We start from the raw sequence: 144,179 nt of genomic DNA, 5'->3' as shown, positions 1-144,179 counted from the left end.
ACACGGCCGTCTCACACTGTGCAGCGATCGTTTCGGTGTCTGGTATATTTTGTGCGCGAGCCGCGAGCTATCGCGTCAATTTTTGCAGGAAGTTACACAAAGAAACACAAGACAATCCGGTCAATTTTCAAAATAAAATACCGCGATTGACAAATGCGATCATATTTGTGTATCTAAACAGAGTAGAGAGATGAAAACAAACAAACAAACAAAATTAATAAAAATAGCTCTGAATGAACAACAGCTGAGCAGAAGCGCTTGTCGACCGTCTCGGAGAAATACGTGTCTGGTCTGAACAGGAGGGCAGCGGATCACACGTGATTTTCGTGGGCGCGTCGCATCGCGGCGCTTCGGCGGCCAGTGTGAACCCGGCCACTCGCTCACTGATGCCGACTGCTGACATGGAGTTTCTGTTCCCGACATCAGTTTCTAAAGTACCAGTACCCGGCAAAAAACAAAAAGAAAAGAAAAGAAAGGCACTAAGTTGAGAGAGAGAGTGACAGGAATTATGAAAAGAAAAGGGCAAGAAAGTTCCAGCCTCAGTGGCGAGACTGCTGGAACTGGCTGGGATATGATGAGGAAAAGAATGAGGTGTATTGTGAACTATGCAGGGCAATGCCAACTTTTGCAGACAAGTAAGTTAGAGAAAAGTTGAAGTTTATGAACAGAAGTGTATGATAACGCATGCTGTGTAACTTGTAGCTTGAAAACGCAGATGTGCAAATTTGTCCCATTTGTGACACACTGAAATTATAGTAGCTAGTTTTTTTTATATTTATAATGAATACAGACAGGTGAGTTGCGAGTCAATGCAGAGAAGGCGGTTTTGGGCTGGTGGCAGTCAGGGCCCAGAAGCATCAGGAGGGGGGCGCAACAATCTACCAACTTAGGAGGAGATGGAGGAAGAACTGATTGTGCTTGAGTAATACAGTTTGCACTTTTGATTTATGTATTTGCACGTTTTGACCTCGGTACTGCAGTATTTAAGTAAATATTTTTAAATCAAATTGTTCTTTTTCGTTATTATGGGGATCAATTCCTGGGCCAGTGGTTACAATGGTGGGGGCAGTGAATAGAGGAGGGCCAGTGGCAAATTTCTCTTATTGTCTACCCCTGATAAGCCCTTGAATATGAAAAAAAAAAATTCTAAAATTGCTCTTGTAGATAAAACATTTTTTAAATATGAAGCCATGGGCGTTCGTTTAAAAAATTGATATAGCTTATAAGAGACAATCTTAAGAAAACATCTGAAGACTCTAAACCCCTAGCCACATGGTCAAATCATGGGACAAAATGGTCCATTTTAGAGCCCCTTGAAGAAAAGGGCTTACGTCAAATGTTATATAATTCATCACCTAACCGTGTTACCCTGGCAAAAAATATACATGTGAATAGATAATGAGCCTATACTATAACCCTGTGTTATGAGGGAAAGAAATTGAGTTGTTCCATATTTTCAGAATTACTAGTTTCACCTTATTTTAGCTCGTTTTAGCCAAAAGAGCAATTTTTAGCTTCCTTTAATGTGATAAATAAGCCGCCCAGAGGCTAACTGATGCCTTAATTGACACATTTGGATGTGCTAGCTTCCTAGATCAATCCATTACAAAATGATAGATGGCTTTTGGGGGGACACATTTCAAAGGTCTGCATTTCTGAAACTATGCTAACTAAGCTAATATTTTGCATTGTGGGTATACAAACATATAGATCTACATTAATAATTTTCCCAGCAAAATCTGAGGAGGTGACCTGGGGAGGTTCCTGAAATTTAGGTGAGTTGGCGTGGAATGACCCCAGATTGATTGGGGAGATGTCTGAAACGTTCGACTCCATGATATTGGGAATGGGTACTGAAATAAAAATAACAACACTTTCCAATATCCTCTACATATTTCAAAAAGGGAGGTTAAAAATCTTTTGGGGTTTACTGAACTGGGACGCATCATTCATTTCTACATGGAGAACTTTTCTTTTGATGGAGGTCAGGAATGAGGGCAGGAGATCCAAGAGTGTATCCAGTGTGACAGGGACTGTAGCACCAGGGAGACAGTGTGTGATGGCATTTGTGAAGCTGATGTCCCTGCTTATGGAGTCTCCAACGATCAATGTTGTGGGTGGGAAAAGAGGGGATGATGTGTGTGAGCTGCCTGCACAGGAGAGTGGACGCTCAGCTACCTCCAGCTGCAGTGGGACAACCAGCGGCCAGGCTCTAGTAGGGGCTGTGAGTCATCTGCACTTTATGTTTAGGCTTCCTTTTTGAAGCACTGGCAAATATATTGCTAATTTATTTCTGTTCTTTCATTTGCCAATCACCTTCCCCCGCCATACTAATAAAACATATAATTAAACACGTTGGTGAGCTTGTTGCCATGCTGTTATCTTAAATGATCAAATGTTTTCAACAGGCTTCTGCTTGCTATGTGTTGGCTAATGCCAAAGCTCCTCAGCCTCCTGATTAAAAAACTATCACTAATTGGTTATCTCCAAAGTGCTCTCTGAGTTCTCTTTAAATGTCAGGGTCTGATCAATGATTGCGCCCCAATGTACTTTAAATGTTCTACTTTTCCTCCAGGCTGGTTATTGAGTATGACAGGCAGGAGGTAACTGGTTCCACATGGTTTTATTTGCATTATGAGTTCTTTTGGCTGCATTCACTTCCAGTTTAGCCTGATGCTCGTCCTGAAGTACAGTGAAGAAATCCTCTTTGTGTATGCCATTTTGTCTCTGGAGACGACCAACAAGGGTTTTTAACCCATCTCAAAATCAAGCTGGAACAGAAAACTCTTAAACTTAAACCTCCATCTGCAGGACAGACACAAAGGTGCTGACACAGCTTAATGCCTCCTCTACTTTTCTTTTCAGGTCAGTCATTATCATATTGAATTTGCATCAACTCCTCACTGTACCAGAGCAGGAGCAGCACCTTTTTCCCATTCCAAGCATGTTCTCACACAAGCAAATCCTTGCATTAATCTCTGCCCACTAACTCAGATGTGTCACCACTCTTTGCCTTTGTAGCTGGAAGTCACGGCATCCCTGTTAACTTTTATTGTATAGACAGCATTTGTGGATGGCAAGATTTATAATCATAATAAAACTAAATAATTAGGTCAATTGTATATAAAATGGTAAATGGCCTCATTTATATAGTGCTTTTATCCAAAACGCTTTACAGTTATGACTGACATTCACGCACACATTCACACACCGACGGCGGAGTCAACCACACAGGGCAACAGCCAGCTCATCAGGAGCAATTAGGGTGAGGGGTCTTGCTCAGGGACACCAGGCACTCAGCTAGGAGGAGCTGGGGATCAAACCGGCAATCTTGTGGTTGCCAGCCAACCCGCTCTACCTCCTGAGCTAAACCCCCCATATGTGTGTGTTTATGCTAACAATAGCTACATATTTTTTTATTCAGCGTAATAAAGGGCTTATTCAGACCTGTAGTTTGTTTGCTTTGTTCTCATATGCAGCACTTGGACATTGGTGCCATTTGCGTTCAGATTGCAATTGGGGACACCGCAAATGAAAACCACATGCTTGCAAAACGTTTTGTGATGGGTAAGAAACATGCCATTGAATTTCTGAAAATATCTTGGAGTAGTACCCTTGGTTGCATTCTTGTTAAAATCCCCCCGAAAATGGAAAACGGCATGAAACAACGTGTATACACAACGACTAATGATGCCCGCTAGCTAAATCCTGGACGTAAACGTAATGCATCAAATGTTCAGATTTTTTTTGCGACAGTGCAGCAATTGTTTGTGGGTTGGTTGCATTCTCACCCCCAAAAAACCCTCCGTGGAGCGAATGCAAGCGCACAGAGACCGCCTACTCTAGGTCCAGTTAATTTTTTCAAAATAGAGTGTGATTTCTGTGTTCAAATATGCTCAAATAAACCAGTCTAGTGGGGAAACGCTCCAGGTTTCGAACAACGAGCTAGGTCTGAATATGCCCTAAAACCTCTTGAGTATATGATCTGTAACGGGTTATTGGCTTATATAAGATACAAAGCATACTGGCATGTGTTGGATAAAACAGTATGTAAATGGAAACAGCCGTATCTAAATGTGAGTATACCCGTGTTGTTGTAACTTGTTTCCATTTGCAATTATTGATATACTGTATGTCAACGTTACTGCTAATGTCACCTTTAATACTAAAGTTTATTTCTGAACTGGTTGGTTTGTCAGAATAATAACAAAGTTTTAAAGCACGTTGTCAAACTGCCCAATGTTTATTTTGAATCATGTGTAAAAAAAGGACTTTCCATCCTGCATTCAGCAGAAATGTCAATAAAAAATTCTAGTACTAACTACAGGATTTACATGCACCTTGGAGAACAGTGTGAACAGGAGCTGAGTGTTACCAACACCCAGAGCTCCCCACTCACAGAGTGGGGAGGGAAGTAGACTTCACAAAATGGCACGCGCCAACCAGCGGATCCTCACTGGTGGGTGAGTGGGGCGCTCAAGGAGCTAATAACACAGAGAGATGGCAAATATTGTTCATTTTCACACAACGCCTCTTCGCCATGAGCCAGTTGAGAATCTGCAAATTTCCCTTTATTGCCTGGTGCCTAACATCACCTAGTGACCATCTGCACCACCTAGAGGTACTACACGAGACACTACACTTGGACACAGGAGTACTTGGCTCTCACAAAATTGCTTTCCTGCGACGAAGGCCGAAAGCACAACCACAGCAACAAGATGCATCACATAAACTTTGAGACATAATTCCCATGTCAGACAATTTGAAAATTAAAATTAAAAAGTTAATTTTAAATGATGCGGTGTTTCAATTTGCACAAGTGGTGCATTTGCACACAGGATTATTGAATTTCAGTTATAATGTCCTACATTATGTACACACAAAAGACTTTGCATTAAATTGAGCCATTTCTAATTAACAGTCAATACAGTACATATTACTTACAATACTGTTTGGAAAAACTGTGCATCTTCATTGTTTCTAGGTAAACATGGAGATGAGTTACTGACGGGAAAGAAATAAGAGGAGGCCGGCGTAAAAGCCTTTTTACAGTCTCGTCTTGTGCAAGAACAAGAGATAGTTGGACATCATTAACTCTCTGAAATGGCTTTGGGCTTGCTGCTTTCCCTAACATCATTAACACAATATTGTTTCTTATTATTTTTGCTTTGCTCATTTTACTTCCTGATTCGTTTAAAAATTGAGACAGAAGATTTTGAGCTAACTGTCTGAATTTGGATGTTTTTCCATAATGGGCTGCAATGCACCCATTATCTCTGACACATGAGGGAAAAAATCCAAATCCAAATGCAGAACACACAAAAGGAAGACATGTTTGTCTTATTTATAAGCAGTATTGCATCTACCTACTCAGGGTCGTTTGTAAAAATGAGTATGCAATATTAAATATTTTTCAATAGAAATGTGCTAGAGTGAATCAAACAAAGTAGCCTACTATCTGTCTTTGTGTCCAAGAAGCCCAATAATCAATAATCACAATTAAAATACTGGTCAACAATAGACCCAAGCCAAACTGTTTTAACATCCACATTAAATAGACGTCCTCAAAGCATGTTCCAAGCACAATAATACAATGCAAAACGTATAACTTACCTTTGGCTGTCACCCTCACAGAGGTCGGGGGTCCAGGATTAATTCCCAATTTCTCCAATGCTCCTGCTTAGTCACGTGTTTACAAACGAGACTGTCAAACTGCTCCATTCCTCCGACAGTGTCGAGCCTTGTGATAATTACTGATTAACCGCTCGGGAACACCTGTCCAGTTTCTTCTTCAGCCAGAGTAAAAAAGAATCCACATCTACGCGTTTATTTTGTTGTTTGTTTATCACTCCAACTTCAACTATTTTAGGCAACCACTGACGTACATAGTAGGAGGAGTCACGTAGATGTCCGAGGTGCTGGACGAGCTTATGTAACGTTGCAAAATGTCAATCGTGAAATCCAAGATGGCGATTTCCCTCCGCGCTCGTAGACGAAAGGCTTCTCATTGCCGTCAACCACCGGAAACCGCAGCTCCTCCACCAACCTACCCGGGTTGTATTTCAGATTTACCAGCATATTCTAGTATTATGGGGGGTTTTTTTCAGTTTACACATAATAATACTACGCATATAAAAGCCTATTTTTATTTATTTATTTATTGAGCAAAATATTTGATATTTTGATAAATGCTTGAAATGCAACTCTAGTTTAGTTTATTATAGTTGGCACACTGGCCCTTGCTGTACAACAGCAAAAACATTAGGTGAAATACAGTAGGTGCGACAGAAAGAGGTCAAGGAGCTGTTGATTTGCAGTGAACCTCACGAATAAAGAATAATAAATGGTTATTTTGGAAAATGATTTTGGTGCATTTCTTATAGGCTCAAAAGCTTATTTCCTTCCAAAGGTCTCTCGAGGTATACACTTCCCAAAAACACATTTGAATTGCTCCTGTGGTCAAATAAATGCCTGATTCACATTTGTCATGCATCAGGGGTGATGCTGTTCTAGAGATAAGAGTACACTTTTCTTGTTCTGAGCTGACATCATAGTTGCAAAAAGAAATAAGCTATAAAACAATAAACAAATATTGTGGACATCCACAAGTCATATAATCAGTTCAGCTTCAGAGAGAACATTTCCGAGCCTATTGGTTCCCACACCCACATGGCCGGTTGACATCTTGGAATCTTTTCTTAATTGTTTGCATGGAAGCTGCTTGAAAAATGTTCTATCCTAACTACCCTGTCATCGTTTTTAATGCGACACATAGGAATCAGTAACTCTGCCCCTTGGACAGCAGTGTTACTTCATGTATATGTGTTGATTGGATCCAGTGGCAGTTTATAATATATTCATGCAATAGTGGCAAATGCTATTCCGACAAAACAACAAAAGGCAATGAGAAAGACAAACCCCGATCAATTCCGCTTTTCCCCACACGTCTGATGCCCATGATGCCCTCACCCTCTCTCTCTCAGACTCAGAAGTAACATTAAAATGCAATAATTGATGAATGTCCCAGGTGACTGGCACTGCAGAGGAAGCACTCTCAGTGTTATCCCAGCCCACATCCTGTTGTGATAATGTTTCAGACCCTGGCAGGGACAACACACACCAGGCACTGGGGAGGGGAGGGCAGTGGAGGTGAAAAGGCTGAACCGTAAGCCTCGACTTTAACGCTGTTCTAAAGGAACAATTAAGCAAAATTGATTATTTTCCTTTCCTTTTTGCCTATGCTCTAACTGTCTGTATTGCTGTAATACACTGAATCCTTTGCTTAATTTCGTATACTCATTCACGGTTTACTTAATATTATGGAGGCGAGTAGAAATGTACTGGTGGTAGTACAGTTCAGTCCCTGACAGACAAGCAGCTTTAAACCTGTTGTGTTAATATATTATCTTTAAAAGGATAACAGCGGGAAAGCAGTTCATAACAGTCAATAATCCCCAATTGTTGCTAGTGTGTGGCTTCAATGTCCACCTTCCCTCCACTTCAAGACACACATATGCTGTTTACTCATAGTAATGGTCATAATCATGCTCCCTAATAACAATAATGATAAGATTTTAGCTGTTTAGAGCCGATCACTCTCTCTCCATCTTCACCACAAGAAATTACTGGACTCACACCCCTGGCATGGCACAATAACAGCTGTACCAGTAGGTAATAATCAGTTTGTTTCTTCTTCTAAGCATAGAAAAAGGCAACAGGTAAGTAAGAGTGCACATACCTGCATAATGTCCATATCTAGCATTTATATACACAAATGAATAAATCCATTAGTACAAGTACAAGAATATGGAAGTATTTGTTTTAGCGTGCATGATTATCTGGATAAAATATGTAAAGACTGACTATGGCTACTTCTACAGTGTAAGGGGAGACTTAAGCCTCTCCGTCCGCCTCTTATGCCGTTCACAGAGGAGCACTGTCGGCAAGCCCTGCAGCTAACGATCTCAGATTTGAGAACCATGACCCTAATGATTCACTAATGCAGTCTCTGCACCAAGTATAACATTACGATATAGCTCTCACTCATTGTGTAAAATAGCTAATATAATACAGTACAGACAGTACTTGGCCATGCAGACAGACGTATCAGGTTGATGCCCCCATTGAGTGAGACTGAAGCTAGCTGCAGCAATACTGCATGTCATTGCTGGAGAAGAATACGTTTGGATTGTTAATTTGTGTAAGATGCGATTGAACTAATCAGCTTCTTATCAGTGGTTCACTCCATTTGACCAATATAATGTTTTGTAGTGTGCTTTCAAAATTCAGAAACATAGATACAGTTTTATATTTGGTGGTGAACAGATTCCTATAATTCTCTTGTTATTTTGGGGGGTCAATTTGATCCCATTCAATGTTTAACCGACGTCTCTGCCTCACAGCATTTCTTTTAAATTGAAAATGTAATTACTTTTTCTAATTTAATGGGGACAAATAAAAGTACATGATATTTTCAATGTCCTGTACACATTTATGAGTCTGTAAGCTCTCGGGTCAATTTGACCACAGGCTGTTTTAGGTGAACAAAACACAAAGGATACATGAACATTTTACATATGTTTTAATAGGTTGGTATTGAGGTCACAAACACTTGTAATTGTATAATATGCAGGGCCCTAACTTGCCATTACAACCATTTTCTGGAGGTTTAAATTGCTGCAATCAAAGACCCCAAGGATAAAAGATGTTATTACATTTGAAGATAATATTTATATTTAGCTTTAAAGTAACCCAAACACATAATTATTCTTAAATACCATAAGACTGTGTATGAACACAGCAACCCAAGTGGTGACAGAAACGTTTTTGGCAGTCAGTGTGATCAAGACATCTGTGTGAAAATATTCCAAACTTATCTTTTTTTTGTTAAACATTTAAGGCCAAAGCTCTTGGTTTTCAATTCAAATTCTATCTAGAAAATAATGGAAAGGAGATTAGCCGTTGATGTTGCTGCTGTTGGAAGCAGTAATGATAGTGGGTCTAATTGAAAACTGGGTATTCTGAGCAGCATCACATCACTCTTCTCACACTGGACTAGACCCAGGGGGGAAGGCAAATGGGAAATATGGGAAACAACAGCTTCATGTGAAGGCAAATCAGATTGTCGTCACTGTCCATTTCACTCAGTCTACCCTTTCCAGTCTCCTAACGCAATAGCAAGCCATCAACTTCCTCCCCCATCAACCCCCCCACCCCCCACCCCCCCACCAAGCCTCCCTCCAAATGATGTGCCACACATGCAGAGTTACAGCAACACCTGCTGGTGGTCATAAATAAATGCAATAGATCATTTCCTCAGCTCTGATAAGCTGCTGTATTCATAGGAAAACTTGCTGCAAATGAAATCCATTTCACCTCTGTCCTGCGTTGTTTTCTGTTACATTTTTATGCCGTTAAAGCTCATTTTTATAGACTCGCTCCTTCTCTAAGATAACGCAAACTTTGATGGCGGCCTAAACAGAAATGACAGACACAGCACTCTGTATAGTAAATGTAACACTAAAAGAAAAGAGAATTGATCAATATTTTTTTAAATTTCTAAGTAACAATTGCATATAGACTCTATCTATCTATCTATCTATCTATCTATCTATCTATCTATCTATCTATCTATCTATCTATCTATCTATCTATCTATCTATCTAATTTAATTATCGGGGACCAGTGATATTGTTTCCATCATCTGTGAGCTGTTGGGCTGATACTGACTAATCTCACTCCGCGTCTAATCAGCAGCAGATCAGTATGTGCAACAAACCCTCATTGCTGAAATAAAGATGATGAGCATCAATCTGTTTTCTCGAGTGCGCCACTCTTCACTTTCAAGATCAATTAGCATCACATGCGCAGGAACGGTGGAGTACTGTTTCCTTCGGTTTGCTACTGACAGAGAAGACTGAGCTGCGGTCACGATCTCGCATGAACACGCTGACATGAACTCACCAGGGAATCCCACGAGCTAAGATAATGTAAGCAAATGTCAAGCAAGACAAAAGGGGGTGCATTTATTCTGAAAATGTTTCTTCCCTTGCAGCGTACTGGTTCTATGAGTCCACCTGTTTTCAGAACTAAAGGTTCAAGAGTGTCCTTGAATGAATCTTTAAAGATGTTTTGTAGCCTACATGGTGAAAAAAAACCAACTCTCACTCTTAATACTTACAAAGTGAGAGGGTTCAGGATTGAAGCAACACAAAAAAGTTCATCTCTATTGTTCTGTTGGAGTAATAATACTGCCAGATGGTGCAGGAAATTATCTTTTAATTTCCCCGGTTAAGATAATAAATTGAAAGTCTGTGAGGATTATTGATTCACATAATGTTCTTTGTGCTCTTTAGGCATCTCATTACATTTTCTACAGTGCCCTGCACCTCCGCGCCTCATTTTACTTTTAAATAGTGTGATTCCATCACCGACGTCTTCCCATATAGTGCACCTCTTTGGGCATTTGGCAGGAAATTGGATTGAAGTGAGCGTGTGCTACACACCACATTCTTACCCGGCTTTCAAACGATACAATGACATGTGAATACAAAAGAAAAACTGTTTCCTATTCACTCATGTGGCGATATATCATGTATGAAAATGATCCTTCATCACTTCAGTGTAGCATACGTTATCAGGCTGCTGCTGTCTTTACAGGGAGGGACAGAGGATGTGGCTATAAAAGGAAGACGAGACAGACGGAGATTGTCTCTGTATCTGTAGATATATATAAACCTTTTATTTGAGACATTTGCCATTTAAATGCTCGTCATCCTCTGTGGTTAATGGCTTACTGGACACGAGGCTTCTTAAATTTCACATGCTGTAGGAGGAACTAAGCGCAGCAACGTCCACAGGAGGTGTGCACAGAACAACATGATGCTGACCCTTCATCATTTATTACCAGATGCAGAAGTTACAAAGCAGTGGGCTGTTTAGTTTTATTGATCATGTTTCGACAGGGCTATACTGAGGTTCCCAGGTCATGTCATCTGTATTCCTTCTCGGAAGTTGGCAGTTAAAGCAACTCGGGGAAGTAGTTATATTTTACATTAATGATAATAAGACCAAACTAAACAACAGCTTTAGTTTATTGATTAAATGACTCTTAAGCCAAGTAGTAAGTAAATTAAGTATAAAGTAAGACCATATTATAGCTATGAATTGTGGTTTTAGGCTGTATAAAGTCCTCTTCACAACTAAATGTTAATTTGTAGGGTTTGCAAAAAAAACAACAACAAAAAAAACGGTCATGTTTTATACTGGAGAACAAAAAGCTTTTAGGAGCAGCAGAAAAAGAAATGTATCCCTCTGAGCATCAGTTGAATAAGAATAAAAGAAATCACCATTGGTAAAAGAAACTGGAAGCAGTTCACAATATAACAAGCTGGAATCTTAAGGTGTATTGCTTAAGCAAAGCTATTCATAAAATTCATCATAGAAAAAGAAGGTTAGTAGAGGGTCAGCAAAGATTGGACTTGGATCATATATCAGTATATGGGACTGACCAATCACCGTTTAAACCTCTTCAGTCAGTCGCCGTTCACCGTGGAGCACCGTGTCATACACCGACACGCCACCAGGGGCTCGGTGACACCCTGCACACCGTCCACGCGCTTCCTCTCGCTTTCACTTCAGCTCAGAAACTTTGCTCGTGGTGGAGAAGTGGGCGGAGACCTTCCTGCTCCCCCTCCACCAATGAGCGGGGCTCATCAGCGATGGAAAGCACGGCGGCAGAAGTGTCTGCTGATGATAAACTGGCTGTCAATTAGCGGACAACTTTCCCCGGTGAGCGACCAAACAGCAGCACAAGGTAGGTGACCGAACAGGTGTCTCATTCGTGACGCGGCGTGGAGCTTGTGCACGTTCGTTGACGCGAGTGCAGTTTATGTGATGAGCTCGGTGGTGGTTGGTGGTAATTAACTCTCTTTTGCCCCTTTCTGCAGCCTTTTGCTCGTTGGGAAGTTCAGCGATGGAGTGGCGCCAGCAAATCAGCGTCAGCTGCGAAGACGCGTTCACCGAGGCTCAGCGCTGGATCCAGGTACAAGCCTCCCTTTCACCTGCTGTCTTCTTCTCCTCTTCACTTGTTCGTGCATTCAGGCAGACAAGCGTTTAACCCCTTGTCGAGAGAAAGGTGTAACATCTCAGCCGTGGTTTGTATCATTAGGACTTAAACTGGCTAAAAACAGTTGGTGCTAAATATTTGACTCCGACTCAACGCTCGTTTATCTCCCACTTATCTGTGAGTTCATATGCAAAGCAGGCGTCGATGAGAGGAGCTCGCCTGCTGACACGGAGAGGCCTGTGTGAGAGTCTTCTGTGTTTGCACAGATAAAAAATGATTTGACTGCAGGATTCACACAGAGCCTCGGAGGGGAATGCACAAGGAAGGAAGGCAGATATCTGCAAGTCATGTTGAAGAGAGAGGGTTTGTTCTCCAGCAGGCAGGTTCCTCCATGCATGGTGGGGAATGTGTTTTCAGATATAAAAGTGCATGTTCCAGGTTGTTCCAGACTGCTCCTGCCCAAACATTGTTAAAGTTGTAATCCTTAAAATCATGGCCAATGCACACAATGTGTAGACTGTGGCCACTGGATGTTGTCAAACTCCAAATGATACAATTAATGTCAATTGTGTCTGAGTGGATCATTATGTGAATTCTGTCCAGAGCACTCACCCAATGCCAATCCCCCCCTTTTCCTGCACTGTCAGATGATATGCCATGTTGCAATGAAGGAAATGCTACTGTAAATGGATTACAGGATAATACGCGTCCATACGTTAAATTGTCCAGAAATAAGAATGGCTTGTCCTCGTCTACGTTGTGTAAACGGATAATTTAGTGTCTGATGAGACCGGAGCAGTGTCCAGTTTAAAAGGATGTGCTTCTTTCAGACGAGGGCCGTCTCCACCAGTCTATTTTACCAGAGGAATTCCGTTTCCTGCATCACAATCATTTCCATTATGTAATCATTTGCTCAATTCAGACTAAAATACCCCAAAATGGTGAAATATGCAGATTGCATTCTTAATTTCAAGGTGACATCTTCAAATGTCTTGTTTTATCTTCTCAACTGTACAATGTCCAAAGATGTCCTGTTCACTGTCATCTGCCATTGCCTCACATTTGAGAAGCTGGAACTAATGAACATTTGGCATTTTTGCTTTAAAATAATCAACTTGATTATCCATCGCAGCTTTAAATGTTACATTGTTCTATGGGCTGCATGTTGGAACTGGACCATATGAGCTAAATCGTGATGGCTGTATTTTTAACCCAGTTTAAATAATTGCCTTGTTTCCTGTTTGAATTTGGGAACTCTATTTGATCAAATTAAGCTTCCTCAAGAAGTTTTCCTACGGTTGAAGTCCATTGGATGTGAGGTTTCATGGGCCCAATAGTTTATTGAAATGACCAATTAAGAGTGTTGGTGCCATGGAAGGGGCAGTATCTTGACCACATGATTGTGTTAACCTGGCACTGCTTTGTCGGTCTGACTCCACGGAGAAGCCTCCGCTTCATGCCCACTTCTACTCCAAATGAATTGTGATTGTGGATTCCTGGGGGGACTAATTAGTGAGAAGAATAGCCTTTTGGGGCCCTCCGTTAGTGATGGAGCTGAACCTTAATGGCCCCATTTTTATGCACTCATTACAAAGCCTCCTTTGCTTTGTGCTTGCTTCTGCCATGTAAAATCATGTAGGTTGTTTATTTTGATTGAAAACATATTTGCTGTTTTTTTGTGGGAATGTTTGTCCACATGCATTTTTCTTTTTTATAGCCAGGAGTTTTTCTTGGGAGATATATTGTGATTATTTATATAGAGCCTTGGTTTTGTGCAGTAGTTGGAGGATATTTCAGCGGGATCCCAACACTATCCAGCTCACTTCATTTACTTTATTTTATGTTACTGTTGAGAACAACCACAAAACGGGGAAATGCTCAATGCACTGAGCTAAATAATTACTTTAATTAACTTCAACCAGGACCTTGTTTTCCTCATTTTTTGTTATGGTAGTTGTTTTTTTTCCACGAACGGCTGAATTTAAAGTGCATAAAGGATCGGCTCATTCTTCAACAGTAGAACCTAACCGTTTAATTAAAATGCTTTCAGCACCATAGAAACCATATAGCAATTTATGAACTGTGTTGGATTTAAATCTAACTTTCAGTGTTGTTTTTTTTCTCTCCAGTGCAGTAATGCTATGTACTATGTTTGTTGTTATTTTGTTAACAGTAAAGCAGTCTGTGAAGCCATTAGTGAGTCTGTATACGATGTAACAAGTATGGGTATATGATGCTGATTATTATTTGAGTGTTTTTAAAAAAAATCTCATAATGATGATGAGACTTTTTTTAAATAAATCAAATTTTTTGATGTTTTTTTTCCTTCCATTTTTAGAATTGCAGTAATGTACTGGCATGTTTTACAATTGGAAAAATATGCTTGTCAGCACTCTCTGTTCGGCAAACTATTTTTGCCATTTCAGTACTGGCATTCTTTTTACCTATTGGCTGACATACACTCAAATACCAATATGCTTTTCATTAGCTCATTATAAAAGCGTATTTTGGTCAATATATCAGGTTTCTTAGTTTTGAGCGTATTCTAGTCCTGCTCAATATTAAAGCCCAAGTTATGCTTCCGCGTCGACACAACGCAAGGGGGCTTGCGGACCCCTTACGTCCTTGCGGACCCCCCTTACGTCCAACGCAAGGGCCTGACGTGCACCTCCCAAAAATCCTAGACGCGCGTCGAGGCGACGCAACACCAACGCAGCGGCATTGGCTGTGATTGGTCCGCTAACTACATCCGCTGGAGACTGCTTTCCGGTTTCCACTCATAAACACCGCCATTTAAACTTTTAAAAGGCTACTTTTATTGTTTTCACCTCGTTTTATTGTTTGCACCTTGTCGCTTTTGCACAAAGAAATAAAACACCAAGTTCTGAAAAATTGTGGATGTTTATTGCCGGAAAGTAAACAAATAGGCTATAACGAGGCTAACGACTATATACGTCAAGAGTCTCGGTCGGTCGGTCAGTCTTTACAAAAAACATAGCGCCCTTTACCGGTGTGGCATTGAATTGCATTTCGAAACGTAAACCCAACGCAGAACCATCACGGTCTCCAAGCAACTGCGTGGCCGTTGCGTGATCACTACGCGGAAGCATAACCAAGCCTTAAGTGTCCTGAGATGACTTCTGTTGTTTGACACTATAAAATTGAATTGAATTGAATTCATCATGTAAGGTGACCTTGGGTGTTTGAAAGGCGCCAACAAATAAAATGTATTATTATTATTATTATTATTAGTTGGCCGTTTGCATTTACAGACTATCCACAGCAAGTTGTTGCCAATGGTGGAAAACCAGAAATGCTACAGTCAATGGATAAATTCTAATCATACTGATTGTTTTTTTTATTATTTTTCCTCCATCTTAGGAGGTGACTGGAAAATCGTTTGGTTGCAACAATTTCCGTGCTGCCTTGGAAAACGGAGTCCTGCTTTGCGAGTGAGTAATGATGCACAAACTCTTTAAGGTGTTACATTTTACGTTCAGAGAATACAATTCAAGGTAAATGACTGCAAACCTATTGTTAGAGAATGCAGTGGCACAGACCTGACCTGACCTGACCTTGAAATAAACAAACAAACAAAAAACAAAAAAACCTTCTGTGGGGTTCCAAAACACTTTAACATCAGCCTGTTGCTACAAAAGAACAATGAAAAGACCAACAAATTCACCGTAGCCCAGAAGTGCAGTTATGGAACTTGGCTTGAATTTAACTAGGCCATATTAATTTGCACTGCTCTTTTTAGCTACTTTTGTGGAATGGGCCCCTGATGATACAATTATGTGTCTGTTCTCAAACATAAACTAGAATATTTGTGAATTGTTTTCCCTTTCCTGTTTTTTCCCTTATAGCTTGATCAACCAGCTGAAACCTGGCATTATTAAGAGAGTAAACAGGCTTTCTACTCCCATTGCTGGCCTTGTGAGTGTTCAATTTTACAGTTCTTACTGTGTGCGTGTGTGTGTGTGTGACAGGTAGCCTGCTGGTGTGGTGTAGTCGGCCTTGAGTGTTGAACAAGTGAATTAGAAAATAAGAAGGCACCTGCTAGCCAGGATGTGTCGACGCATTGTGTGGTTTCCTGTTTAAGGTCCTGATAGACGTTGCTGCTGCAGTCTGACAGACCTGAAACTGCAACGCAACTGTTCTAATTTATTCGGCAGAAATACAAATGCAGATTTTTCTTTTGGCTTCAAGCTGTATTTTTTTATTTTTTTTTAAGTATAATTGTTAAAACTTCCCAAAGCAAAGGCAGAGAAACATAGCAAACTCCCATCAGGGCCAATAAGTGGACGAAGCCCAGCAGTGCATGGTGACGTGTAGATGCAGCAGGGAATCTGCACATACTTTGACCTCGCTGGTGGCTTTGCATGTTACAATTACAGATTAATTGCAGGCTGCTTTACTTAACTGCTGACATTTTCTAGGACATGGGTATCTGTATTGATTTGTTTTTAACCCTGAAGTAGCCATTTAAGTACGTAGACGATACAGTTTGCTTTTAGAACGTTTGTTCCCCATAATTGACATTGGTAGTTAATCACACCTTCCTTAGCTTCCTTTATTTTTGGTAGATTTCTTATCTATACAATTTTATTAGAACTCAGATAATATGTAATAGAAATAATGTATAAATCAAGTACAAGTTCTTAATCACTATGGGTATTCTTTTAAAATCGGTGTATTCAGTTTGTCTGTTTGCCACTAGAGGCTGCTTAAACTTAACTGACTAACCCTAATCTTATCGAACTATCTTACACAGCCTACATGTATGGTGTACCTAAAATTACTCTTTTACTTTCCAAAATAATCGTTGTGACTTTCAAGTGGCTGTCGATGGCAATCACAAGCACACACAATAAGTTGGGTAACACTGTAAGTAGTATATAGATACTGACCTTAAGATAATTCAACCTGTCCTTAGTTCCTAATTTCAAATGTTTTAAAAGCCTGTCTTCAACAGCGTAATGTAATAAAAAGCAATAAAATGTCATAAAATCTGCTGATATTGATGTCATTTCAGCAAAGGGTCATTACCTAAAGAAGAGAAGATTTATTACTTTTTTGGTTGTATTGAATGCAGTAAAAACAAACGAGCATAGTGTTTCATGAACAAAGGTAAATTAAAATGAAAATAATGAACCTGTAGGAAGTTCATCATGCCATTCGTTTAAAGCTTTAACATCACATTTAAATTAAATTGTGGTTTTGACTTAGCCTTCCTTTTAACCAATGCTGGACTTCCATGTGCAGAAGTATTATTTTACCTTAACATTGCAGACTAATGGCTAAGGAATAATCAATAATGGATAACCATGGTCCCAGCCCTAGTGGTGATGCATTTAGAACAAGAAGGTTTAAAACTCTTCATCTAAATGCTTTTAGATATCGGATCAAACCGCTCTCTTGCCATTCTTTCATCCCAAACGGCGTCGACCACTTCTTCTGATTCTCTCCCAGTTTCAACCTTCACTCACGCAGCTGTCTCTGTCATTTTGATCTCCAGGATAACGTGAACTTATTCCTGAAAGCCAGCGGCAAACTGGGACTGAATGTGTCTCAGCTGTTTCATCCAGGAGACCTGCAGGATCTGTCCACGCGCGCTACATTCAGGTACAGTCGTCACTCACAAGCAGTGTCATGTCGGGTTAAGTGAATGTGTACGACAGCCTGAAGCTACAGGAGGTCGTGACAGCGTTACTTGTGAAGGTCAACTCGCTCGACTAATACAACGGCTCATTAATGTGTTCTGTATTGGCTGCTTTGAGCACATTCAAGCAGGTTTTACTGCAACACACGCGCTGGACAAAGTTTATGGTAGTAAACTCCCAGCTGCATTTGCATTTCTAAAGGTATGAGCTTCACCTGATGGAAAGCTTCTGCTTTGCACAAGTTGATAGCCACTATAAAGTACGATAAGTACCCGATTTAGTTGCAAACGAGAAGGCTTAAGAAGTAACTGTCGTCTGTACCCCCCCTCCCCCAACAGCTCACAGCAGGGTGCAGTCATACATAGCGCTCTGCTGTATGGATAATTATTTTCTTCCTGTTTCATTTTAGGCAAGATGAAAGCAACAGAAGACTCAAAAATGTAAGTTGTTTTCTAGCATTCATATATTTTGCTGATTCCCTCATTGGCCAGTGATAGTGAAAACTATAAAGACAACTCTGTCTAGCTGGAAGGCCCCCTACCAATGGATGAACCTACATAGGACAGTCCGTAGTCAACGTCCTATTTACCACAAAAAGCTGGCATTAAACCCCAGTTATACTACAGAAAATGTAGTTTTGTTTCATCAATCTGGCTTAAAAACATTTCAAGAGTATCTAGCTTCCGTATAATTATGTATTTTTGAGTGAAACAGGAGCAGGACGTTAACGTTTGGAAGAATTTGTTTTGATTAGCTCACAATCTTCTTTAGCTCTGTGCCGAGCCGGATTTGCTGATTGATTGATTGATGGATGGATGTCATAATATTTTTAAGCTCAGTTTTCCACAAAGAAAAGAGATATTTAATTTTGATATAAAATATATGATTTTGTTGCCGTTTTGTTAAATAGTTGCACCATATGACCGTGGTTGTGATCTAGATGTTGAAGAGGCATTTGGCATTTATTTAATTTCAGCTGGCCTTTAAAATGTATCTCGCTCGTCCCAACTGCAACAACTGTGTTTCGTGTGCATGGAGTACTGTACTGTATGTGTACACGCTTGTATGCACTGCTGGTATTTTACATGTTTCAAAGCTTATGAGGTTGTTTGGTTATCTGTGAGCCTCATTTGAATCCCACAATGGCTGACGACATGGACGCAGTAATGAGGCCGTTTGTCTGAGCACTCTTTCTTTGAAATGGATGTAGCATTTCTCTTTGAATTAACCAATTAGGGTCAATTTGCATGAATTAAAATCCAGTTTTCTTGCAGGTCTCTGACCATATTCATAAATAATTAAAGGCTTTTTCATACAGCAAGTTAGAAAGTAGCAAAACGGAGCCTTGCCACGCTGTTTCAACATACAGCAGTGATGCAATGTGGTTAAGTGCTGATATGGACTGTTGCGCCCTAAATATTCAAACGAAGTGCAAATTGCTTTCTTTAGTTGGAGTGATGTATTATAAGCTTGTTTATTATGATAGTTATTGAGTTTTCTTGGTTTTACAGTTAATCTGTGTCATGTTTTATAAAATTGTCTGCTAATGCCAGAACACGGATGTGAATTAGGGCCAACATTAACAGGACCTGATGAGAGATTTAACGGTTTCTAAATAATTTATGGTACATAAAATCATATGCGGCAGATAAAGCCATTAAATAGGATTAATCTACCTGTTGTGTGCAGGGTAATGATTTCCTTGGCGTGAGGTAGGTGGCAAGCTATTAAAGAATAATGAACACATGCTGTCCCTGTGCGTCAGACTTGCATAAGCCCGTAATGCTCGTTTTCGCTCCGGTATACAAATGAGGGAAATCTAAAAGCAATTCTAGCTCCAGTGATTCCAACAGGCGTCTATGTCCAACAGAATTGCTCTCTTTACATCATTTTGTGCTGAAAGCATGAAAGTAACCCTTTATTAGGTCATATTGCTACTCTGCAGTGATTGTTGGAACTTGAGATAATGCCTGTATTCAGTGAATACCTTCCATTGACTGGTGAGGTTCATCAGGCATAATGGGGAATCCAGACGGAGGCCTTATCACCATTGAAAATGTTCCGTCTTTTTCATCTAACGAACATTGTGTTATCAAATATTTATTAAATGAATCCAACCTCTCAAGGCCCTACGTGGATCTCTTCCATCTGTTGACCATTCTATGATGATTTTGTTGAGATACTGATGGATAAATTCTGACACGTAGTGTTGTGGATGAATCCCTTTGCAACCCAGACTGCTGCTGCTCTGCCAGGGAGAAAGGCCGTCTGTCAAAGAACATCCTTCTCCTCAAGGCAAATGACGAGCATATCGTATCCAAATGGCTGTGCTTGCCGAAATAATAAAAACACAAAATGCCAGGAGGAGGTCCACATCTCACAGGTCTTTACTCGCTGTCTTTATTAACGGTGTCAGCTGGTCCCTGTGTTTTTAAGCTGTCTGGTAAAGGAGACGTGCCCGGCCTCACCGGCATTCCTTGTGGCTGTTGCTGTGTGTTTACAGTTGTACAGCACTTTCAGACATGTCAATCAGTCACATTGGTCCAGGCTAAAAGCTATTTGATGAAATTTAGTACAGCCAGAGGATGGATCCTCATGATGTTGCTGATCTTCTGACTTTCTTCTTGTTTTGCCACCAGAGTTTTTGCTTATTCCCTTAACATTTCTCAAGATCTCCTTAGCTACATATCCCCTAGCTCTATGCCTAAAGCTGAAAAGAAACCCACCTTAAATATGACAAACACAAAATGAATCGGGAATAACCCCTCAACCATAAAGCTAAGATGAACATTTCTCATCTCATTTGAAAGGTAAGAAGCTAAGAAACATTAATCCATTGTAAAACTATTTCTATTACTAGTCCTGAGTAAATGGAGATGAAATGAAGGGGAAAAAATGTTGCACTTTCTAATAAAATGAAAAACGCAGACAGAAAAACAAATGCAGATTCCTCTTAATTCACCTCTTTTATTGCCAGACTGTCAATGTGTGTATGTATAAGTGTTCCATGGCAAATGGGGAAACAAAAGAGGCATTGCAGAGGTGAGCAACCGCATTAATGATGTTAGCAAAACATCAGACATGCACAGACAAGTTGGGGATATCACCGCAGCTGTGGTGTTGAAATCAAATTCCTCTTTGTCTGAGACTGAGACAGCAGAGAGTAAAAATGCGATCAATTTCGAGACGAGACCTTTAAAAAGTGGTCTTGAGACCAATCTCGAGTACTACAACACTGAGGTGGGGATTTCATTTTGTGCATTAGCCAACCACAGATGGGTATAATAAGTGAGGGGAAAAATAGACGGGCCACTAAAATAAATTCATTGGAAATCCTCCACTTACCTTTTTACAGGGAAGGAGAAGGACATGGTGTGTGTGGTAGATAATGTGTCTTTGTTCACTCTTTCTCAGGTTCTCATCACTATCTACTGGTTGGGTCGCAAGGCTCACCTGGACTCATTCTACAATGGTCCTCAGCTCAACTTCAAGGCCTTTGAAGGGCTGTTGCATCCAACAAATGTACTTATTGTAAGTCACTTTGCATAAAAGCATCTGCTAAATGCCCTGAATGTAAAATGTTAGGGTTGGCCTTATCCAAGGTACGCTGCTCTTCTAGGCTTTTAATACAGCTGTATTTACTTGTATTAACACAGCCCTGCCTTCTTAATCCAGGCTCTAGATGAGGGCAGTAATGCATTAGTGAAGGAGCGCTGGTACCCAGACAGGGAGGAATGTCAGATGAGGCCGAGCAGTAAGACGGCGAACTCCGTGGACGGCATCGACCCGCCGGGTTCCCGAACCCTCCGCCAGAACAGTGAAGGTATGTTTTCCGGTGCGTTCTCCAGTCTCCTTCCAGCCAATCACTTGTGCGCACCACCTCATGTGTGACTCCGTTTGTTTGGCTGCAGAAGACACTTGTCTGATATCACAGGATTGGCAACCTGCTGTACACTCTTGTTTCCATCTTCAGTCTTCAGAGACCAACATAACCGCCTGAATCATCCTCTTAAGTAGGCCGGTGATGTGTTGCCATGACAACATACGTTGGCCATTTATTTTAAGAGTCGAGTGGGGCAAGTTAAGAACGAGAGCGGCTAGACTATGATGTTGGGCGATATTGAAAAGACGTGCTGTATATGTAAAGTTATTTTGTTGATTTGGGGAGGGTTAAAGGGGTCAAAGCTGCCTTAACGTGAAAGAGACAGACACGAGCTGACTTGGCCCTTTAATACATGGGTGGGTTTCTCATGGCTCAAAGTTCTCAAAGCCTTTTGCGTAATGAGAAAATGTTGGTTGGGTGGAAAGCTGCCACACGGAACCGACGCAAAGGGTGTCGTCTGATGCTTTCCTCCTCGGTTCCTGCACACAACGGCCTGCCCACGGCGCTGATTGGCTGATTGTTAGTTCCCACACGGTGCAGCTCGGATCCAGCCGTTTTTAATTGGTGAACCGCTGTTTCGTGTCGTCACGCCAGATGAATCGGTTGACACGAAATCAGTGGAGTGATCGGATTCAAAGGTGCCAGACGAGATCCTTAGACTGTGCTGAAATCGCTTAGAATAATGAAACTTTTATTTAGATTTTTCTACTTTTATTTTTATGCAGCTTCTGTTGTCGGGCTCTTTGTGCAACTAACCTCGCTCAACAAACTTGCTCAGGCAACTTTTGCGCGAGAGGAAGACATCCCGTCCTATCAAACATTGAGTTTTTTCCCCCTGAGATCTGCCTGCTACTGTCAGTCCGCAAGACAACATGCCAGAGCAGAAATGCATTTATCAAAAACTCATGAATGACAATAAGCTGATGATTCCATATGCAACCACGTTGTTATGCTTGATCAACAACATTCTGATCCTCGTGCTCAATGTGTCATCTGTCTGCACTCTGCCGTGCTCTGTCTCCGTGCACGTCAGTGATGGATTGTGGCAAGTTCCACACCGTGGTGATAAAAGTGTGTGTGTGACGGGAGAGGACAAAATACTGCGCTCTGAGAAGACTCAGTCACCCTCTAAAGTTCTTCTCAAGGTTGTGTTCTGATACTTACTCGCACTTTTATGCATCCTTGGACTACATACGTTTCCCTTCTTTGTTCGCCTGTCTCGTCTGTTTCTCATTTTCCACACATTTGCGGCCTCAAGGTTGTGGAAGTGACGCGGAAGCTGAGCAAGTGTTCAGGATGGAGACCACACAGCCCTCAACCCAGCAAAACAGAGCTCATATCCCAGCGCCGCTCCTTCGGAGAAAACAAGGGCGAGAGGAGACTGGAAGGAACTACACTAGTCCACTCGCCAGGTACTGCAAGTGTGTCGGCTGCTGTACACGGAGAGTTCACTCACTGCCACTAACTCACTGATCCAAAGGTGCTTAAGGACTGTTTACAGTTCGTTATTTAGCTTCCAACATTCAAATCTTCGCTGGATTTGAATGTTTTAAATGTTTACTTTAGGTGGCATTTCAACTTAAACATCCCTATACTAGGCATGGGACCATATGGAAATGTCATGTCACCATTATACTGGGCGAAATAATTGCAATTCACAATATTATTCAGATAATCCTCCAAATATTATCCCACTAGACACAATAATTTTGTTCCCGTGTCCAAAGGTAACATACAGTATTTTGGAAACGGCTGTCATCCTAATATTCCTATGAAGAGAAAACTGGGTTCAGTAATATCTGTCATTAGCATTATGACATGGATTGTTCTTGGTTGAAACTCATTTTGTATCAAATTTCAAGGTTTTCAAATCGGTTAACGACTCATCTGCTGTTTGGAGTTTCTTATTAACTTTTCTTTCTTCACACTGAATCCAAATCAATGATGTGTGTTCCTGCGAAAATCCATCAGAACTACTTTGTCAATCAAGGCCGAGTGATGTCTGAGTGATTTTGTTCACATTCTTGTTGTAATTAGCTGTACTTTTTTTAAAGGACCCATATTTTGGTGAAAATTTGGGCTAGGAAGATATTAAGAGAATTTTTTTAAAGAAATAGAATATATTTTGTGGCAGCCTGCTTGCCTCTTATTTCTCAACCACTCTACCTGCCACTCCACTACTTGGAAACTGATAAGCTGTGCATAACAACCCTTTCCTTCTCCTTAAAAACCAACGAAATGGCCTCCTTGCATTAATCATCAGCCCCACTTTTAACATTTTGAAGCAGCTCGGATCATTCCTGTGATACTGTGTTACCAGTTTTCCCAAAGCAATGTTCGCTCTTTGCTGCAGCATTGAAGATGCCCCTTTCCCCCTCCAACCTCACCTCGCCGTGACTCCTCCCGAGTGTGCTATTGATGAAGAGCTTTTCCTGCGAGCTATGTGTGAGGAAGACTCGGAGGACGATTATACTGACGCAGACCCTGTCCTAGATGACTTGTATTTCCGGCGAGTGCAGCAGACCCTTCATCAGACGTCTAACAACCCCGACTATGACCGCTTCTTACCCCGATATTGGACACCAGAAGAGGAGAGTCGTGTGCGGACGATCTATCTCGGCTCCCAGAGAAGACCCTGGTATCGGAAGATGCAAGGCTTAAGGTCTGTTGGCTTTTTTTTTTTTTTACAGCTCTACAAAACAAGGCGGTGAACCACTAATACTTTATTTCCTAAAGAAGGCAAGGCTGAAGCTGCAGTTTGTACTGTTGCTGGTTGCTTTACTGCTTAAAGTTGCATTGCCTGGGCAGAAAGTAATCATGATGACTTTTAAAGAAGTGAAAAATACTACATGGCTGGACTCTGACTTACTGTACTAACATGAAACTTCTTTTGCGCGTCGCTTAAATAACAAGGTCAAATGTTTTTGGCTATAGCGTTGGATAGTAATGCTAAAATCCATCTTAATTACAGCAGCAAACTAAATCCTAGTTTGCTAGGCCTGCAGGAATAGCTAGCGCTACTTTGCAAGACGGATGACTCAAACTGCTAAACCCAATGTGTTGCAATTTCTTTTTAATCAAATTTTCCGTGTTATTTATCGAGTCTGCCGTTCATAACGTTTGCACTCATTTCATGCATCTTGTTTTCCTCGTCTCTGACTGCAGTCATAAAGCTTTGGGTTCGTCCGAGGAAGTGTTGGACTTAATTTCCTGGCTTGTGACGTCTGCTACAGTACAAGACGTCTCTTCTACACCTGGAGTGCCTCCAAACCATCGCTAAGAGACTCTCTCCCGAGTCTGAAGATCCACAGTGCACGCAAGCACGCCCCAGACTGTGGACACAAGCTCTTAACACACTATCCTACTTATCTCGCCACGTACCGAAGTGGCAAAGTGCACCTGTTATTCCTGCATTTGCAAATCTCGAATCCATCAGCAAAGTGCTTCATTTTAATATGCAAATATTTCCCTGTTGATCGACAGTTTTATGAAGTTATCTGGAAAAGAAACATGCCTCGACGGTGTACCGTTACCGCTGAATGTTTTCCTACTGCACGCTGGCATTCTATCTGGCACCTTGTTTACAGTGCTGCTGATGTGAGGACTTTGTAACGTCATCATGCTGAGTGACTCATTATTTCATATGGGTTAACCATGCGTTGTGCCATACTTGACACATTCATGTCATTTATAACACCTCTTGTGCCGCCGCTGTGTTCCAGTTTACTTTGTGTGAATATCGCTTCAGTGCATCTCAAAATGACTCAATAAATTGACTAAAATATCGTGTGTCAAACGCATTCTTTCTGCTGAGATCTTCTTCGTCTTTTTAAAGGTTTGTATTACAGCCGAGGCACTGAAGACACGCGTTCAAATAATGTTGCCTCAGAGTAATCTATCCATGTAATGTTTGTAGTTCAGTATAGCCCCTTGTCGAGGCTTCATCATTTGTTGCGATGCCTTTTTAATATTTAGATGCATAATGGCGTCTGTGTCTGCTTCTTTGGTTCCGTAGAGCATATCAAATCCAGGTCAGACCTGAGAGACCAGTTCAGGTCAACCCTGGCTGGATTTGGTGAGTCGTACGTTTTGGACAAAAAGTGTCTGAGACTCCTCTGAGCATAACTGCTTTGCTGCTGCTGCATCTGGGTGTGCTTTGCTTTGTATTTAGCTTGCCCACCTACCTAAATTATGCCGCAAACATAATTTGCCTTTTCATGAAGATGAAGCACTTGGTATACCTCCCACTATTAATTTCCCGTGCGGAGTCCTGACACTAGAAGTGATGACAAACTACAGGATTGTTTGTAATCACAGTCTTCGTTCCTCCCGTTGAAATGATGTCACAGTTTAGATATACCACCTGCTAAATGCTGCTGTAAGTTATTTGAATGTCACATCTGACACCCTCCGTTGCCCACAGCAGTGCTATTACTTGTTACAAGTCATGGCTGTTGTGTTATCCCGACAGCAACATCTGTTGCCATTTATACTGCTGCGTTGCTTGACTTGCATGCGACTCTGCTGCTCGCACTTTGCTAAGGATTCTGTTGTTTGCATGCAGAATGTGTCGTGTTGCAGCTGTTATACTCTGACGTGCTGGCCTGTGATGTACAGTGAACAGTGAGTGTGTGTGTGTGAGCTGACATGTAGCAATTTGTGTGCGCTGCATTGCAATACTATTAATCATGCTTCTTCCGCTACGTGGTGTTGCTGCAGCATTTGTTTTCCGTTTATCCATTATTTATTTCCATGTCCTCCTCCGTCTGTCTGAACCAGGAGCAAATCGCTCAGTGACATCCCCATGGTGTACCCTGTGCGTAAAGTTCCTGATGGGAACACCATCTATGATGTGGACCAGGACACGGCCACGGCAACGGAGTGGAATAAAGAGAACCAACGGAAGTGTAGCGTCGCTGCCAAAGACGGTGAAGCTCAGTGGCAAGATGTAAGTCTATAAATGTCTTCAGCTAGAATATGTTCTCACCACAAAGTCCATGGCCAAATCCCAATGTGCCCCCTAAGGTCTAAGTCCTGAACCCTCAAGGACTTAACTGACGTCACCTGGTCGGTGGTTGAGTGTGAGAGGCTGTGAGGGCTGGAAATAGTAAAATGGGACGGTACTCGGCATGTCACTTTACTTTGATGACACAAAATGTATTATCTTAAAGTGTTGGTTTTTATTTTTAAAAAACGTACAGCCTGATCTGAACGTCTCCCAGACTCCTATCATCCGTAATTGTTAAATAATTTATTTACTTATTTTAGTTAAAACGGCCTCAATAAGCTAAATTATGGTTGATGATTAAACCAGGTGTGGAGCCTATGACATTCCTATGATTTCAACTGTTTTATGTTCCATATTAAATCTTTAATTTGAAAGTTGCTTAAATGTAATATTCCACACATGCGCTGCCCTCTTTGTGTTTTTTTTTTCTTCCCCTGGTAACCCTGTGTTTCATGTTGCAACGCTATGAACTGTGGGTAATTCCCTCAGGCGAAGTCGGCATCGATGCTGACTTACTGAAAGTGGGCATAAAGGGCACAAAATGTCCACGAGCGAGTCGTCACGCACTTCATGGTTTGACCGTGGGACAGAACCCTCAGGCACTTAACGGGAACGCACATCTGAGTCCGAGTCCGTGAGGGGGGGATGCTGGGATTTGGCCCATGTAGATGTGGTTAGTGTGATGTGCTCAAAGGTTTCCCGTGATCCTCAGGAGATGAAGTTAGCCCAGTTGTCATAGAATTATAGATGTTACAATTTCAGTTTTTCTGAAGGCTTTAAAGGAATGATCTCGTTGGAATTGGAATTCTCCATGTTGGTTTAAAAAAAATTTGATTTAATATTTATTCTCTACCTTGGTAATGTCCGTCCTTATTGTTACTACATCTACAGTTCCATAGCAACAAAGCTGCAAGTGTTAGCAATACTATATCTGAATACATGGTCATGCCAATAATGCAAAAAATATTATTCTAAACTAAAGCATAAGAAAACGTTTTGAGCCTCAAGTTATTTATAAATTTACATTCGTTACAAGCAACAGGGGTATTGGGTCGTGCATTGTGTTTCAGGACTTGACAAAGTGGAAGAATCGTCGCAGGAGCACCAAATCTGACCTCCGCACCAAATCTCAAGACAGAGAGCATGTCATTAACCAGATGGCCAACGGGGCTGTCATCAAATTTGAGAAGAAGGAAGCACAAAGCAGACCGCTAAGGTACGCTCCTGCTACACGGCTAAAGGGAAGAGCTAATTTTACACTGCCAGACCATGTTGCTACCAACGGTTTACATTTAAAGTGTATTACAAGCTGGGGACCTCGCTAATTGTTCAGTACACCACAGTCTACTCATGTAATATGACCCCCCCCCCCCCCCCATTTTTTCTGCTTCCTGTATTACGTCGGCTCCCCTTTCGAATCCCCCAGAGACCAGCAGTCACCACGCAGACACAGCCCTGCCCCTCATGCTAACGCCACCCCTCCTCTATCAAGACCATCGAGTTCTGATCTCCGGCCACATACTCGGGCTCTGCTGGCCCGTGGTTACGCCACAGAGACGCCTTTCAGCCCCACAGCTCCACTTAGCGCCCACAACTCAGCCCACACTCAGGTACGTTTACAGTTCTGTCCTGTTACGGCTCCTTGCCTTGATAAATGTCCCTGGTGGTGTCGACTTTAGTATAATTGTGGTGAAGTTGCTTGTTGCTTAGCAAATCTCCTGCCGGTGTTGACTTCTATATCCTCAGGGATCATCAGTTGGAGCGATGCCTGCCTCTGATGGGAACATCCTTGGAGAGAAGACCCACTCAGCTTCCTTGGCATCAGATGGAGCAGGAGTTACTACCCCATCTGTAGACCGGCCTTTCAGCTCCCAGACCCAGGTCAGAGCGCAGGGCAGCCCAGCTTCTCTCCAGCCCACATCTGAACCGGCTCAGCCCAAAACTGTTTTCACAAATCACATCTCCACTATGATCACAACTATAAAGCCAAATGTCAACTCAAAGCTAACCAACTCCAGGGAATCCATGTCGAATGCCAAGGAACTTCCATTCTGCATTGATCCAAAAGTTCCCACTTTTTGCTCCGACGCTGTTCATCAGGCAGAGGCTGATGCTCTGGAGGACTTGCCCCACCAGACTCGCAAGTCCCTGGAAGAGATCCAGAAGACATCCTGGGAACCAGCTCTGGAGCAAGGAAGAGGCCAGCAGGCTGCAGGCGCCTACAAGTACTTATCCAGAACTGTGTCGTGGTCCGGCTCAGCCAGCCTTCCTCGTGGCTACCGGAGGTCCGAGGGCTCGTCCCGTCTCTCTGCTGCAATCACAGCCAGGCCCTTTGGAACCAAGCCGTCCAGGATGTCCTCGCTGCCGAGACTGTGCACCGTGAGTTTAATCGACTGGTCTCCACACAGTAATTCACCAATTTATTAATAATAGCACAAATTACCTTTTACCCTGTGATGCTGGGCTTAAAGAATAGGTCATTTGTGTTATTGTCAAAAATTCCATGAAAAGACCAAACATCCTTAAAATGGATCACAAAGAAACCGTTTAAAAAATGATGAATACTTATTTCCTGAACAGCTGGGCCCTGTAGTTGGGGAAACCTTTCTCAAATGGCAGTAATTAATACATTTGACTGGGACTATTTTCAGACGTGGATTAATGCACATTTACCCGCCAACAAGTATGTATGTCACCAGGACTCAAAATTAACTACAACAACCATCGAGTGGCTTGTTGATATGTTTTTAGAAACCAAGAGAACTGTTCTTTCTATGGGATATGTTGATAATGACAAAAAAAACCAAAATATTTTAGTGGTAACTGCTTGGCATATTAGTATATCTCTAAAAAATCCCTCTCCACTCCATCACCCTCAGAAAAATCTGAAAATGTTTCCAACATTGTACTTTTTTGATAGCCAATCCCCATGATTCATTCAGGCTTTACTGGGACTGTAATAAACAGTAAATGGATGCAGTTCTCTTATTTTACAGTGTGCGTGCGTGCGTGCGTGCTATATGTGCTATATGTGAGTGAGCTTGTGTTACCTTTTGTTTTCTTGGATCGCCCTCCTCGTTAATAATAGAAACGCTGCTGCACCATTGTGAGCCGTGTCAACCCACTACAGGATTCCACATGTTTGTTTTCACGTAAAGCTGTTGGATGTAGAAATGAAGTACCAACTGACAAGTGACTGTGCTGATGGAAGCGTAGGCATGGCAATCTCATGTATCCGTCCTTCTGAGCACACATCTTGCGTTTCTTCGTGTTGCAGGTAGACAACAACCAGGGTCTGCCGCTGACGAGTGAGAACGGGGAATCTGCTTCTCCTACCGCCAAATCTTTGCTCAAAAGGCAGACTGCGACCGCCCAGCTGAAGGGTCAGCATCAGGTGTCGCCGAGATTGAAGAAAGCCAACCAGGCAAAGCTGAATGGAACAGAGCGGGGAGAGAAGGTGAAGGGTGCCTCTCTCTCCAGCCAGACCTCCTTCCAGACCAACGGCCACCACCATCAGACCTCCACCCAGACCCAGATACTACCACGGCCGTATTCAACCCTGCAGACCCACCGCAACAAAAGCTCCACCCTCCCACCTAATGTCAGCATTGACCTCACAAAGGTATGCTGGAGTATCTGTCAGCACACAGTACTATGTGTGTTATTTGATTGAACTCTACTCTTTTGTATTTGGGGATTATCAAATCAATCCATCAGTCTGACTGCCCATTGATCATTAGAAAGACTAAAGAGCCAAAGTTAGATTAGAAGAACACAAGTAAACAGATTGAAAAATAATCATTTTCCTACATAGTTTGAAATGATTCTCCTTCGGGATCAGTGGTGAGGCACTGATCATTATTTATTATGACTTAATTAACCATCATTTGGTGATGATTTAAGCAAAACAACAAACTGCAGAGGATAGATTCTTAGAATATATTTCTACTTATGAACTGAGCAGCTTGGAGCATAGACCAAAACATGACTATTTTGGAGAAGCACGGCAAACTTGGAAAATCCAGTGGTAAATAGACAAAGAGCCGACATTTATATTCTTCCTTCACCCACACGGGTGAGTCAGCCTCTAATCAGCAGAGCAAGTGGAAACACCTGTGTGGGTGTGCAGGGCCGTTAAACAATATTCACCCTAAAATGCCTAAAGCGTGTTTATTTGCTGAGTCACCAGTCATCTTTTTGAAGCTAATGATGACTCAATGTATGAGGTGTTTTTGATTTATTCTGCACTCGTTATTTGGAGTTAATGAAGGTTGGAAAAAAACGCCTTCCGATATATAACGGAAGGCATGAACGTCACTTTGAATCAGCATCTCAAACTTCCCAAAGATGGCATTTGTCGCAGCGCTTCCACGATGATTGCACTACATAGTAGATAATAAACTGGCCCCTCGGCGTGTATCCCTTACCAGAAGGATCTAGTTTCCACCAGGAAGCGTGGGACATTGGATCACAGGGTGTCACCTTCACGCTTGTGTGCGTTTCAGGTGGATCACAGTGACATGAGAGTCAGCCTTACTCTTAAACCCAACAGTAGACCAGACTTTGGTTTCCAGACTCATTGGGACTCCACGGGGGCAAGAATCAAATTCATTCAACCTGGTAAGACTTTATTAATATATATTTATCTCTGGATTTGTTGAAATCTTGACTAGTCTTTGCTTTGGGCCTGGTATTGTGAAACAAGCATGTGTGTGCAGTGCTACATTGTTCCTTCGATGTTTAGTTTGTGTGTTTTCTTCTCCAGGAAGGAGGATCTTTGTTTTAACATCCTGGCCTTAAAAAAAGAACAGTAATTCAAGACACTGACAGGTTTCAGCGCAGACAGAGCAAAGACAAATTGCCACTATCGAAAACACAGAAATGATGTGTCTGAGGCAATTTCTTGAGTGACGAGACACGCAGCGTCTCGTGTGGCTGCGATACGCAGTAAAGGCATGTGTAAACAGCGAGATGGTCTTTGGGATTTCTGTTTTATTTTGTTTACATGCATAAAACTCTAAAATGTAGCCAGTGATTTAAAACTCGACCATGAATATTTAATTGGAAGTGAGAGAGGTGTCACTTACTCGCCGCTATGTCGTTTTGGCTTACTGGCCTACTTTTCAACTTGGAACAGCATCCTTGCTGTCAATACTGCAGCTCAGTTTGTGCTAAACAAACAATTTCTTTAAAGAAAAGGTGTTCTGTCCTCGTCTCTTTTCCCTGATGTGTCCCCTCCCCCCCCAGGCAGTCCAGCGGAGCTTTGCCAGCTGTGTGTGGACGATGAGATTGTGGCTGTTAATGGAGTCGCAGTGGCTCACATGAACTACAACCAGTGGAAGAATAAAATGTCATCTTCCCTGCAAGCCGGCAGTCTGACCATGGATGTTCGGCGCTATGGCAACAAGGGTAATGAGTCAATTAAAGAAGGTCTTGTCTTTGACCACCTTTTTAATGATTTGTGCTAATTGAACCTCTAACTTCAAACCCGTGGCCACAAACGGCGTGACCTTAGTTTTGAAGGCTGGTTGTTTTCATTAGATTGGAGCATTAGTGAGGGGAGTCATCACCACCAGCCAGGCCAGAGCAGGATGACCCTCAATCTGACTGCGGCAGCACCTGTTCTGATAGGCTGCCCTGATCACCATGCCAACAGCGGTGCCTCTACAGAATCCACAGTCAGGAAAGTGTCCAAATCCAATGGGCAGACAGACGATGTGAGCAATGTTGTCACTTCAGTTCAAAGAGGATGCTTCTGATAGTGCAGCTTAAAAACTCATCCGGTGACTGTTGGTGTTCTGTCACCTGTGCAGGTTTTACACGGTAAAGTCGTGCATGGAGAGCTTGCTGACAACCAAAGGACAGCCAGAAGTAAAGGTCTGCAATAATGCACACGTCCATCAACAATAACTCTACATACATTATTTCTCACCTTTTTTTTTTATCTGCCATTCCTCTTTTTAAATAGATTATGATATTAGTAGGAAAAATCAGAAAAGGAGGGCAGAATTTTTCAAACAAAAAGGTAAAATTCTTGTGTAACTTGTGTAGCAGCTTTGGTGGCTGGTGCTGGGCTTCGTTAATTGTTTGGTATAAATGACAAGTACTTTTGAATATATTATTATTAGTATTTTATTTGCAGCAGCCAGAGTACAAACCATGTACTGAAGATGCAGCATTTCTATAAATGAATGTCTTTTATTTCTCCGTCTTAATGGCTTTTGCAAACTGTAGAAAAAGTGGGTGCACTTCACCTAGCAACCACAGAGCTGACAGCAGCGTTCATACTAATAACATACCATGTATGGTGTACAACATGCTTCATTTACTGCTCATTCTTCTGCACAATGTGTGAATTGTTATGCCGTCCTTTGTGGTTGTTAATGAATCCGCTGTGTGTCCTACTTTACCGGCGTCTCTTGGCAGGATTCAGCTCATGGGTTTACTTGTGTGGTAAATGTTTTGCTCTGTGTGTGTGTGTGTGTGTGTGTGGTGTTTCTCTGTTTTTGTTTTTTAACTGTACTCTGAGCTGCATGGTTGTTGTTGTTGTGGAGTTTCACCAACAAATGAACAAGCTGATTGCATGTAAATACTGTAAAAAAAAAACTGGCATGATTAAACTTTGTTTTTCAGTATTTGTGCACGGTATCTGTCAGTGGAGCAGATTAGCAGACCGTACAGTTCATGTTGATGCCTTTTCTGCAGCTAAGGCCAAAGGTTTTGTGCTGCTTAGGAAGATGCTGCTAAACATTAATTAGGGATCAGCAGGAAAGATAAAGTGTTGCTTTTTTGTCATCAAGTTATTGAGTGTTAAACCAAGCAAAGATGCACAAAAAGACAAAATAAGATTATTATTATTCTAAGATATATTATTAAAGGATTCTCAGTCTTCTAATGCATCCCCAGCCTGTGTGGTCTATATGACATTACACTGGAGTTGATTATGTTTGGGAGCTACTGTGTCACGTTCTCTCCACTGACTTGTTGTTTTCTCACACAGGAGGTTCAGAATCCGCAATATCGGATGTAAGTTCCTGCTTCACTTGATCAAAGGGTGTTTGTATGCATGTTCAAACATAAGTTATGCATGCGTGTCGAAAGAGTGTGTGTGTGCGCTGCGCCGTGATCACGTCCGTCTGAGCCGACAGTCTGTTTGTGCACCACCAGCTGCAGGTGCCGTCCCTGAGCCCCTCCTCATCCAGCTGGTCGTGGGACCGCGAGGAGGATCGGAGGCGTCAGGAGAAGTGGCAGGAAGAGCAGGAGCGCCTCCTACAGGTGAATACCACTTTCCCCAACATGGAACTACACAGCACACTCCTTGTTAATCTTCACCCTCAGATAAAGTTTAAAGCAACATGCAAGTGTGTGTATGTTTTTTTTTTTTTTTTTTTTAAAGGAGCAGTACCAGCGGGATCAGGAGAGGCTTGAGTCAGAGTGGCGGAGGGCACAACAAGATGCAAAGGAGGTAATGTTGTGTGGTTCACTGTAGGGCCCGACCGATAAAGGATTTTGAAGGCCGATACGATACAAATGTTTCTTGATTTAAAAATCCATATATTTCGATATATAAATCATTTTTATTTCAGAAAAGCCTAACAAAACATTAACAGATTTCCCTAACATTAGTTATTTGTAGATATTTATGAGTCTTCACTAAAATAATATGATAATGCTGTTTAAAAATGAACTTGTTTATCTTATTGTCACAACGGAACAGAGGAACATCAAAATATATTAAAGTTCTGATAAATAAAATGTATAAAAAAAATACAAACTCAAGATGTAACCCAAGTCCTTTTGAACAAAAACACAATAACAACGACAACCAAACACAAAGTTACCAGTATTAAAAGACTTGGTCAGCTTCATAAATATAACTTCGAACAAGACCGGAGAGAAATTCTGTTAAGTTCAATAAGGGTGTTTCGTCCGTTTTTATTTTATTTTTAAAATATTAATTTATCGGCCATTATAAATACCGATAGTAACCGAGTTTGGAAAATGCCTAATGTCGGCCAATAATATCGGCCCATCGATACATGGGTCAGGCTCTAGTTCACTGAGCCTTTTCCAAGATGCAGAACAGTTTAAGTTAGAACCGAGTCATTATGAAATATATCGTCCCATTTTCATCTATAATGTCACCATCAAAAAACATTTAGCCCAAGTATGTGCATGTAGATGTCCCCTGATTGACAGAACTACTTGGAAAACATTTTGTTAACCCTCAGAACGTAACCGTATTGTGATCCTGCATTCATATGGAATCGGCCAGACTGTAGACAGGAAATCATTTTAGTGGACGAGAGCAGAACGGTACAATTAGGTGAGACCGGCAGAGAATACTGGCAACAATAGATGATGGAGGGCATTGCTGTCAGAAACCCCCACTACTGTCGGTATACTGAGAGAAGCCATACATCTTCTTGATACCCTCGGTCTGTAGTTCGTGGTAGTAAAGTTTCATGAGGCTGTGATTCATTTTAGAGGTCACAACATGTCAAGTTTCAAAAAATGGCCTCACTCCACTGAAATGGCTACTCTGGGGAATAACATCAACACGTGAATATGATTGGGCTCATTGAATCCACAAGCTGCTCGGCTTTCCAATCATACCAGATGGAAATGTTCAAATACGCCATTTTTAGAAACGGGAAAATAACACATTATATACTGCATGCAAAACTACGTGAGCATGAAAGTAAAGGGGCGACTCCTGGGCATGCATATGACCCATTATCATTCAGATATCTCGAGGTGAGAGGTGAGCACATCCATAAGACAGAGCTGCATTTATAGCCACATGAAATACTAGAACAATTACATAAAATGGTCCACAAAAAAATGTTCTTTTTACATTTTTCACCATAGCGACAATCCTCATGCTACGACCCACCTTTACTGCTTATTAGATGCAGGAAGGAATCTGATTCATTTCAGGGTCGCTGGTAAATGTCAGTGCTTTACATTCTTTCTATAGAGGTGTCATTTCTGTCATACATTTGAAGCAGAACACCTCTGAGCTGACCAATGGAGGAGAGTGCCCTGCCAGCACCCCGCTCTATGTGAACGGATTGACAAACAAAACCAGAGCAGAACACCGCTCTGACCAAGATGAGCTGAAAGAAGTGGGATCAAAACCTCAACGTAACGCACGAGAAGAGCAGCATGAAATGATTTCTGAACAAGCCTGGTAATGTTTTATCTGCTTTTATCCGTCCATCCATTTGTCTGTGAAGATTCTCAGTCATCCAGGTCATGGTAACCTTTTTCAGGACGTTTCTCCTCTCATCCAAGAGGCTTCTTCCTGACCAGTGGGGAGTTTAGGTATTTAACCTCTTGTCCGCTCGTTACTACTGTGAGAGTCATGTGACCCCTGGACTCACACAGCTCTCAAGTGAAACTTGATTTGTTAGCACTTGTGTGAGTCCTGGGCCATCAAGTGAACTATTCACATGGGTATCGGATGGGTCAAAGACTCTCCGGTGACCCATCGTGCCACCATGTGAGTGTGTGGATGTTGGTTTGTTGAGGGACTGATCTGAGGACTGTATTGTATGTGGCTGTCTTAAACCACCTCCTCTGTTGGGAGATGGATGTTCCAGGCCGACGGATATGGCGTCTTTAACCCCTCTCTCAATTTGTCTTCCTTAGTCAGAATGCAAACAGAAACATCCAAACTCTCACTAGTCTGTTAGAAGTGAAGAAGCCTCTTGATGAGAGAAGCGTTTTCAAATCTGAAGCGAGTCCACTTGCCAACGACAATGCTTTTAAAGGTCTTATGTAGTTGTAATAATGGTGCTGCCTATTGAATGAAAGTTTGAGAATGTTTTTTTAAAGCAGTTTTTTTTTTAACATGTTTTCCCCCCCGACTTATGATCTTTCGAAATTGCTGCTGTTGCTGAGCCTGCTGTGCTTCCTTCTGCTTTTTCGTTGGGCCTTAATGCTTTCCATGCTGCTTCTCAGGGCTGAGGACTCCTGTGGCTTTGCTCAGCTAGCTCCTGCACACAGGTCAGCAATAATTACCGTATAATAGTTGTTAATATTTAGCTTTGGGTGTGTAATTTGTATTTTTGTTGTGTGCAAACGTAGCAGTGTGAATAATATGACGCAAGAGCATTGCCTATTTTTGGGACCGTTACCTCTTGTGAAAGGATAAACCACGTTGAAGCCAGCATCAGCATGTTACTGGCTTGGTGCAGACCCTGAAAGCACAATTATTAAAAAAAAATCCATATTAAAGAGTTTTTTTTTTTTTTTTGCAGAATAATTTGATCTGTTTTGTTTTTTTCTACCATAGGGCAAAGTCGTTGTCTACACCAGCATTAACTGGCCCACACATACATATGAGAGGTTGGTCCACCCTCACTGTCATGATATACCCCTCTGGTCTGGCCATGAACTGCGCTAACCCCCCCGCTTCTTTGCTTCAGGTGATGAGAGGAAAAGAAAAGGACCGTCCGTCTCTCAACCTGAGAAAGACAGGCAGCAGATATTGGAGGAGATGAAGAAACGGACTCAGCTTCTGACCGACAACAGCTGGATTCGCCAGCGCAGCAGCAGCTTTTACAAGGAGCCGATCTATGTCGGGATGCCGATGAAGAGGTGGGCGTATAGGCTCTCAGCCTCAAGGCAGCCGTTTGTTTCTCTACCTTTTGATTATGACGTAAGCTCCCTGTCTTTTTTTTTTTAACTGCGGCATCTCCTCTGCAGGTACGAGTCTCTGGACGACCTGGACACTTTGCGTCAGTTCCCCCTCTCGACCACTACATTCAGTTACCCTCGCCCACACTCGGCCGCTGCAGGTTACTGTGCTCCAAGTAGGAACTCCTCCTCCCGCTACAGCACCGGAGCAACATTATCCCACAGAAATGCTTTAGACGCCCCTCATCATGGCAGGTATGTAGTCCATTCAAATCTCAAGCCTGTCTCTGTTGTGCATGATGTTGTTTTCTGTATGTCCTCATTCATTAATGCGTGCTGTCCCAGGATGGTCAGTGGCAGGACGACTTGCTGTGTGTGTGGGCGTGTCCTTGGTAGTGGGTCAGCCGTGGTCATAGAAGCCCTTAGTCTCTGCTTCCACCTCGCCTGTTTCCAGGTGAGAGGTCATGACCGGGTTGAGGTGCAGTCACAGTTGGCTCCAATCCTAAACACATAATTACTCCGTCCCTCCATGAAGCGGTAGTTTCGGTACGAGCGATCTAGCTGGTCAGAGGTCGTCTATGTTCAGCTTTGATCTGCGAGTTCAGATTGTACTTGGTGCCATCGGTGTGTCCATCATGTGACACCATGAAACTACAAACCACAGCATTTCCTCCACCTGTTAAGCACATTTTCACTGTGCAATAAAAACAATGTGACATGTGCAATGGAAACATGTGACTGATAACAAATGGTCAGGTAAACGATGGCTGTATGCCGGAGTGCTTTACTGAGACATTTTCAATACGATTGATAGTATTACAAAATATGTGCAAACACAATGGGAAATGTGCAACACAAATTAGCCATATTTCCATAAATGTTTCCACATGGGGCTCTTTAAATTACATCACCTTTTGCCTGCTTCTTCTGCAATAGTGTAATGGCACCTGGCTGGAGAATAAGCAGCACCAGCTGCTAAGCTTGATGCCTCTAGTTTCTTATATTCACATGACGGTAATGAATAGAAATGCGTATTCATTTGCAGTTTTTCTTGCTTAAATGTGTTCCAAATGTGCGCTACATTTGGATGGAAACGTGCCTCGATCCTGCTTACACCCGCGTTCATCCGGCCCGGTCCACATGACCCTCGAAAGGAACCCTGACATAACTTCCTTTTTTTTATGCTAATTGTGGGTTAATTGGAAGACTAATGTTACTGCACCTGAACCAAAGTCAGCAGCAGTGTCATAGCTGTAGTCATAATCGTATCAAATTCACCTGCTAGCATTCTCTGCTTTTCTCTTTCCTAACCAGTCTGTTTCTGAGTCTGTGTATATACAGTATACAGACTTAAAAGGCGTGTTGTATTTCTGTGTTTCGTTTCTCTCTCTGCCTCTAGTTTCCTGAACGTCATTGGTTTCATGGAAGAAGCCAGCCTGTTGTCCTGCTTAGTTTTTAGATGTTTATTGTGGAAATCTCTGGCAGAGAACCCCCAAATGTAGTCTCCCTATGTCCATTAGCACGTAGCTGTAAAAGTTGATTAACTCTCTGCTCCAAATGAGCTACAGACGCACATAACACTCACAGGATATTTATAAAGCACGCGTTTGTATGCCGACGCAGAGCGTAGTTATTCTGTGCTTGGGTGGTGGACAATCTGGTGAAATGGTTTAAACACAAAGGGCCCACGCAACATGTCAGCTGGATGTCTCTTAAGCAGTCTTCAGTTGTTTTCTCACCTCTCCCCGCTCCTCTCAGTGTGCAGGCTGCCACCGACATCTTGGAGGAACTGAGGCTGGAGTCGAGGTTCGAATCAGAAACCAGCAACCCCACTGTGAGCCCTGCTATATTCAACTCAAGTGTGAGTACCGGTTTGTGTGAGACTCGGACTGATTCTCTCAGAAACAAATCTCGGCTTCTGTCACTAGCCTTCCCACGTTTTTTTTCTTACTGAATAAATACAATTCTTTTATTGCCAATTTTCTTGCTGGGGAAAAAACGGGAATGAATCCTAATCATATACTTAAAACCAATTTTACTTAAGCGGTGCTGAAATCGGAATTTAATTTGCTTTACGTTAAAACCACGAACTGCATTATTAATAATAATGGTTATCTGCTTTTTAGCCGCTGGTGCCCCGTCCATGTGAGCAACATGCTGTCCTCCAGATCACAGAGGAAGCAGCCGAGTCACTGGGAACTCCTGGATAAAACTAGGAAGACACAGCCAAGCCATGACTTTTGTCGCCCACAGTAATTGCTGGTAAAACTGTAATCTATGATGTGATGTAGAATCGTGACAGTCTGGATCCACATGCAAAGTAGACTCTAATATTTTTTTTAATAGAGTAGGAAATATATTGTACTTAGTTTCGGTCCTTTTTTCTACTAATTTGTTTCCAAGAAGATGAAACTTTAACATGAAATAAAGTAATTAGGAGTTATAAGTGTTTGATTACTGCTTTTATTTCAATGTTAGTGTTGCTTTTTGTCATATCCTGTCATGTCCACTCTTGCATTAAAGATCTTTCTTGTTCATGTATACGGGCATATTTTAATTTCTACTGAAGCACTTTCTGTTCTATTGTAATTTCACCAAGTGCACTTTGGGATAAATCGGTGGGTATATATCTCTCATGTGAAAGTGGGAATCTTAACTGAAATGTTTTTGTAAATAAAGTGCACTGAACATAATCTGATGGGTTTTATTTGTTATTTCTTTGTGTACCACACGGTGGCATCAGTGAGAAATGGCATTTGAATATGCTGAAATTATTTGAGCAATGAAAATATAATAAAATACGCACTAATAATGCACTCTTACTTCCTTTTGACATAATACTTAATAAGAATATTTTATTGAGAGTTGACGGTATTCCTGTTGTATATTCAGTTTGTTTACATGTTTTGAATAAAATCTAAATATGACTCTGGCAACAATGGCATCAGTCATAGGGATCCAAGAATTAGGAACTGCTACAATGAGTCCTTTTACATGGGCATGAATGAGCCCTTTATGCAGCTTATCTCTAATCATATTTGGGATATGATGGTTACATACTTAAAACACAAATGAGATGCTCCAAACCCCTGATCTAAAACGGGTTATTTATCTCCATGTAAACCCACACCAAGATGCGGCATGTTACATGAGGTGTGCCACTGTGAAAGAGTACAACCTTGAATAAATCATCAGTTTAACCTGTCAACATTTCAATTGGACTTCATGTTGTGCTTGTTTGCTGTTACGCAGTAAGGTGTGTGGGAGATGAACTGCAAGTTAACCTGTAAAGTGAGTCACTTTCTTGCCGGTGAGTTAAATAAATACCTTTCAGATGAAGATGCAGCATAATGGGAAAATCACACTGAGATCATTGTTTGAATGAAGCTGTTGGTTTTCTCGGCACTTTAGCTTTCTCACAATCAACTGTTTGACCTGACTCTTGGTGTGATTTTTGACACCTTCAAATGTGATAAACAAATTGTTTCAGTTGTCAAAAGTAGCTTTTTTCAGTTAAGACTTGTTTCTCTCCCCAAGAAGAGAGTTAATCATTCTTTTATTACCTCTCAATTAGCTTTGTGCAATTCTTAGTACAAAAAGCAGCTACTTCTTCTCACTGGGAAAAGAAAACTGGATCACATATCCTCAGTACTTGCCTCAATTCGCTAGCTCCCTGTCTGTTTCAGGATTGATAGATTGTCTTGCTTGTTTTTAAGGTACCAGCAGCAGAACTGTTGCATCTCCATCCTATTTTCTGGAATATCTGAGCGATTCTTATGAAAACTGCCCCGAATACAGAAGCATGTAAATTGCTTCTTGCGATTGGTTTGAGCCTGACTTCTGTTGAGCTGCATCTGAGTGTGTCTTGAGTCAAGACACAGTGTGGTATTTCTTGTTGAGAAATCCAAGATAATAATAGTAAAAAGTATCTGTTGAATAAACAGCTGAAACAGTTCACTCTCCATGCTTTTCAAATCAATGCTTTTAACATTTATGTAAACACTTAAATTAGTTTTCCATTTAAAGATATTGTTCCAATTCCCACTAAAAGCATGTAAACGGTACACTTTTCTTTTGCAGAAAACCCCCTCCCCACCTCCATTGGGTTGGGGTAAATAAGAAAATGCATTGTGCTATGTGGGCGAACTGACCTTTTAAAGGAAATTGGTAAAGCAAGGTTAAAGCGACAATAGCTGAAGAGAATGTTTTCTGTCCTTTAAATGGGTAGTATGTGTGTGTATATATATACAGTATACAAATACAATACATCTATATCTATAGAATATGTGACGGTTGGGATGCTACTATAAGATCAACCCTATGAGAGGGAGTGTATAGGATGTGGGATCAATCAATGCTTCAAAACAACATCTAAGCTACCTAAGAAACAACTACCGGGTCAGTGTTCAAAAGAGATTGGCGAGGTACAACAACAATGCTATGACAAGGATTGAGCCGGGACGACAGGTCAGAGGGGGGATGTCATCATCACCAACCCACACTCCAAGACTGGGTCCCAAGCTCCAAGAACAGCAGATAGCTGACCTGAGATTGAAGATCAGAAGCAAACTGGATACCTGGAACCCCTGTGACCGATTTCCAAGACTAGAAGATGTGAATGTGAGTGTGAATCCTAGAAATGCTTGGCTACAACATGAACAGCATAAGCTATGAGGAGCAGTATCCCCCATGGAGAAGTAGGCAGGAGGATCACAAGGCAACACGGCCTACATTTAGCCTATGAAGTAAGTCGTTAACAGTACTGGAGCAGCACAAAGCAGTATGAGGAAGTTGTGTGGCAATGCCAATCACACATTTGCAACAGCTATGTCTTCATGCCACATTTCAACTCAGACCAATGAGAAACATCTGAGGTGAAAAAAGGAGGCAGCTGGGGCGCCGGATAGTTCAGTGCTAGAGTTGGCTAAGACCTCACATCCCCATCTCAGCCCCATCTATCTCATTAAAGGCAAGACGGCCCAAAAATAACAAAAAAAATGAGGCTTTAAGGATACTGTTATCTAGCTGTGGCAGCAGCCGTGACCATTGTTTATTCTAAAAATACATTCAATATAATACATTCATTCATTGGTTCTTGGAAAGCTGAGCTCTGTTTGGACCAGAGACAGTCAAACTGAGATGTTGTCAGGCGCTCTCTGCCTGATGGATGGACATGTTTCCATGGGTTTACTGTGACCTCGTCTTTTGGAAGGAAGGGTTCAGTTCCCTTAAGGCACAAGTAGAGACATTTTTCAGTTCCTGACATGCTCCATCTGTTTCGCATGACTTTTGTCTACAGCATGACCTATTTAAATAGTGCAAGTACAGTTAGCCGGAAACTGCAGGGGGTCAAACAGAAAGGGCAGGCGAAACATGTAGACACATTAGTTGCTTAAAATGTAGCTTGCAAATTTGGAAAATTAACCAGATTTATACTTTGTGCAAAATGTTAACTTTTCCAAACAAATCCAAATGTCTGACAGACAAGTAACGCATATAACCACGAGGCACATGGTGTTTTATAATTGCAGAGCAGACAGATGGAAAATCATGACCCTGGTCTTTGTCAAAGACTCTTAAGAACACTGACAGGAAGGGTATTTAGTGGCATTACTTATCATCACCATCATAATTTTTACAAATTCGGAGGAAACATGTTTTCATGCAAAACTTTCACCACAAACATCAAAGAACTCTGGGCTGCTCAACAAATTTGCAAAGCTTCTGTGGGCCAAGCTAAGGGGGCCAAAAGGGATTATTCTGGGTTAGCCCCTTCCTACAGCAAATCCATACCGACCCACATTGAGCTCCCGGGGCTCGTTTTGAGATTTATAACTCTTCACATAGAGAGTTGGATTGTCTGTAATGCAGTTTTGACATGAAAATGCTGACAAACCGACGCAGGAAGCAGTGAGGAGGAAGTGGGCGTGTGTTTGCCTCACTGATATCTGTGTCCTTTCCCTGCAAAATCAGCACTGTAACATTGTCCAGAGCCTCAGCAGACAGGCAGAGTAATAGAGACGCCCAGCTCCACAGACAGAACATATCTCTCTAGAGTCCTCACTTCAACTGTAATGATAACTAAATATGATGCTTGGGGCCATAATTAATGTATAAAGGCTGAACAAGTCAACACTTTAAAAGAAGAACCCTTCTTTTAAAGAACCCATAAGCACCCTTTACATTTGAAACTGCCTGACAAGAATATAGTCCACAGCTCCTAATACCTCTGTGGTCCCTTGAGCTAAGTGCTAACACAATGGCAATGCCCTGCTGGTGTTTATAATGTTTATCATGCTCATGGTCTTAGTGTGTCACACGTAACAAACTGAACAGCTGAGGCTGATGGGATTGTCATTGGTCACAAATAAAAGCCACACATTATTAGACAGATGGAAATGTTAACCTGGGGATGGACCTAGATGGAAAGTCATTAAAGGTGAGATATTCAATTAAAACCTCCTTAGGATACATCCTCCGGGGACCATAAATATCTTTACAAAACTTCACATGCGATACAAGAAATTAGCTGCTGAGATGTCTGTCTGTGATGAGCGGACTTAACTGAAAGACATTCTGCCATCCTCCCTTAAAAAAGGTGATACTTCCTCCAATATCACTCCCAGACAGGAAATACTGCTTTGTTGAACCATTGCACCAAGGACAGAAATAATGCTTCATCTTACTATTCATGAAATGACATTACAGCTCAAATGAAAATGACCTTCGTAGCAGTCTCACTGACACACTTTTCTTCACATCTTGCCCTTTCAGACAGCGCTGAGAGGAGGGGTGGGGGTGGGGGGGGTGCACTCCTTGTGAAAGGAAGCCTGCTGCAGCCACAGCAGGGGGGGAGGATGCTCCCTCTCTTCCTCTCTGCTCCCTGCAGCTGATTGATGCTGGCAGCCTTTTACCTTTCAGTTTACCGGCACAGTGCACGGCTCAGCTCCGTCTCTGGGAGCTGCACCAATCTCCGGTTGGCTGCTGGGCACTGAGAGCAGCTCAGCGGAGACTGCCGACATTTAAACCCTCCCTCCGCCCAGCAAAACCAAGCCGAGAGACATGGAGACTGAGCTTTATGGTTCGGGGCATGGAGGGCGAGACAGATAACATGGATGGAGAATCACAGATTTGAATCTGTCTGTCTGCAGCTACACCTCAGTTTTATCTCCCTTCCGGCTGATAGCATGACATGCAACTATAGACTGCTTCAATAGCAAGAAAGTTAAAAGCAAAATCAGAATCAGAATATTTAAATCTCTCAGGACAATTTCATATCCAGAAAATTGTACAAACATTTAAGGAGCAAAACTTACTGAAGTGTTCATTGTAATTTCATGCATTCGGCGTGAACTAATTTTTTAAGTCATGTTAAAGAAGAAAAGCCTTGCTTGTTTTGTTGACTGAGCATGAAACTGATCTAATGAATCCAATCAAAAGTATCACCCAAACTCAACACTATACTTCCAGCTTTTTATTTAATATTCAAACAATATTGAATGTTATTTTGTGTCGGATTGCTGTGCTATCAACTACAAGAAACCGGATAGCACTGTCTGTCTCTTTTATTGTCGGGATTTCACTTTAGAATATGAAACAGGATGTGACCTCTCGGACAGCCCTTCATGGAGTACGGCAGGGGGAAGTTCTCACCATTAGCTCATCACTGCTGCTTCTTCGTTTCATACATCTTACCTTCTCTCCAATGCAGCTATGGATCAACTTCACAAACATGCACACGCATAATAAATAAACATGAAACCCAGACTGTAATCTCCCCTGCTGATGTATCACTTTTTTAACTGAAGAGGAATTAGATAAATAGGCAGTCCCTAATGATGATAATGGAACTGTCAGATTGTAAAACTGAATTATGTTACAGAATGAAAGACATCTGCATCAAATTGCGATTGATTAGTGTCACAGTTCAAGAGCTTAGCCGGGCTGTGAAATGATGGATTGTGGCTTCAAACAGTGCTTTAGTGGCTCTGCCAGGAAAGAGAATGTTTGTTTTCTTGTGAGAGTCACGAATACATCATATGATGCGTTATAATTACACACAACAATTTTTAATTTGAATCCAATTTGGAGAACTTTTAATAATTCAAGGAATCTATGGACCCCTAATGGTTTCACTGCTTACCAAACATTTTACTGCGCTAATTGTGTGTTCAGGCTGTTAACAGACACTCCCAGTCTGCCTTTCCAGTAGTAAGCCTGTGATCTGTTACATTACGTGTACTTTACATTAGCAGTCAATGGCTGCAAATCTTCTCAGCGTTTATTCAAACAGTGAGTGTTTGCTCCAACGGCTGAAGAGATTAAAGGACTAAGAAAAGGCTCCAGAGCGACCAAGAAACAAGCGGGTGGCGCTTCAGTGGAGATTGTTGTGTCAATTTCTGGTTTTAAGGTCAACAATGAAATGTAAGCTTCAACATTTAAGTGTAAGTCATTTGAGAAAGGAAGGCTTTGGCATCAAACCAAAGAGAGCCGGACATGCACGGTGGTGTTTAAACAATGGACCATCATCTGGTGAGTCCAGGAGTCACACGCCTCTCACAGTATTAACGACCGTACATCAAATACCTAAACTCTGCTCTCTCCGGATGAGAGGAGAACCATCTTCAAAAACCTAAAGAAGGTCCACTTGCTTACAATAAAGCTCTTAAAGATTATGGCTGAGAAGGTCAGAAGGTGCTAATAATCCTGAAATATGTGTGGAGTGTTGAAGGCCATGTGATATACTCAAAACATCTGGAACAAGGCATGAGTTGGGTTTTTTATCAGCTGCTGTTCAGCTCTGCTAAATGTTTGCGGTTTGCTATTTGAGGATTTCATCCACAACCTGTTTGTCAGAAGTCCACATAGTCACAATACTGGTCTGTGGACTGCCGTTTTTGGAGCCTCGGGTTGGGCATTTTGGATGTCATCGGACGTTAGTCGCCATCTTGTTTCTCTACAACCAGTATGTAAGAGGAAAACACAGACAACTCAGAAACCGGACACTGTGGTGCTAAAGGCCTGTCAATCAAATGTTAGCCACACCCAGAATAGTACGGAGCCCATGAGTGGCTACAGAGAAAAAATACATCAAGGCCAGAATTTACTAATACTTACTTTAAATAGTAGTTGATGACTTTATTACATTACAGCAGCTTTGCGGATTTACTAAAGCAACCCAAACGCATGACCCTCTGACCTCTGACATCATCAGACAACATTTAGGATAAAAGGACACGTGTGTGAATGTGTTTAAAAAACGCAGCCTTTACACGGGTTAGTGTGTGTTTCGGATGGAGACACCAGGTGACTGGCAGAAACCCGGGAGAAAAGTTTTACAATTTTTCATGGAGTGGTGTGAACTCTCTACAATGAGTCAGTCCCCGACACTGTGGTGAAGAAACTGTGTAGAGTAATCCATCAGCATGTTTGACGTGCACGTAAGGGTTATATTACAGTCCGATGCTAGTTGCAGAAAATGCGTAATTATGGCTTTAGTCTTTCCAACCACTCAAAGCACTTATATATCAACATTCTGATGGAAGAAGCATTCAATATAGTCAAAATGTTGAGTTTTTCCTCAAAGAAAACCACTCAAACGTCTGCAGGGTAAATGCCATTAATAGTTGTGAAGGTGCTCTACAGTAAATGAGACATTTAAGCAAATGGAAATGAAGGGAGAATGTTCTCATGTTTAATTAAACGCCATGGAGCTGTATTTTCTGAAATACATCTGATTCATTAACGCTCCACGTGTTGTTCTCCCCGTGAACTTTGAAAACCTATATCATATGCGTCACGCAGGTTGGAGTGAGCTCGAGGCAGACATTGTGAGAGAACGTGTGATATGAAGAAAGCTGTGTTATCTCTGCAAATTGGCTAATTTGGCTCTCTTCATCTGCATCCCTCCTGCGCTCCCTGTTCACACAGTTATGTGTCTCTGTGTGTGTGTGTGTGTGTGTGTGTGTGTGTGTGTGTGTGTGTGTACATTTTCACTGGGGCCAAGTCCAACAGTTTTTTTTACTGAAAAACTGTTTTTCGGAGGTGTTTTTGATTTTTTTTTTTTTATCAAGGACACACAACAAAGTCTGTATTAGAAATAGCTGCTTGGCAGAGAAACTCATTTTCATCTCAGAGGAACCAAATAAAAGGGATATTTCAATGTGTCTTTTGACCATTATGTTCCCACTTGGTCCCAGTCTCATGCAGAAGATATTGGAAGGCATCCTCACTTCTCAGAGGGCTTTGCATTCACACCTCATTGTTTTACCGTAATAAGACGTACAAAGTAAGACACATGAGGACTAACCGTGTCCAGTTTGGCTGAGCCCTACGTTGCTGTGTTTTTGTCAGTCAGCGGAGCACGACGCCTTGTTTCTGGAGACTTAGAGGAAGAGTTGCAGTCAATGCTTCCTTTTTCCTGTCCAGATGGCAGCATCAGCTGACAGCAGATATGAGACATGTCTATCTCCGAAGCTCATGCAAAGCTCATTGGTGGTGTGCGTGGGAGGTTGGACGAGTGTGCATACACGTGTTTGTGTGCATCTGTGTGTGTGTGTGTACATCTTTATGTGATGTTGTTTGCATATATAAGTCCGAATGTATTTTACATTTACAGCACTTCGGTGCTGCTGGATATCTGACAAACCAATGATTCATTTTGCAAATTCTTTTTTTAACTCATTTGTTCAAGTACACTTCAACACAGCCCACTCAAAGCCCCTTCTTTTGATTCGACTTGATCCTGGGATCGTTTGGAATTGAGCCCCAGGATCCCACAAGGGAACAGACATTTGATTACTGTACTACTGTACCGCTAAAGAGAAAGCCCCCTCCTCCTTCCCATCCTGCCCACGGGAGATAACAGAGCTCTTCTGTGTTGCAGAAAAGGACACTCTGCTCTTCTCTGCCAGATTGGCTACTAAGTTCTGCTTTAGGCTACAATTTGGTGGTATGTGTCTTCATTTGGGCTTGAAGTGGTCATAAAATATACTGAAGGAAAACTTGAAACTGTGGGGAACATGTATGATAATCAGTTTACATAATTCACATGAATATGAGAAACCTACAGTATATGAGGAGCACCGACAACGCAAAGAGTTCTTCTTCCTCAATTTGATTTTTAATGATGTTCAATATGCAGAAATGTGTGACCATCTTAGCACCGTGACCGATGGGAACCTTCACTTGGTAACACATCGTCCCCCTCTCTCCTGACCTTGACCAAATTTTATGTTAAAAATAATACAATAGGACTTAATTCAGGTCACAATTGTTTTTTTGGTGACATTTTTTCTATTTAGGTCCTCACTTATTCGGTGGGTGGATTTGAGCTCTTATGTCCATAATAGATCAATAAGCCAGGTCAGTCTGGCTGATCACTCAATAACATTCATCAAAGAAACAGTTTAAATTAAAGAGCCCATATGGTTTTATAAACTTCTAACATTCCTTCACAGAAAAATGATCTTGAACACTGGGGACCTGAGAAGAACAACGTATTAAGACATCCGTCTGAAATCAGTTTTCACAGTGAAGTCAAGGGGACGATGTGGTGGATAGTGTAACATTGTCTCACTTTATTTGCCGTATATTTATATCCAAAGAGAAAACAAGGACAACAGAACAGCTCATATATGGCACATAACAATGAAGCGCTGTATCCCAACACACTGTGATACTGTATGTGTGGTTGATATCATCAAGTTAAACAAAAAGGGTTATACAAACAAAAGTATCATACCAGGAAGCAAATTGCTATCTTCCTTATCCACCTATCCATTAAAAGCTGCAGAGGCCATTTCAACAGTAGGACATTTACAATGCACATGTCCTAGTTAATGTGTAGCAGGGACCAACAGGAACCAAGACATTTCTGCCAGTAACAACTCAAGAACAAAGCATTCTCTGTAAAAGTAATAACCAAACCAAACTAGGCAACAAAAATAACACAGAGCAGGACACAGGGAATTATAAAAAGTAAAAAAAAATAAGTCATTTTATTTTTATTCCTCACTAACCAATTAGATTAGATTACGTTTGAGTTTGGAGGAAGTCCTCTTCTTGCCAAATACAGGAGGACATGGCAGAAACATTAAACTTTGGCTGATCACAGAGCAGGGTGTGCCAGAAAAAACCCACAAAAACCTGAAACTAGACACGTTAATCAAAGTATTAAGTATTGTAGCTGATGATTGCTTCAACTGTTACAAAGCATGAATGCACCCTGACATTACTGTTCGTTCATCGGGAGAAAACGTACTCGGTGTAACTGGTCCACAGTTTGTCCTCCCCCGGGTCGCTGCTGCCGTACGAGCAGGTACCGGTCGAGTTGCAGGCCACCATGTGGAAGCCGACCTCGGCCAGTCGGTCAAACGCCTGCTCCAGAAAGTTGTACTTGAGGTAATACCTGGCGGTGTATCTGTCAGGCGGGCGGTCCGGGTCGCGGCTCTCGTTCAGGGTTTCTCCGAAGACCTCTTTAGCCAGAGAGATCTTGCTGCAGACGGTTATTCTGGCGACCCTGCGGAATTTGGCGTCCGCCTGGATGTCCCTCCCGATGGTGTAGCTGCCCCTGTACCCGATGGTGATATAGCCGGCGGCGGCCCCGGGGGAGCGCGGAGTCCTGTCGGAGGAGGAGGAGGAGGTGACCGGGCTGCTGAGCTCAGCCTCCTCCGGCTCCCCGCTGTCCTCCGTGTCCGAGCCGGACTTGCTGGCTGCCGCCAGGCGCCTCGACAGCTCCGGCAGCTGGAAGAAGTCCGCTTCTTTCTGCAGCCGCCTCCTCTCTTTGAAAAACTCTGGCAGGAAGAGCTCGGAGTCCCGCAAATAGTCCAAAATGTAGCGGAACAGAAAGCCGTCCCGGTCGATGAAGAAGCGGCCCTTGCTGTCTTTTGGCAGGTCGCCCGGGCAGCTCCGGGTGAACTTGGTCCACAGGACGGAGTTGGGGACCGCCGTGAGAGTTTCAAGTCGGGTCACATACACCTGCCCGCCCACGTTCAGCTCCACGATCTCACCGAAAGTTTGGCTGTCGGTTTGTGCCATCTCTCACTGTCTGTATAACTGTATAACGAGGACGGATAGTTTGAGTATCCGTACTGTCCAAAAAAAATGTTTGTATTGGTTTGGCTGCGTGGGAGGAGAAGGAAAGGACGGCCAACAGAGACATTAACTGTTCACGGGAAGGCTCTGAGAAAGCATGATGCCTTCAGGAGCCCCATGTAAGCCCCAACATCCGAGTTGCATACAGGGAAGGGGCCAAACGGGCATACCTCAAGTAGGCCACTGTAAAAAATATATTGTAAAATTATTGTGTAACCTCTGGTTAGCTTAGCTTAGCATACTGGAAACATGGAGAAACTGTAGCCTAGCTCTGTCCAAAGGTATACAAACCCTGCAGACCAGCGCCTGAACGCCATATTTCTACTTGTATGCGTTAAACAAACAATATTAGAAAGTAGCCTATCATTTTGCATTACTTGTGCTGTGAGTTTGTTTTAGTTGATTAGACCCACCTCCCCATACCCTCCTTCATACTTCACAACACTTCACTGGGTCATATTGTACTTTATACTCACTACATTTTTGACACCACCACAAATTTAAAACATACAGAGTTTATACATTTGGATGCATTGTTAAAATTTCAACTATATCAACACAAAAAAAAAAGAAGTAAAAGTACTTAAAAAAACTCAGTCAAGTAAAACAATTGATCGGTTACTTTTTTTTTGCACATTTTTCAATAGCATATAGGGAAACCATTTAACCATCATGGATGTTGAATGTCTTTATTGCTTGCCCTACATCCTTGATGACAGGGCAAGTCAGGACATGTTTATGTCTGTAACAGGATAGTGGCACAATATGAGATGTGCAGAAACAGATACAGTGTGGTCTGACTGATCAGAAGATGTCAAAAGTCGTCAAAAGATACTTCCTTAATTTACAAGAAGTAGAAAAGCTATTATTATGATGAAGAAGGTACCAGTCACATAAAAGGAGTAGAGTGATTATAAACAATAATGATATTTAGGGTCAACACATCACACATATTAATTTAAATTTTAAATCCTTATCAGCCTTGCAAACGGCAGTTTTACATCAGGCTCCATTTAGAGCTGTGGGTGATCTGGAGCTTTCCATCATGTCACATGATCCTCATCAGCAGGGGTCTGCACAGTTGTCATGTAATAATATTTAAACAACTAAAAAAAATGAATGTAATTAATTACATGTTCTGTGATTAATTGATCTAAATTGATACATACATGTTTTGCCGTGAAAGTATTTTAAAATAAATGTTGGCAGATGAGTGTATAAATGAATAATTGACATTCTAGACTTAAAAATTAAAAGTCTCTTTTATTTCATATTTTTCATTTATCTAAGGTTTAAGTCAATCCATAACATTTTTATTCCAAAGAAAATATAAGGCATCTTAGGCCACCATTATAAATGAAATATAACAAGAGATGAACTCTCCCTTCGACGTGCACTATTTCTCAGATACTGTGTCCCAAAACAAAATCAGGCACCAAAGATTATAAGCATTTTCTATTCCAGGGCTTAACATTTTCATTTTATTGAACAAAGACGATCAAAAACAAGAGTCCCATTTACCCCACTTTGTTGGATCAAAAGATGCTATCTGTAAAGCCTCTGATAACCCCCTGTCCACCAAAATGAATGCCTGGTCGAGTGTGGCTTGATGAGGCTAGCTGCTAGCGGTAGCATCAGGGGCTGTGCTAGCTTGGACCAACCTCCGGGTTCACTGCTAAATGCTTTGCTTTTCAAGGCATGATGTACTCCGATGGTAGGAAGTAGTCAGGGACGTAGGCTATGAATCTGAACACATTATGTTATTGCCATTCTCCAGCTGGCCGTCCCCAAAATGCACCAGAAAATCCCATCTACCAAGTTCAGAATTTTCTGGGGGCGGAACCCCAAACCCCCCCTTCTCAATTTGCACCCACTTTTGCATAAATAGGGAGGGGTGGGGTCTTTATGCATCTGTGCCCAGGAGGATGGTAGTTTATAATCCATCACTGTATTAATTTCTGTGATTACTTAATCCAAATGAACCCATTATTCGACTGCCCGAGTATAATCCATTTATTTTTGTGAGCTCTTCAGGAAATCTTGTCCATGTTGGCATAAAAAATTGGGTTTAGAAAAATAATATAATTGAAACAACTGGTCAAACTCCATCTGCAGGAAGACTTCTCAAAGGCTTCAGCTTCCTTGGATCTTGAGGTGAGATTGTTTTGTCAATGCACTTATAATGTCCTCTGGCTGGTATTATAGGTCTTTGCAATTCATTATCAGTGTTTGTGGTCACTGTTTTTGATGCATTATTTGCTGTTATGCATCATGGGCTTTAAAGTTGAACTAAAGGTGAGGGTTTTATTTCAGGAAAATCAGGGAAAAGGTGTTGCATTAATTGTCATATTTGCCCTGCAGCATTTTTGTCTGGTTCTACCAGCAATCAAACTCCCCCTTAGGCCTCACACGTTTGAGGCAAAGACTACATTGTGTCAAGGCTGAAAACATCACCATAGCTACAAGTCAATCCTTTATTTCCACGATTAAATGCAAGAAGCCAACTTTCCTGTATATCAGAGGGGAGTCGTATAGAAAAACCAAAGGTCAGCACAATGTACCAAACAACCTCTACGTTAAAAGGGTAAAATAAAGCTGGTCTGACTGATCTGTGGTGTTCCCACAATCCCTTGAAAATACTTCCTCAAATCCACATAAGTCTTAACCCAAGATTGATTTCACCTTAACACCAAAGGACTCTTTGATCTAGTCTTGAAGTGCAGTGTTGGCTATATTCATATTCCAGCACACATATCAGCATATCTGCGACAATTATCACTCATATTCTGAGTAACTGATCTGATATCTGAGATGTTGAATTGTGTTTGATGCAAAAAAGCATCAGCTCGAGAGAAAATTTTGATTCACCTCCAATGTGGGATGTGAAAAACAACACTGAACGATGTAGAAACACAGCAGCAGCTTGCAGAAATGTAAAGTATGTCAAAAAAATTAAAATAAATCAGTCATAGTGGTGTGTGTAGTAAAATTGCTGTTGATACAGTTGTAGGCTACAGTGTGATTATCGAATAAATCTTGTCTAGTAGAAAATGTACCTTTTATCTGAGCATTCATTTAAGGATAGCACATATTAATTAAAACATATATTACGGTATATTCATTCCAAATCCCAGAATAATTTTGGCTTACATATTCAGTGAATACAAACAATCTCAAACAAAGCAGAAACAGACTTTATATAATTGTTCAGTTGTATTATTTGATACATTTTGATCCAAACACAATGGAATTAAAACACTTAACTTTAGTAATGTTTAAGCTTTTATCAGCTCATCGCTAACTCCACCATATTAGACATTATAACCATTTGGTGGCTGATGTTCATGTCCAACTTTTGCAGCTGAATGCACACAAAATTGTTGCGTTTCTGACACTTGAGGTTTTTGTTTTAGGTATGCAGTGTCACACGGCCTTATGTTTGGATTAGAGCGACATCTAGAGTACAACACATGAAGAAGCAGGCTGTTGTTTGTATCCTTCACTTTTTCTGTATAAAATAGAAACACTAGGTTTGTTTATTGCAGATGAGTTTCTTTCCTTATTCCTAAGACACAAAGTCATCCTCTGCCGAGTCTCAACTTCATTCCTGGCTTATCACAGTTAAAGGTTACCATTTTTCTCACAGTCCGGCAGAAGATAATTTGATAGTGGAAGTTGTAAAGTTGATCTTTCCAGCCGTTTCCTAGAGAATGTGAAGGTCAAGAGTAATGGCAGCTTGTTTGCACATCATATGGGTTCCTCTCAGAGACAATTTGTATTCATCTGTAGTTTATAATATTTCTAAAGCCATACATCATGTTGTCTTGAGGGTCGTTGATCCCAGCAGGAGACATTTTAATGATAATCTGATTGGGCACAGACCTCGTCAATTTTACTACTCAATTCCCCATGTGTATCCACTATGGATGTGTGCATGATTAGTTGGCGTGGGACATCAATATCATAAAAATCCACTATTAAGAGGTGGTGAAAGACTCATCACAAGCCCTGCAATGACCCTGAGATGGACATTGTGGAGTTAATGAAAGCCTCCATACTGGTCCAGTAACTGGTATCATGGTTCTGAATGCATAGAACCATCAGGAATTCCTGGTTTCACATAGTAACATTGATTAAAGCTACAACAACAATATTGTATCAATGAAAAACATGTTTATAAAACATGGGAAAGAGACATTTAAACTTCAAACTGAAGTATTTAAATGAGCGTAAAAAATAATGACTGCCTCACTCATGCAGGATGCTGATGGAGGCACAAATCTGGAGATCCAGACCAGCTTGATGTTCATGATCGAGATGCTGCTCTCCTCCTCCTCCTCCTCCTCCTGCTCTCCTCCTCCTCTTCCTCTCTCTAAAAGACAATTGTAAGAAAAAGGGAGTTAAAGTCTAAGAAATCACATGGGCAGATTTTCATTCATCACAAAATCAATTGTGATGACAAGAAATATACTGATACTCACTTTTTTCATGTAAGAGTTCAAACTTGCCCTCCTCCTCCTCCTCCTCCTCCTCCTCCTCCTCCTCCTCCTCCTCCCCTCCTCATCTTACACAAATACAGACAAGGAGTTAAATTAATACCAGAATAAAGGTGACTATATGAATTACATCTCATTTGGCTAATAACAAGATATTTACCTGTAATACGAGAGGGTAACATTGCCCTCCTCCTCCTCCTCTCCAACTTTTCTTAAAACCTGAGAGAGAGAGAGAGAGAGAGAGAGAGAGAGAGAGAGAGAGAGAGAGAGAGAGAGAGAGAGAGAGAGAGAGAGAGAGAGCAAGGGAGGATGGGGGAGACAGACCAATCAGCTCCATGTATTCACCTCAGTGATGAATTATAATGTTGTCTATCTTACATCAATTTAATTCAGCTTTGAATGAGGATTCACATTAAATAGTTACTATGTGTGTGGTTAAACACTAAACGATATAATAAAGTGAATGAAAGTGAGTGTTTTGGTGTGTTTTAATGTCCACAGGCTGTAATCCGTCTGGTCATGATGCTGCAGCGCCCTCCATTGGTCAACACTTGAAAAAACAAGCTTTGTGCCCTCATTGTGTGTCTATTTAAATGTCTCAGTCACACACACAAGACATGCTGATTTTAATGTCAAAATATTTATTTAAATTCAATATAGCATCTCTGCAGCCGTGAATACAAGCTCATACATTTACAATCTGCAAAAAAATAATAACAGAATGGAGAAGCAAAAAGTGGGAAAATGTGTGTGTGTGAGCGCTGTATTACGACTTTGAGCGATCATGTGACCTCCTTCTTTGACACAAGGCAGCCTCCTGATGTGACACCCAACCAAACACTGTCACTCTGCAGTGTGGTGGAGTGTGACCTCCTCACCACTGTCTGTATGCTCTCTTCAGCACCCGGCCCATCATCCATGTGTTGTCTCCCCCTCTCTCCCCCTCAATCAGCCCCTCCAGTGATCCTCTCCCTGCTCCTGTCTGACACAACGATAGAGACAAAAAAAAAAAAAAACCTTCTCTTCTTCTTCTCCATCAACACTCGTCCTTACTCGTTTTCTCCCAAACTCCTTCTTTCTTAAACCCCTGTACGCACACACACACACACACACACACACACACACACACACACACACACTTCACTGTATCTCATACACGTCAGGTTTGACTTGGCTTTACGTCGTTCCCACTTGTGAATCAGGTTGATTGCTCCTACTACATTATAGTGTAGTACTACTACACCAAATGTGTATATGGACTGCCTGATGTGAGGTCATGGACATATATTTGATTGGAGGAGGTATGAAGCATACAGCAAGACTCCTTACATTCATGTGTGTGCTGTGTTTCACCTGTAAACACACCCAGCCGTGATCTCCTGGGATCCTGGAGTACACCTGTACATTAACATGGGGGGTCCCCCCCTTTTGGCATGGGGGTCTATGGGCACATGCTTTTGGAGCCAGCATCAAGTGGCCATTTAAGGAAACATTGCATTACCTCACTGCCGCTGGATTTGACAAAACAGCCAATAAAGCTTTTTCACAAGAGACATTTGAACATGTGGGAAAAGCACAGTAAAAATAATAAAATGAATGATGAAATTCAATTTAGCTGGTTCAGGTTCATGGTCTTTGCTGACTCACTGTCACACTGTCATGGCTTACTGGGACATCTATTACATTTATTGGCAACATTAAAAGATCATAAATCATAAAGAATGACAATGTCTCCCTTTCCCTCTCTCTCTCTCTCTCTCTCTCTCTCTCTCTCTCTCTGTGTGTGTGTGCGTGATATTAGTGGAAACAATTAATACATGGTAATGGATCTTTTGGACACCTAACACTTTATTTTTTTTACAGCATTTTGTGTACATGTGTGCATGATTGAATGCATTTACATGTGGATATTGTCGTTATTATGGGCATCATAGCTCTCATGTTTATCTTTATGTGTCTGTGACGTACAATAGTTGCTTGTGGATGCAGTTTTACTCAAGCTTTATGCGACTGGACTGTGTGTGTGTGTGTGTGTGTGTGTGTGTTCTCGTCACCTTCTCTCAGGGTTACATCTGCACCCTTGTGCTCCTCAATCAGCTCTAATGGATCCACTGGCTCAGACTCAGGCGGGGCACTGATTGTGATACTAAAGACGCTCAAATACACACCACACACACACACACACACACACACACACACAGGACAGGGCGGGGCTGGATGTGCGTCGTGATGAGCTAAGAGGTACAACGACCCTCCTTATATTTTCTTCCTGTCTTTGTCCTTCGTTTCGTCTCTGATTCTTCTACATTACTATCCCTTAATGCGGCACCTGCTGCATCAGTTCAATGTAACGCTGCACGACGTAACCAATATGAATCATGTCAAATTTGACAAAAATCTCCAATGTGGTGTGGCTTCAAAATAAAAACCTCTCATCTAAATTCTTAAGGCTATAATAGTGAAATTCTAAAAACCAAAATGTCAAGTCTCTTTCTGTGTCTTTGTGTCACCCACCCCCCACCCATCACCACCACCAGAGCCCTGGTGTGTGCATGTGAATAGTTCACATAGGTCCCATCCTCCCTCCCTCCCTCAGCGTCTTCATTCGGAGAGTGAACAGGTCCCCTGGGGCTCATGTGTGCTATTGCATGTGTGTGTGTGTGTGTGTGTGTGTGGCCGCTACATCATTCTCCTCACTTACTTTCTATGGGATGAAAAAAAAAAGCGCCCATCCAGTGTGCCACTTCCTTGCTGTCTTTAGAAAAGAGATGGGCTGAAGGAGAACACGTTGTACAGACTCATATGAATGAAGACTCACAAGTCAGAATACAGCGATGCAGAAATACTATTTTCAAAAATCTCTGTCAAAACACAATTCTGTCAAACATAACTAATTCACGTAAAACTGATTTTGCAGCGATCATTTCAGAGAACTTGATACAATTGGCAAAGAGAAAAACACAAAAATGCACACAAGAATGACCTTGATTTTACTCAGTGAATATGCTGTATTACTGAAGTTAAAGACAGACAGATTTTGACAGGATTGTTTGAAATAAAATTAGTTGTTAGCAAATATGTTGCAATGTTTCTCACCATAGTATTATTAGAACAAGGAGTAACTCTTGCAAAGTCATGTTGCAACGATATGGTGATCTGCACCAAACATGTCATTTAGTGTTTAAACACAGCATTTTGTATTATATTGTCTTTTGCATGAAGAAGGGAAACTATTTCATGTTGCTTATGCACTTACATATAACATGCAGGCTTGTTTCTCAATCTCTGAACCACTGACTCTCCATGCATGCAGGTCCAGCGGAATAATTCGATTCTCATTGATCTGCTGGACCTGACCGCTCTCCGCCGCTTGTATGAAATCTAGTCTCGGACGATCCGAGAAACTGTTTGACTCACAGCTGTAATCCCATATACCAGTGAAGCTGATTCTGACTCATTAAAAATCAGTGGGGTTTTGCTGATCAGAGAGCAGTCGCCCCATTCTTGTGATGAGTCCCAGACGGTTCTACCTGCAGTGGAACAAAGCTGGTTCTATAATTAGGTTCTCGTGGCTGATTCGATTAGAGCAGCCGCTACATTCGTTTTGCTAAAGATGCTCCTCAGCTGCTTGGAGGGACTAATGGAGGAGATGGAGAGATATACGGGAAACAAATGGACATTGACATGACATGACATTATGTCTGTGCATACGTCTGTTGCCTAGAAACAAGCTTAATGTTAATGCAACTAAGTCAAAAACTCTTTTCCCTCAACATTTCTGTTGATAGGCTATACCACACACACATAATCTCTCAAATATCCTTCACAAACCTACATCACGTTTCTTCTTCTCCCCTGTCGCCCTCTTCAGTTCTTTCAATTAGCTGCCTTGCAATTAGATTACAGGGGAAATTACTTAAGAGGGGCATAAATAGTTCCTGCCTGCCTCAGTCACAGATGAGATATGAGCTGCCTTGTGTCTCGCAATCTGGAGTAGCAGGCAATAACTCAAGGAAAGTGGAATACCACTTGGATGTTTAACAGAAAAGTGTCTTTTTGGATCTCTGTGCTCACGACAAATCTGAGTTTAAAGATGTACACGTACGACCATGATTTTGTGACGTCACTGGTGTGGATGCCAATCAAGGCGCAGTTTGTAATTTACAGTAATTAAACGTTTAAAATTAAAAAACATGTTCTCGTTTTTGAAGGAAAACTATATGAAAGAACAACACTTAAAGGCAGAGTAGGTCATTTGGAAAAACCACAGACTTGAACGCATCGCCGAACCCCTTCCTTCAGACCTCTGTTCAAAGCCCCTCCCCCAGAACGTATCAGGAAGTAAGCATTGACAGACAGGCAGGCCGTCCAATTATTCTCTCCGGCCGGACTTTTTAGATTGGACGGGGTTTTTACACTGCTGCCACGGCCACAGATGACATTAAAAAAAAGTTTTATGTGTGAGCATTTCATTTATTCATTGCTATTGGTATGTTACGAGGATTTAACAGAAAGCGTTTCTGAATAGAATCACCTACTCAACCTTTAACTATTATTCTTCTAGTATGTCTAAAAGAGACCTTTAAGTTCTCCAGGCAAACAATAGGAAATATGAGAGCTGCTTTCCAGCCAGTTTCTCACACTGAATCAGCTCTGACAGGATGGTGTTTGGGAGCAGGGGATGTTCGGAGCTTCAAAGCTCTCGGAGGTTGAAGGCTCTGTCCAACATTGTTGGGAGACTTGTGAGAGATGGAATACTCCTTTAAACTAAACATGCAACACAGGTATTCATTTGTAATCCTTAAATCAATCCATAGTTTTGTTGAGGCATGAAGCAGCTGACTTTTTTCAAAGCTTGTAGACAATTATGTTTGGTACATTTGATCTCATTTCAACAAATAATATCATTGCTTGCGCTATTTAGTGGGTCTGATTACAAACTCTTAAAAGAGTAAAAACATTCCATGTCACAAGAAACACATCCCTTTAGTAGTGGATTCTCTCTCTCTCTAAAGTTATCCCTAGAGATGTCTATCTGAATGTCCATTCTTTGTAATCTCATCTCCTCGTGTCCACATTGAGAGAAAGTGCACTAGTGGGACCTCGATACCCAGAATTCCCTTTTATCTCTCAAGGTTGGTCTGAGTGAATAAGCCAGACAGCTGTAGCAGATAGTGACGGAAAAATGGTTCAATGTCACATGTTTTCTCCGTCCATCAGCCAGAGCTTCATGCCCGCTGGCCCTTCTTTTGGGATCTAATTATACACTTGAAGAATCTTCCTCCGGGCCAAGAAGGGAGTAAGACTGCAGCTGTACAGGTAGGTTTCAGTTTGTGTGACCAGATGGTCAAGTCCTCGAGGATTCTTAACAAATGGACAAGCAAAAACAACTGTATGAGAGAAAACATTAAGTTTATATGAGCTTTCAAGAGAAGAGAAGAAGAAAAAATCCCCAAAAATCTCTCAAATAGACATTATTATAAATGCAGGACACAACATCTGCACTGGCATAATGAGTCTGGGAAAGACGTTGTCGGAGGTTCTAAATATATCCAGTAGTTATGAACGAATGAATCTGTTTTGGTTCACATCCAAATGGTCAAATTAAATCAAAAACCATCCCCCAACGTTGTCCTCCTCACACGTAAAGCCTAAAATAAATGGATTGACTTTTAGACAAGCGGCAGTTTTCCTTCGCGATTGTTAATTATCATGAGTGCTCTCCGAGGTACTTTCTATGAATGGAGATGGGACACTCTCCCTTTCTCTCCTCCACCCTCTGTTCTTTTTACGAGATTGGTCTCAGTTCTCAAGGACATCTGAAAGGACGCCAGCGATGGAGGGAGGGGGTGCGGCGGATGGGTGCGGCGGAAGGGCGGGGCTCCTGCGTCATTCCTGCGCATCAGAGTTTAATGGCGACGGGCGCCAGTGAGCTACACCCCCTCTGACCCCCCCACCCAGCAGCAGCTCCACCCACCCCCGGGTGGCTCCTCCCCGAGTCCCAGACGACAGAGAGTACAGCACTTAAGGTAATGTAAATAACCGGAGAGCGAGAGCTATTTTAAGATGCTGTCTTTCACTGTGGCCGTGGACGGGGACAAAGACGCGAGCCAAGCCATTGTGATTTCAGTCACGTTAACGGACACGTTCTCTTTCTCCGTCCGTCGCTCAGCTAGCCGAAGGGCCTGGCCGACAAGAAAGAGGTCGGGCCGGCCGCAAACTCAACGTGAGCCTCTTTCTAAAGGAAAAATATGTTTTTTTAAATGATATTTTACAGTATCAGAGCGGTCACAAAATAATCTGTACACAGGAATGAGATATATTACTGCAAAAAGTATTACTGTAATTACTGTAATTTTACATCGTCAGGCATCTAAAAGTTATAAACATCAGACAAGAAACACTTGCTGGTTGAACCAAAGTCAACAGAGCTTTGTTTTAAGAAATCACAAGCCACAGAACCTCGGGAGGCTAACGGTGCTCTTCATGTTCCGTCACCAATAAAAATAATATAATATAAATGCAATATATATTTTCAATATATATTCAAAATATTCTCAGTGTCAACAAACACAAAATGTGAAATGCCAAATTTCTTTTCTTCCAAAAGAAATCATTTGTTCTTTTTTTTATTGTTTCATCTTTTTTGACATCAAAAATAAATAAACATTTAGACAGCATCCTTTCTATCTGATATGAATGATTTTAACCAGCATGATTTGTTATCTATGTATATATATTTCTTTCATATTTACACCAACACACACACATCACAGAGATAATCTGCACACTGCTGTTAACAACAAATAAAAGACCAGATTTGCAAAGCAGAACCTGCTTCCACATTGTTCTGCAACACTTACAAACAAAAACACACACAAACCGCAGTAAAAGTACACTACTTGATATAATTAGATCTTTTTCTAGAGGTTACATTCATATTCAAGTCTTTGTTCGCTGCAGTCCAGACTAGAGTCCAGTCAGAACTGTGGGAATCAAACCGTTTTCATGAGCTTCATTAAGGCAGTTGAATACAAGATCATTTCAACACTAATTTACACAGATCCTTATGATTAAAACTGCTTCTACACCTGACTACATTAAAGTGAATAATAGCTAATGCTCCAAGTCGACTACTGTTACTACTGCTTGTATATTTTCTACTCAGCGAGATACATGGATTGTTTATTTTTGACTGACAGCATGATGTGTTTATCAGTAATAATGAAGAGACACGATTGCCTGTCAAAACTATATCAAACGTAATATTATTTCTGGTTGTTTGTTAATATGTCGGCCGTATTTCACTTCAGGACATTGTTTAATGTGTCAATTCATGAATCAAAACCCAATTATTTCACTGCTACAAATGTTAATTACACATGACATAAATTTATTGGCTTGATATGATGTAACAAAGCTATAAAATATCCCGTTTTCAATCATTTTTTTTTCTTACTTCAACTCTCTCTGACAATCATATTTTTATATAACTGCTGTGTGTATATTTGTTATTGCTTTTATCTAATTGGTACATATACAGTAAATCTCCCTCCTTCCAAACTACAGTTGTGCCGTCAGTCGCTGCTCGTTAACTATCTGCCATCTGTTTCATTGTTGTCATATATGAGATGAAATATTTCACCACTTCTGCTCTACAGAAACTGCCTGCAGCATCTCTTATCTCCACATACATCTGCAGTTTGATCTGCTTTCTCATAGTGGCAACACACACACACACACACACACACACACACACACACACACACACACACACACACACACACACACACACAAAGCTATCAAATGAAGACTGTTTTCTTTAACTATATCTCCAACGCAGCTCAAAAAGGGATGAATATGAGGTACACCCGACTATATATAAGTACTATATGAGTGAATGTTTGATTGGACAATCAGCAAGCTGCTACCTAAATCCCCACATGTGGCTGTTATCCAATCACCACATGCTGGATGTGTGATTTTTGCCGTCCCAACGGGGGATGTTTGCTTGTTGTCTTTTTTGGAGGATCTCACAGAGTAACCAGTTCTCTGCTCAAGTCTTCAGTTTATATCAGACACATCCTGAGTTCGTCATTCTTCATCGTGGTGGGAGAAATCGGGGCTGGACTCGTCCTCCTCTTCCTCCTCCTCCACCAATTCCGTCGGCAGCGTGTCGCGGCGTGTGAAGGCGGCCGCCAAGGTCACACTCAGCCGCGGCGCCATCTCCGACAGCCCGATGTTGTTGCCGCGAGTCACGAGTGTCGTCTTATCCATAATCTCCCCGCTGTGCTTGGACACCACTGCGTCTAGGAAGTCGTATTTGTGTGAAATCTTGCCGCTCTCAAACAGGTACTTTGCCAGGTAGGAGAACGCCACGTTCCCCAGGAAGGAGGCGAGCATGGAGACGGTCTTGAAGGGGAACTTCTGGATGACGAAGTCCTCCGTTTCTCCAGTCACGGGGTGTAACCTCTGCTCGTGGATCCAGCCGGGGTAATAAATGAAAGGAGGCAGCCGCAGGTAGGGCTCACCTCCGCCGATACGCAGCACCATGCCGAACAGGTAGGCCGCCACGGAGCCGTACGTGTTGGTGCCTTTGACAAAGAGCACGCTGAGCAGCTGGGGGAAGATGATGACGTAAACCAGGTCTGAGCTCAGGTACCAGAGGCCGTAAACCGTCCCCGTCACCAGTGCCATCAATGTGGCGAGGCCGCCGAATACAAAGATAGTAATGCGCATCACCCACACGATCTCGCGGTCAGAGGCCTGAGCAGACAGAAACGGGTGGAAGAGTTTTGTGGCAGCCAAACACAAAACCAAACATGGATGGTGTAGAAACGTGACAGAAAAGTGTCAGACGACACACACGTACTCACCGACTGTCTAAAGGCGAGCTGGTAGATGTTCCTCGCAAACATGGAGCTCGCTGAAAGGATGGAGGAGTCTGCAGACGACATGACAGCTGCAGACACAGCACCCAGGCCGAAGAACGAGACGAACGGTGGGCAAAGGTGTTGGAGCACGATGGGTAGAATCATGTCCGCTTGTTCCCTCTCTTTAGGAGGAATAGGGCCATAAGATGTCTGGTTCCAGTCTGAGAAAGGGAAAGATGTAATGACACATCCAATATGCTCGGCCTACATTAGTAACCATGCGGCCTCCATAGAAGCCCAATCTCTCCAAATTCCAGAAATTACATTAATACATTAATAAAACATTCATCATACTCAAATACAACGGAAAGCTAAGTTATAGCTTACTCAATACACAGTATGAAATATGTGATTTCAAAACTGCAACAAAACATACATAATCATTAGAATTGTAATATATTGCAAAAATCTGAAATTCATATCAATAACATTTGACTGATAATGGGAATAAACATGGTTGAACTGGTAGCCTAACAAATACACTATTAAAGTGGATATTAAAAAATAAATATCATCATTTTAAATTGCAGTGATGGCTCGAGTTTATTATTTTCATGTCAAAACAAGACAAAACCATGTTGCGTGTTCAGATGTGCGCCAAGGAATGTGACGCCTAAAAATCTGGAGATCAAACCCCTAATTCGGTCCCTCGCCTCCTTCTAATGTAATATTTACACAGCCAGTGTGGTTATTAAATGGATTGCTGCTTCATTATGGATGAGGGGAACCAGCTGCTATTTACCAGGCTCTCTCAGATCTAAGGGCAACATGGAACCATCCAGAGCCTTCCCCCCCCAAAAACCAGCACACAAACACGCAGGCCGTGTTTGTGTGAGCTCTCTCACCTGTGGAGGCCCCGATGGCCCCGATGAGAACGGAGGGTACGGCCATGACGAGGCACCCGAACGCGGCCAGGAAGGAGAGGACCTGGGCGTAGGTGGCTGAGGAGGCGGACAGGACTCTCTGGAAATACACCTGCCACGGTATTCCTCCGAGCATCTGCAGGACATTTAGAGACCAGTGAATAACAATCGCAGAACTCAAGACAACATAGTTACCTGTTATTTATGTATATAACCCAAAATCAACATTTGCCTTGAAAGGCTTTGCAATCTGTACAGAATAAGACACCATCTGTCCTTAGACCCTCAATTAAATGAGCTAAAAAATAGTCCCACTGTGATTATATCATTTCATTAATCAGTTTTAGACCTTTAGACCTCGGCCTGTTGGTCTCTGTGGACTACATTCTGATGGAGTGAGGGATGAATAACTGTGTACCAGGAGGCAGAAGTTGTCGATCCAGACCCAGGTGTCTTCTTTGTTGACGCTGCCTCTCCAGGGCGACTGGTACACCTGCTTCACTGCAGTGACGGCAATGTCTGACACGGCAGGGTTGGTCAAAGCAAACGGGACACTGATCCACTGTAGACGTCCAGAAACAAGCACAGTGATCCATCGTTACAAAAAACAAAAATGTAGAGGTTAGCAAAATTAAAAAGGCCATTCAATTGTAGACATTTTAATTCTGAATATTTTTTTAAAGTACAATATAGAGCAGGTTTCTCTCTCTATATATATACACACACACACAAAGTGGGATTTTAGATAATTTAGTCTTTCATTTGGACAAAGTTTGACATCTTTATAATTTCAGCACTTTATTTATCCCACCATATTCTTTTTATTATTATATATTTTAAGTCAAGGTCAAAGTTCGTTCAGGGGGGACATCTAGTTGCACTAGTTGCTCAGCATGAACCTACCAGGCCAACAAAGATACAGAAGAGCTGCACAACATCGGTGTACGCCACAGAGTAAAGTCCTCCAACCAGCGTGTAAAAGATTGCAATGAGTGCCGAGATAACCACCGACATCTTGATGTTGATGTCCACGATGACACTCAGAGTAGCACCTATAAGGTCACGAGCAGACAGATATATTACGGCCACATCATACATACAAAAACCCCACCTTGATCTTACAGCCCGGGTGAATCTGTTTCTTTTTTGTTGGCGATAGAAACATGAACTCACCAAGGGCGGATAAAATGGCAGCGGACCAGAAGATCTCTCCCATCAGTGCAGGTATGAAGAGGAGGCCACCCATACGTTTCCCATACAGCTGCTGGAACGGGTCCAACATGGTGACGTAACCTCGTGAGCGCATGGGCTTAGCGAAAAAAAGACCACCTGGGACAAAGAGGGGACACGGTGAGTTGAGGCAACCACCATCCAGAGCTCCTAAATCTAGACTGGAAAGCCTTTTGTACTCCCAAAGTGTATAGTGGTTTCATTTTGCATTGTTTCTTAAAATTGATTTGTTAAAATTGACAAAATCATAAAAAGCAATACCATAAACAAGGAGGCCGACACATAACAAGGCGTTAAGGTTGTTCCCTTAGGACCACTGCTGACGGTTTTATTACCCCCAAACCAACCGTTTCAATCAGTCACACGGTCAATAAGTCACCATAATAATGTGTGCGTTGTGTTTCAGTGTAAATGGTTAGAAACATGACACAAAATCCCTGCTCACAAGTTACATCAACCTGTATTTGACAGCGTTTTAAAGCACTCACCCACAACGAGACTGAGGGCATAGCCAAAGGGAGCTTGAGCCCAAGCCAAGCCATAATCAGGCAGATACACGTACTCAGCTGTGCCATTTATATATCCCCCTCCAACCCAGGTCGCTGAAAGTCACACACACACACACACACACACACACACACACACACACACACACACACACACACACACAACATGTCACCATTAAAGATTTAAGAATTACTATCTATTTGGCATTATTGTGAAACTAATATTTATAATATATATATATATATATATATATATATATATATATATATATATATATATATATATATATATATATATATATATATATATATATATACAAGCTATGCTAGAAAAGAACTATGATTATATAATTTAACTTCAACATCTGACTCCAAAAACAGGCCTAAGTGATGTAATTTAGATTTTATCTTAAACGGCAATAGCTCCCGGTGTTATTGAGTAATAAATACAAACTTTACCTGTCATGGTAAATCCACCGACAAATAATCCAATGTCTCTCCCTCCCACCATGATGGTTTCGCTGCGGTCGGTGCCCTCCGCCTCCCCGGAGTGTTTGTTCTTCCATGCCGCCCAGATGCCCACGAACAGGATGAGCAGATAGAAGATCGCGATAGCCACAAGCCCCTCTACATGGATGGTCATCGTCGCACGGCTCTTCCGCTAGGAACGGGAGGGCATGGAGACCTGCTGGGCGCACGGAGACGAGAGGATCACACATTAAGTTCAATGTGGTATAAAAACAGTCATTTGGTCATTACGTTTTCTGCAACATTTTGACCTTTTTGATTAGTTTGTAATTTATTCTTTATTTTGTGGATCGGAAAAACTGCCTTTTTTTTCTGGAATAAGACTTTCAAACCAGGACATGTCCATCTTTATAACAGGTAATGTGCAAATGTATCGTGTCGTAAAGAAACCCGGAGGCTCAATTTTGTTCATTTTCTATTCCTTCAGGCAAAAGACATAACTTGCCTGCTGCATTTTTATACATGTTAATTAATCAAATAAATCTGCCAGAACTAGTATAAAAGTGAAAACAGTTTGCCTTCTATTTCGTGGCTGTGGTTTTGGGTCCAGCCTCTCTCTCTTCTGCCTCCTCTCGGACGCGCGCGTAAAATTGCAATTACGCACAGCATTCGCGACCAAAATACAAGTACCCCCAAACTCGAGACAGCTTTATCCAAATGTTACTGTAGAAAACGAACTGTCACCTGAAGATTTCCACTTTCGGTCCTGCTCAAATGTTTATCAAATGCCTTCAAAATGCCATTTGATAAACGCAAACAGTTTACAAAAGCTTGAAAAACACATTCAAAACTTACCTCGTGTGTTCCTGGACTCATGTGCTGGGGCCCCCGAGGCGCAAAACAGTGAGCAGGACTGTTGGACGGTCTATTAGGAGCCTCGGAGCAGTTAGATGTAACGTTGTTGGACGTCTCCCGGGTGACTTACTGAGGCTTATAAGGGGGCAGGTGGCGTCATAGAACGGATACACACGTCAGAGGAACTAAAGGTCCCTCTTAATGAGCACCATGGGACCACGTCACAGTGTGGGAGAGATTCCTTTACTCAATAACGGGAATTACTTTTTTTTATTTTAGCCACTGAATGACAAGACATGCATTTTAATGTAGCATATTTAAACATTAAATAATCCATACTCTGCGTTCTCTCTCAGTTTTATGCGTCACGTGACTCCGGCTCCTTCAACGTGCTTAACAGGCGCCTAATTGCGCAGCCATACTTCATGTGGCCTTTTATCCGCTGTCACTCTCTTAGCCGGCATTTTACCTTACAGCCGCAATTAACTTGCTGCTCCGCAGGAACAGGACGGTGCGCGACTGAGGAGGATGAGGAAGCGCTTTTCTCAGCACAGGAGCAAACCTCGGAGCGGTAAATGTATTGCAGAAATAGCTAGTTTAATTGAATACTCTGTGTCTTCAGTATACATTCGTAAGCAGAAACGCTCCCCGTCCTGATGTTGGGGCCCACCATGGCATTCCCCCCCACCTGTGAGCAATTAGAAAGCATTAAAGTGTATGTTGCTGCCACTTCCCCGTTCAGGGTATATCAATGAAGTGGATCTACTTAATGGCCGTCTCTGGCTGAGGTCGTTTAACGTGGGCGACTCTTCAAAACTGACAGACATCCAATTAGGGTGGATCCCGAAGAGCGGTAGGAGAAATTTAATGATACAGTGAGTTTCACTTAAGAACAAGAACAATTCTGGCGTGCGCGAGCACGCACGCACGCACACACAAAGTATGACGACAGACTCGTGCTGAATGTTTATTTTAACCGCTGGACGCACACAGCGCCTTCAGTTTCAGCACCATGGACAGCGGCCACGTGTCCCGGGTTTATATTGCTAGAAGACGTTTGGATTAGTCTGGATTGTGCCAAATGGTGTGACTGCATCTACTCGTCATCATTTCCACCGGTGTGCATTTTTATTTCTATGTGCTGTCCATCTCTGGTGTTCACATTTCCGCCCAGATGAAGATGAGGTTGAAACCGGTCTAATAAATCTGCTCAGCTAAATAAAGGCTTTGGATCAACGGCTTCACTTGCTGGGCCTGAGGATTTCTCTTCTAATAATGTGTCTTGTTCATTTCTGGAATAATAATGAACAAGTTATTTAGTTCTGCTTGAACAATATATTGTTTCGTGATTATGATTCCCACTGAAATCTTTCATCAATATACCAAAAAATAAAGACAATTCGAAAGCCTGAGTAAATGGAATGCTGTTGATTTGTTTTGACTGAAGTGATTCTGTGTGATACTGATGCCAAAACCTAAATATCAGGAAGAGAGCAGGAATGGTTTCTTACAGCACGTTTGACAGATGGCAGACACATGACTTTGACACTCTGTGTTTGTGGCCTGACGATAATAACTACATGTACACGTCAACATATAGATACAAACAACATACAATATAACAACTATTAACAACCGTATTGCAAAGCATAATAACAGAAATCCTTGATTACTGGCATCTATGAATGTTTATCTTTAACCAAATTAATTCTTCAGGGCTCAGGGACTCGAGGTTTAATGAGCAGCTGTTGCTGGCAGCGCTCAATTTGTTTGTGTGAGATTTAGGAGCGACGTCGAGAAAGAAACAGAAAATAACACATAAGCCACCGCAGCGGCATTATCTCCCAAACAACATTCATTTTCCCACATCATTTATTCTTTGAAAATTAACACATACAATGGAATAAACAAAACACCCACAGCTCATTTGATAATAATCTGCAACTTCTCAGATGCTAACATTAGCTTGTGCTCAGAGGGTCTTTCTATTAAAATAGATGAAGCGTGACTTTGCAAGAACCCCTGTCCTTTTTTTGAAAGTAGGAATGAAGGTGTCTGAAGGAAATCTTGTAAATCATCATCTCTGAAATGTCTTACAGTTAGAAAGAGACAACATGATACAAAATTAACGTGGTGTCCTTTAAAACCACTATGATGATGAATTGGAATATGTTGGACCACAGTGTCGCCCAGTAGGAGTAGAAAAGGGGAAACTGTAGGCCGAAAGCCACACATCGATCTGTTTTCACTGGAAATGTCTCTTTGCAACAAGTAACAAGGAGACAAGGTTTTTGCAGTTTCTGATACTAAAAATAAGGTAAACAGATGAAAAAATGATGAACGTGATACCACACTGTATATAAAATATGACAATTACTTTATATATTTTATCAAACATTTTTTAGTTGTTACTTCTTGCGCAAAAACTAAACCAACAACAACACATTCTGAACGGTACAGAGATTGTTTTTAATGCAAGCTTTCAGTCAGACACTAAAGCAGAGGATCAAAGGCTTGCATTAGAAACTGTGCAGACTGAACAGATGATATTTATTTTCAGTTGTCGGCCTTTGAATCTCTGAAGTACCCAGTAAATTGTATGACGCAGTTTCTTTGATTAAATTCATATTCTTCTTTGAGAAATGAAATAAGGCAAAGATGAAAACACTGGTTGAAAAATAGCTTTGTAATGAGAATATTGATTTGTAAGCAAACTTATTAACTTGACATTCACTTTCTGAAAATAATTTTATCACTTGTTACAGCTAAGCTAAATAAACATGTACACTTAACCACAAGATACAATATTTACAACTGAATCTGCAGGGATAATATTTAATCTTCAATATGCAAAATATATTGTCACAGCTACTCAAAAAAGAGAAATGTTAATCGAACATGAGCAGAGCTGTGTGAAGTACCAGTAGCATTAAAGATATAATAACTCTTGTTTTTAATGCGACAGTGAGATGGCCAAATTTGCAAGTTTGAGAAACTGCTTCAAATACAAATAATAATCTAAAGAAGAGAAAAGAAGAAGAAAAAAAGAAAAGAATTGGAGCATTTGGCATATTTCGGTGGTGGAAACAATTTCGATAAGCCCATTACATACTGATCGCACCTACTTCACAATACCGTCCAACGATTTTTAGAATGACATCTGATGCATGGAGGCTTGAGACAGGCAGGGACTTACAGAGTCCCCTGCTCTCAAGCAGTGGCCATAACATTGCAGATCAGAACATTTTCTCACAATGTAAGTGTGCATCGGAAACAAATATGTGGTAATTATGTGGTAATTGTGAGCCAGTGGATGAAAAGCAAAATACCTCACTGGTACAATCGTCTGAATCAACCAACTGGGAAACATGTTGTTTCTTCAGGGAATCCTATACCATTTGTCGGAAAAGGGGACAGTTAAGGGGCTAAAACATATAAAAATAACACACCCAACGTCTTTTCTACCAGACATCCTGAGTATTCATGCTCCCTACACTGAAGACAGCACCAACGACCACAATAACTTATGTAAATGCAGCTATAGTTCATCATGGAAAAAGAAGAATTTGTCCAAAATGAATTTGTATGTTTGTCAGTGGCTTAGCTGATACCACAAGAGTCCAATCAGGTACTAATTCTTCTAATGAAACCACACTCAACCAATAAGCATCTAAACACCTCATTAAAAACAAGAGTATCCCATGGTACCTCTGAAAATATGCTCAACTCGTCTTTCGTAAAAAAGACTTCCACGGATGCAGCTGCTTGTGATGCGTCGATACTCATGCCCTCACATTCTCAGTGCTTTGATTTGATCTGGAAAAACGTGAAATGCAGTTGATCAGCAAAATACAGAACAAGTTATGTAAAAAACAATTAAGTATTTTTTCTTTTAGATTTCTATAGATATTGCAATATTATCATTAATTATTTTGGCCAAGATAACCATGTAGTAAATCCAATATTGTGAAAGTCCTAACTGTACTGAAAGGAAAGGAAAAAGTGAGGGAGTTTTTTTTTTTAAATAAATATATTCTTGCACAGCTACACAGGAAAACAATAAATCACACAACACTTACAGAACATCCAGTACTCACTGCCTAATTTGATCTATTGAAGGATTTGAATGAGAGCGTTGAACATAATTAAAAGAAAAGAAAATTATGTTGACATAGTGGAACAGACTACACATGCAGGTCGATACAAAGTAATGTGCAGTGTGTCTTTCAGTCACACACGGATATACATTAAGACAAACATATGATCCACTTTGATGTGGAGAAACAGGCATTTTCAAATTCTATACATTTGTAAGTCTATATTGCTTTAATTGAGGATGAAAAACAATCAGCAGTAATGGAAACATAAATTTATCCATGGATATTTCACAGTTATGAACACTAAAACTACACCATCCAACAGTAAACCAAAAGGTTAATTGATAAGTTTCGAGTAACATTAAATTTCAAACAGTAGAAATAAAAAATTAAATTAAATCATACCTTGTAACCAGTCGACTCCATCCGGTAAACCTTCTCCTTTCAGAGCGTCAGTGGCACTGAAACACATCAACCCATCGTATTAAAAAATACAAAACACATTAAACTGCTTTTTCACATCCTACCATACTAGTATGGAAATAAGCCCGCATGTTTGTTCATACCAGATGTGCCAGGGTTTATCTTTGATGTTCTCCAAACAGAGCAGCTGCGAGACCTTGACGGAAGACAGAGCATCCCTGACATCCATCTTGTTAGCAAAGAACAGAATGGGGATCCTCCGGTGTTTAATATCTGGAGTGAGAGAGGGATATATATGTATATATTAAACAGATTGTGCTTGTGAGTGTCAAAAAAAAAAACGTCTGCTTATTTTTCAAAATAACTGTCCTGTTATAGTGCATAGTTTAGACTGGATAAATGTACATAAGCATACCAGGATGGTTTAGTAATGTGTCCAGTTCTTCTTTGGCTACTACCATCCGCAATTTGTCGGCACTATCGATGACAAATATGATTGCCTGGCCTTCCCTGAGAAATACAAAGAGATCACAGGAATTAATATCTACAATTTATCAAACAGCCAATAGGATGTTTCTTTTGAAGCATACTCACTTATAGTAGTGCTCCCAAAGGTTTCTGTATCTGCCTTGACCAGACATGTCAAACACTGTGAAGGAAAGACTACAAGAAGAGTAAATAGAAGGGGGGGAAACAATTATATATCTGAATAGCTCCAACATAATATGAGTTGTTGCGTTTTGATGAACAGCTACCTGGAGGTCTTGAATTTCTCTATGCTGAAGCCAATAGTTGGAGCGATGTCTTGTGCCTGAGCCTGAAAGACAAACATGTCAGATATTCTTTACATGGAGATAATAAAGATGATAAAGGAGAGGCAGCTATATGGCATATGGATGTGCCTAACTCCTGTAATCACTGATTTGGCTGATATGTGAATACCACATCACTCACTTCTAACTTAGTCCTAAATAATTGCAATATCACTGCAAGCAAGGCAAGGCAAGGCAACTTTATTTGTATAGCACATTTCATACACAAGGCAGACTCAAAGTGCTTCACATCATAAAACAAAGTGAGAAGAAAAAAGAAAAGAAAAAATAGAAGAATTAAAAGAAAATAATAAAAAAAATTAAAAATGCATTACAGAAAGAAAATAGAATAAAAACATATTTGCAATAATTAAAAACAGTGCAGACATTAAAAGATTTAGCAGAAAGCTATGGTGAACATAACAGTTTTCAGTCTAGTTTTGAAAGTGGTCAGAGTTGGGGCAAGCAGTGGGTAGACTTACATTAGAGGGCTTTAGTTGGTTGATGATGGTGGTTTTTCCACTGTTGTCCAGACCCAGACACAGCACATTCACCTCCTTCTTCAACCCCAGCCATGATGCCAACTTGTCAAACAGCCCCATTGGCTAGCCTCTAACCATCGGCTGTTTGTCTGCTCTACGAGAAAAACACCGTAAATGTTCTAATAGTTAGATGGTGACAGCATCACTTGTACAGCTTGCAGGTCAGCTGTCTTCGTGGTTCACACCTTCACCTGAAACAGATGGCAGAGACAGCAATGCTATTTAATGACTTCTTGCTCTGGGTAAAATATATCTGCACTGACCTCATATTTTGAGGCAAACCTGGTCTGCAGTTATCAGTGTGCGGCTATTTGTTTTGTCCCTTCTTTTGCGTGACGACAAACTGTTTAACGTTGACTGACGTTTCCCCTAAGACCATTTAGCATGGAACATTAGCATAACACCCTCTCCAAACATGTCACGTACGCCAACGTTAACTTAAAGAGAACTTCGTGTTTATTAGCTACAGACGGGCTCAACTATCAAGACGTAGCATTATTACCTCGACGACTTTTATTCGCTAACTGTTAGCTTAAGCTACCGTGCTTAGAGGGCTCTTACCGGGTTCTAACGTAATTAACATTCGCTAACAGCTATTTAGTTAATCTCTTGTAGTAACTGTCGCTCGCTAGCCTTGGTTAGCGTTTAGCCGCTAGGTTAATTACTTTAGCTTGCTGGGTTTACATAGGAAGCAACTACAATTCCTCTGCAGCACTGTGTTTCGCCGGTTTTACAAGACAAACATAAGAGAAGAAACAGAAGCACGGATGAAGCTAACGCTACACATGTCTGAAAACTATATTAGTTAGCTTAACGTAATGCGTTAGTTATAGCTTACACGATAGCCGGTGACGATATCGCTAACATTAGCATGTATTATCCAAACAGTTTTTTAGAACTGGGTTTTACCTGTAATTTATCCTTGTGGTCTTTCTTCCAAGATGCACTCGACACTCCTTTAAGCTAGCTCATTAAATGACCAGGCTCTCACCAGTGTTCCATTCATGTCTCTGCTACTCTCTCATGCTATCCAGCCAGCAGAAGGAACACCGGGTTATTTACTCGGTGTTGCTGGGAGACCAGTGTGGTGACTCAAGTCTGCCTCCTGCAGGCCAAACAAGAGTGCACACCACATCATGTAAATATCAAAGGCTTGTGAGGTTAAAATTAAAAAACAATCGTGTTTGTGGAGTACAATGCAACTTTATCACACTGTGAATTTCCCCACTTTCATTTACAAATCTCCTCATTTTTAAGATTTTAGAGTTTATCCCCTGAAATTGCTTTTGTCATTTATCCACATGGACAATTATATAATATGTTTATAATTATATAACTTTTCTGAAATCTAAAAAACTAATTTTCAACTGTCTTTGGTCCTTTACGGTCTGTATGCCTTTCATGTATAATCAACCACAAGCACCCATTTGGCAAACTCACCTGACAATTCTTCATGTCCAGAAAACATGTTGGTCTCTTGAGTGACAATTAAGACGAGGCTACCATTGTGCATGCATGTGTTGAGAGAGTGCATCCATGGATACCTGTGTGTGTGTGTGTGTGTGTGTGTGAGTGTGTGTGTGTGTGTGCGCACGCGTGTATGTAAGTTCACTTGAATGAGCAATTGACAGCCTGCTTTGAAGCCTGGGATGGTTAAAGTCAGGCTATGGTTAAAGTCTGAGAGAAAACAAAGTATTAAAATAGGGTTGTTTATTAAGGAACAAACATACTGAATAAAACATACAACTTTCACAAGACTTTTTGTACAATACATACTGCATTATCATGAGGATTGAACGTACGTTTCTATAAAATCTTTAGACATTCAGCGGTCTTCAGTTCAAAAACATAATTGTATTCATCATTTTGTCAATCTTCATTTCCGGTGAATTGTTCCATTAACCGGCCGCAAAGGTTGTTCAAAATCATATACAGTACCATTCTTTACCATACCTATTATCCTTTGCACGTCTTCTCTGGTCATGAGGTAACTGACTTGAGATCATTTCATAGTCAATAGAAAGAATTGGATTGTCACTTGGAAAGAGAAGAGGTATTGATGGACACTTGAATAGACACTAGAGAAAAGAAGTCCTAAATTCAAGTGAATGCTAGTAGTTGCTGAGATAATAGAGAGACCCCATTTGGCCAACACTGACAGAGGTTGGTTGTTGTGGAGGCTGTATTCATAATGATCCATAAGATGATGAGTGTGTTTTAACTAGACCGCATGTGTGTCCAGCAGCAGGCCGCTCTGACGCGAGCAGTGTGTGGTACCTGCTACACCTTACAGTCTGGTGTTTTTCCAATTAGCTGAATGACGATGCCAAGGAAGTCTGGTTTGTTTCCGGCTCAGTGTGTACACACAGTCTGTTTTTGTGCCATGGACTCATACTTGAAAGCCATTCTGTTGGATGTGGTGAAGCTGCAGGCGGAGAGACTGTATGCTGCTTATGATTCTCCTCTGGTGGCCAATCAAACAGATCCCGATACGCCTTATGTCGCTGAAGGGGAGAGGAAGATTTACACTTTTTAATGAATAGTTTCATGGGAACGGAAGACCTACATAATGACAAGCATGCAATCAAGTTGTGTCACTTTAACCTGCAACAAGCAGGAAAATCTGATTAATTCTTCGAATAGAAGGACAAGATACTGTCATACTATCAGTTGTATACACATAGTAACACATACACACACTATACAGATCATTTCTTGCCAAAGCTTAATAGTGGAATCACAATTCCAATTTCACAATTTTCTGTTCCTTTGATGCTTGTTTGCTTTTAGTGTGCTTCGTGATATTGTACCTGCACTCTGTATAAATTGGCTTCACTCACTCTATACTCATGGTTGAAATGGAATCCAGTGTTGTGTATCCTGCTGCAAGGAAGTTGTTCTTGTACTGGCTCATTTTGATGGAGTCTAGCCAGTCGCCGATAGAGATGAAAAGAGGGTAGTCTGGCATGTCCTCTGGGGAGTCGGGGTAACTGAGAAAAAGAAAGTTATGGAATTATTACTAATCATTTCCCAAGTGCTAATCAGTATCCTGATTTAATTGTATTGTCATGCAGCTATGACTGATACAATCTATGAAAATATTCACCGTGAGGCTTACCCACAGTATGGAAAACATGTTTTAATTCTGTGCAAGAAGATTATCATTCCCTGCTGAGATCAAATGCAATGCAAGGTAGGAAAACAATAAGACCGTATGCTTAAATAGAGTTGAGAAGCTCACACAACTTATAGTTAGTGAGCTATAACATGCCAAACCACCGGTGTGGCCCTTTCGCCAAGTGTCTGTAAATATTGCTAGTTACCTCTGCACATCGTTCACCAGAGTGAGCAGACTACTTGGGTTAACTATGAGCTTGTCGAGGAAAGAGAGCAAGCTGTTGAAATGTGGGCGTAGGTTAGACTCCTTCTGCCAGCAGTGCAACATCAACTGGTGCAGCGTCACCGGACAGCCCATCGGTGCTGGTAGACGGTAGCCTTCTTCAATTGATAAAATGACCTGCAGGTGAACAGAAGTCAGTTAAACACAAATGCAAATTATAAATTCATGTTGCTTTAGTGGTTATGGAGTTTTAATCAGTAGCTTACATCTTGGTTGGACATCTCCCAGTAGGGCCTCTCACCATAGGACATCACTTCCCACATGACAATGCCGTAGCTCCATATATCACTAACTGTTGAAAACTTTCCATAAGCAATGGCCTCTGGTGCCGTCCAGCGTATTGGAATCTTTCCTCCCTGACACAATAATAATAATAATGCAGAATAAGCCACTGTAATTACTGTCAGATGTTAATATCCTGCAGTAACTGTTAGATCCACACTCACTGTAGCAGTGTAGGCTGCTTCAGTGTCATCTTCAAGGACTCTCGACATGCCAAAATCAGACACCTTACACACCAAGTTCTCATCCACCAAGATGTTGCGAGCGGCGAGGTCTCGGTGAATGTAACCCATATCTGAAAGGAAGGTCATGCCCACTGCGATGCCCCGCAGCATGCCAACCAGCTGGAGCACTGTGAACTGGCCATCACGTGTCTGGAGTGGTTGTGAGACAGAGAGACAAGAGGACAAATATGATGTACGGAGGACAATATTTTCTCAGGAAACAGATCTGTGTATATATATATTCCTCTCACCCGGAGAAAAGAATCGAGCGCTCCATTTTCCATGTACTCAACGACTATCATTACTGGTCTGCCTGAGGAAAAGGTAAAAGACAGGATTGTGAAATGATGCTGGAGGACCTCATTTTTTTTTAGCTATGTAACCCCCCCAGAGACAGACACACATAGAGAGCTTACTCCTCGTGACCACTCCCTCCAGCCTGATAATGTTGGCGTTGTCAAACTGTCCCATGATTGAAGCTTCCCGCAAAAAGTCTCTCCTCTGCTGCTCCATATAGCCACCTTTAAGTGTCTTGATTGCCACAGCGATGTCCATCCTTCCAGGTATGCGCAACCGACCGCTACAGACTTCTCCAAATTCACCTGTCAGAACAATACAATGCAATCATTGTTATATATCTTAAGACTTGCTCCATATTGTGTAACATTTACTGCTGCTCAATGGAATAACGAAAACAATACATATATTCAGGAATGGCTGTTTTGTTCTGTAAATGTATGTTTTAGCTTTCAAGAAATAAGCTCATTATACAGTAGGCCTTGTCATTAAGACGTCAGTACACACTGCCACCACCAGATGGAGCCCATGTTACAGAATCTAGACGAATGGGAGGCACCTTCATAATTACTTAAGGTTAAATAGCAGACACAATTTATTAGATTTAATGAGCCATTGAACATTCATAGTCAGCAGCACTGGCTTTGCTCCCCTAAAGTACAATACTACTCACTACTCTAAAATCAGCTTGCAAAGAGTGGCTATAAAACTTTTACATTCAAACTTTATGATCTTTAACATTTCATATAAAATAAAAAATTACTACTCAACATAAAATGTGATCACTCTTCTATCACAGGTTGTTAACGACGGACTTTGGGACATTTTTACAATGTGCCTGTGTAACCTAAAATACGGATTTAGGAAATACCCAGATAAAGATGGCACACACTAAATGACCTCTTCTATCTGGTTACCAGTCATGCATTACACAAATGTATGTATTTAATTTACTGTGTGCATCTGCTTTACCTGCACCAATCACCCTCTCAATGCATATGTATGCGGGGTCTATCTCTTTGGCAAATTCCTCCACAGCCTGAGTGGGGTCTTCATAGGTGTCTGGATCCACATAGGTCTTTATCCCAGAGAACGGGACTGAACGAGAAACACACGCACACACACACACACACACACACACACACACACACACACACACACACACACACACACACACACACACACACACACAAACACAAACACACACACAGGAAGATGCAGATCAGATTATTTGTGCATCCCTTTGTGCACAACATCAGCATCACCTGTGCAGCATTATACAATCAAGTATTATAGAGGCAGTTTGGAACAAGCGGTTCCCTCACCAAATTATAAAGTGCTTTTGTTAAAGTGGCAATCTTGAGGATTTTCATTTAATTAAATGTCTGTTCAGTCACAATCTCTAAATGCGGTAACAAAATGTTTTTCTCCATTGTATGCACACAAAAATTCACAATTCTGAAAACTTGAAGCTCATTTATCCATAAAAGACTCCAACGTGCTAAACTCTAAACACAACTTGTGCCACTGTTTTCATTGAAATAGAAATACTAAATGAACTAGGACTGTAATCTTAAGGATTGCCACAACCGTGTTTGATTTAGGAAATTACAGTGTTACATTTTACTCTACAACATGTATTACACCCTAACCCATTATCTTACCCATTTGTTTTTGTTGTGTATTTCGGAAACCGCAGTGTTCTAATTTTCTGTATGTATTCAAAATGCAGAATAAATCTTTCATTCAAACATTTTGCCTGCAGAAACACATCCTCTTTAGACGACAGCGCGGCAGTAATGCATTGTAATGTAATGTATTTTTTAAGAAGTTGACTTGATTGACCGTAATTAACATTGTATTTGCTTCTATTATATTGTTAAGTATTTCTGTTATTTCTGTCATGGGATGGAGAAAAAAAAAGGCAAAATAGAGCTCAGAAAATGCTCCAGAGCAGCATATTTACATTGCAGGCAGCCGGGCTTCAGTATCCTCCACACTGGCTGAGGCTGGGGATATTGCTGCAGTGAGCACTGTGCATCCTGACTGGCACAAATGATGACTTGAAGCAGCCCCTGGTACACCTCCAGCAGATGAGCTGGGGACTAAATGTACTTTATAGCTCTGTCAGCTCATATTGTAGATGGTTGCAGGCCTCGTCAGAGATGGATTCCAGTTTGGAGTCTACTCTACTTCTGTCTCCTGGGTGTCTCAGCTTAGCTCCATAATAGAACAAGCCTTTTCTTACAGTTTGTTGAGGCTGCTGGCATCCCCAGCCTAGTTGGCGCCTGGACAGCACACAAGTAAGTAAGTAACAGACAACAAGAAAAGACTGTGTGCTCCAAGGATTGTAACCATTCACATTATTTTCAGATTTAAAAAAGAGCCTCATGAATGCATATTCGTATTGACAAGGCTGTTAATATTCTTCACCCTGTGCTGGCGTTAAAACTAGATGCAAATATGCCCAATTAAGAAAATGTATGACGAGATAACTGCAGCGAAAGCCTATCCAACTTTCTAGACACTGGAGGAAAAGGCCACACACAAACACAAGTGCTGCACAAATACAGACAGGCCACATGGGCATTTCCTTGGACACATGTGTTTGTGTGTGAAGGTTCATGTTTTTCTTGGTTCAATTACAAATCCCCAAAATCAGGCCTACAGATGATAGAATGGTTGGGTTTGTCTCAGGGGCCACGAGGATGTCCTTGCAGGTGTCAGATCGAATTCTAAAGAGCCTTCATTGGACCGTCTTGGTGAAACACAGGACACCACTTTGTTCCCCAAGAATGATACATCTCCCCTGTGGTGCCAATCAATAACTCTGCTTTTATCTGCAATTGTAGAGCCACACTTGGTTCAAGCCTGTAATTCTAAAACAGAGCAGCAGTCACACCATTTTGTCAAAGTCCAATAATGGGTGTATGAGATATTGTGAGTGGTGGATCATGATAAAAATTGCAAATCCGAGGCTCACATCTCTTTGTGAAACCAAAGCCAGGGGTCTGTTGAAGAATGGATGCTCACCGCTGTGAAAAACCAGACAAGCAATTTACACACACACACACACACACACACACACACACACACACACACACACACACACACACACACACACACACACACACACACACACACACACACACACACAGGCAATAAAAAGCATTATATACAGTACCGTGTCCACTGTGGAAGCGAGTCCTCCTCTTCTCCTCTGACTTCATCCTGGCTTTAATGTACCCCTGACACCTGTACAGCGGAACCAGTTGGACATAGAGTGAGAATCACAAGTTTTTTATGGCCAACACAGTAAATTAGTGGACATTATTGGCAGAAGACAAGCATGACGTCAAACAGATTTACTGCCCTCGTGACAAAAAAGTGTCAAAGTGCCGATTTGTTCTGACAACAGATACCGTCACCTCATCACCATTCTTTTGGTTTGCAAAGACGTCTCTGGTGGAAAAAATAAAAGAAATTTTCCTCTTTTCTATAACCCATTATTTTAAAGCAATTTTGTGTGTGCTTGCCATCATGTAGTTCTTTTTATTTTCTTCCATTTTCCAGCTTTTATCCAATTCACAGTCACATAAATACAAGGCTTTCAAGGCCCAGTCTCCATGGAGAGGGGAATTGGAACAAAAGTAGCAATCAAACACTAGAATTCAGCAAAAAGAACAATTTGCATCTTCCATTCACACACATACGAATAAAAGGAGGCTGCCCTTTGAAAATGTCATTGTAGGATTGAAATGAACTGATACTTTGCTCTTCCAATACTTTTGACTTTTTAGAAGATTTTATTTACATGAAAATAGTTTACAAGCCAGTTATAAGAAAGCCAGTCTGGCTCTGTTTTGGCACCTGAGAAGGCTGAAACAATATATGAGAAAAAATCCCCGTAGTACACGTAATTAGTGTTAAGATGTTAAATTACAGCCACTTAAACACAGATGGTGGTAGAATTTCAGTTTCTCAGTGCTGCATTTGACACAGTTAACCACAGAATATAAGTAGACTGACTGGAAAATTGTGTGGGACTTTCTGGCACAGTACTAAACTGGTTTGAATCATATCAAAGGACAGGGACTTCTTTGTGTCTACAGGTAATTACACATCTGAGCAGACAAATGTGATATTGAGATTCCCCCAAGGCTCCATTCTGGGGCCTTTTCTGTTTAATGTCTACATGCTTCAACAGGCTCAGATGGAAAACAACGGAATAAATCACCATGATTATGCCGATGACGCACCGATTTACCTAGCCAACTCATGAGGGGACTATGGTCCAATAAAAGCACAAATGTAGTGCATTGGACAAATAAACGATTAGCAGGATTTTCTTCAATTAAACAAAGACAAATGGAGTTGTTTTTGGAGCCGACAAGCAGGATTTATCTTCAGTAGGTTTGCAGCTGATTTAGAACACTGCTGCTCAAGTTCTCACATCACATCAGTCCAGTCTTTATAATGGCTTCCTCTCCGTCAAAAAATGTATTTCAAAAATACTACTGTTGGTTTATAAAGAACTGAATGGTTTAGGGCCACGATTCGTTTCAGATTTTCTGTTACATTATGAACCACCCAGACCTCTCAGGTCATCTGGTATAGGTCTGCTTTCTGTCCCCGGGGTCAAAACTAAACATGGAGAACCAGCGTTAGCTTTTTATGCATTATATATCTGGAAAGTGCAGGTCAGCTGTAACTCTTACTTCTTTAAATCAATGCTGATGACATTTGTGCCTTTTATTAAATCAACTAATTATTCAAAAAACAACAAACAAGATAAGATTACAAGATGTTCTTGCAAGAGGCCCTGTCTACCCGTTGTTGCCTGGCAAGTGACTGAATCATTTATCTTCCTGTAAAGTGAGACACATTGTTCCCATTTCAGTTCAGATATTTTCAGCATATGATGTTTGCAAATTGTGAGATCAAAGATTATCATTGCAGCTTGTGTCATAATTAGGTGAAAATGCAGACAAATTACCTACAGATTCTGGGCCATTTTTCATTGTTTATTAATAAGTGCCACTAATGATAAAACCCCCTGAACCAAATAGGGAGTGAAGACAACGGTCTGAGCTAACCTGTGGAAGTTAATGGAATGGAGCAAACTGCTGGTCCAGGCATTACATGATGAGTAATTAGGCGGAAAATTGGTTCAGCCATTTGGAAAATAAGAGTGTCTGCTTGGCGCCAAAAAGGGAGTCCATTAACCGACTTTGAGTTGCAGCATCGCTCTGGAGATTATGAGAAGAGAAGCACAGAGGTGTGTGTGTGTGTGTGTGTGTGTGGTGTTAATGATAAGCCAGCATCAAAGAGAAACAGGGGGCGTCTTACCGTCCAGTGATCAGGAGGAAGAGGGTAAGGATGACCAACAGGGAGAAGCCTCCCACAGACGCTGTGACGACCACCAGAACTTGACCTTGATCAGCGATATCAGGGTCTGAGGAAAGTAAGAAGAAAGCAAAGTCAGACCAGTCAGTATCTGTTCATATAACTAGGTCTCTCTCGCAGAGTTCAAACCACAGAACTGACACACTACTACTAACGATGCAGTTATGATTTACCGAACACTATGGGTCAAATTATATTCAGTTTCTGTGTTGCTGGGCTAAACTTTCTTCATATTTATCACTATTGAAAATGCAACAGAAGGCATCCAGTCAGTTTATAGAATCCTTATGCTCTCCAGGTTTCCCTTCTTAGAACTTATTTATGAAAAGAAATGCTCCTGTTCTGAATTTGGGGCCTACATTAGGCTGTATTGTCATTATCCGGAAAAAAACAGATTGAGATCCAAAAGCAGTTCATCATGTTCACTGAGAAATTTGGCCGCTGCACATGAACCTTTTTAAAACCGTGACTTCTTTTCATTTTCAACTGATATGTTGGAAAGCCTTCTATGTAACTCTGACACAACAAACTAAACTCGGTTTTAAACTATTCTGCACATTTGCATGTGAGCAAGTAAACAAGAATAAGTATCTTTTGACTACAGATACTTGAAACAATTTGCTTCAGTCCTTGCCATAAAACACAACATGACACGGTATTGGTAAAGTTTACAAAATAATTCCTTGATTATGCATTTTAGCACATCAGTCTGTGGCAAGTAGTACCAGTATATTTAGGGGTGTGTCTATTTATTTCTAACACAGTCAGGGACTGCAGGAGAAAGGAGACATATTTCCTGAGATTTGTACTATATTGCCAAAAGTATTCACTCACCCATCTAAATAATTGAAATCAGGTGTTCCAATCCCTTCCATGGCCACAAGGTGTATAAAAGCAAGCACCTAGGCATGCAGACTGTTTCTACAAACATTTGTGAAGGAATGGGTCGCTCTCAGGAGCTCAGTGAATTCCAGCGTGCTACTGTGCCACGTGTAAAGTATGATGGAGGGGGGATTATGGTGTGGGGTTGTGTTTCAGGAGCTGGGCTTGGCCCCTTAGTTCCAGTGAAAGGAACTCTGAATGCTTCAGCAAACCAAGAGACGTTGGACAATTCCATGCTCCCAACTTTGTGGGAACAGTTTGGGGATGGACCCTTCCTGTTCCAACATGACTGTGCACCAGTGCACAAAGCAAGGTCCATAAAGACATGGAGGAGAGAGTTTGGTGTGGATGAACTTGACTGGTCTGCACAGAGTCCAACATCAGTGTGTGACCTCACAAATACGCTTCTGGAAGAATGGTCAGAAAATTCCCATAAACACACTCCTCAACCTTGTAGAAACCCTTCCCAGAAGAGTTGAAGCTGTTATAACTGCAAAGGGTGGACCGACGTCATATTAAACCTATGGATTAAGAATCGGATGTTACTTAAGTTCATATGCGGGTCAAGGCAGGTGAGTGAAAACTTTTGGCAATATAGTGTATTACCTCATGAATCCACGAATGGACTGACATCTCAAAAGAGATCTGTTGAAATCACTGCATTTATTAATAATCCAAATACCCTTTATTTTTACATTTAACTGAGGGTAGCCTTTTAATGTTGTTGCACTTCTCCAGTGGTTTTAAGATGAAGGTGGATTAGAGAACAGTCAGGAAACTGAAATCACTACATTGTGATATAACACTGTGTGAGTGAGTATCGTGTTGGTTCAATAGGGTGAGAGAGAACATGGCACACTTGTAGAATCCGAGTATATAAATGGAACTGCTTCAGATGCACTGGCACAGTGGAGAATGTGGAGGTAGACATCTACATATGCATCACCGGAGGTGATCTTGTAGGAGGATGTGTATTCCTGCATATTTCAGGAATAGAGTCAGCGGAGCGTAATGTGTGCATCAGGAACTTACAGAGCTCATAAACATTTAAATAAATTGCTCATGCCTGAAGAAACACGCTGAGTTTCACTGATCCATAACAAAGAATGACCATAAAATGTCTCCTGAGATTTTAAAAGTTTGCCGAACAGCAGCGATCACATCTCAAACACCCATCTTCTCCTCTGCATTGTTTTAAAACAAAGCCTCCACAGGAATTTCAACACGAATCGAACTGACTGGATATCAGTGCCGTTCCTTCCTAAAACACAGCCAGTGTAAACAGTCGTACCCTCAGCTGCAGTGGCGAACTCAAAATTGGGGCTGTATGCTGTGTAGCCTGCAGCAGTGCGAACGCGAATGTGGAAGACATAGACCGTCGAGGGTCTGAGCCCCGTCACCACCACGCTGGGGGTTTTGGTCCGCGTTGATGAGTAGCTCAGCTGCTCTTGCTCCTAAAAAAAACAAAAAAACAACCCAAAACAGAAACAGATTGCCAGAGATGATAAACAAAAGCAAGGTTTGGCAGACAAACGTGTGTTTGCGTAAAGCCATTATCATAGAAACGTGAACAAAACACATCCATTTCTTCCAATTAACCCTCTGAGCAGATGGTGAAGAAAGCGGAAAGAGCAATGCATTATGGATGCCCTGTAAACAAACCAAATTGCAAATGGGGGGGAGGGGGGGGGGGGGTAACACATGTTACATATACATGGTCTAAGATTTTTTTTATTCCTCTTTAGTACGAGAAACGACTTTACCTTCTCAAAGTATTTGACTTCATAGTCCACTATGTCTGAGGGCAACTGTTCCACTTCTGACCAGGAGAGGGCGATGCTGTTTTGAGAGGCCCAGTCTTTCCTGACTACACCCACCAGAGCAGGACCTGAGGATGCAGGCAGAATGCAGAGATTGCAGCCGTGATTACAAAAATAATGATCTTATTAGACTAAGTGACTTACATATGGCCTTGTGATGTGAGCCAATGAGTGATAACTCATTAAGGGGAAAAGACAATCCACTGAACTCAGAGACACGATTGAAAGACACATTTTAAAAGATTCTCCAGCTGTCCCAAAAAAATATACCAACGTTGGAAAAAAAAAGTTTAAAAATTCTAAACCGGAAAGATAAGCTGAAACTGAGCCAGAGAAAAATGCATGCTGATGTGCTACATACTTCCTCTCCAACTTTTGAGAAATGAAACATCCTTGTTGTAGTTTGGAAGAGAATTGTTTCACTATCACAGGAATACCCAGAGCTAAAGGAGAACCAAGAAACAAGCACTTTTCTGTCCAGCTGCGATCCGTGGCCGGAGAGAAATGTTAACCAAACCACTAGACGTACAGCAAACTGTTTATCATGTTTGTCATTAGTGCTGAATTTAGGGGAATATTTTGCAAAAGGCTGCTGAGGAGACACAAAATAACCCAGTGGAGATTCAAATATTTACCATCAATTATTCATAAAGACTTCGCTTGAACAGAATGTGATTTGGCAAACTAATAGATCCAGTCCCTCTGCTGTCTAGCGCTGAGTTTGGGAGATCATTGTTGGAATACAAATTGGAGCCCGGATTGATGTTTTAAACTGTCCTCGTGCTCAGAGAGAACCTTCTCCACACAGAAGGCCACGCAGCGGATGGTGTTAATGTATTCAGTCAGCATTGGGCTTCAGATGCCACTTTTACATCTTGTCAAGAGGCCAAGATTTCCTTGCAGCAGCTCGACCCGGACGTGACGTTTAACAGTCCAGCAGCTCGACTGGCATTAAAACAAAATAAGAGCAGAGACGAATGGTGCACACAGATAGAAAGAGTTTCATGCTGACTCCTGCAAAAATGCACACTTGAGGTAAGAGATATGTATACATTTAAGGTCCAACTTTACATGCAGCTCCTTGTGAACCTTAATTACATCGTGTTTGTGACACAGAGCCAAGAAAAACTTGTTTTGACAACTCTTTAAATGAGAAACTGAGAAAATATAATTACTCTTCTTGCAGGAGCGTGTCAATCATTAAATATCAACACACATCCTAAGCATCACGTGGATCACACATGAATCCATGTGTCTGTCTATGAAACAGTTTGGAGAGTCAGGTGACATGTCAGCCATGTTGCTGCCAGATAACATGAGTCCTCCATCCTGGTGGCAGGTGCTGCCGGAGCTACAGAGGGCTTGGAGATATTGTGGGGAAATATCTCAAGCTCTGGTTGTGGTTGCCTGCTGCAGTTATTAATAGCAAACAGCAGACACACCAACAAATACACTCTGTGTTGACGGAAGATTCAGTGGAAAAGTGCACAGGCAAGGACAAACTCCAGTGAGTTGCAAATGTCATCCATGCCATACCTGAATGTGTTTGCTTAATAATGGCCAGTGCAGTGTCTACGCAAGAAAAAAAAAACAGATATTATTACAAAGCACACCAGACACCTAAAAAATATTGAGCTGTGGATATTTTAGTTTCTGTCTGATTGATGTATGACCATATTGCCAATACATGTGAACACTGTAATGCTTAACAAAAGCAAGTTATTCATTATTTTCATGGATTGATCTGCTGATTTTTTTCCTCTGTTAATCAATCATTTTTGGCCTAAAATTGTCAGAAATTGGCGAAAAATGTCAAATTAGTTATTTTTTGTTCAACTTGAGCTAGGACTAGGGCATCTGAATCAACAAATCATTCATTTTGTTCTTTGTAATTTTGAGTTTGAATTTTTAATGCTTTTTTCAATCTGAAGAAAGCACACACGGAAGATTTATAGTGGTGCTTCTGTGTGATTCTACGTGGAAAGTTTCACAGATCTATCGATTCAATATGAAGTTGTTAGTCGACTACATATTTCTCTGGCCAAGGACAGCCTTATTTCTATGAAAAAACATATTCAACCTATTTAAGAATTCATTCATTTTCAAAAACAATAAGCGATTAATTTTCTGTCTGTTGTTTCAGTTTTAGCACTTAAACAGGTAGAGAAACATCTGTTGTTATCCGCTGTCAAATGGAAGTGTATGCAAGTAAAGGGACACACAAAACCTGAGGAAACATCGCCTTCATATCCATCCCAGCACATATAAGACCAGCAGAGCTGTCTACAGTCCAAATCAGGTCAAGTCATGTTTTATCACTCTGTATATTGATGCACTTGTATGGAATCCTCAAAACCATGCATTAATATTAACCACAATCTGAATGTATACGTGCCTGTGATGTGAATGAATCAGCTAAAGCATAAGCACGAATGGTGTCAATGAATGTCCACGTTTTAATAAGAAATTATGTTTTTTCCGTTTTCTCCGTTTCAGGCAGATAAATATGCACAACCCACTTATCAGAGTCACATTGCTGGAGGGGGTTTCTGTTTGCAGCATACAGTATAATATTATGTATCTGTTGCCATGCACATGTGTTTGTGTGTGTGTGTGTGTGTCACTGTGCTTGAGGAGTGTACTTTTCTGTGCTTGGTAATTCCGAGAAAACGCTCTGAAAAATCCTCAAAATTCTTATGTAAGATGGTATTTTAGGTTCAGAATAAATTAATCCACTGGTTGGAAACTCACCGGTGTGAGGGAGGGGCTCAACAAAAAAAAGATTACAGTCATTACAGTTTAACTACAATTCACACATCAAAAAGTATTTCAGCTCTATAGATAGGTTTATTGGCAACATCCATAAATAGGTTACCCCCAACTGAAGACGCAGAAGGAAGGACAGAGGGAGAAGAAGAGAGGGAGAGAGAGAGTGAACAAGGAGAGCTGTAAAGAAATCCCACGAGGTTGCATCTCCCCAGCATCTGAGCATATAAATAGATGTCAGCCTTATTCCCACAGCAAAGGAGATGAAAACAGAAGGGAATCCATTGGGGGAAAGGGGAAGAGAGCAAAGGAAAATAGAGAACATCTCCCGAATCAGGGCACCGCAAATCAGTGGGAAATGTTCACACATGGATGTGCGACCTTTGCATGACTCCTGTTGTTATTGTTTTGGAGAAGAAAACATGATGATGATGATGATGGTGGTGATGAAGATACCAGAGCCAAATCCATTTTTGTGTGACATGTACAGTGTTCTATACATACATAATTCATTAACAGTGTTCTAGTGTGAAACACTTATATGCTTATAATGGCTCTGTCACTTATAAGTGTTTTAAAAACGAATGTTAATATAATATATTTGGTGCTTGTGTGAAAGGACAGAGCAAACTAGAAGTCTGGGTTCTTAATCTCAACACACTGCATAAAGATAAACACTGTGAACCAGCCCAACGTCTTTATGCCACTGTTAAACTCATTATGCTGAAAACACAATTTGGGGATATGTCTCCTAAAAAGTGCAGTTGTTTTCCTTGCACTCATATTTTCTGCTAGGGGTTTCTTTCTTCTTGAAATGATGAAGGTTATAAATGAGGAAAAACAGCATGATTGACAGAACCAACAGTGCCGATATGCCGTGGACACACATCACAGATCACAGTTTAATTCTAAAAGGGGTCAAAAGCATGGACTTGCTGAATGTCAGATTGGAGGGTAAAGGCTCTAAAACGTGGCACCACAGGTTACAGGCTCAACATCCACATGCAAAACTTCCTGATTGGGCAAGCGTTTGTTAAAGTCGACACAAAAAACACAAACAAAACGTATTATTAATGATCTCAGTCCTCTTTTGAAGACGAGTGTGATGAACAGCAGCACCATCTGTAGCGGTAGCAGAGCAGCAGAGCCTGGAATGAGCTGAAAGACAATGAGCACAACTCTGGAGGGATTTAACCATTTAAACCGGCAGCGATTCGATTTCGATTATTTCAGCAAAGAATCAATGCATCATTAAATCTCACACTTTGCGAATGATTTGATTCGATTAGATATGTAATTCAATTCATTTAGATTCGTCCAGGCTTCACAAATATAAAACCTCACCTGTGCCGCCAACAAAAACACATGTCGAATTCACTATATTTAGTCCAAACTTTCAAAAAGCTTGAAAGCAACATTTTCAGCCTCTGCTAAGAGACGATCTTTTATCCAACATCAGGATCACTTTTAACAGAGTGGGTCTGTGTGTGTGTGTGTGTGTGTGTGTGCAGCAAACACCTTACACTCCTGCAGGGAACTTTGTGGGGGGACTCATCGGGGAGAGACACTCTGCTGAGCAATAACTGCAGTGTTTTTGAGCGGAGTGCAGTTGATAAACTGCAGGGCTCAACCTGCTCACTCTGCTCTGCATTGCTACCTTGAGAGGCGTTAGGACAACAGCTGCTGACCTTCATCAACTTCAGCAAGCAGACAACCAGCATCCTGCTTTACAAAGTGTGGAGGAGAGCACCGTGATCAAACTTCGTCTTCTGAAAATCTGTCAGCAAACAAATATTGCCCAGCTCTAACGGAAATATACCTCCAGTATATCACATCGCTGACAAAGGCGATGAAAACTCGGCCCTGTTCAAAGACGGAGTGATCGCGCCTCTCGCTTAACTGGGCATTATAACTTATCAAGGTTAGACAAGCGCAAAGGCATTAGGCAAGAGACGGTTTTGCATAATTAAAAGTATAATGAGGCATTAATATGCAATTTACAAACAGATAGCATGCCAACAGAAAACAAATCGTCCTCCCTCCTTCTCACTAAAAAAATCGAGTTAATTGCTAATTCTGCTTTTGATTGGCTATTATTCCATCATTGACATAATATCACAATCAATTACGCGAATCACCTTGCAGCATCTGTGTTGATTGGCAATGAGCCTGTCCATCCCAAGTCCATCCAAACGCAAGCTGAGACAAGTTTAGAACAAGCCTCTCTCTCAACTCAATGAACCTCTGAATTAATGGGACGTTTTCGAGTGCTTGACAAAAGGCTTCGCATTTAACAGCAGATATATGGTGCTCTGAAGGGTCCTAATAGATTTTCTAATATCGGTCTTTTATTAGATCACTTAAATACATATTCGATGCATTCACGTTCATTTACATTTGTGGGAGTTTTTTAGTGGGGTTTAGCACACGCATGCCACTGTGAATTACCTGTGGACGAATGCAAACATTTCAGCCCAACGAACGACTGATAATGAGCCGTGTGTGCGTGGGAGAAAGCGAGAGCGAGCACGGGGAAGAGCTGGGAAAATGAGTAACACGCCATATGCAAGGTTGTAGGTGGTAGCTATGGTGAAGAGAACGCGTGTGCCAGTGTTAAAAGCACGTGGATTTGTTTGCCTGCTAGTGTGCGTGCCTACAGTGTGACTACTGAGGAGAAGCAGTTTGACAAGTTAATCCATTCTCGACATCCTAATGGAAACATCCCCACAGGCTGCTTCTCCTCCTCTACACGGATTATTTTGCATTCCAACTGCCTCCCGTCAGTCTCGCTACTCCTGCCAGAGAGATGGGGATGAAGTGACACATACACACCTGACGTCTGGTTTCCACGGTGTGATGACAGCCCATCAGCAATACATTTCCAAACACAATAGTTTTTCACCGTTCACTCGCGGAGAAGCCACGATAAATTCTTCTGGGAGTTATTTTTTTTCTTGAATGAGACCATTATATATATATATATATATATAAAAATTATATATAACCACGCACTCCCGCATATTGCCTGAAAAACTGCGAGAAACATACTTCACTTAATCCTTACAGAGAGCCAATAAACACAAAGGTTGGGGAAAAATAAATAATGATACATTTTACGTATAGACTTCTTTTCATAGTACTTAAAGTTGCTTATCGGGTGTAATGAGAATTTTTTTTTTTTTTTTTCATTTTCATAAAGTGGAGCCGGCAGCACTTTAGTCTGACTGAAATATGTCAACAATGATTAAATGGATCATCATGACATTAGGAATTCAGAGCAGACATCTTCAAGAGCCTTTGTAGATTCAGGTTTTCTTCAAAACTCAAAAAGGGAGAAACTGTTGTCTGACATGTATGTTTTTTTCCACTTCCATTCAGTCTCCTCGGTTTCATTATGTATTTTGAGATTTATTTTGAGCAAGAATGCAAATGATAAATGGCCAAAATATTGCTGCTTCAACTTTTGTCCGCCTATAACTGCACACAAAGACATTTCCGCACAGAAACACCTGATTCAATACTTTATCCGAGCCTCTGATGAGCATCTGTCTTGTTCTCATCCGAATTTCATTTCAATACTGTCTCGCTGAAAGAAGAGAAAATGTGCCCACACATCCCAGTATAATGTATTAAGCCTGTCTCTTTCCTTCCTTCATTTCAACCTTCTCCATCAATTATTCCATCGCCATCTTGCCCTTAAAATATCAGGTTCGGTTTCTAGTAACCCCAAGACAGCGCTGAGCCTTGAGGACATCTGTCTGTAGTTGATCTCAGGTCAGCTATACGCCTAATTAGGACGAGGTTCAGGTCACAATGGCTCTGTCAAATATTCAAGGGTCAAAGATGTGCTTCACCTATTGACACATTAAGCAAGACGGGGACAGAGACTGTGGAATAGGATACGGGGAGCAAATCTAGCAGCAGAATAAAGATTACCGTCGCATAAATACCTCCACCGGCCCCCACGCAAACACAGTATTTATGAGCTATGATTCAGGCATTATGTAAGTATGTGAATATGTCAAGCATAAGCATATAAATGTAACCTGTATCAAAATTGTAGAGCTAAATATTGTGAATGTTAATCCTCAGCAATTTGTCCAGGAAAACAAACGGAATCATTTATCTGCAGCCAAAAGGCAACTTATGGAATTTAACTTTAAAGCTTTCAGATACAGTTTGATTGATCAAATACAGAGGGCAGTCATATCACCAGCAATCAATACACTGTAAGTGAGCACTATACTCGCCAATGCTCATGTTAGTTAATTCCTGATTCAAACGATAAACCTGTGATTTGCTTGTTTACAAGTTTGTAAACTATCTTTCTGTCGGTTTTGCTTGGCAGCCGACCAACCCCCCGACTGAATGGTCCACTTGGAAAATATCCAACCATTCCAGATGGCCATTTTGCTTGTGCCAGCAAGTGATGGCATTCTAAATGTGTCAAATTCAATCATATCTAACTATGAAATGTATGGCAAGAATCATCTGTTCTTATAATAAACCTTTCAAATAGTTCAGTGACTGATCAGAAAATGGTATTCACTTAAGAACGTGGAGCCCAATGTGAAGTCTCTGATTTTTATTGGCCGACAATAAAAATCTAAAGTTCTTCAATTACAATGAAACAAAGAAAACGAGCAAATCACATTTGAGAAGCTCAAAACCAATAAATGACTCAAACAAATGAATCAACAGTTTAAACCACTCATGGAGTTAGTAATTAACTGTAAACCTTATTCAAATCAAGAATATCAATAGAAATCCATTCTATAATTCTGAAATCTGCTGCTCATCATTGCCTGAGTTGGATTTGAAGAAAGCACATCAAACAGAACTGGAAAGAAGCAGTGAAGTGATTAACAGGTCTGTTCCTCACCAGCTTGATGCGTGTTGACGGTAACATTGGCCAGCGAGCGAGATGACACCCCCAGCCCCGAGACGCCGTTCACAGCCTCCACATGGAAGATGTAGTTGGCGTGCGTCGCAAAATCTAGTATTGCCACGGAGGTAGCAGTCAGACCGAGTGGGCGCGGGATGAACCGCAGGTCTGGCTCACACGGCTCACACGGCGTCACGCCGCGCTCGCCCTCTCTTCCATCGCAGCGCTGGCACAGGACGTTGTAAGTGATGTCCTTCCTGCCTCCTGTGTCACTAGGAGGCATCCACTGCAAGAAGAGAGCCGTGTCATTGATCAATGAGACCAGGTTCCTGGGAGCCGATGGAGGCCCTGAAGGGAGAGCAAAGGTATTTAGAGAAAGATTAGTCACACCTCCCTGATCACTTTATCAGGTATTTATTTCTGTTTAAAGAAATAAGCTTGTACGTATATAACACTTGGTTATCGTCTGATTGAAAACAATGAACAGAATGCATGATCGATGACCACCGCGCCCCTGCAGACCTCTTGGGAGAGCCACTATGAGTATCTACGCTTTACCAAAAGTGATGAAATGAGCAGCAATAACACCTTAGTTGTGGCACACTTGATACACAGTATCACAGCGAATACACCACTGACCTTAAGGATGAAACTTAAGTGGGCATATGATCACCAAAATCTGTTAATAAGCAGCAAATGAGCATAATTTGAATCTGTGGCGCATTTGTATCGTGTGTCAAATGTGTGTGTGTGTGGGTAGGTGGTTGGCTTTTAATTAATTCCAACAGCAATGTTTGTAAATTTCCTGGATAGTACACAGATCTGATGTTTTTCCAGTTTTCAAAAGTCTTCTATGTCTGCTTTGGCAAAGTGATCGAGAACTGAAGTGTGCGTTGAAGATCTGCGCGTGGGCGTGTGGGTGTTAGGCGTTCAGAGTGCCCTAAGTGTTTCATTCCAGCGTGCTACTTGTTAATTTCATGGATGCTGCTGTCAGAACTTCTAATGCCCATAAATGATGTACATCAAGTGTTTTTCTTTTCAAAGTTAAGATATGGAAGAATACAGTTATGGTGGTATATATCTAAATATAGCTAAAATTAACAAAATAAAAAGTGGGGGGAGATGGCACCTGACTAAAACACATCACAGACGTACAAACAGAAACTAACCACGTCTCAGCTGCAAGAGACTAACTTTACTAACTTGTGCAAGGCATGGTGGAGGAGTCCTTGATAGCTCTGTAGAAACCTTTGTCACAGTGACAGATGGTGGCGGCCTGATCATGGCTGGAGCTATGTGGAGGACACTTGGAGCATTTAGTGTTCCCAGCATACGCCTTGAAGAATCCAGGCTTGCAAGCTGGAGAAAAAAAAAGAGAGGGGGAGGAAGAAGCCAGTTACACAAGGTTAATGTTTCTCATGCGATTGTATTTCCATCAGCACAGATACATTTAATAACATTTCCAGCTGCTTCTCTCCCCACCTGTGGTCTGACCTTATTATTTCTTGAGCTACTAGAGACTCACCGATATGGATACGGATAACGGTCCGATACTGACGCAAATAGCTGGATCGGGTATTGTGACCACAGGCCTAACTTTTACAAAGTTAGGAAAGCAATCTTTAAGTCAAGACTGATGTTGCCTCGCACAAAAATGAACGCTCACACAGGGAGGCACGCTGCAGCTTATTAATTAAACACCCGCATCGTACGGGGGCTCTGTGTCGGCTGATATCCAAATCTCAGGGATCGTTATCGAGACCGAAAAAGTCGGATTGATGCACGATTCCTAGGTGCTATTGATCACGGTCGCCCCCTTATTCACGATGCCGCATGCTTCTGGTGAATCTCATTGTCCCGTCTAACAAATGGCACACACCTGTAATGCCCCCTCTCATCCTGCGACACCGTAAAATATGTTTCGAAATGAAACTTGTAGGAATGTGCTGGAAGACTTCCACGGCATCAGATTTTTGGTTTCTTCATCGTAGTCAAGCAAGTTTGAAGAGACGTTAAGACTTCAAAGTATTGTAGTTGTCATATCAGGGAGGATGATCAGTAAATGTATCCTGTTGATATCCAAAAGCACACTGGAAAGTGTGTCTCGTTTCTCTGGCAGGCAAAAAATAGATATTAACATACAAATAATGTTTTATGAAAAAACCATTCTAGACTGCATTCAGTCTGAAACCTCCAGTCATTAACCTGCTCCATTCTGCCCACCTAAGTCTTCTTCAGTTTTTACGCTCTCACCCAGCTTTCCTACCTCATTACTTCCTCCAGTTCTCTCCTGTTTGACCTTTCTGTTCCTTTTGTCCCATCAATTCAACCAACTCTCCTTTCCTTATCTCTCCAATTTTTCTTTCACTGTTCTGCTCCGCCACATTTTCTTGATTTTTTCTCCCACCTTTCTTCCAATATTTTTCCTTTTCCCATTCCTCTCCTGCTGCTGTCGTCTCCTTTGCTCTTTCCCTCAAGGCTTATCAGAAGATGGCAAAAATCATTGCGGATTGCCTCCTTTTCCCCAGATGTATCTCAGCAGAGAAAAAAATAAAGCTGTAATAGTGTGCATATATAACAGCCTGCAAATCTGGGGATAATTTCACTGCAGAGGGATTTGTATGAGGTTATATGTGTGTAGGTGGGGTAATCATTTCAAAATGATTACACAAATATGCTACTTATAAGACAGATAATGCAACGGTAGAGTAAAGGGCAGGCATTGTGGCATACAGCCAGAATGGTTTTTATCATTTCAGCATTTTTTATTCATTTATTATTTCCCCACAATTACTATAAGTAGAACGCCACATTTGTTTCTTTTCTTCCTCACATCATCAGTGACGGAGCCCATATTGCATAAGTCTGTTATTGTATTATTGCCTCCATTGCAAGACATTCCCACTTTAATCCTTCTGTTGATAATAGCCCTTTCTATTATACAGTGATACGTTTCATACTGTGTTGCATGAACGATGTCCAGCTGCTTCCCAATATCTGGTACTGTACCCGGGACTCCTTGTAAAGGATTATTGTTGCTGAGAGGATTATCCTGTTCAATTGAAAGTAAATTGAATTGAATTGCTCCTGGTATCTCCAGTATCTACATGTTTATGAGCTTTGGAGGTGTGTGTGAGAGTGCTTGTTGCTACCTCGGGCTAGATTGTTGTTACGCGAGTCTACCTGAGGCTAGAAACATGTGAGAGGAAATGCAGACGTAGCCTTGACAGTTCATTCAACTGACAATATGATCCAGTGGATAGAGACCACTTGGTAGTGCAGCCTGGAATAATATTTTGAGAAAAGATAAAATGGACTGTTTTGAATACGTTTCGACTTGTTCCTCTCCCACAGATAGTGATGTGGCTGAGTTGTGGCTGTTTACCGTCAATACAACTGTAAGCTTCGCCAGCCATGGAAAATAATAATAATTCACTGACATTCAGGGGTTCATAAATTACAACGGCGTATTAGGGCTACTGTCGAAAAAAAACGGAGCCGAGAGAGGTGGGCAATATTCTGAGATTAAAACTAGCAAATTTGCAAGTTTTAAAGTGGCAAATTTGCGACTTTAAATCTAGCAAATTTGCAAGTTTTAAAGTGGCAAATTTGCTAGTTTATTACGATGCTAACAACCTGCATTTATGCTAGCTAACTTCGCTTCCGAATGTCGCTTTTATCTTTCTAATTAATTCATCCCAACGTGTGACGCTTTGCTAAGGCCCTTTAGGTAATGGCTGTTGATGGTTATTGTTGGTTAATTTCATATGGGCCAAATTGTCATCTTATTTTTGTGTTTATTGAGCAGGTAGTTTGCCTAAGCTAGCAGTAGCTTTCACTTGTTGTCATAGCAACGGCAAACATCCGGGTCAAGCTACGTGATTACTTCCTCTATGACCGCTAGCTTAGCCAAACCACCAGATCAACAAACACACATACCGTAAGATGACAATTTGGCCCATATAAAATTAACCAACACTAACCATCAAGAGCCATCACCCTAAGGACCTTAGCAAAGCATTGACACACGGGATGGATTAATTAGAAAGATAAAAGCTACATTCATGGGAAGTTAGCTAGCATAAATGCCGGTTGTTAGCATCGTAATAAACTAGCAAATTTGCCACTTTAAAACTCGCAAATTTGCTAATTTTAAAGTCGCAAATTTGCCACTTTAAAACTAGCAAATTTGTGACTTTTAATCTCAGAATATTGCCCACCTCTCTCGGCTCCGTTTTTTTTTTTTTTTTTCGACAGTGGCCCTAATACGCCGTCGTATAAATTGTATATAAAAACACTGTAAGCAAAGAAAATTCTTACGATTCAAAAATTGCAAACCCTTTTTTTGTTAAATGATTAAAACATGTATGCTCCTTAGCTATGACTTTAAATTAAAATTCCTGATTTCGTCTACTTACCTACCTTACCATCAGATTTAGTGCCCCCTGCTGGCTAACAGAAAAAAAAGTAGTTTTAAGGCGCTTACACAATGGCGTCAATTTTCAACTGGGCTGCCGCCTGGTATTTAATAGCATTTGTTAGTGGTTTTGGATGAGAGATCGAATCGGAGATGACATGCAAGGTAGAGCAAAAATTAAATACGTAAGAAAGAAAGAGATAGAACGACAAACAATCTGCATAAACAGGTGGACGTAACTTAGTATAATGATATGTAAACGGGAATAGCCAAAATCTTGGCACACAGACGGAATTTCTTGCCAAAATCACATTGCTGCTTAGCTCCTAATGGTAAGAGTAATTTGTCACCCAGCTTCCAATTTTTGAGGCACCTCAGTCACTTGGATATTACATTCCTCCTATATTGAGCTCCTGCCAAAGGCAACAAACACACAGATTCATTTGAATTTCCAGCTGCTCCCTGCTCCCCGGTATTCGCTGGGAAGATCACCATCAAAAAGCAATTACAATGCTCATACCACTATTTCTATCAGAAAGTTTTGAAAACATCCCCCACACACATGCACACACAGGCACATAATGAGATCCGAGTTGTACACAAGTTGTTTGGCTTTTCATCGTGGAAAGCATTCTTATTCATGGAGGCAACAATATTGGCACAAAATACGTATTCTCGTTCTAGCAAATGGCTGCACACAGAAAGCATATGGCGGTAATGCAGACACAGTGTCACGCCCTTGTTCTCAACTTGAAGGTCATTTTTGTTTTGTTAACCCTTGTCTTGTCTTGATCCACACGTCTGTTTGATAAACTGTGTTTCCTCTCCTTCTGTGCAAGATTGTCTGAGATGCAGCGTTTCCTTCCCCGTGTGACGATACCTTGAGCTGCCGAGTTTTTGCACTTCTCTGACTGATTCTGCGTGTGCCGATCCTGAACTCTTCATTAAAAGGCCAAGCCTGAGCCTCTGCACCTGTGTCTCCGCTGCTGTCTGTCTGCCAGCTATCTGTGTGCCTGACACACAGTATGTTTTCAACAATTAATAGCGTCAGAAGCGAAACTAATGACACCTTTTCATTATCAATTATTCTGCAAATTACTCTTTTGATGAGCAATTAATCATGTGCTGCCGTATAGAATGGTGAAGATCATCTGTAATAACTTTTGGAGTATATTCAATTCACTATCACAAACGGGAATCAGCAAATTCTCACATTTGAAAAGCAGCAAGAAGTGAATGTTTCGTGATTTTTCTTGAAAAATGACGGAGATGATTAATGGAATTTATAAAGAATATTACTATTCATATTCAACTCCTAAATACTGTAGTTTCCCAGTCTTTTATTGATGAGACTGGCATGCTGCCAGATGATGGACCCATATCTTCTCTTTGCCTTTTTAAAATAATATTTAGTAGATTGTTATATTTTAGCTCCTAATAGGAATAGTTTCAAAAATCACACTTAAACCTGCATTTATTCATTTTTGGCAAAAAAAAAAGACCTCCCAGATGCTGCGAATGAAGAGTAATTCTCTTTGGGTGTGATCCCTCTTAAATAACACAGTAAGTTGATCCATAAAAAATATTGATCTGAGCACCTTCAAATACACACCTTTCTGAAATGCCTTGCAGCGAATAAACTTTGGCTTCAGGTCAAGAGTAGCCCTTTACTTGAGACTGGTGATAAATAGATAACCTGCAGGGTGCTCGGTCAAAGGGAGTTCATCACCTGCACATTTGCAGGAAATGAACCGAGAGGTTTTGAGGCTGCTTGGGTGTATGGAGTTGGACGTTTTCTCCCGGCTTTACGTTGTCAGAAACAGATGGAGCCAGAGACTATGTTTACCCTGGACTCTCAGCTTTGATATGCAGATGGGAAGTTCACAGAGAATGAATGATGCTCTAGTCTGGCTGAGCTGCGTTACAGGCCGGAGTAAACACGGTCCTTAATGGACAGGAGAGGGGCACAGTGGCTCACATACAACTAAGAGAGTGTATTGATTTTTATCTTCTACCATTCCACTTTACCTGAATTCAAGGTCGCGAGTCTGCACATTTCCTGCCTGATCAATCCCGTGTCTCGAGACAGCAGAGGTCATCAGTGAGCAAGCTAAGTTTTGTCGATTTCTGGAGAACTCTGACACGGGTGGAACGTGGGGAAAAAGAGAAAAGAGAAAACACTGACAGGCTTTGTTGTGTGACTCTCTGATAACCATTCATCTTTACAGCAGGAAGAGAAACTGGGTGGTGTTCGAATCACATCAGTCAAAACTAATAGGAGGTATTAGCTGCCAAAATGATTAGTTAAAGGGTTTTGCTGATTGCAAAATATTTGAATGCAGATGATTGTTTGGCTATTAAGTAGAGACTTAACTTCCCGGTGGGTTTTTGGTTTTGGCTGCATATTCATTCTTATTCAAATGACATTGAAAAAGATGTTTAAGGGCTATTAGTGTCCCCCACAAATCAATGCGTCCTTTTGAGTATAATGGTGTGACGAAAGCACGTGGAACAAATAGCATTAGCGCTATGATGTTGCCTTATCTAGGTCATGATATAACCCGCCTATCTCTGAGTAATCCTCTTGTGGCTGACGCCGAATGAAAGGAGTAGAATAATAAAACACTCGATTGAGATGTCAAAACAGTCTGGCAGAATGCTATTGGGGTGGAAAGCAGGGTTTGAAGCGCTGATGCCTTTGTTTAGGAAGCTGGGAGGGAGAGATGGACGTGTTCGCGCAAAGCTCTGCTTATATTTGAGAGCGCTGGGGTTTTCCCTATTCTCTCTCTCTCTCACTCTCTCTCCCTCTCTCTCCCCCTCTTTTGCTCTTTCCCCATGCTGCCTCTCAGACAGCTTTGATCACAGTACCCTTTGAAGCAGTGTTCCAAAATGAAAACGAGGAGAAAGCAGAAGTCACCGCAAGTTCATGCCTAAACTTCCTGCAACTACTTGCAAAGTGCACATCTTCATTACAGCACAAGCTCTGCAAGACCTATGGAAATTATTGACGAGAAACGAAGAATCGGCCGTCATTCATAGAAGCCATAAATCATTAACAGCAAAGCCATAATGTGTTGTTACTATCGATCACTGCTTCTAAGCTAATGTTAATGAGTTCTAAGAAGCAGTTTAAAACCTGCACGGCAGATCAAACTTGATAGAGGTTACCTGACATTTCTGAATCCCACTATAACTCCTGCACAGCACAACTATAGAGCTTAGAAGCATCTCTGGTTTCCCAGGATGCTGCAACAGTATTTCAGAGAAGGGGGAATCTGAAAGGAACAGACACAGTGAGACAATAAGTCCATATCCAGTGTGGAGATATCTTTGGGAAATGTTTACCAGACACAATATTTTGAGAATATTTTCCTTTGCAATATAAGGTAACATTTGGCAGTGATGAAATTGTATTATTATTATTATTATTATTATTATTATTATTATTATTATTATTATTATTATTATTATTATTATTATTATTACTATGGACGTTCCTTGATCCATGTGATGTTTGGAATTCTATGAAAATGAGTTTACTTGCTGACAAGATAAATTGTGTGAGGGGCTGTAGTGCTGTTAGCCATTATTATCCAGCTAGTTTTATGGGATTAATAACAAATCAGAAAATCAATACTAGAGTGAAAAAAATACTTGCAGTTATGGAGATAACAAACATTATGTGTACTAATTTTTCGTGTAAAATAAGCTTGTTGTGTCGAGAATCACCCTGAAACATCCTCACGTCTCCCTAAAGTCAGATGTGGTTGGACAACAGGATGAGATACAGTACATATATACTATATACGATACAGATCTGTCGCCTGCTGTACTGTTTATACTGGCGTAGATGTCCTTTGAATATCTCTGGCTGTATGAGACCGCTGTGGGGAGTGTTGCAAACCAACAGCAGGTCCTGTTTGTGGCGACATTCGCTCTTTGCAAGAAATGTACATCAATGTGATTTAACACCTAGATCAGTCAGCTGTTTAATTTGCTGGATTACTTAAAAGCGGACATTGCAAAATGAAATTGCATTGCACCCCTACTGTCTACTCGAGGTGTCTGACAAGCTGCCAAGACCTCTGAGACACTTTTGCAACTACAGTGCAATCAAGAGGAGCAACTGTCAGCCAAAGAGCAGGAACAGGGAGAATATAGATGCAGGTCATATACGAGGGACAGCATGAGCCTGCTGCTCCTAAACTGTCGCCTCATCAATAATCTACCTGACAGGCTCCTCTGTTGTTTAACTCCGTCTTTGATTGAGAACGAGAGAGAGAGAGAATAAATAAGTACAGGAAAAGGGCAGAAGATAAAAAAGAAAGAAATGACACCTGCGGAGCATATAAAGGAGATATTACAGCCTGTCCTACATATCAGCTGTACTAACGACTGTTGGAGTTGTCTCTCTGTAATAACCTGAGCAACCGTATCACCACAGGGGCAGTACATGAATTCCAACCAAACCAGCTGAGGCTTCTGTAACTCTGCAAAATGTGGCAAGCAACACGAGGTGCACTGCAATTGTAATCACGCAGCGTGGCTCCATTTAGCACCTGCCTTTAATTACAACAGTAAGTATGAGCTTCGTAAATGAAAGAGAGGGTTAGGGGAGTTTTAAAAAAGACTTTGTGCAAGCTAAATTAGCTGTGAAACTAACAAATGGAGGCAATTAGGCAGCTAGCCCCTAGTCTGTCTGCACAGTCAAAGCAAGAAACCAGGCCAAAGACTATCTGGAACAACTCAACAGTTTCTTTTACTTTTTCTTAATCTGTTTTGCTGACTATAGGCCATATTTAGGTATGCTGATACGACTAATTAGAGAGAACCCCCCCCCCAAAAACAAAGAAAAAAAAAAACACCTTTTGCAGAAGATTTGTGGTATTGAACAGAGTTCTTCGATTTGAGCTGCTTATATAAATGTAATGTGGGTGAATGTTTGCATTTATCTATCACGGCATGATATTTATTATCAAGGCGACAACAGAACAGCAGAAAACCAACAGCTTGATACTACAAGAAATGAATGTTCCATTTGAAACAACAACATTGTTCCTGACGAGAGCCGAGATAATGATTTTGAAATGTCAGGAAATCCTCTGTGACGTACACACTTCTTATCCATATTGTTTCAGATCTCATAACAGAAGAGGATGGTGAAGAGGGAGAATCGAAAGAATGACAAGAGAGCAAATAAAGGGACACGGAGGAGAAGGGGGGGTGGGGGGGTAGTGGGGTGCAAGTGAAGCGAAACAAAGTGGACAAGAGAGGAGAGAAGATGATGGGTGTGGGGTGGGGTTGTCGAGCTGTGAAGAGATGAAGAGGGATGTGGATGGAGAGGATCAGACAAGGATGCAGGATCTTGGAATGAGAAGAGGGAATAGCAGTTCTGTAAAGTCAAACTCTTGCAGATGACTGCGGAGGCCCCCAGAGATCTGCTGATGTATTGCAATGCCTTCTCATTTCTCTCTCACCACTTGACTCCTTCTCTGTACCTCCAGCTTTACTGTAGTACACTGTAGTCTGTTTTCTGGTCTAAATGTAGTACAAACATATACACTTCTTACCCAGGCAGTAGCCCTCCGTCTCCTCGTGGCCAATGCTACAGACACAGCGGCCCAGTGGTACCAGCCAGTCTCCATCAGCGCCACAGTACAGTTTGGGTGTGTCCCTCTCTTCTGCGTTCTCCACACACGCGCCCTTTACTTCCACCAGAGAGGATGAGTCCATATGTGGCACCGTGTCTGGAAATACTGCTAGGTTCCTTAAAGTCGATGGGCAGCGTTTGTAAAACACCTTATGAGAAAGAGGGAAAAACAGTTGAAGGTGAAGCACTGCCGGAGGAAGAATTCATGGTTCATTCAAACATAAGTCACACACCACCTCTGTTCACTGACCTTGACAGACACAAGAGCAATGCAAGCTCCAACATCCTGGAAGGCCAAGTAAAAGCCCTTCTGCGTCACTGGTCCCACCTCCCTGACCTCGGTATTGAGGCGAAGAACCCGATCTCCAAGATCTGTCTGAGTGAAACTCTCGTCTGCAGCTATTGTGTCCACCTTAAAGCCAACACCAAACGTTTAATCAGCAAAGTTCATAGAGTCATGTCATTGGGTAACACCTTTAACACAACTTTAAGAGATGTTAACATTTAATTCTATGATATAAAATACATCAGTTCATATCCCTTGCATGAATTTTGAAGGTTTTAAGTGAGGCGGTTGCGAACAAGTGGCTAAATGAGACTTCAAAAAGCCATCACACCAACTTTGCAACCTCGTTGTACATTATATTCTCACACTCTTGTGACTTGTTCATTTGTGGAGATTAGTTTGCCAAACAAAAAATGTCAGTATTATGAACTTATGAAATCGAATGGAAAAATCGCATTGGCTTTGTGTCGAGAAAACCAGTGTAATCTAACTTCAATTTGGAATATTTTCCATACGGCTCCGATAACCAACCTTGGCATAGTCGGACGGCCTAAACCGTGTCCCTGCAGAGAGTGGTTCTTCTGTCTGCAGGTAGAAAAGGTTGAAGGTTTCCTTACAGGTACCAGATACCCAAGGAATGGAGTTGCAGTCCCTCAGTGTGAAACGCAGCTCCACATACACCTGAGTTGAAATACAGACGAATAACAAGATGTCACAAATACAGGCTCTACAAATCACCTGCCCAAGGACAAGCCTTTGTTAACATCTTATACATGAATCAAGTAGGGTGAAATGGATTCATGAATAGATAGTAATTCAAATAGGCAATAAAAGGCCAAAATAAAATCACCAACAAGTAATGGTAAAAAGAATAAAATATGACCCATGATAACCGTAAAATGTAAACGTGCACTCATTCAAACATCTGACACGGTGACATCAGCCCAGCCAGACTCATAGGGCCTTCAGCAGTTTGGGTTTAGTGTTACTACAGTCAATGCGTAAGTAAGAGATCTTGCACCACTTTTGATTCATTGACTGTTGATTCAATGGAAATCGATCAGTAGAGTCATGGTTTTTGTTACGGCACATCTGCAGGCCATTTTTTTTGACAGGAAATGTCACAACCAAGCTCTGTTTCACGACCTCATCATTTGATTCAAATGTCTGGCATTCAGTGTGTCTGAAGAAGTGTTGATGTGGTCCAGACCCTCTGTGCAGCCTGCCGTTGGATCCATCCAGACTGTAGCCAGTTGTTCTGGTTTGGCTCCATTACGTGGCAAACCTGGAAGGTGTGAATTGGTCTGTTCTGCTCATCCATCTCCGTGATAGCATCCCACTGTAAATATATACACGAAGCAAATATGAGTAAATGATATGCTTTATTACAAGCAGTCCGTAACTTTAATTGTGCCCAGCACTCACAACATGGCATGAGAACAGAGACATACAGATTAAGTAAATTGTATATTTGTTTGGAGAACTGGCGCTAAGATAACAGTAATTTATCAGTAATTACACACTCATTTGCATTGTAAGCATGTATTACATTCATATGTACTGCAGATTAGTAAAAATATATATCAATACAGAGATGTATATTTGGAGCTTTCAATACATACATACCCATGTATACACCATGAATGATCCTGTTTCAGAGCTGTTCCACAAAAACAGCATGCACCTTCCACTGCATGCAGTTCAACTTAATTTTTATAGAAACATGACGTTTGAAAGACACAGAGTAGGTTTTGCCAATGTTTTCAAGCTGTTGCATCAGCCAGACTCTCATTTGTCTGCACCGCTTTAACAGTGTGATGATCAGAGTTACAAAAGCCCTAATGTGTACAGACAGAACTTCGTTCTCACGCCTCCTGTGGCAACAAACGGACAGCGTGAGATTGTGTCTGTAACACAGCTGGACAAGAATGTATGGGTGCTTTCTACTTATTTAATGTGCCATCATTTTGAGTTGAAAGGAGAATTAATTTCCTGAACATTACTTTCTATAATATACTGAAAGCTATGTTTGAACCAACCTTTGGACAATTGCAAATCACAGTTTGATTTGGGTATGTCTCTATATTTCAGCAACATTAATAATGTTTTTTCTCAACAGCTCACTCGTTACACTCTTATCAGGTCAGCTGCAGTAAAACGTTTATAATCATGTCCCTCCTCAGACGCTGGATTCTCCAAAGGATGCAGCTCAAGGGAGGCGGGCCAGTTAACAAGGATCACTCAAACGCTCCATTACACATGTGATAGTGCCCAATGGATCATGGGAAACCAAGGGCTGGGCAAGCTACATGAGTTGTGTCCCCCTGATGTGGGCAAAAGAAGGCAACATATCTCGACCACATTTGGTAAAACCCTAATAAAGGGAGAGGTTATATTAGTCTGTTTAAATGTTTTTGGCCAGGAAATGCTTGATCTATCTCTGAATATGTGGTGAGTTACTAAATACATTTCCATTGAATGGATGTCACTATCAAGAAAAATACTTCTACTTAGAATGTAACCTTCACGCCGATAAAAAAAACAAAACAAATGCAGATTATTTCAAAGCTAGATATTCTTGCAAAGATTGAAACATGTTTTTTTACATTTCTTATTACAGATTTAATTATGTTACGTTGACATCCGCTCGGATGCATTTTTTAAGTCGGCCTGCTCTCTTCCAAGACGCAGGGGACTGAAGCTTCCTCCATGATTGCAGATCGTTTCCAGGTCTACAGACTGGAGAATGGAGGACGTGAAACCGCATAAGTAGCTAAATGGAAAGCACTCTGCCGGTGCTTAATGATTTCACTCTCCACCATGCTGCTACCTACGTTGTGAAATTCTGTACCTGTGAGATCTGCCCCCCCCCCCCACACACAAACACACACACACTCACTCACACACGCTCACACACACTGCACAGCTCTTATGAATATCTTAAATGCGAGCTAGAGAAAGACACAATGACTGTATGACAGAGTTAAGTTGTAGAGGAAATTGAAACAACTAAGGTAGAGTGTTTTCAAATATAAATTATTATATAACACTTCAAGCTTGACCGGCGCGTACAGTAGAAAAGCAATTAATCTAATATTAATTAAGCTATCTAAATTAGCTCTATAGATACCTAGCGGCTAAATGATAATCAATCATATTCACTTCCTCTTTCATTTGGAACTCCAGCCAGACAATAAAGTGGTGCCTGTGCATTTATGATATGTAGACTCTGAGGTAGTATATCACTGCTGTTGGATCTGAATGAGCAAAATTGAAAAAAGTACAGGATTTAGTTTCATGTTCATTCTGTAAGCTAAAAAAGTATAGGTATATGTTAGTGTATGTAAAATGACATACACTTCTGATGGCATATGATTATAACACAAAACATTACTCAGCTACAGCTAGTAGGTCTGCCACGTTGTAAAGATAGGTTCACAGTTGTTCAAGTATGTCTTAAAACAATATGCAGGTGTTCATATGAATATTTAAAAAGGTATTGCAGTAATAATTCATAATGCACTCAATGTGAGAAATTGGTGATCAAACATTTAAAGTTCAGTGTAAAAATACATTATGAATTTTAGGTGAAGCTAAAGTTTGAGTGAGACAGACTTCAGAAGAGTCATTCGATTAACTCAGCTTCTGAAACTGATATTTTCAAACAAGACTCAGACTGGGTGAAGAATATGGCTGTACCGTGTGGTCAATGTGCTTAATTACAGACCATATGACATGGTTAAGCTACATTTGAGTTAAATGTTACAAATGCACTTGGAAGAAACTTTGTATCTTCATATTTTAAGATGTTTGATTTGAAAGATCGTATAAATGAATGAAGCAAATTACACTCATTATATGGTAGTTCTGTCACGAGTATATGGAGGAAAAGAATGATGGACACAAATGCAGTTTGAAGGAAACAAATGGTTTATTTAAATGGGATAAATTAACAAAAACAAAGTCAATTGAAAAAAAAGGAACAAAAAGGAACAAGATTACCCAACAGAAAAAAACAGAACTTACAACGGAATCCAAAAATCACTGGGACACACAGGCTGGCAAGACATGCAGGACAGATCAGGTGGTGTGGATATACAACCAGAGATACAACAGATGACCAAGCAATGACAGAAAGGAAACACACAGACAAAATACACTAGACAATAAATGCAACCTACTCAATAAAGCTGAGGTTACAATTTGCACTCATTGATTGTGTAGTTGTTACTTAAATGTTTTGAGTGGAGACTACTGACATTTTGCAACAAAGAAATACTAAAATAAATAAGGTACAATGTACTTAACATTTTTCAACAGATTACACAACAAATTAATTTTCATGTACGTAATAGTTATAAATACGTTTTAATCAATATGAATAATTAACTCCTACTTTTTCAAGGAAGGTTATCTTAACCCAAAAAATAAATACTGCTACTAAAAATGCTAAAAAGCCAAACAAGACAGTAAACAGCCCTGTTATCTCCAACATATCCTAACATATCCAACGAGCCAATTCATCACATAAACATGCTTCCAGTTATGTTGGATTGTTTAGATTACATGCTAATGTTAGCTAATGCTAGCTACGGCTGCTGTGGGGGATTTAGCTCAATAATGATAGGCGGTGAGCCCTTTAGCTTGTAGAATCACCATATTCTGTGTGTTCTAGAAGTATTGACTTCTCCAGCTTAGCATTTCACATTCCTAACACTGCAGCAAGTGATGTCTGTGTGTCCGTGTCTTGAATGCGACTGTTTCTGCTCGCTATGATTCCCTCAGCTGACTTCAGCTTCTTGAGCAACGCCCCTTGGTGACGTAGTACACTCGACTGACCAATGCTGCAACTTGATCAGTCAGTTATTTACGTACTTACTTTCTCAGCCACAGACCCACTTATAGGACTGGCACATTCTGGTCCTGCCAAAAACTTGAATGAGAACTGTGGATCTTGTCCCCTGTCATGTGAGGCATGTCAGTGATTTATTTATTCATGGCCAGTATAGCAGGAAAGGTCACAGCAAGAAAACATTTGCTAATGAGCAATAAACACAAAGTGGCTGATGGGAATGTCATTAGTTTTTCAGGTATTTACTCACAGACCAAAGCATTGGCTAATGGGATCAAAGTTTTTACATATCATCATCTGGCCACATGATGGTGGAGCTAGAGGTCGGAGGATGAACAAAGTCATTAACATGTACTCTCATTGGAACTTTGATATCTTAAGTAAATCCCAATACCCGATTGTTGAGATAGTTCAGACTGGACCAAAGTGGCTGACCGACTGACATTGCCTTCCCTAGAGCCATGCCGCTAGTATCGCTAAAAGATCTAAGATTCAAATGTCCATTCTGTGTTCACCAAAGGAAGACGTTGTCTTACATTGTACTGCAAGTCCTCTGCAATGCTTTGTCACATGCCAGTCAGCCTGTCATTTCTGAGATTTTTTGCTTGTGTATAAAACTTGAAATGGTGTCGAAGCCATAGTCCTCGAAAGGAATTGTAACTTTAAGCAAGACTCTCACACACTCAAGAGGAGTTTCTTCAACATACACACTATATATGGTCATCTCAGTGCCCTCCTTACAGAGCAGAAACTTAGTATCTTTCTGGTTTGCATAAGATCAGCATTAATTAATTGAAGTTCCATTATGCATACAAACAAGAGAAAATGGTAATTTGTCACTCTGTGTGCCTCAGTGTTCTAAAATGCCCCCTTGGGATGTGGCATGGTTCAGAGCAGAGAAAACAAATGCAAACCCAGAGTTTGAAAGATGAGCTGCAGCCCACGCTCTCTGAGGCAATCAGATATGCCCCTACTAATCGCTCTGCCTTTAAGCCCCGAGCTTAGCAGACTGTTGCAGACAGATACCACGTTTTGAGTACAAGGTGTAGAACTAATTAATGTATTAGGCTGACACTAATATTGTGATATGGGAGTGCAACGCCAGGGTTTCTCAAACTGTCCCTTTAATAAAAGATTCACTGTTGACTTAGTTTGAAGGTTGACCCTGTGATCAAATAGTGAAGATCTGGGAAACTTTGGATAAGCCAAAAACAAATTTGGGCCTAATTTGTTAGTCTGGCATCAGGATCCTTGAGTTTGTTAAAATGTCCTCACTTAATTCAAAAGCAATTAAAAACAACTCATATCAACACAATGACACTCACACTCCAATTAGAACTGCCCCCGTCTCGTGTCCTATTGACTTTTACTTGTTCAGATGCACTTTCTACAAGTCCAAAGGGATTTGAACAAAGTTTACAATACAATGACTGTGTCTGCATACAGATGATGACTGGGAGGAGAGAATCCTGCAAGACTTCATTACTGCTGATAGATGACCATTTACTAGAGGTGGCGGTCAGTTCCTTATAACCTTATTGATATAGTGGAGCTGTGCTGAGTGGATTGGTACGTTACCATGAGAGCGCATACATTTTCTACATTTTGAATGTGCTGATCAGCCTACAGTGTTTTTCCAATTCAGTTGTCAGTGTCAAATGGTTTTACGTCATTTTGATTATCATTTGTCTTTTGTAAATTGGGTTTGTAATTTAATTGCCATTTTAATTAATCAGTGTCATGTCGCTTCTTTATATTATTTATTTGTGCCAGTGACTGCTTAAGCACACATTATGAAATCCAGCAAAAAAAAAAATTAAAAATGACGCACAATGTTCCACTTAGATGCTGTTGGAACACAAGACAGCTTTTCTCCCTGTTCTCCCAACTGACTGTTTTTGTTAACATACTCGATGCTGGACAGAACAGCCCCAACCTGCACATGTAAATCCCAATATTCAACCTCCCGCTAGGGCTTCAGAGAGGACTCCTAGAAAAGTAGCGTTCTATGCCTTGCTTTGAAAATGGATGATCCTAGCTTGTAAATGTCCCCCACAGACTTCATAGACACACACACTAGCCTCCTCTGTGACATTCAGAAGCAGTTGCAAAGCCCTATCATTGTGCAGACGTTCAAAACTTGTGGTGAGTTTTCTACTTGTTATGACTTTTCTTTTCTGTACCATGGCTCTCGGCAGCCTACGGTTTGCACTGACAGGAGTTTTTGACAGCCACTGAAGGGTTAGTCAGAAAGTTGTGATGAAGGTTGTTCATTGCTGAAAAGAGACTGAGATGGAACTAAAGAAATCCTCATCCAAATCAGTGACGGCTTTGTAAAGACCAGGCTTACTTACATGGGCAGAAGCCTCTCCTTTCACTAAAGTGACTTGGCTTCAACCAAACATCAACTTCATTAATAATAACAGTCATATTTAATGTGTGAGTTTTTAAAGCCAAAATTAAATTAAGTGGTTATGTATTCCATTTAGTGCCATCATTAAACATTTCTTGACTGAACAAATGTCTCTGATAACTTCGCTAGATGAGATAAGACCAGAACTGAATTCAGGCAGGAACACGTTTTACTTTTGCCTCGCACAGTGAATGCTCTTCCCACCTAGTTGCCTCTCTTACCTTCTCATGGCTTCGCTATGTTATTAAGCTAGCTATGCTGCCAGTGGTAGAAGTGGCAGAACTGTGAGAGAAGACAGCAAGAGAAAGGGAGCAGAAGAGGTGCCGTTTATAGCCATAATTCAATGTTAATTCAACGCTTTTAAGCCGATCAATGCTTAGACCCTTCAGAGCTTTTCATTTGGCCTCAACCTACTGTATAAGCTTTAGCATGCAATCATTTCACTAAATCATACTCAAATACTGACACGGGACAATTACTTGTCTCAATATCACAGAATATGTGAGACACAGGTGGTGAATAATACATCTGAGCATTTTCCATCATTATGTAGATATGAATGGGTCGTTGATGTTTAAACTCCAATTGCAAAAACAGTGAACCGAGTCTGTGGAGATTGAAACCCCCAATGTCTCCTGCCTCATGGTCAAAAGCGGCACATTAATCCTTGGTAGGCACATGATTGAAAGCAGCTCAAGAAAACAAATATCTCGCTACATATACACACTATATTGCGAAAAGTATTCACTCACCCATCCAAATAATCAAAATCAGGTGTTCCAATCACTCCCATGTGATAATAATCCCATGTGTATAAAAGCGAGCACCTAGGCATGCAGACTGTTTCTACAAACATTTGTGAAAGAATGGGTCGCTCTCAGGAGCTCAGTGAATTCCAGCGTGGTACTGTGATAGGATGCCACCTGTGCAACGGGTCCAGTCGTGAAATTTCCTTGCTCCTAATTATTCCACAGTCAACTGTATTATAACAAAGTGGAAACGATTGGGAATGACAGCAACTCAGCCGAGAAGTGGTAGGCCATGTAAACTGACGGAGCGGCGTCAGCGGATGCTGAGGTGTATAGTGCGCAGAGGTCGACAACTTTCTGCGGAGTCAATCACTGCAGACCTCCAAACTTCATGTAGCCTTCAGATTATTTTAAGTAGTGCATAGTGCTTCATGGAATGGGTTTCCATGGCCTAGCAGCTGCATCCAAGCCATACATCAGCAAGTGCAATTCAAAGCGTCGGATGCAGTGGTGTAAAGCATGCCGCCACTGGACTCTAGAGCAGTGGAGACACGTTTTCTGGAGGGACCAATCACGCTTCTCCATCTGGCAATCTGATGGACGAGTCTGGGTTTGGTGGTTGCCAGGACAACGGTACTTATCTGACTGCATTGGCCCACGTGTAAAGTATGGTGGAGGGGGGATTATGGTGTGGGGTTGTTTTTCAGGAGCTGGGCTTGGCCCCTTAGTTCCAGTGAAAGGAACTCTGAATGCTTCAGCATACCAAGAGATGTTGGACAATTCCAGGCTCCCAACTTTGTGGGAACAGTTTGGGGATGGCCCCTTCCTATTCCAACATGACTGTGCACCAGTGCACAAAGCAAGGTCCATAAAGACATGGAGGAGAGAGTTTGGTGTGGATGAACTTGACTGGCCTGCACAGAGTCCTGACCTCAACCCGATAGAACACCTTTGGGATGAATTAGAGTGGAGACTGAGAGCAAGGCCTTCCCGTCCAACATCAGTGTGTGACCTCACAAATACGCTTCTGGAAGAATGGTCAAAAATTCCCATAAACACACTCCTCAGCCTTGTAGAAACCCTTCCCAGAAGAGTTGAAGCTGTTATAGCTGCAAAGGGTGGACCGATGTCATATTAAACCTATGGATTAAGAATCGGATGTCACGTCATATGTGGGTCAAGGCAGGTGAGTGAATACTTTTGTACTTATACCACTGTATCTTTTCAGTGGGGATAGCTTCATTAACCTTTAACCATCCGCCGTCTGCTTGTGACACAAGCTACATGAACATGTAGTAGATCTATCGATATCACACACACTAGTAAATCCTGACCCCCTTTCTACTTGGGCTTTGTCACTCTTTATCCCGTTTCACCCTTCCTGGCTCCATATTACATGGATTACATACAAACTGATTCCTGGGTTATCATAGAGCATTCATTTCCGTAGGTATAGCTGAACAGTGTATGAGAACAACCTGGACTGAGACACGTTTGACACATTGACCATCACTATTACATCAGCGACTTTTAACGAGCACAGAAAGCCCCATACCTGAGTCACCATAGAAGGAGGACACACACGTTACCTGTTTAAACCTTTAACTGGACTTGTTTCTCCAGGAGGTCCAAGAACAGGAGATGTACGGGAAGTGTGTGTGTGTGTGTGTGTGTGTGTGTGTGTGTGTGTGTTTGTGTGTGTGTGTGTTTTCCTCGGCTCAGGGGATGATACACTTGTGAGTCACTTAAGGCCATTTTCAGTTTCATCTTCCAATAATGTTCTGGTATTTGTGACCCTGACAACTGTATCACACCTAAAAGATTATGTGTAGAGTGAGAGATTTCCCATTTTAGGTGAAATTCTAGTCTGGGTATCAATGTTTCATGGCACTAGGTTTTGAAAAAGTAATGAGGAGACACACATACACACACACACACACACACACCTACTGTCGCTACACTGCACAGACAGCTACTGTTGCATTTACAACGATGGCAGCTGAGAGGTATGAGGTTTTGATTAAAATAAGACAATTTTTCATTGTCAGACTAAGGAGAAGAGAGAGAGGTGTTATGAAAATATCATTACATTTCTGTAGTTGTAATGAATTATTGATTTGACGTGAATCTGGGCGGTGGTGTTGTGTTTTTGTTCAACCAATTAATGCCGCTGTGGCTCCCCATAGGAAACACTTGTGTAAGCTGTGTGCAAGAGAGGAGATGCTGTTGCAATATTGGTATTTGGCCCTGAACATATCTCAGTATTTTGGTTTCAATTTATTGGCTTTGCTCCGAAGGATTTATTACACTTTTAATAATAGCCTGAAAGCACAAACAGTCCAGCTACCACCTCGTGTCCTGAATTAGACACAACATTGTGGAAGAATTATTTTTGTTGCTGATGGTTGCTCAGTCCCAGCAGAAATATTTGTAACAATGAAATCTACAGCATCTCCCCTTCAGGCTTAGCCCAGAATTATATGCCACAATTACATTTGTTGTTTAAGGCTTGATCAAATCTGAATTCATTGCATATAAACATTGTCATATGTCTTTAATAAAAAAAACATCATAGGAGACAACCAGAGATTACTGGTCCAAGATCTTGGTGTTTGAAGAGATTTATTCTGCCTTTATGTTTCAGAATTCGAATCCAAATGGTTCCAGTGTTGTCTGTGCTACCTTATTCATATTTGATTTGTGTAGTGTGCACTGTTTGTGAATAGAGTTGAGGTAAGTGGGAGCAAAGGATGAAGAACTTAACATAAAAAATAGCTGTACCTGCCAAGTAACATTATGCAAGTATTTTGTTCTTGTGTATTAATGATCAGTATACTTGTGTTAAAAGCTTTAATAAGGCAGGACCTGCAATCTGCTGTCAGGGGGTTCATGTCTAGCTCACAATGGTCTGGAGGACATCTCATAAAAACAGCACAAGAAGATAAAATAAATTCGGTCTTTCAGGTCTGGAGTCTTTATACCCTTGATAAGAGTCTGTCTTCTTCTTAATCATATTCAGCATATGATGTTTCTATAGGAGAGTAACCCAGCTAGTCATATCCCTGATCATTTGATAATAGCATTATACAAGTCTCTGATCATCTGCCGTCTTAAACCCTATGAAACTCAGATATTTTACTTCAGTAAAAGTACCACTACCATTGCCTTCTGGATTTGACTTTGTATTGACAGAAATATAGGATGAGTGTTACACATGACACTCTGTGAATCAGGCTTTAACCTATATAAACATGTAAACCATGAAACAATGTGAGTAACTGATCATTTTATATGTGAATAATTCCTTTCAATGGCTTTTTATTAAATTAAGAAAAGTCCAGTTGAGTCAGTGAACTTCAATCAGCCTCTATACACTCATGCAACAATCCTTTAACTGCAACATACATATATCCAACACACCCATTCAGTTGTAGTGTACTGGAGCCATTAAAGCTCTGCAGACTCAGCTGAAAACTTGGCTGCCCACCTCCACCCCAGCATCCACCTGTAGGCTATGAGTCTACATCTTCTGAGGGAGGAGTTTAGTATCGTCGCTCCTTACTCCCTGCTCTGCTTGGCGCTCCCTTGCATCGGTGAGGTTAGAGCCTTGACGCTAAACATCAATGCTCATCTACATCCACCTAATAATCAATTTAAACTATATTTCAATGTGAACATACATGTTGAATGGTAAATGGACCTGCTTATATTTTTCTAGTCTTTTATGCAGAGGCCACCATGCATGGTGCCGCCTGCAATGTAATCTAACTCCATCATGCACAGCCTTCGAGGGCAATGGGGTTAAGAATCTTGGAGGGGGGAATCGGACCACCGATGGGACGACTCGCTATACCCCTGAGCCACAGCCTAGCTTTGGGGGTATCGTAAAGCTGTTCATATTCAACCACATTTAGCCCAGTTTTAACCTTGAGATATAGAAATGTTTGATCCAACGAATCACCAAGTCAGTGCTCACTGGGTGACACTTTGTTGTGACTACTGTCAGGAAGGTCTGCATGTAAAATATGTAACCTGCTGACTGGAAGTTTTTAATGAGACCACGGTCCTATTTTCTGTTTGTATCTTCAGCACAAATCTTTGGCAACTCTCACTACTCTGGCTTAAGGGTTTAGTTTAGAAAATAAAGGGTTGCAGATCAGGTTCCGGACAGTTTGGATGTTCAGGTCTCAGCTATTCTCTTCTAAATTAGTCAAATTGTTACATAAAACTGATTTCTCTTTTGTTGTATTTTATTAAATTTGCACACTTGTTTGACTGGTTGTATTCAATATTGGCAAGGTTATTAAAAAAACAAAACAATAGCTCAATAGTGAATATTCTCATTTTCAGATGCTAATGTTACTCACCCCATTGACAGGATAGGTCTTCCAGTCCAGTTCTCCAAGCACTGTCGTAGTGTCCAACAGAACCACTAGAGACAGAGCAAAAGAAAGTCATGTAAAATGAAGAAGAAAAGTTAGGAGAATGACAGTATAAGCACAACGAGTGACAGGAGAGAGCAGGGAGGGGAAGAGAGAGAGAGAGAGAGAGAGAGAGAGAGAGAGAGAGAGTGTGGGAGAGCTCGGACAGTGAATTTAAAAAGAAGAGAAATGGAGGCGACAAAATAGGAAGAGAGTAGATAATAGTTATCAAGCTGTCAAAGAGGAACTGACAGAGCTGTAACGTCCTTATCAGATTCAACCACCTATGAAATAACAGCTCTTTGGAAAGTCCAGGACAACACCAACACTAACACAGACCCACCCGCCATCTGGGTGTCTGGAAGATGAGTACTCTCTTACTCAGAGGTCAGACGTTTTCTATGCTTCATGACAACAAAGATAATTCAAAGATGAATAAAGGGGAAAGGCAGTAGGACTATGGGAACTAAAACAAAAATATGACTTTATCAAAACTAATTTAAGACAAATACAGCCAATCTTTATGAATGGCGACAACCCTTTCATTAATTACATCATAATTAGTTAACTAAATGTAATGTTCCCCCTTGAGCCAGTTGATATAATTGTGTCCCCTGAAACAGCCCAGCATTGCTTAAATATCAATCCAACTGTTTTTCTTGGCAAGAACAAACAAACAAACCCGGTTTCCATTTGCTTGCGTGAGCATGGACACCTGACCATCATAGTGCTTGAATGTTACCAAGAAAAGCAGTGGGGTTTGTATTAGCACCCATATTGGATGGTTCTTCACAATTGAGGTCCAGTTCCAATGACCAACACAGGAAGTAGTGTGCCCTATAGCTAGGCAATAAGTATCGGTGTGGAGGTTGGGACGGTGGGCAGCGAGTGGCTTTCGCATTTAAACTTTGTCGTTTATCTATGAATTTGATCGTACCCTAAACTTAGCCATGTGTTTTAGTTGCCTGACTCTACCATACTTCACTTCTTTGCCATAATCTCTAACCGTACCATACCATATTTGACATGCACAGATATTCTGGAACCCAATGACTTAACAAAACGTCAAAATTGAAAAGTGATGCATGTGATGACACGTGATGCATGTGATGATCTTGCCCTCAGCATTCTGAAAATGCAGCAATCCCCGAAAGTAAACAAACTTGTGGCATTCACAAGGTGGATGGATCGACAGACCGAGGTGGACGGATGGATCTGTCCTGGTTTGGAGAGCAGGAGAAGGACCCAAATACAGATACAGCTGCAGGCTGCAGTCAAATGATTTAATAAGCAAACAGCTGACAAGGTCAGGATGACGACAAAGACTAGCTGACGAAATAGAAGGGTAGTGCAGAGAGAGACTAAACACACCAGGAAAGGGGGGAGGTAACGAGGGAAAGGCAGAAAGTAAAACAAGACAAGACATCCTATGATGACCTCAAACTAACTTCAACCATTTGGGTTCAGTGTGTTCACGTCTGTCTGCCTTATGTCCAATCCAGACTGCACAATATCAGCCCAACAAAGATTTATCCACTGTTGTGAAAGTGAAAAATAACCAGGAGTCACCATCACTTTGTGCCTCAAAAGGCATCACCTCCAGTGATTAGTCCAGGTCCAATGTTTGGTCTCCCATGTCTCTCGGCCAAGCCATACCGAGAATGTATAACTCTAATAGCTAATCTGACAGTCATCATTTCAAAAATCGAATTAATGTTTAGCAATGTTTACATGTGAGTCTTCTTTGTGTACATCCGCAACCAAATTATGTACATACAAGTGTGACAACCTAAAGCTGTCTGCACGCCGGTCACGGCTCAGGCATGAAGAGAGCCATTATCTGGCCCTGGCTAAGCCCCCGGAGCCAATTTTATATGATGAATGTGCAATTTCCTTTGTCTCCACACAGCCAGTTAATTACAATCTCTATCAATAAAGTGCGTCCCACTTCAGCGGTCGACACTACAGACCAAAGAGTCACATCTTCAGACGACCTATCACTCCTGACTTTGCCAAATGTGGACTAATTTATTGGGGTTGCTTCTGTTTTGAGAGTATTTACAGAGACTTCATTTAGCCTTGATCCCCTTGCTGGTAATTAAGGAAGGCTGTTTTATAATAAAATGGCCTTGCTTCTGTTCAAAAGGATGACATAGAGAGAGGGAGAGACTGAGACAGAGAGAGAAAGAAAGAGATCGATTTTTGACAAAATGACAAAAACATTTTTTATAATCATGAGCGATTTTCCATACCATGTTTGACAGCAGCAAACTTTCGCCAACAACTCCCTTCATTGTCTGTCTGCCTCACACACACACACACACACACACACACACACACACACACACACACACACACACACACACACACACACACACACAGTCATAAAATAATTAAATTCCTGCAACTGTATTTAGAGCCAGGATATAATAGATGACCCAAGACTATAGGACTGAATTTGATACATAGATTTGCTCACCTCAAAAAAAAAAGCACACACACACACACACACACACACACACACACACACACACACACACACACACACACACACACACACACACACACACACACACACACACACACACACACACACACACACAGGTATGCCCATGATTATTTATCAGGAGCACAAATCACATTAATCTTGTCTGTGTCTGGAAGCATAAGAATCTGTAACTGTCCTTTCTAAAGGACAACAGGAAAACATTTTAGAATATAATGTGGGCATAAATAGTCTATAGCAGTAAATCACCACAGTTTCTCTGATGATATCTCAGTGATACACTTGATACAGTGATACTGCTGGGTGAGGTGTTCAGTACGTCCATGGACAAATGTTGAACGCTGATTCCTGTGTGAGTGTTTTCGGTTGCTTTCGGCATTGGAGCTCCCATCACTAAAAGCTGCGCTGTCAGTTCAGCCGTGTTACAACCCGGTTAACGGCTCATTGAAACACAGGAACAGTCACTATGTGGTAACTCTGCTGCAGGTGGTTAGACGGTTGCTGAGCTGATAGGCTTAACAACAGTGGGCTTGGTTATGCACCAAACTGAACAAAAAAGTTTGGGGATGTATCCATTTTCCCACCCAACCCTCTGTAAGAAACCTTATAGGCGTATTTCTTTAAGTGTCAAATTATTCCTTTAAGGAAAGGTTTCAGATTGACGGTTCAATATATGTCTACTATTATATTTCATTGGCCTATGATTCCCACCACTGTTAGTAAATACAACATATCTTGTTTTCCAGTGTCAACCGATTTGGCACAGTGTGATTTGAAAAGCTTTGGCTACCAACTGTACATTCACGGCCTTTTCAGAAAGTGATGCATATGTCTGGGTGACAACTGTCTAAAACCTTGAGCAGAAGGGGAAATGTTTGCTATATATTGTCACTGCAAGAGGCTCATGGACACTCAAAAGCTCGACATTAAGTTAGAATCCTCAATTATTTAAGTATTTGGCTGAGGATAGTCAAGTGGACAAGCACTTGGCTGAGATCCCTCAGAGAGACAGGCATTTCTTTAAGGGCCCTTGTCTTTTTGCAGTTTCCAGGATGTGGTTTCAGAAAGCCACTGGGAGAGGAGGAATCATTATTTTCTATATGAGATGATAATAAAAGTCGACGGTATCTAATTCAGCTGATCGTGAATTGTATTAAAAGGAGGAAGACAATGCGGCATCTACCTCAATGATGCTGCTGTGTTGGGATGAATAGTTAAAGAGATGTCGGACCCCTCTCTTTAAAATGCACACCAGATAACAAAGACATGTTTAAGTATTTAGTAGATCGAGAAGAAAATTTACCGATGACAGTTTTGGTAACGGATTAATGTGTGAGCTATTAAGCGAGAGAAAAGACCAACTATTTGCTAGTTAATGCTTCTCTTGCTTGTGAAATACTCAATTAACCTTTCACTAAACCCCTCCCCCTAACGGCGATTGTCCAATCATAGCTTAGCAACTGTAAAAAGGTGTTTACACTCCAATCAACGAGATAGCTTCAGACACATTGGTTGTTCTTTTCTCTTAACACGTTAAAATTGAAATCATTCTCTTTGAACATACAAACAACAAAGCAAAGCGCCCTCACAGTTTGTGTTAAAGATAAAAGAAAGAACTGCAGTAGAAGAACATGCTACTTCTTTACTTCCATGGATTCTGTGAGGTGAATGTCCAACCAGCGAGGATGTTGACATGGAGCTTTTAGTACGACCATGAATGGTCACCTTTTACGGAGCTGAGACAATAGTCAGTGTTAGGAAATCACATAGAAAAGAAATGTACTATTATATTTGACATAATTTATACCAAATAACTTTAACTTGGCCACAAACAGCTGAATGACCAATAACTATCCTGTTATATAAAAACTGTCTCTCATCGCTGGCAATCTCCCACAGTCTGAGAGGACAAACACAAGTGATTCAAGTTCATTAGAAATCTCACTGAGATAAACTGCACCGGCTGACATATATATAAGCTTGTTCTCGCTATATTTTAAACTCCTCACGTTGTCGTTTTTTCTTTTCTTTTTTTTTTTTCAAGCTTCCCCCTTTGTGCATCCCCTCCCCTTCAAGCCTGTCACCACCACAGGCAGACAGGCATCCTATTGGGAAAACTGAACACACACACCACACACACACACACACACACACACACACACACACACACACACACACACACAGAAAAATGAAGTGAAGGAGACTTTGACATTTGGCTAGTGAAATGTGCATCCTAAATATTAAACATTCAGAAAGGAATATTTAACTGACCTCTGCAAATGTGCAAAGTGGAAGATGTCAAGAACAGATTACATTATAGCAACCATTTACCCATGTGACCTATGAGTCAGGCGAGATGAAATCATTAAGTCCTGTGTTTCACATATGCAACTGCATAACACTGCTAAACTGAGTGGAGATGGATTTTGAAAAGTGGGATATTATATATAACTTTATCTAATGCATAATACGTGATGTGCAAATGTAACTATAACACTGTGACTGTGAGGAAGCTGCTTGGGGCTGTATGGGCCGAAAATCTGTTATCCATGAATGTCTGAACTCATCATAGAAGACAGAGAGGCAGAAATTGGCAACTCAAAGTATCAGTAAAGTTGACAGTGCATGCTAGAGTCTGCCAATTACTGTGACACTCCGTGGTGCCTATAGCTGTTGCAATGTTTCTGTGCATTCAGATTTTGGAGGTGAAATATAATGTCATATTGTCATCCATCATTTGGCTGATGTAGCAGCACCTATAGGTATTTTAGTGTTTATTCCACCGTATTCATTCAAATTCAGAGCAAAGTTATGGCTGTTGATGCCTGGTTATTGTTATTTTTATTTCCATATGGGCCAAATTGTTATCTTATGGGTGTTTATTGATCGGGTAGTTGGTCTAAGACGCTAGCGTTAGTTTCACGTGTCATAGAGGAAGTAAGCAAGTTGCTTGACCGGATGTTTGCTGTTGCTATGACAACAAGTGCAAGCTACTGCTAGCATCTTAGCCCAACCACCTGATCAATAAACTCCCATAAGATGACAATTTGGCCCGTATAAAAAATACCAACAATAACCATCAACAGCCATCACCCTAATGCGTTGTCACGCATAAATAAATGCGTACATTCATGGGAAGTTAGCTAGCATAGATACCGGTTGTTAAAATTAATTAAGTAGCATATCTGCGACTTTATAAACTAGCAAATTTGCTACTTTATAAACTCAGAAAATTTGCAACTATTTTCTCGGAATATTGCCCACCTCTCTGGGCTCCTGTTTTTTCTGTTTTTTTTTTTTCTTAGAGAGGCCATAATACACGTCGTACATTCCAGCCATATCATCTGTTTCTGAAACAGCTGCAGTACCTCCCCCAGCTTTCTGCTGATATGCTGGTCAGGGGGGTTTCTGTGAAGTCTACCTGACATGTATACATGTCCTCTTTGAGGACAATAAAGCTCTGTTCAATAAAAACGCCTTATCAAGTCTGTTACTTTACAGGCCAGAATTCAAGGACTGAGCTTGGAGCAGTCACATCAGCTGTTGGACCTCTGGCTGACACAAAAACCCCAAGCCTGCTGTTTGACTGACAACATTCAACATATTTACATTTTTGTAATGGCTGTAAATGTGTATTTTTTTGTTGAATTCAGAGCAAAGTTAATATAATTCCAGATGGAGTTCCTTGAAACAGTTGCTAAAACATTCCCATGTTGAGTGTTAGATCGACGAGAACCAAGACTGCCATCTTGGTTCAGTCCACAAATTGACATTTTTGTTGCATGAATTGAGATCCAGCTAAAAGAGACATATTTGGTTTAATCAGCATATTGATTGTTTTTACATGCATGTTGAGCCATATGCATTCTTTGTAAAATCCTGACCTATCTATATTGAGACAGTAGCAGTACTCAAGTAACTGCAGTATTAATGCTGCCATGTTCAGTCTTTCAGAGCTGTACAGTATCAGTGATCAGGACAACAGATAAATGTGACTGAAACCAAGACAACATTTTGAGGCTGTGCATTGAAATAAATGTGTTCAGAGCTGGATTTGTCTATTTCAACAGAGGGACTGGAAAACAGAACTGCCATGTTTAGTCTTGTGAATAAATAAATGGTTTGAATGTGTTTTTGTTGTTGTTTGACAAATTCCAGATGGACCCTGACATGTCCTGCTAAAACATATAGAATGACACATCTTGGTTCAAACCACAAGTTGACATTGGAGGGAGATGGAAAAAAAGGTTACACTCTGCTCATCATGGCACCAACGGGATCAGAGGAGGCATTTTAAATTAGCTCACGTTGTGGAAAGTATTTAACATGTGAAACGAATGTTACAGTTGCAGACTAATTGAGAATTGACTGTAAAAACAGTTACATTGTGTTTTGTGAGTCAGAGTGCTTGTGCGTATTGGAAAGGGGAGAGGATCAGTCATTTACTGTTAGAAAAATACTTTAAAATGGTCAAATGTGGTGCATGTATCCTTGTTGCCAATGTTATGCTGTTTGTCCTCACCTTGGTTCGTGGTTCCCGGGTCCGACAGAATACTTCTGAGCAAGAAGAAAAACACCGAGTATTTCCCAGCGGAGCACATCGTTGAGTCAGACACGAGTACGCTCTGAACTAAAACGCTGCACACACTCCGAAACAGATCCCCACAATGAAAAGGCAAGAAGGTTGCATGTACGAGGCAACTGAAATCTTCCAAGTATCCTGACTCAGAGGGTCACTCTCGGATCCGCACGAGTTCTTTGATTTATTGTTCTGCCATCCCGAGCCCCTCCACGTGGACGCAGACAAACAGACGATGCGAACGGCCAGCCATTGCGCACAAAAACCCCTCGACGGCTCGAGCTGTAGCAAGTTCAAATTATATATAAATATATATCAATACATAAATGGATGAGGAGTTGTCTGGAACCACGGACAGGCTGGCAGGTTCCAGACTATCCCAAAAGTGTCCAAAAGCGAACTTCCAGGGCGGATATATGTGGTAAAGTCATTTCATGATTTTTTGTCCCAAAACGAGCGAGAGAGGGAGGGAGGGGGGAGAGAAAAGGGAAAATCCCAGACTTCTCGCCGCACTTTCAGCCTGTGCACCCCTCACTGTATCACTGCTTGCATCTCTCTCTCTCTCTCTCTCTCTCTCTCTCTCTCTCTCTCTCTCTCTCTCTCTCTCTCTCTCTCTCTCTCTCTCTCCCCCCCAGGATAGCAGGGATGCTCTGGCGCAGGCGGAGGAGCCAATCTTCACAGCACAAGTCAATGCGCGCATATCTAACTTGGTCTTTGTGACATTTCTCACTTGGCACCATGTAAAACGCACCTCCGCCAGGCGGACTGTGTGGGCTTCTCTGTTATCGATTCGTGGGGAGACACTGGGGAGATGAGAGGAAATATGAAGCCATTATTGAAGTCAGTGTGTCCCGTCTGTGCCACGATGTAGGTTATAAGGCTACCTGCATGGGACTATGATGTGGGAATAGTAATGCGTCTGGGCCAGGATGTATTTATGGTGGCAGGGGAGGAAGGCAAATAGAGTATAAGCACATGTGGGACGTGGACATGCACACCGATCCCCTTGGTTTTTGTTAGTGAACCTATAAAGCAACACTCTGCAGCCCATTCATGTAGCCTACTTTAGTGTTAGGGGTAAGGTTATCTATCATAAAAGCAACACACTGCACATGATGTGATGCATGGGATTCCATCAGTAGCAACAGCTTGTTGTTTGAAAAAGAAAAACAGGAAAAACAACTGAAAATTGCATTGTCATCATATATCAGTGTCATGTTGAATATTCTATTATGACAAACTCACTCCGCACTTTTACACCATAACTGAGCTTTGGTTAAAGCTGACGAATCAATCTGTAGCACAGTAGTGGAGATGATTGTTATTAGTCCACAGGGAGACGTGTAATGACCATTTTGCCTTTGGAATCACAGCTCGGCTGTTGGAGGATGAAGGTGTTACCTCGACTCATCTCACTCACAGTGAGCTCAAGTAATAACCGGCTCCAATGACAATGGAATTGTAGCATTTAGGTATGGCATTCGGTTTGAAACAGTTTAAATGTTTATGTCATGGTAAACCATTTCCTAAAAGTCAGTCTGTTTCTGGGGGCCTCCTATATGCAAAGCTTTGACTTCATTGCCTTCTTAGTTGTGTGTTCTGCATTCTCCTCCAACCATAGGCCGTATAAAATATGGACATAGTCTCCTCGACGTCAGTCATGTTTCTGAAGAGCTGTTTTGAAGCTCAAAGTGAGTAACACCGTTGCCATCTTGGTGGTGATGACTCAACCTAACGCACATGATTCTATCAGCAGCATGTTGTTTGGAGAAGAACTCAAATGACAAAAGAAACAACAGGAAAATCAACCTAACTCTAAAAATGGGCAAAGAGGTGGATAGTGGCTGGAGCAGAACAGACAACAGACGGCACCCACCTGTCATTCTTAGTGGCCTCAATTATGCCCAACTTCAAGTGTCTGGGAATGTAACAGGGATATAAGTTATAGAGACCAAAATTGACCAAAACTTGATTTCTGGGCATTTTAACATGAGGGTCTATGGGGGTCGACCAGGCAGCAACCTCCTGAAAAGTGAAGCCAAGGCAGAAGTGCCTTTAACTTGCATTCTCTCTACTGGCCATCAGGGGGTGACTCCTCTGATACAAAAAAAAAGAAGTCTGTTGGCATAGAAGTCTATGAGAATCTGACCCTACTTCTCACTTAATTTATTGTCTTTGTAAACATGAATTCATGGTCTCAATTTCTAGTCTCAAGTCTTCTTCAATAGAGTATGGTGTCCAATTATGGTTCAGTAAAATAGATGACAATACAGGGTATGCTTAAGGGCGTGGTTATCTTGTGCTTTACAGGTTGCTACCACGGCAACGACAACGTGGCCTCACTAGCATCGCTACCAATCCAATTAGCTACTAAGATGATTTTAACACAACCTTGAATTATGAAGCTAACTTTGTTCACAGCTTTACACCAAAGGCCAGATTCATCCAGGTGTGTTAAGGTTGCTGCTTGGGGTGCCGTTCTGCCACTTGTATTCATGACATCCACCAGTTACTCCAAATCTCCAGTCCAAATAGGGTCATTTATGTTCACCGGTTGCAAAAAAAGGCTGACAGTCAAAATCGAATATTGGAACAGCCAGCATTCATTTCTGAGCACCATAGATTGTCACTTGTCTTTTACCCAGGTTACGAATCATTTCAAAAAGTAAATTTTGAGTATGCAAAAGTTATTTAAAAAAGTAATGTTGGTGTTTACCTGAGTCCTGATTTCTCAGAAGGCCTCTTTTTTTGGAAGCTTGGCAGTCTCAAACAACGCTGTACACTAAAGTCAATAAAAGTATTGTTTTAGTTTTCAGGCTAATATACAGATGTAGACAAGGGTTATGATTTTTTAGTAAAAACAATATATTTTAATAAGGTATCCACTCCACCTGGGGCCCCCAAAAAGTATTAAAATGAAGGCTGGCCCGTTCAATGAAGGGAACATCTCTTTTCTCAGTGCACCTCAGTGGGCCCCTAACTCAGTTTTTCAGCACCATGGACAGCAACACCAGACTGCAGAAGAGTGTGCCTCTGGGATTCTTTTTTTAAAACCGTATTTGGTTAAAAACAAACTCTTTAAATTATGAGTCTTTGTTTGCAATCTGTATAACACAGACAGTATATTAGTCAACTCTCTACATCCAAATTGTTAATTTAGCAAACTAAATCAGACTATTATAACTTCCATTCCCCTGTCAGTATTTCCACTCTGCTAAAATTGGCAGGATATGACAAAGACAAAAAGTTGGAATTGATTTTGGATTGTGTTCTCACAGCATTATAGTGTTTAAAATGTACATTATAAGACTACATAATAACTGAAAATTACTATGTTCTTCCAATTAATTTAGTCAGAAAATGTTCAGAATGCAGCTGATCCCCTCGTTGTGTATTTATGTGTTTTTGTTTTCCTCTTGTCTTCCTCTCGGCTGTAGCCTCCCTTTCTACCTGCTGTTTCAGAGACTCCGGGCATGTGGCTATTGATTCCAATGCTAATGTGTGGAATAAAAAAGACGATAACTCTGGTTGTGCTGCATCAATTTGACTCACTGTTATAGGACTGCAATAATAAATCGGTGGAGTACTTTTTAAGGAGATTTCAAAATCTCATTAATATGTTTCCATGAAACATACTGAGTGCATTTGTGCTCTGCGTGAATTAATCATTCCTCTTTTGAACAATAAAGACCTACCTCGTCATGTACAAGAACATGTCAGCTCTCTGGCTAACCAGCAAGATTGCCATTTGCCCAACATATTCATTCTTCAAAGAAGATTAACCATTTTGATTTGAACTACAATATATCAAGTACCATCACTCAAAAGACAAAGCTTTTGTGTTTTTAAACCCCTCTTATGTTAATTATCAAACGACCACCATAGGTGCTCCTAATAGGGGTTTGGACTTTTGTATTGTTTCTGCTGCACATTGTAACATTCTGGATCTGTGTCTAGAAATGTCAAGACTATCAGGCATTCTAATATTCTTAAGGTATTTATTAGTCTAGGTGCTGGGATTTCTGTTAGCTTTCTTACTTGTTTTGTGTAATTCATTCATGTTTAGTCTGTTTCCTATTTTATTTTGTAGATTCACTCCTCATGTTTCAAGTTTTGTTTTATTTGGCTTTGTGTGCTTCCTGCCTCATTGATTATCCACACCTGCCCTCAATTACTCACCTGCCTCAGATTGTCTACCTGTTTTATACTCCCTTGTTTTCCCTGTTCCCCTGAAACAGTCTTTGTTCCTCACCGTGTGTTGTTGCTATGTTAGTTTTTTTTTATTTTTTATTTTTGCTTTGTCAACTATGCCTTCTCCTGTGTATGACCACCAGCTTCCAGTAAAGACTGACCTTGGACGTGTCCTGTATCAGCTGCATGAGTCCCTGAACCCCATTTGGCTCCTTTTGCTAATCTGTGTTGTTTAGCTCTCCCCACCTTTCCCATGCTGGACATGGTCCTCTTGTTCCCATAGGAGCTTTCTTTTAAAAGTATCATACAACCAATTAAAATCCAAAACGACTGCAGTGCATCTGGGCAAGAGTGTCGAATGAGTTATTGTAAATAAATAACACGATAGCTCTTGGCTGTGCTGCAGGTGTTTTTGAACATCCAGTAATGGTTAGTACTGGATAAGTGCAAATAATCGTGGAAGGTGATCTATGATCTATAATGCAAACAGGTGTCTTTGGATTCCTGCTGAGGGGAGAAGGTTAAGTTCCACAGCAGCTGCATTATGGACTCCCCACCAATTATTTTAATGAATGAGGGTGTGTGAAGGTCTTTGGCCTTCACTGTCTATCAATCAATGTATGTAAGGAATTACTGTGTATTTGTCGTAGCAAAGAGCTGCGACAAAAGAAAAACATGAAGGTGAATAATTAACCCGGGAATAATTATCTAAATTAAAAGTAGTTTGAATCTTTTCAATGTACTGTTTGTGTACTGGTGCTTTTTCTTTTTGAAATGTGTGAGAGGATGAAGTTGTCACAATACATTATCTAATGCTCGTAAAAAAATACTTAAAATGATCTCACAGCAAATGAGCATAAGTGAACTGAAGGATAGCTGCACACTGGGGACATTTCATTTGTTAATATAAATGTGAAGGCCTAATTGAAATCTTGAATCCACAATTTGACTGTGATAAATGATCAAAATGTGTCTTTACATTATCTGTGAAATAAATTGTACATGTTTAAATCTTTACACCTCAGTCATCAATACATGCTGCAAATCAGCTTAATGTTACAATTACAAAAGTGCTGTTGGCACAGAAAACTACATTGGGATAAAGCCACAGATAAAAATGTCCTGAGACACAACAGATATATAGAGAGCAAAGGCTCATGCTCTTTTCACAACCAGCAATATCTCAGCACTGCTGGATCGATTTTTCTCTTTTTCGTGTAGCTAACAATCACTTTAAATCTTCATAACACCTTCAATTCTTGTGAAATGAAAACTGACACATCTCGTTACTCCACATACTGAAACACAGATGCTGCCCTGTGTAATGAAGACTAAAGACTATACATATTCCAGCTCCCTGAAAGTCACTGTAGTTCTTACCATACGCTTTAGATGGAAATAATTACAACATATGCAATCGTATGAAAGTGTTTGGTGATGATGCAAATAGAAAGATCAGTATGTTCAAATATCATTAAAAAGTGAATTGATTATGTTTGGAAAATGAATATCGGTACCAAGCTGTGAAGATATTTCACTCTGTTCGGAAATAATGGACCAGGTCTCTGTGAGCATGAATACAAAACTGAGCGCAGCACAATGAAGAGCAGATAAAACAGGTCGCTTTCTAAAAACTAGATATGTGCTTTGGAATTGTTGTACAAATACAAAATAAAGAGATTAGAAAAGAGAAGAAAAATGAAATTGTGTAATGTTCCTTTAAAGTTGCAAAGTGAGCAGAGTGGAAATGAATAGAGCAGTTCTACCAGTGAGAAGTATTTGAAGATGCTGGGGGCAGAATGATCTGTGAAAGAATAAACCCTCATTAGTCCTGGATAGGGATTATCACTCTTCAGCTGCAGACTGACTGGAACCGTAAAGAGCTTTAGAGCATCATTTCCTGCAATCCATTTATACATCTCCTCTGTTGTAGGACACCACACATTGTGCTGCTTGATTATTCCTGATTTGGTCTGCCTGTCAGTCTACATCTTTATTTGTCCTCCACATTTAGAGCACCCATCCCTCTTCTCCCTATCTGCTCTTTTGCCTCCTTTCTGTCCTGTCACACACTTCATCCCCTCTCCTCTCTGCATGTCTTTTTCTGTCTTCCCTCAGCCTCAACCTTGTTGTTCATTCCCTCGGCCTCCCTCAACATCTCTGCCTTTTCTTCCCTTTCTCCTCTTTCTCTTCACCAACAACCCATTCCTTTCCTTCAGATCTTCTGCTGTAGCACCGAGCCACCGAGCCACCTACCCACGCACTTTTTTACCTCCATCCATCTCATTCTGTTATATCTGACCTCTCTCTCTCTCTCTCTCTCTCTCTCTCTCTCATCCTCTCTCCCTTCCTCCCATCTCTCTGTCTCTGTGTGAATATTTCATGATTTGGTGGCACAGTGCTGAGGTGAGGAGCCTTCCTCTGTCTAGAGCTTGCACAGCACAAATATTTACTCTCCGAGCTGATCTTAGTTCAGTGTTAAGACAGAGTAACTGTGTGTGTGTGTGTGTGTGTGTGTGTGTGTGTGTGTGTGTGTGCATGTGTGCGTGTGTGTGTGTGTGTGCGTGTGTGTGTGTGTGTGTGTGTGTGTGTGTGTGTGTGTGTGTGTGTGTGTGTGTGTGTGTGTGTATGTGTGTGTGTGTGTTAGTAAGTAACAGTGATTACATGTGGCATGGGCCCCAGAGGGGAAAAGAGGTCTTTGGTCTCTTCCTACATTGATGTTAGTGCTCCATTGCACACTCTCTGAACTCTTCTAAGACGGGTGGATGGATGGATGGACGGATGGACGGATGGATGGACAGACATACAGACAGACAGACAGACAGACAGACAGACAGACAGATAGATAGATAGATAGATAGATAGATAGATAGATAGATAGATAGATAGATAGATAGATAGATAGATAGATAGATAGAGGACAGAAGAGAAGAAATTAAAAGGAAAGCAACAGCAGAAAATGTGGAAAAGAGAGAGTGAGGACACTCACAGTGTCTGCATTGACAAATGTCTGTTCTGTTTTGTCTGACGAGAATGGAGCTCAATTACAGGTCTGGAGGAACATCAAAACACAATTAAGGGCTGATGTGGAACTGGTCATGCAGAAGAGTGAGGACAGGGAAGAAGAGGAGGAGGAAGAAGAAGAAGAAGAAGAAGAAGAAGAAGAAGAAGAAGAAGAAGAAGAAGAAGAAGAAGAAGAAGAAGAAGAAAAAAACATTTACATGAAACATTAAAAGCCATTAAAATAAAATTAAAAATAACAAAATGCATAAAAACAAGAATATCATGAAATATTGTTGACTGAAAGGCAACGGCAAACAGAAAAGTCTCGTAAGGATGAGAGGTCAGTACAGAGTGAATGACAAGGAAGTGAGATATTCGAGAAGCAGACAGAGAAAAACAGAAACATAATAGCATGTCACTGACTATGATTTGTGGTGAAGTGGTAAAAGGATTTGACAGAAAAATAGAAAGAGTTATTTAGAAGATGTGAATTAGAGGGAACTCTTTAGGTTGAGCTTGTTAATGACCGGCTCTGTTCATCACATGAATACTCATTTCTTGTGTACAATGAATTATAATGCATTTAGAGAGGCTAATTTAACTTTCAGCTAAGTGGTTCTGAAACTTACTTGCATTAATTTGTTTGAAGTGTGCAGACACGACCATCGATTCCTACCAGATTTTGAGGTTTTTTAGAGACCAGTCCCTGTGGCGATTGCCCAGTCCAACACTTTGGTCTAATGACATTGCCAGCTGTAATTTGTATTTAGTTCTAATGTTAGCATGCTAACCCACTAAACAAAGATGGCAAACATAATGGTGAGCATTTAGCTCAAACATACAGTAGCTGTGCCAATAGCCTAGACCCTAAGTGTTGTTATTTACTGATGGACTTCGTTCCACTTATTCTATTATTAGTTTAACCTCTTTGTAGGAGTTGGGAGGTGACCTGGCTGACCTCAGAACAGAATAGATATGATGACCAACATTTCTAAAGCTTTAACTAATTAAAAATATTTTAGTAAATATTTTACTTTTAGAGGGCTCAGCGACAACGTCACCTCCACTTTCATTATGAGGTTGCCAGCTGTAGTACTATTGTCTCTGTTGAGAGAGGAAATGTCAATCTGGCAACCTGCACTCAGGGCCAGTTTTAGTGATTTTGAGGCCACTAAAACTATGAACAATATGAGGCCCCCTCCCACTTAGAACAATAGATGGATAGATTTCCCAAAGGATGCAGTGTTGTCACAACAATTCAGATGACCGAAAACAAAAGCACGCAGATGATAAAAGATATCATATGTGTAGGCAATACCAGGCAGGAAACATTGTTACCCAGCTATAGTCAGCATAAGACCAATATCACTGTTTGTGCATCTCATATACTGTATGTATGTTATATGAATGTATGTGTGTGTATTTATATTCAGGTTGTCACGATATTAGAATTTCAACCTCGATACTGACAGCCGGAAAATGACTTCAAATAAAGATTAGAACAATACAAACAACATCAATAAAAAAAAAAAAAATTCTCCTCCAGGAGACCAAAGTTTGTTCACATGGCTGCCTGTTACTTTGCATAATTGATTAAGTAAATAAATCAGGAGGCTCTGGTCAATTACCATCTATGTCCAATGATAAAACCACCTGCACTACAGCTGTAAACGCTGTACAGAATTGTTGGATGAACGGAGAAGCTTTCCCAAAATGAAATAAAGTGGTAAAACTACCTCATTTTACTCACCTGAACGCATGTTTAGTATTTCTTACTACCTTTCTTCAAGCCAAAGTTTATATCAAACTTGAACTTCCTCTCTTTCAAATCTCAATACATTTTAGGGATTGAACATTTTAATTGGGACCAAATGGTCTTCATTTTAGCATAGAATGCTTCATAAGTGATATGCTTGAAAATGTTTGAAGTTTTGAGCAGTTGTATTGTAAAACTCAAAACATTATCTACCTAAAGACGCAAAAGCTTTAAAGCTGTGAAGTCAGCAGGAAGAATCCTAACTTCAACATTACAGTTCAGTGGACTAAGCCTACGTCTACTGTGACTATTAACCACGGCTTCTTGTTATTAAATGGAACAGTGAGCATTGAACGAGAAAACGGGCCATTTGAAAATGAAGTTGTGCGTTTTTTAGGTTTAACATCCATTCTAGTCTCGTTCTGCCCTTTTGCAAGCTTGTACTGTTTGATTGATCAATTTGATTTCCCCCGGGGAGAAGTTGCATTTTATTCAAAAGCAAAAAGGTCACAATGAAAATTTGGTTAATGTTTTTTTACTTTAATCAGGAAGAATTGCAATAACTGGGAAAATAAATAAATAAATAGATGCACACTCAACAATACAGATACCATTAAAACCTAAGACATAACAGGTTGAGCAGAAGTGTGTTTTCTTTCTTTGGGTTTACTAAATATAATTAAAACGGTTGACTGATGGTGGTAGTCTTTACAATGACTGTCACCTCTCCACTTAGGGCCTAATCCTATACATCTTCCTTCAAGTCAGATGCCGTTTTAGGTATTCAACCTTACATCTCCAGTGCAAAGACAAGGTGACATGTCAAACACCTAGAGGACATCACATAAACTGTTGCAACCCTCGCCTCCCGCTGCCCACTGAGCTAATCTTTGTTCTTGAGCTGAGAAAGGTTTTCAGTCGATGTTAGACCACATTTGAACACCGGTGAACACCTGTTGGGAGAACATCGATCTCAGTGGCAGGAGAGGAGACTCAGATTTGTGGTTCAGGAATTGGACCAAAGCTGTGTCTAAGAGGCCCGGTGGGATGTTGAATCCTCTGAGTGATTAAGGGATGTCAGAGGCTTCATGCCCTTCAAAAGTGTTTTATAACTACAGGTCTACACACACTATTATTTGAAAGAATGATCAGCGGATCTATATTAATCCATAAAACCATTATGTGATGACTGAACTTTTAACAGATTAAAGGTCTCTGTTATGTTTTTTTTTTTTTTTTTTTTTTAATAAAATGCAGCTTCCTTGGATCAGCAGCCCGTATAAAAATATGTTCATATAAGCCCAAAGCTGCATCTGGAAAAACAATTAAAAACAACAACTTACAGTTCCTGTAGAAACTCTTTCTCTCCTTTTCGTGTCCTGATGAGGATTAAGTTGAGGCTCAGTTTGATAAGATGACTCAGTGAGCATGTACTGTACCTCCTCCACAGGGGAATTGAAAGAGTTGGCACCAGGCTGCTGCCCTCGCGCTGACCACAAAGACAGCCAGCAGGGCCAACTCTCAGCAGGTGTTCAAGGGACTTTACAACTTACATCTTCCAAGAATATTCTCACAGACCGTGTGATGCATAGATGATAGTGCATGGATGGTAAATTATATGTACATTGAAGTTATAGAGCTTTTTTTCATCATTGTCAGAACAAAGCAGTCTGTGGCTATGAAATTACCTTTGCAAACACTTATTTTTTGTAAATATTGAACTCCAGTGTCCACGGTGCATTGTCCCTCCCCTTTACTTTTCTGTTGCCTCTTTTCAGCTTACATATTACTCTTATCAATCCTGTCTTCTAACTATTAAATGGATTCCTTTGACATTTTGTAGAGACAGTCATTGTCCCCAGAGGATGAACCCGACAGACATACACATAGCAGGGCTCTCAAGTTTTTAACTTAGTTCAGAGTGAGATTTTGGCTGAAGGTACGTGTCCACAGGCAGCATTATTCCCACGCTTCCCAATCATTGTCTATCTAAGAAGCCGTGCATGCCTTCGTGTCGCGGCGAGTTTCGAGAGACAGGTTGCCGCCTCCTGCAAGCTCTCGAAAATCTTTTAAACTGACCGTTGTCGTTTTAAAATAAAGACAGATTCAGCAACTTATTTCAAAATGTTTTTTGAAATACTAGATGTGGCGTGTGAACAGGTTGAAATGCGTGTGTCTCACAGCCAATGCGTGAGACTTGAGAGCCCTGACATAGCATACACATTCATGTCACATCCCCCTCAAGATAGTCTGCAAAACTTAATCTTTCCTCTCTTGGAATTATTTGGTCAAAGTTGTTAATCCGCCCAATACTTTGAACAAATACTAATGATATTTTCCATCAGCTGCACTTTGTGTTCAGTGCTAATTAGCAAATGGTAGCATGCTAACAGTCAAATTTTAGATGGTGAACATTGTAAGTGCAACATTAGCATGTTAGCATTGCGATTGGGAACCAGTTGCTAGCATGAGCATTTATTTCAAAGCATCGCCGTGCCAAAGTACAACCTCGAAGAGGCTATTTGACTCTTCAACTATTCCTGATACAAGAAATGTTTTTCTTCATTTGCAATTTCTGTCCATTTGTAATCTAACGTAATGCATTTGCCATGTTCTCACTTATGGCTCATTGATCCCATTAAAGGTTGGAGGCTCATTTGACCCACTGTGTCTTTCTACGTCCTGCCAGCTCTTTCATCTCCGCTATATCTTCCACCTCATTAACTCTCAGTTAACATGATTAACCTTTCTCGTCTTCAAGTTGTCTTCAACAAGTGTCATACATAGTGCCATGCCTGAATGAGAATCTGTATAAAAATAGCACTTCTGTAAAGATATTACATTTTATTCAATACTTTTCTTTATGCTACCCACAGGAAAAAATCAGCACTTGCACTTCTCTTTTGCATTTTCTCTTTGACCTTCTTGTGTCGAATTTACCATAAATCAGTCTGCTTTATCGCTTAATTACCTAAATGTAAGTGTAACATAACAAATTAAGCTGTCATATTAAATGGGAATATGCACTGCATTTGACTAATCATATACATTAATGCAAAACTACAGCTACTTGTTCAGCTTTGCATTTGCTGAAAAGTAAATCTTTGGCTCACAGTCATTTTTCACAGCACATTTCTCTTTCCCTGCTCCTTTTGGTCCGAGCATGTGTACCCTGGTAGTTTCTCACAGTGATCAAGCTTGTGGCTGCCACTGTGGATTTAGCTGAAACAAAAAAGAAAATGTATTTGGGAATCGATGTGGCGTTGGCCTGAGAAGGGTTTTCCCTGTCCAACTGTTCCCTGCACTAAGCTGGTACAATATGCAAAATTGATGGACGGATGATGATTACCAAAAGTGGTAGGAGAGGATCAATGTGAGCATTGAATTAGGAGAGGAACCCTTGGGGAAAGAAGACTGTGAGTTTTTCTTGTTTCAGAAATGCTGATGACTCAGTTTCTTCACAGTTATGTCACATTTGGTTCCCGAGCTCATTTGAGCCACTTCTGACTGTAAACAATTCAAGAAGTATCAGTTGCCTTGAACAAGTGTGCTTTTATTTCATGTAAGGACCGAAAGCTCAATATCACCCTCATTAAAATGTTTCGATCTGCCTGAGAACAAAAATTATTTTTTTCTTTTTTTTTGCGGCGGGTAGGTCGTGTTGAAGAGGCGTTTATCTGACACACAAGTCTGACAAAGTGATTGTGCACCGCCTCACTGTGTGACTAAAATCTCCGAGCACCTTTTAATAATACATTTATAATTCATGATGATAATTGAACTACTTCTGTAGAACCATTTAGTCACCTGCATTATTCATTTAAAACTAGCTGCACATAATGAATGTGGCTAAGCAGCATCAACACAAAAGACCGTCTGTTTATGTTTTCACACTTAGCCCTACAGTCTGCTGTTCCCCCATAGGCTTTGAGAATTAATGCTTCTGTGCTTGTTGGCGTATTTCAACTGGCATTAATTAATAAATTATCTCACATTTAATTGTATGTATATCAGTTTATCAAGTGATAGAAAAGGACGGTAACGGAAATGCTAAAGACGAAGGAGCAAAGGTTAACGTTGCCCTTCTCTCTTCATGTTTCTGATATGAAGTCACTTTCATGTAAAATATGTTTACATGTGTGTGTGTGTTCAGAGAAAAAGACCCTCTGAGACATGAGAACACCAAACATTAATCTGTGGTCCACGGTCTGTTGCTTCGTTAATGTTCAGCCATGATTCTTCGTATTGCTTGTTAACAGGGAAACAATGCACATGCAGGACATGAAGGATTGTTTGTGGGGTTCCAGTCCGTCATTATCAATTCTACCTTTGATTTACATAAAACAATAGTACAGTGTTAATTGCTTTATTGGATTCCCAAAAATATTTAAAGTAGCTCTATTACAAGATTTATTAAATATAAGTTCCGTGTATTGAATTCCCAAAGCATTATTCCTCAAATAGAGTACTTATTGATTTCAGGATGATAAAAAAAAGGACCTCATTCAGTCCAGCTTTGATATTCTGGCCAATAGCCACCTGTCACATGGATATGATTAACCGCCAGCAAACACAAACACCACCTCTCTGCCTTCTCAGCATCTGCACTCTCTATAGACTCTGTGCTACAGCAGACAACTCTGGGAGATTTGTTCGTCTCCGTCTGCTATTTGATCCGGTTGATCTTAAGAAGTAACTTTTTCACAGAACAAGCTGTGGATTTTGTCCCACTTTTCTAACATTGCAGCATTTGTGTGGGCAGAGGAGAGATCACTGTGACTAATAACCCTATCAAGATATGTGAGGCCGTTTTTAAGTTTTAAAAATAGGTTATTAGTCACTTGTTCAAGACGAACTCTCATCCTGACATCAGGGTTCAAGCATTGAAGGCGGTGCTGATGCTTGTGGTTATCAGTGCTACTAAATGTTTCTTACTGGTTCTGCTATTGTTCATATTGGCTCACTGGCATGGCCTACTGGGATACCAGTAACATTATAAACGTTATTAGTAACATCTTTATTTTATCCTAGATGTTTTATCAGTACATTTTTATTATCAGAAATGATAGACATGATGGTGAAATATACAGAAATAAAATCCCAGTTGTAATAAACGGAAAATATATTTGAAAACTTAGTATAACATTTTTTTTTTAACAATGATGAAATGGTTATTCATACTTACGTACATTTGACTCATACACGGCTGCTTTCTCAGGAAATAAAAATGGAATCCTCGATTCCCATGAAGAGGAACGCCCAAATAAATAAGTAGAAAAGAAAAAGATTGCTGATGTTACTTCTAAATCAGTGAAGTGCCATCAGCTTTTAAAATAAGTTACCTAATACTGTTTAAATAGACCCAACATTATATGAGCTTAATTAATTATGTATTGTTGAACTCGTCCATTGTGTTCCTCAGTTGGGTTTTATATTTAAGGCAGTGTTAATGCTTATGGTCTCTACTCGCGGTTGCTGTGATAATAAGTGGTTGCCATGTTTGCCTTTGGGTAGGTGATATTACGTTTTTTTTTTTTTGTTGTTGTTGTTTTTTTGGATACGCTCTTCCCACCCACACAGTGTTTTCACTCCTCTCCGGACTGTGTGTACAAGCTGTGCTGGGTTGAACACCTACCTCCGTTCTCATCATCACATAGAGCTGGCCGACCTCCCAACATCAACCCGACTAAAGGTGTGATAATCATCATCAGCAATGTAAAACACTTCAAACGTTACACATGTAGATGGTTCTGTAATGACTCAAGTTGATACAAAACTGAGGAATAATCCCAGTTATGTTCAGTTTCAGTATATAGGAAGTGTAGAATGACATTTGTAGAATCTTGTGTCAAATTTGATAGCGGTCAATAAAGAAAATAACAAGACAGGAAAGGGAAAAAACAAAAACAGAACAGATGAACCTCAGTTCAGTCCAGGTCAAGTTGATATTCAGGATGTTTCTATTTTGCCATCATGTACACAAGGCTTCATGTGCGTATATGCAGCTGCCAGTGTGTTCACTGGACTGACAGCGTCGTAGTAAATACTTTTCCTTTCTCCTGCGTCTCTTCTCCTCTGGGTGAGCGGTCTTGAAAATGTATGTTATGGGTCTTGAGTGCTGAGTGCACTTGTAAGTTTCACAAGAACATCAAAACACAATCAAGCCGTGTGGCTCCCAGAGGCTCGAGGCTGCGAGCTAGCACTTAGGTAAAGAGAGGATTAAGGGGGGAGAGAAAGGGGGACTTCAGAAACGGGGGAGCCACGCAGAAAAAGGACGCACAGCTGGAAAGCAGATGCACGGAAAGCTTGAGATTCATTATTTTTCCATCATTTTTATCTGGTTGAAAACACCTGATGAGATAGTTTAATACAATATCTAGATTCCATGATATTGCATTGTTCATATGAGTTTTTATAGGAAGCCGAGTTTATGACGAATTGATTCCCTCATACATTCATTCAGTAGTTTTTACTCTCTTCTGTTGTTAAGTGCTGAGTTCACTGAATCGTTCCAGAGCTCAGCTGCAGTCCAGAAACCTCTTATATTACGGGTGTCACAATTCGCTAAGGAGCAGACAGCCAGAGAGGGGGGAGAGTAAGGGGAAATTAAAAGTTTTCTTCCTCTTTTTTTTTAACATGGTCATGAAATCCTGCTTCATTTTGCTCACGTTTGAAGCCCAAGTGTGAGGAATGGTAATTGAGCCATCACTCCAGGAAAGAGAGAAAGATGAGTAGACAGCAGGCAAAGTGGAGAGGAGAAAGAGTTACACAAGACTGGTTCACAGAGAGAGAGAGGGAGCGAGCGAGAGAGGGAGAGAGAAAGTGAGAGAGTGATGAGAGCAAAGCAAGCGTACCTCATTTGAATATTTGTTCATTTGCAACTATAATTGTACTAGCAACAAAACATTTTGGAGAAAACTTAATGAAGATTATCACTGATTACTGAGTGTGCTACACTGCTGTTAACCGCTTTTAATATGACTTTCTTCAGTTTGGCTGAGGTTAGGCAACTTGACTCTTGGTCAAGCTTAGGGAAAACTGTGGTCATGGTAAAATAATGAAAAAAAAATCCAGTGGTGAGGTTTTATTTTGAATAATTATAGAGAACTGAGACTACTGTGAGATCTGTAAAAAGGCTTCCTCATCTGATGTGTTTCTTCATGTTTGCAGAATAAAAAAAAAAAACATATTCAAAGCTGTTTTTGCTTCAGTCAAGTTTCATTTGTTTGCATACAGCCACCACATGGTTAAAGTTGTGAGAGCGGCCGAGCATCATTTCACAGCTCTTTTGGTAAATCTCTAACTGTGAGGATTCTGCTCTCCTGATATCATTATTTTTGTGTGACACTGGGAAAGCAATCTTGGCACCCACCAAAATGGATATTTATCTTAATTTATCAGCTTACTTTATTGCCACAGAGACATTTGTTTTTTCCCATTTTCCTGGAAGGAATAATAATTCTGAATTTAGGACCAGAGAAAGATGCCTCAAGGACGATGAGAATTTAGGATGAAATATTAAAGCAGTCTATTAGTTTATCCTATACAGTAATAAAATGCCGTATGCGAGTTATAATGTCCCTCAATGTTTTGCCATTTCAGTGTTATATGTTATCCAATGTGTGTATGTTATGCCATTTAAGGACTATTTGAATCAGATTACAGCAGGCCAGTGTGTGCTGTGTATCATTTATGGAAACAAACAGCAGGCTATATTTCTGTGCATTTGTTAAAAGGACACTCACACTGGAGTGCTATTGTTGTCACCACTTTTATTTCAGCTCATATGGCATTTTCTAAACCTGTTCCTCACTTAATTTGAATTGAACTTATTAATCACACTCACACAACCACACACACACACACACACACACACACGCACACAAAGAGAGATGATTGTGATTAAGGGTGTCCAGGCCGTGCGGTATGGGGAAATGATGTCTCAGTAGACCTCCTGCAAAAGGTAGAGCAAGAGTTAAGATGTTAATATGCAGAGAAAGGCTATACAGCATCACTGTCTACCTCTGCGCTAAGGCTGGCAAGATCAAAGGCTGACTCTGAGTGGGAGAGAGAGAGAGACATAGAGAGAGATAGAGAGAGAGAGAGAGAGAGGGGGGGGGAGGAGGAGGAGGGGGTCAGAAAGAGACAGCCAGATACATAGACACAGAGTGACAAGGAGACCGAGAGAATAGCAAGCCCTGAAAGCATAGGAGCGACGGGGAGGCAGGCAAAGAAACAAATCAGCTGGGAGGATAAATAGAAGACATTTCCCTTCTGCCACCTGCCTTATTGCTGCCTTCTGATTATGCGCTGCATTGGCCTCGGTGTCACCTCCTGCGCGCCTTGTGAAACCCTTGAAACAAGGCAGATGTTCAACCTGTCTGGTCAGCACACTGACTACAGACTCATGCTAATTGGAAAGCAGTGTTTCCATTGAGGAATGACGCAGGATTGAGTATTTTTTTTAGCCACATTATGGCTCTGCCCGTCGGTCCACCACTTCGGTCCACACTGAAAGTACTATTAGATGAATCTCCATACATTTAGGTTCCGACATTCATTTCCCCCTGCAGGATGAATTGTAACAACTCAGGTGATGACTCTGACTTTCCATAGTGCCACCGTGAGGTCAACATTTCAATTTTTCCACTACCCTGCACAAACTTAATTAATTCCCAGTAGCCTCACCTGTACCGTTAAAGCTCATTAGCAAATGTTAGCATGCTAACCTCAACTCAAAGTAGCAGATTGCATGCTGCAACAACGGGCTGCACACATTCCACTACCGCTGGCTGAATGCAAATAGCTAATACATTTATTATGTAAGTGCTAAAGTGCTTGCATAAAATGTGATGAATAGACTATTGAATATCCAATCCAAGCATTTTAAAGGTAGGCTCCAGGAGGGCTCGTTATTTCTGAATTACGTCATTCTATCTGAAATAATACTCGGAGAAGATGTTCTTTATTTGAGGAAGTGCTTCCCATTTGATCCTTTGAGTAACATCCCCCACTTATGTTTTTTTTATGAAGTTTTAAACTGAAAGTACTGGTATGAAATCTATCAGTTTTAATCAGCCCCTTCACACCTCTCCCCCTCTGACTTCCTTTCCTATTTTTCCACCCTTTGGGTGAAGAATCTATTATTCATGCTTTTCCTTCGCTCGGGGAGTGTCCACTTCAACAAGGTTTGAAGTTGGGAAGTTTAACAGAAGTGAAGTCAAAATTGAGATGAGGCAACTCAATCTAGGTGCCCCTTTTCCTGGATGGACATTTTATTCTTGGTAAACACGTACAGCAGTTAACAGGGCTGCGGTTCGTGAGCTGCTTCGAGGTAGGAGCAAATGCACCCGAACTGCAGCTGTGGAGTTGGTTTACAGGAGGAGCACTGGAGTGAGGGAAAGATTTTCCAAGACGATGTCAAAGCGATCATGAAGCATGGAGTCCCCTGAAGTTGAACAAGGGCCTTGTTGATGAATGAAGGACTCATTTATCAAGAGTAAATGATAGAACACAGTAGAGATCAGTTCCTCAAATATTTACAGGATTATTTGGGCTGGGAATGAAACTTTTGGGTGAAAAAAAATCATACTGCAACTCTACCATACATGCTTTTCAATACTTATTCTCATTGTTTTTTATTATGAATATATATATATATATATTTTATATATATATATATATATATATATATATATATATATATATATATATATATTTTATATATATATATATATATATATATATATATATATATATATATATTTTATATATATATATATATATATATATATTTTATATATATATATATATATATATATATATATATATATATTTTATATATATATATATATATATATATATATATATATATATATATTTTATATATATATATATATATATATATAATTATATAAATAATTATATAATTATATATATATATATATATAAATATTTTATATATATAAATATATAAATATATATATATATACTGTATATATATATAACACCGTGGTCACAATAGGAAAAGAACGTGAATTATTGTTGGAAAAATCACTCTTTAAGCGGTCAGAAGTGTGAAATCACATCCTAAATTGCCTTAATCGGTGCCGGTTTTACTGATCTGCTGTTCCAATTTGCATTTAATTTGTGGAAAAGTGATGACTTGCTACTTATAACAGAAAAGAAAGACCTGGTAGATTTCTCACAAACCTATTTTGCTGCTAGACTGCCCAGGGCTTTTATATAGTTTTATATCTCCCAATCAATTCTGTCTTTTCTCTCAAAGGTTGAATGGATGTCCAGGCCGGGGTAATCTGTCTTGCCTTAAGCCTGTTGCTTTGTCTTCTCGTGCAGCCGTTATGGATGTCTCCGTCTCACCGCTGCTGAGGCTCACAGAGGACTACAGGAGGAACAACCACACTCATCTCTTTTTGTCGTAGTTTATCACGGGCCACACTGCAGTTCGTCCCGAGGTGCTCTGGGTGCTTGACTGTTTTTTTGTATTTTGCCTGTGAGTCCCCTTTGAATTAAAGCAGATTTGAAGAAATAGTGAATATGCAATCAAATAAAACCCCAAAACAAACAAAAATAAGACAAAATATACATCGTGTGTTGCTTTTAAAAAATGTGGTATTATCCAACAACAATTCAACCACTATAGTTGTATCCAAGTTTGGTCGTTCTGTTTCCAGTATTTTGCTGGAACGGTCTGAAATAGACATGTACTGCCCTCTCCGCTAAATCGCTAAACAAACAAAACAAAAACACGTCTACTTCTCTTTGAAGTTTCTTTTGCATTTGGAGTCTGTGCATATGCCCGACAAACACTAGATAAAGGGATGGGAATATCGGTTTCTTGAAGTTGGTTCAGTTGCCCTCTCACTTTGCCTCCCGTTCACTGTCCTCTGGTCTCGTCTCTCTGTGCTCACGATGATGCCGCCTGATGTCTCCCCAGGCCTCTAACCACATGAGAGGAAGCCTTTCAGGCTGTCCTCAAATGAAGACTTTTGTTTTTCTTATGCATTGCATTTGGATAACAGAGATACGTACATTTCTACCATCTTTCCCTGAAGTGTCACAGTTGGTGGTCCCCCATGCACCCATCTAACCAGAAGTAGCAAGATGACGACTTTTAGGATTACATCACAGGTTATGGCAGTTGGTAGACCCACTCCTGGTCCATAATGCAGTTGAATATACGGTAAGGTAGCTACAATGAGCCCCAGTGCACACTACTATGATGGCCTCCTTATTACTGCCTCGTTTGAAATGTGTGACTGCTCCTTCGGCGTGCAGAAGTCTCATCACATGATCAAATAAGAGACTTGACATTGGACAATATAGACATAAATATCCTGAGTTTTTCAAATCTGTATATGACACAATTAACAAATAAACTAAGAAATTAGTCATTTAATTTAATTTTTAATTCTTACTTCTTTTTTTTTTTTTTATATATATATAGAATAGACATATACTGTTGTAATATTTTGCTACTGACTGTTCCCAAAATATTAAAACCATGACGGGATGGGTTTGCCTTTTTGAGGGAAACCAGTTTGTCTTTGAACGCGTCTATGTTCAAAGACGAACTGGTGGCAATGTGAATCACTCACATTATTGGAAGGCCCGCTCTCTCAAAAGGGCCCCCATGGCCCCCAGTCCAACCACACAGCCTGCACGGACTATATTTACGCCCCTGCCATGATGTGTTTCTCTCATTCGCAGAAATCCAAGACGACTAACCTCAGGATTTCCTGCCGGGTTTGTTCACTCTTTGCAGTAGTGTGTACTACAGTTGGTGAAG

The 144,179-nt window shown here is 40.9% G+C and overlaps 4 protein-coding genes and 1 pseudogene across 17 annotated transcripts; 1 reads left to right on the top strand and 4 right to left on the bottom strand.

The window, feature by feature from the left end:
- Positions 1-11,758: 11,758 nt before the first annotated feature.
- On the top strand, positions 11,759-39,952 carry lmo7b (LIM domain 7b). 9 transcript variants are annotated; one of them, XM_084017328.1, is made up of 32 exons: positions 11,759-11,815; positions 11,949-12,043; positions 15,449-15,519; positions 15,934-16,003; positions 17,586-17,692; positions 18,140-18,170; positions 21,145-21,261; positions 21,406-21,553; positions 22,872-23,025; positions 25,629-25,688; positions 26,393-26,561; positions 27,692-27,837; positions 28,048-28,231; positions 28,368-28,502; positions 28,722-29,000; positions 29,899-30,243; positions 31,127-31,241; positions 31,869-32,030; positions 32,145-32,338; positions 32,435-32,498; positions 32,590-32,646; positions 33,622-33,647; positions 33,789-33,896; positions 34,018-34,086; positions 35,630-35,814; positions 36,588-36,632; positions 36,922-36,974; positions 37,055-37,226; positions 37,335-37,520; positions 37,611-37,719; positions 39,024-39,126; positions 39,392-39,952. In XM_084017328.1, the coding sequence occupies exons 2-32, from the start codon at positions 11,975-11,977 to the stop codon at positions 39,412-39,414; spliced, it is 3,756 nt and encodes a 1,251-aa protein (XP_083873454.1). In that variant the 5' UTR covers positions 11,759-11,815; positions 11,949-11,974; the 3' UTR covers positions 39,415-39,952. The 9 variants fall into 9 exon arrangements, with proteins under 9 accessions (XP_083873454.1, XP_083873449.1, XP_083873448.1 ...); XM_084017323.1 differs by having other exon boundaries at positions 28,368-29,000; positions 32,163-32,338; XM_084017322.1 differs by having other exon boundaries at positions 28,368-29,000; positions 35,633-35,814.
- An 8,868-nt stretch (positions 39,953-48,820) lies between these two features.
- Positions 48,821-50,447, bottom strand: LOC311012292 (BTB/POZ domain-containing protein KCTD12 pseudogene; annotated as a pseudogene). Its single transcript has one exon. The product of its transcript is annotated as a BTB/POZ domain-containing protein KCTD12 pseudogene (transcript).
- Positions 50,448-62,211: 11,764 nt separating this feature from the next.
- On the bottom strand, positions 62,212-67,832 carry LOC311012792 (high-affinity choline transporter 1-like). Of its 2 annotated transcripts, none has more exons than XM_084008489.1 (9): positions 67,712-67,832; positions 66,848-67,076; positions 66,371-66,484; positions 65,826-65,981; positions 65,556-65,704; positions 65,071-65,214; positions 64,635-64,788; positions 63,733-63,950; positions 62,212-63,622 (listed from the first exon to the last, which is right to left on the bottom strand). In XM_084008489.1, the coding sequence occupies exons 2-9, from the start codon at positions 67,029-67,031 to the stop codon at positions 62,951-62,953; spliced, it is 1,791 nt and encodes a 596-aa protein (XP_083864615.1). In that variant the 5' UTR covers positions 67,032-67,076; positions 67,712-67,832; the 3' UTR covers positions 62,212-62,950. The 2 variants fall into 2 exon arrangements, with proteins under 2 accessions (XP_083864615.1, XP_083864616.1); XM_084008490.1 differs by having other exon boundaries at positions 66,848-67,073; positions 67,712-67,796.
- Positions 67,833-69,990: 2,158 nt separating this feature from the next.
- arl6 (ARF like GTPase 6) lies at positions 69,991-74,644 on the bottom strand. Of its 4 annotated transcripts, XM_084007819.1 has the most exons (9): positions 74,495-74,644; positions 73,526-73,776; positions 72,987-73,048; positions 72,826-72,894; positions 72,647-72,741; positions 72,375-72,504; positions 72,214-72,269; positions 71,791-71,821; positions 69,991-71,527 (listed from the first exon to the last, which is right to left on the bottom strand). In XM_084007819.1, exons 2-8 carry the CDS (start codon positions 73,643-73,645, stop codon positions 71,805-71,807), a joined length of 549 nt encoding a protein of 182 aa, XP_083863945.1. In that variant the 5' UTR covers positions 73,646-73,776; positions 74,495-74,644; the 3' UTR covers positions 69,991-71,527; positions 71,791-71,804. The 4 variants fall into 4 exon arrangements, with proteins under 4 accessions (XP_083863945.1, XP_083863944.1, XP_083863942.1 ...); XM_084007818.1 differs by lacking the exon at positions 71,791-71,821 and having other exon boundaries at positions 73,526-73,674; XM_084007816.1 differs by lacking the exon at positions 71,791-71,821 and having other exon boundaries at positions 74,495-74,643.
- A 656-nt stretch (positions 74,645-75,300) lies between these two features.
- LOC311012293 (ephrin type-A receptor 6-like) lies at positions 75,301-123,526 on the bottom strand. Its single transcript, XM_084007687.1, is given in 20 exon segments — positions 75,301-76,089; positions 76,426-76,575; positions 76,909-77,102; positions 77,192-77,341; positions 77,432-77,641; positions 77,743-77,860; positions 77,862-78,093; positions 78,761-78,886; positions 80,973-81,043; positions 83,138-83,243; positions 85,368-85,530; positions 85,840-85,964; positions 93,545-93,895; positions 94,751-94,906; positions 103,535-103,763; positions 103,865-104,026; positions 104,432-104,581; positions 105,111-105,239; positions 116,282-116,346; positions 123,364-123,526. Coding segments are annotated over 20 exon segments (3,081 nt in total). The 5' UTR covers positions 123,443-123,526; the 3' UTR covers positions 75,301-75,974.
- Positions 123,527-144,179: the final 20,653 nt, after the last annotated feature.

Source organism: Eutrigla gurnardus (assembly GCF_963514095.1).
Source record: "Eutrigla gurnardus genome assembly, chromosome: 1".
In the NCBI taxonomy this organism is placed as follows: domain Eukaryota; kingdom Metazoa; phylum Chordata; class Actinopteri; order Perciformes; family Triglidae; genus Eutrigla; species Eutrigla gurnardus.
This window is presented reverse-complemented; position numbering and strand designations above follow the sequence as displayed.

Coding starts and splice junctions, on each gene's coding strand:
- lmo7b (XM_084017321.1), top strand. CDS start 11,975: ATGGAGTGGCGCCAGCAAATCAGCGTCAGCTGCGAAGACGCGTTCACC. Junction 36,975..37,054: donor CCCACACATACATATGAGAG/GTTGGTCCACCC, acceptor TCTTTGCTTCAG/GTGATGAGAGGAAAAGAAAA. Junction 37,720..39,023: donor TCCACCTCGCCTGTTTCCAG/GTGAGAGGTCAT, acceptor CGCTCCTCTCAG/TGTGCAGGCTGCCACCGACA.
- LOC311012792 (XM_084008489.1), bottom strand. CDS start 67,031: ATGACCATCCATGTAGAGGGGCTTGTGGCTATCGCGATCTTCTATCTG. Junction 65,982..66,370: donor TGCCCTCAGTCTCGTTGTGG/GTGAGTGCTTTA, acceptor TCTTTGTCCCAG/GTGGTCTTTTTTTCGCTAAG. Junction 64,789..65,070: donor TCGACAACTTCTGCCTCCTG/GTACACAGTTAT, acceptor AATGTCCTGCAG/ATGCTCGGAGGAATACCGTG.
- arl6 (XM_084007818.1), bottom strand. CDS start 73,645: ATGGGGCTGTTTGACAAGTTGGCATCATGGCTGGGGTTGAAGAAGGAG. Junction 72,895..72,986: donor GAGAAATTCAAGACCTCCAG/GTAGCTGTTCAT, acceptor CTCTTCTTGTAG/TCTTTCCTTCACAGTGTTTG. Junction 71,528..72,213: donor TGGAGTCGACTGGTTACAAG/GTATGATTTAAT, acceptor ACGTTTTTCCAG/ATCAAATCAAAGCACTGAGA.